We start from the raw sequence: 144,179 nt of genomic DNA, 5'->3' as shown, positions 1-144,179 counted from the left end.
GACAACAGTGTTTTGTTTTTGTTCATTGATGGTGGGACCGTAGAGACACTTTTTTACGATTTTCTGTCTTTTTTCTACACTACACTAAATACTGATGATAATTTAAGGTAAAATTGAAGTTCGTGAAAGTTATCCGTTATACATACTTGGAGAAAAAACAGAAATTTTGTTTCTTTTTCAAGCGTATGATGGAATATTTTTCTCCTCACATGTAGAGAGATTTGCTCAAGTAGTCTAATATAAATAAATCAAACGGAGTTATTTTCGATAAATCAATAAAAAAATATGTGTAGACAATGGAGCACCTAAATATGAGACTTAAACAAATTAAAAAAATCAAGATTTAATTTTTCTACCCTCAATATAACATTGAAATACGCAATTGTAAAGGGGACAAAAACAAAAGATATATAATTTACGTATATCTTTAATTACGTAGATGCACACAATATCCATTGTTAACTTACAAATGCTTTATTTATATTTCCTGTATAAAAACTTGTGTATGTTAGACAACGCATTTAATTTTCGTACCGTCGTGGACAAAAAGCTTTGTGAAAAGCGGTTCTTTAGATATGAGTAGTTTAAGCCGGAAATGTTTGATTGACCACACTTGTACTAAATTATTTTTGCCCCAAGAAATTATTTTGTAACGTAGATGAACACGAAACCGGCAACGCAAAAATACAGAATGTTGTGAGATAAAACAGTCTTCGAATATCTGCCAACACTAAAATAATTTTATTTTATTATGAAGAGATTTACTTTCCGCCATTTTTGTACTGTACAGTCATTTAAAATTTCAATTCAATAGCAGTGTTAGCAACTGGAGCTTTATACAATGAAACGTGGGAGGGATGAATACACTTTCAAATTAACAAGAAGAAGCAGTGTCATTTTATTAATGTAATGTAATATATGTTTTTAATATGTGACCGGAAGATTAACTTTAAACAATTATCTAAAGTAGTGACATACAAATATGGGTATCATATATGATATTCGTTCAAAATACTTGAACTTATGCACTTTTGATAATTTGGAATTTTGCTTTTTGGATTATTAGACATATATGTTCTAAAAGAAAGATGATAATATTTTTTTCACGAAGAATATTTAATATAAATAAGTTTTCTCCAATATGCCATTCTAGTTGTCGGAACATTTAATATGATGTAGAGTGTAGAGCTTGGTATTAATAGAATTTTAAAATGGATTCAAGTTTAATCCAGATATAATAAAACATATATGAATCACAATTAATCCAATGAAAATGTGATATTTTATAGTCCCCGTTAATAAGTTTTCTTTGAAAATGTACCCTTATCCTTAAATAATATTACAATTTCAATTTTACAAAAGTAATCATGATTTTATTGAATATTTTTAGATAAATGTTCGATAAAGTTATCTTTAAGATAATGAATGTTAGGGTTGGTTAACAAAATGTTAAATTACATAGTTTAATTAAGAAAATTTAGATTGCTTTCCGGATTTTTTAAATTGAATATTTACGATATTTTGACACCACTTAATTTCCTGTAACATCGCAAAACGAATAGCTCATGTTCTTTTGCAATTTTAATAGAAAGAGGTAAGTTCACTTCAGTTTTTTGTTGAATTTGTAGTTACATTAAATACCCTTTACGATTTAGACCAACCAACCTCTATTGAAAGGTCTGCTGAGATACAGACTTCAGTACAAAAATTAAATTGTATATATTGACATATTGTTAGAGAACCTTGATATTTCGATATGACTAAAATGGTCTGAATCGCAAATAATATTTAAGTCAGTTGCAAATTTTACAAAAAAAACTGAAGTTAAATTAGATTTGAATCACTGCTGTAAAAAACTGAAATCCAATTTTCTCTGAACGGTGCATTTTAGCGACATGCGAGAAGTATATCTTTTTTAAAGTAAACAAAGTGGTCTGTCAAAAAATGTCTGTCTGGTGGTCTGTCAAAAAGGCAAAAGACTTGTTTAAGGTGTTCTTAATGACTTTTACGTTTTAGGTAAAAAATTCCCATTCGCTTCCGGACACCATGTATATATCATTCTACATAATTAACAAATTAATTAGTTCATCCAATCAGAAATGGTAATTGTGTTACGAATTTTTTCAGAGAATTGTACTCGTATTATCTGTTAGTTAGCATTGAAGCATCGTTGCACGATATATGATACAGTAGAGCGTTGAAAATGATAATGTTTCTAATAGCTGATACCGTATCCACCAGATTTCAGCCTCAGGGACTAAAATTATTTTTTAAATTCACAGGAAATATCACGTAATTGTAGTAGCATTATCTGTTTATATTGTATGTAAAAAATAACGGGTTGATAAATATTGCAACGTAGTCGTTCCTATGGGAGGCAAATATTGTTTATTGATCGGTATGAAAAGCGTTTAATATTTTCAGACACGGAAACACGTATCAACTCTGTTGTTGACCAAATTTGCCAACATCGCAATAAATAAATAATGAATTTCTCACGCCGATTAAGATCGTAACTCAGCACGTTAGTGAAATAAGGCAGTTAATGTGAGACAATGTATGGCGTTTTGACTGTTTTTTATTTAGATGTAAAAATATTCAAAAAACAAACTAACTAAAAAGTTTGACCCGATATTAGCAATAAACTTTTATTATGTCAATGCCCTTCTTAGTATTTGATAAAGAGGCTTGTTTTGATATTATGTCAAACAATGATAAAATTAATATTAAAATATGTTTACATTTTTCTGTCATAATGGTATACCCATTCGTAATACATCTCCTGTAAATTTGAAAAATATTGGCATAGGAGATTTTGGATGCAAAACTGAATGAGAAAAAATACAGTGGTTAACCAAAATATTGAAATACTAAATCGTACAAATTCTCCAAAGATTTTCATATTTTAATTTCTAATGAAGAAAAATATGTTTTCACGAGAGACGAATGTTATATCAAAATTTATAAATATTATTGGCAAAGCGCTGGGTAATATTTGACAGACAGAAAATGGAAAAGGTAAAAATAAAATAAGGTGATGGATTCAGATCAGGACTATGCTATGTCCGATAATTAAATAAAATCTTATCGAATGACTTTTTTGAAAGTTTCTTTGATGCAGGGGTATGATGTTTCAAACTGGGATACATAATATTTTCTGTATTATGTGGTACGTGGTCAGATATAGTTCCTGATAGCCGATAGCCCACTTTCAATAAGGGTTGCTGTAGAAGGCAAACAGAACAAAGTATTATCTTAGTTAAACGTCTTCTTTGTGAGAAAGTAAATAATGTTAAATTATAAATAAATGTTGTAAACAAAGTTATCGAATATGTAGATAGTCGCTATGGTTAATTGTTTTGTTCGTCAGTGTAGAAAAAATAAATTTGTCAAGGAAAACTTAGGTAGGGACAATAACTGTGAAAATTCGAATAATAATAGTTTAAACAAGTAGTTGTTCGAGCCGAGCGTTCATCCCTATTCGGCAAACCGAATGATATATAAACAAATTGACGAAGAGCTATATAGATTATCCATACACAAATCCTACCAGTTGCAACCTCAACTTAGCGAAAGGTATTCGCGTTCAAAAGTCTACAGGTGTACATCAATCTCGTTGTTACCAATCGGGTGTCCATTTGAAGCGGTTTATACAAATTTTCCGGCTTTTCTTAAGTTTTTCCTAACCGCATGAAATGTGCTTTGACCAGTGTGTTTGCGACAGAAACATTTACGCCACTGTTAAACTTTTTTTTTGAGAGTTGCTTAGCTCTCCAACACTCGTTGTAAAATGTAAGTGCTTTATTACTTTTTAAATTTTGTTTAGCATCATTGGCCGAAGGTTGCAATTAATCGTAATCTCTGATAGTGTTTTTGTTTTGGTTGTATTGAGGAAGCCAAATATTAAGTAATTAATGGCAAAATGCTAAACGTAATCTTTTACATATACATTTATGTCAACAGCTAATTTAAACTTATAAAAATAAGGTCCTGTAATATCTAAATATATAAGTTCTCTAGATTAGTTGATAGGCTTTAGTTTTTAGTTGTTCATTTCATTAAATCCAGAAGCATATTTTTAAACAGATTCAGCTGACTTATCTCCTTTATTACTAGTTAAACAAGAAAGGTGTAATGTTTGTTTTAGCACAGGATTTTGCAATTCTAAAATTTTAACTAGGGTTCTAATAAATTGTAAATAGCTTTAATTTGTAATAATATGTCCTCGTAAAAGCACAATGCAAAGCCACAACCCACAACCACCGTTTTTAATGTAGGAAGCACTGTTTTCATGCTTACATTTGTACAGACATATCCATTTAAACAAAAATTTATAAACTTCATATGGTGGGATTTAAGTTATTATTAACGTTTATGAGAGAATTTTAAAAATATTATACATAGCGCTGTATTTAGTAACAGTTAATATGCAAACTTAATTTTAACATGTGCCAAGGCTTTTCCAAAATGAAAATAATTTCCTGTCAATGCTGATTTGTTTTTATTTGTTCATATAATAAGCTCTGAGTAATACTGAGTAAATTTTTGACCTCCATCTAGAGAAATTTGTTTAGTTTGTGTCGTTGTCTGATTTAATATGTTCAAATAGCTACTAAATATTAGATGATACATTGCTATTTGTCTTCCTTGATGTTTACGTAACGGACTGTTAGATATATATTTTTTAATAAAATAACTATTTCACTTTTCGTTCTTCTATAATACCTGCCCGTTAAATTAAAATTTAAAATTTCCTACACACATCTCTAATATAACGCTTGGGTGAATAAACAAAAAATATCAACTGACGCATTTGGCTGAAGATATAATTTAAGTGTTTTCAGTGTGGGTTAAAATTTTCGAAACATCAATTATTTAAAGTGATTTTTAGTATTTACGCATTTTTTTTTATAACTTCAAAATACCAACAACGATGTTTTTTATACAACACACATAACAAAAATAGATCTTACGGTATGGAAAACAAACTATTTTTTATTTGAGGAAGTAGAAATTTTATCGATTTGTTACCTATTTTTTTAAATATTTACAGTTCTCACACTATCAATTCAAAGAACAACGATATGAAGATCGTAAATATAAACGAACAGATAATAAAAATCAAATTAAAAAACAAACAAATTTGACCAGGACATGCATTTTGGTTTATATCTTATTAAAAGGCTTTAATAATAATCTCTGTTATCAGGATGCTATGAAAATAGGGAGTATAAAGGTTTAATAACCTTAGATGGTAATAAAACAATCAAAGATATGGGGTGAATAAAAATCAGTTCTGAGTTTTTAAAATCCTGGTCAGTATTTCATCACAGAATTGTTGAATCTGCTGAAATTGCTTGGTTATGATTTGAACAAACAATATACACTTCAAACTATTCTTTCTGATTTCTTTTCTTCCATTATCTAAATGGACGAAAAATGTACCTTATAAATCAAAATATCGTGCCCTTTCTTTTAATTTTTCGTAAATATGTTGCTTTTTTTTGATTTGTTATGTTGAGTTGAAAGTTTACGTACAATTTGTTAACGGTTCATGTTCTAAAATATTATTGTAGTGTAATTGATTAACTTTATATACAGGGTGTTTGTAAATAAGTGGGAAATATTTTAGGGTGAATGCAGAAGTTATTTTGTTAAAAAAAGTCCATATAAATGAAGGTCGAAATATGCTTCGTTTCCGAAATACAGTGTTTAAATTTTAATTTTTTATTTATTTTTATTAATTATTTCAAAGTTTTAAAGATATTGACTCGAAATTTGAAAAACGCTTTGAAGGGATAAATGTGCATTTTTTGGGGCGATCCGAATATTTCTACTTGTACCAGTGGCGCTCGTGCGAGAATGCCACAATTTTTTTGAATAAAAAAAAATGGTTCGCCACTGACTTCTTTCCCGTTTTGATATGTTTTTTGTCATCAATTCTGAATGAAATTGGTCACTTCAATTTTTTTCGAAGGATGCACCGTTTATGAGGAAAAAAATAAAACATATTTTATTGCAAGTTGTGTATTTTTAATTTCTATTGATACATTATCTAGTAGGTTGCTGTCAATATTTCTAAATAAAATTCAACCATCAAATTTCGAGTCAATATCCTTAAAACTCTTTAAAATAATTAATAAAAATAAATAATTAAAACTTAAACACACCCCCCCCCCCCCCTAAAATATTTCCCACTTACAAACACCCTGTATACTTATAATTACGAAACTTTTAATCTTTCCTTAAAATCCAGAGAATAGTTGTTTTTGAGAAATTAAGGAAGGCTGGATACATTTTTTTTCCATTCCAGTTGACCAGCCTTCCAAGAAAAGTAAACAGTGAAAAAATTACATTACATTTAAATATCTGTCCTTTCGTCGGATGCAGTTTACGCAGTAAATGCAACCATTTTTTATCAGTCCTTCGTCGATTTCCTGATTCTTACTCAACAATGAATCCTTCAAAGTGGAAAGAAGAAACGAAATCGAATAGTCACGCAACGCGTAAAACCTTTCTTTTATTTAATTTGCACGTATTAAGAGCCTTTAAAACATTATTTATTTATTTATAATTTTGCAAAACCGCATTGAGTGTATTGTCTTTTCCGTACTGTTAAATTTTACTCAACGTGTATGATAGTTAGTAAATTGTGTATGAAATTTGGTGGAAATGAATTTCCTTTCATATGTATGAGCTTTATAGGAGTGTGACCCTAAAAAAGGGCAATACCCTTCAACGTAAAACACCGAAGGTTCATCCTTGCCACCGTTGGAGATTTTAATTGTATTATTTTTACATTTAACTAGACTCATCATTTGATTGAGTTGTTTTTTACGTTTTAAATTAACTCAATTGGTAATTTTCCTGTGACTGGCTAGATTATAGAACAAGGGGGAGAATTTACGTCTCAAGATGATTCGTGAGGTTATGACTCAACTTGGAAAATAAGAGGTGTTACTAACGCCATTAAATAAATGAACGGATTTCAGAATTACTGAAATATAAATTCCTAACATTCCTAACAATTTCTGTCTACCTCTGCTTATCCTGCTCTTAGTATTATCTAGATTTTGCACAACAGACGTACTCAACTGCCTAGATAAATGATACTGCTCAACTGCACACTGCACAGAACATACTAAATGCAACACGATTTTCATTTGTAAACCCATTACTCTAATATCTAATTACTAAAGCTATATTATAATTATTTATATTTAATTATATACCGAGTTCTTATATATTCTTATATATATGAAAACTGACTTTCTTTTTAATGCTTAGTTATATTTGTGAACATTTGAATATGCCTTTATCCCCGTTATTTGACAATACACGTTCTGTAGACTAATCATTTCCTCTTTTTGGATGACAAAATTTCCATCTCTTTTATTTCTTAACACCTTGGATGTAGGAAGAACCTACAAATCAATAGTTAATTATTGGTACAATTTTGTTGTTTCCTTGAGGAAAAAAGAAAATGTAAGGAAGGTCATGGACCAAATTATTGAAAGTATCGGTTAGTGTAACTCGGTGTAACATTAACCTCAAAGTTAACGAGTAACGTTTGTAGCGTACAATCTTGGCAGCTAGATGTATGCCAATTTTTTTTATTTTATACGTTTTCGAAAAAACGAGCGAGTTATATTTAAAATTTACGCTAATAACGTTTAGAAATAAATACATAGAATAGAACATTAACCTTGAAGCGAAAAATATCTCAAACACACCAGTTTGCTAGTTTTGATTTTTTTATTTTTGGGTCATATGATAAGGTTTCTTCAACGTAATCGAGTGGTAATGGCAATTCTAAGATACGTGTAATTTTTCTGTTAAAAACGACTATTAATTACCTCAATTGGTCGGTGTCACTTGTAAATTACTTTTAAATTGGCGTGAATAATCAATTGTGCCGTATCACATCTGGACAATTTGTCAGCTTTCCGTTTGAACCTTTTACTACTTTTTATTCTCTAGTTTTGTATTTACAATTTTCAATAAAAATAACTGATTAACGTAGAAAGCAAGGCTACTATCAATTAGATGCATTTAACAGAAGCTCAAATAATAAAAATCTATATAATGACTTTACTGATTTAATTATGTGAAAATATTACTATTATTTCCAAAACAGGATTACCTACATTGTCCATAAAATATTCTGTTACTTCCTACACATACCATCGATAGATTTTGTTAAACCTTTAATGGAAGAAGGAAATTGAATTAGTAAACTTACACACATCTAAGTACAATTAAATTGATACATTTAAACGAGGCTTACCTCTACAAATCCCTTATATGTCTCGCAAGAGCCAGTATTATCTTCAAGATCGTTGCATTGAAATTAAAGAGGACGCTGTATTGCAAATAAGTGTCATTAGGTGATTAAAACCTTTATACCTATTCTAACTTCGTTCTTAATCCAATTTTTATTTGTATAATTTAAACTTATAAAATCATTTTTAATAATGAAATGTTGTATACTCCAACATTAAAAATAGCGCAGTCTTGTCTGCTGAATTTAATTTTTAATGCAAGAAATAAGTCAAAGACCTGTGACATGGATAATAAAAGAGTACCAAGTTCATAAATTGATAGTATCGTGTATAAGATAGTGAGGCGTAGTTACTCCATTTTGAACAAGTCTGTTTAACTATTTTAAAATGAGTCACTTCTGTTAATTAAACAAATACAGTATCTTCTAATTAATTTGTAATTGGATCTAATTTAGCTCGTGTATTGCACATTCGTTACTGCTGTACTCTTCGCAGTTATTTATCTGGTCGTGTATATTAATACGTGGGATATTTTTTACAATTGTTTATCAATATTTTATCACAGAAGTGACAGAAGTTGTGACTGTAACAGACGTGCTGTTTAGAGTCAGATATAAACAATGTACAGAATGAATCAAAAACATCCAAACAATTTTTGATTTTTTAGGATCGCTCTATTTTTTTAATAAAGGAGGCACTAATTTAAATAATAGAAGTGAATTGGCAAGAATAACACAGTTTGTGCTAAATCATTTATGAAAGATCTAACTAGGTAGCGGTTTGACAAGTCAAACAATATGAGTTTCTCATTTATTTACTGAATATGTTAACGAGATCCAGGATTCAATAAAAGTAAATTTAGCAAATTAATGATGTATGTTGTGTGCTAGGCACAATGAGTATTAAATAATATTTATGCAAAGCAAATAATGAACATGAGAAAGATGAGTAACTTTGATAATTGAATGTTTTCAGAAATTTTGACAATTGTGTTTCCCCTACAGCATGATTTGGACAGCACGAGTGTTTGTCTTGTTATTAGCGATTGAATTTAAGTTGAAATTTATATAAAATTAAATAATGTAAATAAATTTGTACGTCATAGCACCTCAAAGTTCGTATAATAAATAGCTATGAAGCAGGTATATTAACACAATATCAACGAAATAAATTATTATTTATTATAAAACCTGACAAAAACAAAATAATAGACGTAAATTGAACTTGAAGTGATCAATCTCTAATACGTATGAAATTGATTCCAAGTAGATAAATATATACGAGTATTTTTGTGCGATGATTTTCATATAATAAAAAATTTTGCTTTTACAGATATATTTATTATTACAAATGACCAGTAATTTAGAAATATACAAGTGATAGTAATGTTAGTACAGCTTTCACTATTGGAATATAAGTAAGTTCATAACAATTTTTGACTTTACAAATCATCATAATGAATTTAGTAATTTGGAACTTTCATCTCTGATATACAGGGTGGAAGTAAAAATTCAGTTAAACATGTGTTCAGAAACGCCTAGTTTTTGAGATATAGGGTGTTAAAGTATGAAAACATATTCGATTTTTTTTATTTTATAAAAAGATGACTAAATTGATTTCATTTATATCTAACATGTTGCTTTAATACTTGATTGCTAGGTTTGTTAACACAGGGGCGTAATTCTAGGAATTGACGTAATAATTTTCACTTTCATGTACCAAAACATCAAATTATTTTTTAAATAAAAATAATTATTGAAATAAAAATGTCATCTGCGAATTGAATATTTTTACATGAAATAAAACATATACTGTTTATATTAATAGAAAAAAATTAAGATAGGAATTTTAAACTATCTAGAAAATGTCGACGTTCTGTGAAAATATTTGCAAAATCACAAATTTAGATAAAAATATAATAAGTAAAATGCAACAGTAGCAATTAAGATTATACCTATCGTGACAAATTCTAAATCCAGAAATTACTAGGTGTCTTGTCAAATTGATAATAATTATGTACATACTTTACTGTAATGATTTCTATTATTCATCTTAAATATTTTTTTAACTGTTATATCCTTCGATCCAGGTTGTTTTTATAAAATATTTGTAAAGTGACTTGTATCTTCCAGCCACATGGGACAAGTAACAATATATAATTGAATAAATTCTAGAGTGCAGGCTGCATTAAACTTCAAGGGCTTTGGTTTATCAAAAGCTATTGAGAATAATGTGTAACGCGACTCAGAATTTTAATGGCATTGGCCAAATGATGACCTCAATTAGACCAACTACATTGTTATTTTCAACTGATCTGTTCAAAAATACATTTCAGTATGTTCAGGTATTAAAGGAGAATAAAAAATTAAATATTTATATTTCGCCACCATCTGATTATTATAATTAAAATTCCGTGATAAGTTTCAATGGAATAGCTTGAAATGCGGAAACTAATAGCTGTTGGTTGGGCACTATTGTTTCAAGATAAGAAGAAAAAGAAATCTGAATTCTCTTAAGTTATCAATAATATTTATCGTAATAAGGACACCAGATAATAGAATAGAAGCGTATTCCAGTCTTGACCTGAGAAGACAAAAAGACCATAATTCAATCAGTGGTCTGTAATATTAATTTGTTTTTGTTGTTGAGTTAAACCATACCATCTAATTAAGATGTTAATTGGAAAAACTTTTTCGGTTCTGCGTATATGAAGATTTTTCTTAGTTTATTCGTAGAATGCAAATAGAGTGTTACATTCACTGCCAAAAATCCATTATTAAAAAATCATTTCAATTTTTGATAATCTCTTACTAATTGCATTTCGAGTGAACTTTATTTTTGCTTGTAATAAACATCAATCATTCGACTGCATATGTTTTTATTATAATCTTCTACTACCCACACAATAGTGTTACTTCCTATTTGTAATGTCAAGATTATCACTAATAAAAACTGAAAATGATCTACAATATATTTATTTCGTATTTGTTGCAGAGCTTCAGTTAGTACCCTCGCCCACTGCCCCCACTAGCCGCCGCCCCCCCATTCGCCGGAACTTCCAATTTCAGTCGCCGAAAAACAACAACAACTCCGTCTACAGCGTAGAATGGTAGAAGGTGAACCTCCTTTAAAGCACAAGCAAGACTGTGATGTAAAGGACGAGCGCGTACTCAACGGCCGTGGATCTAAAGATCTCGAGCTTGGCACCTTAGGCACCAAAGAACTGACCAAAGTCGCATCGGATGTTGGAAAGAGCAGCGACAAAGCGGACTTCGAACAAGCCATAGAACTAACTAAGTAATTGATGATTTTTCATAACTCATTTTCCTTCAGAAATCAATCTCAGCTCAATTTGTATACATACAACGCAATCACTAGAGTAAACAGTAAATGATTTAAAAGTTTGATTAAGTTAAAGTTTTTACATTAACTTAATCGATGTCGGTTAACTGAAACATTTTTTTTTTTTTCAGATATGGAAAGTTTCACTATATTCTGTTAGCAATATGTGGCTTTGTGAGCACCTCGGAGGAGATGGACGTCATCTCGATGTCCTTCATCCTCCCCGCGGCCCAATGCGACTTAAATCTAAACACGCAGACCAAGGGGTGGCTGAACTCTATCATCTTCGTCGGGATGATGGCCGGAGCTTACACCTGGGGTTCCGTGGCAGATTCTCTTGGGCGTAAGAAGGTGCTCATCGTGAGTTCCTTCATGAATGCCATATGCATTGTAGCCTCGAGCTTCAGTCAGTCATATGAGCTGTTCATGTTATTCCGATTTCTAAATGGGGCGGCGTAAGTATTATTAATTAACTATTTCGAATTTTTACATTTTTAATTGCGGTACTGTATAATTTGCCTTTCTGTTATAGATTAGGGGGCAGTGGGCCAGTAATCTGGTCCTATTTCGCAGAATTTCAACCCAAATCCAAGAGGGGCTCTATGCTTTCGTTCATGGCAGCCTTTTGGACCTTGGGTAACCTTTTCGTAGCCGGTCTGGCTCAAGCAATCATACCAACGAATATAGGCTTCGAAACAAATGGCTTCGTTTACAATTCCTGGAGAATTTTCTTGCTTGTCTGTGCTCTACCATCGTTCATCGTAGCTGGACTACTATGTTATTTGCCAGAGAGTCCGAAATTCTTACTATCACAGGGAAGAAGTGAAGAAGCCATCGCAATTTTCAGATATATCTATCGCGTCAACACCGGTAACGACTGCGATGATTATCCTGTGAAACATCTTATCTATGAAGAAGAAATATTGACTGTAGAAGAAAAAGAAAAAATAGCTAAGAGAGGCAAGTACAAAAATATGATAATAGATATCTTGGATAACAGCAAACAGTTGTTCGTCTCGCCTATTTTGAAATACACAATCATCTCTATTACCATCAACTTCACATTCCATATTGGCTACTACGGTTTGATGATGTGGTTCCCGGAGCTTTTCAATAGGTTCGACAAATATGGGGCAGCTTATCCTGGTGAAAGTGCGGGGGTATGTCAAGTCACAGACTTTGTCGTCAGTCAAGGAAGCCAAGGTGGAGAAAAATGCATTAGAGAAATTTCATTTAATGTATTCATGGAGTCTTTGATTACTGTTGCTGCAGCACTTCCAAGTAACATCGTCGCAGTTCTTTTAATGGACAGACTTGGTAGAAAGTTTTTTTTAGGTAATAATTATTGTAACATACTTATTTGTACTTGTACTTTGTATACTTCTGTATTACTCAATTTACAATTGTTTTTGAGTATGACGGAGATATTTGCATACTATTTTTGCTGCACTCAGAGTAAACGTATCTAATATTTAATTTTTTTTGTTTTCAGTATTCAGTACAGTATCAGCTGGGTTATGTTCAGCATCTATGTATTTTGTGTATAACAAGACGCACAACTTGATAGTATCAGCCACTTTCAGTGGCGTAATTTCGTGTGGTAATGCAGCATTGGACTGTCTTATTACTGAAATATTCCCAACTAATCTCAGGTAAGCAGCAGTTCAATAATTTTTGTCATTATTATCATTTCGTATTTCAAAGATAGTAATTACTTACATTGTTCTGAAAATACTGTTATACAGTATCACGTGATATTCTACCACTTTATCTTTTTGGTCTTCCATCTAGAAAAAATAATAATGCCTAAAGTTCTACGAAATTTACTTTCGACCCCAAATATATATATATATATATATATATATATATATATATATATAAACAATTGAAGGTTGCATTTCAGAGATATAAACCAAACTTGTGTTATTTTCTTAACGGAACACCCTTTACATTTGTGGTTTCTTAGAATCCTCTCCTTTTTCTAATTACAATTTGCAAAATATTTTGTTCCATTTAGTATCCTTCCTACCACAATATATAAAGTCGAGATTACCACTCCATATTTATACTTTTCTACTATTACAATTATTACATTTACTAAATACGTAAACCTATAAATATTTTATGAAGAAAGACTACTATACTATACTATAAGTGTTTTATGATAACCCATTGTATTATAGATAAAGAACTTTTTTTTAATAAGTTTTCCTCATAAGGGGATAATTTTATGATCCGCAAAAGTCCGAAGTTGACTTCTATGTATTTCTCTCTATGGGAACCTCTGAGGGTAAACAAAGACGATCTAATAGGCCATGTCACTCAAGGGAAATATTGAACAAAACTAATATTATCAATCAAGTGATGAATGAATGATGAATGAGATGAAGATATTATAAGAGACATTTTATAATAACATTTTTTCTGATTAGAAAATTTTAAGATTTCTTTAGCTTGACAGGGAAGAACATACTCATGCACTAGTACCATGGCAATCTTCACTATGAGCAGGATCAGTAAAAATACAATCCAATAATATATCAAAGTAATTATATGACTTGTAGTTGTCGTTGTAAGCAAAGGGGAATCAAAACGACTAATAAACGGGGTTTATATCTCCGAAATGCAACATTCTATTGTTATTTCCTAAAATATTGGTCTACCATTTTTTCATAGATAGAAAGTCAAAAAGGATGGGTAAAATATTATGTGAATACCAGTGTAGTATTGACTGAAACGAACTATATATGAAATACATCTGATATAGTACGTTTCTTATTGTGTGGCGTGGAAACGTATGTCATTTATTTTAATGAAACAGATTATATAAGCATTAAAATTGATTTTCATATATTTTTTTGCAGGGCTACAGGTATAGCTATTTCTATGGTGGCTGCTCGTTTGGGTGGCATCATTGGCAATATAGTTATCGCAACCCTCCTCGATATGTACTGTCCAGCGCCTACATTTATAGTAGCAGCGCTTCTCATAGGCGGAGGTCTGCTTTGCCTGTTTTTACCAAATACTACTCGCGAACCATTATCTTAATCTTTAAATATATTAATATATACATTATATAATCATTAAGAACTTGTTCACGTTGCTGTTTTGTTTTTTATTACTTTATGATTTTTATCAATTTAATTCATATGCTAATGCGCTATATTTTATTTTTTAACCAAATACTCTTTTGAGCAATTTTCCAAATTCTACTAATACATATCAATAGAAGATAAAATATTGCGCAGTTGGCAGCCATTTGTAGATATTGAATGTATGTTCATGAAATAGTATTAGTAATGTAGGAAAATATGTAATAGAATTTAGTTACCACACACTTCCATCACTTATGTAATATATTAATTATTAATATTAATAATAAAACATTGATTTGTGCATTATACGCTCAATTTGTCAATTATTTAAGAAATCACCCATATTAATAAAGTTGTAAGGAAAATACCACTGATTATATTTTATATTATTGCTACATTATGCAAATAAGTAATACACCTATTGGGTAAACTAACAAATAGTGGTACAGAATAAAGAAGTTTAATAAAGTTAATATCCACGATAAAAATACAATAGGTAGGTATACAAGTATTTACGTGAATTATAGTAATAGTTTTATGAATATTATTAATAGCCTATTTTATTAGATTATAATAACTCGTCTAATTTTTAAAAGTACGTAATTTAAATAGAAAAAGTCAACTTAAAGTGTGGCTGTAGAGAAAATTGTAAACAAAACATTTATTAGACAAAAGTAGTTGGGTTGCCTCTGAAAAATTAAAAACATGGTTAAATTAATTGTACGTTTATGTTTCAAACATATTAGACACCCAGGCCAGAAACAGCAGCTGAAGATGTGACAGGTGTCAAGAGAAGATTCAGTTATCTTCAACATTCTCAGTTATTTAATACATCTAATTACCTTCTTTTGCACATGCTGGCTAAATTATATACCTATAATCATAATTAAAAAATTATTTTAAATTTTTGACCATAATTCATGTCCTGTAACAATTATTAAATGTACCTAATCATGATACTTCTAATTTTTGATTCAAGATTGCTGTAATTTCTATTAAAGTAATCCACGATATTAGACAAAAGTTGTTGCTTTTGATGAGTGGATAAAATTTTCAACTTCTTTCTAGGACACCCTGTATAGCTAAAAGTAAATTATATAGGTATCTTGTTTGTCATTTTTCTACATCCATTGAAAAATATAATTCTGTTATTTTTAAATTTGTAACACCTGACATCAAAGGTTATGAAAAAATATTTATGAATAGACTTCGACCTTTGATTTCAGTGTTTGGTAATTAAATTTATTTAATTACAACTTGAAACTTGTAATATGGCCACAGAATATATAACCCAGAAGCGAAACTTCCAGCCAGTTTTAATTTTGAATGGGTATGAATAGTCGTCATTATTTTGTATGTATTTCCTTCAACAACAAAATTAATTTTGTGTTTGTATTGTATTGGTTTATAATATACACACGTATTTCACCAAACTCAATTGTTAAGATACGTATATAGCAGCCTATATTTACTTGTATTAAGTAAAAATGCAAGAAAATAATCCATAAAGAAGATGTGTATTATTTCTCTACTTAAATATTTAATTAATAAATTTAAAAAATAACAAAAAATAATTTTATGAACGCAATAAATTTTCAAATGATGCTTTTTGTTCCAAAATCCATTTAAAAACAAATAACGATATTTATATCAGAAATACAATAATTGTAATTTTTAAATTTAGGCAAACAAAATGACAGAAAATTAACTCAAAGGCCGGCTTTCGGTTCTCAGTTATATTAGCCATGTTTTTACTGACGTAGTGTCATGTGTCAAAGTCCTGTCGAAGTCAGAGTTATGGTGGTGGGAGGAAATTGTTTATGTAGTAATAGTTAGTTATAATCCTGTCTTTAATTTAGTTTTTAGTTGAATGTAAAGTTAGTATTACTTAACAATTTAGTTAATTATTCATAACACGGTGGTCTAATATATTTGTAGAAACTATTAGTGTAAAAAAAATTGCAAGTATATATAACCTATTTTTTTAAGAAACATGACTATTCTACGACAAAAGGTTGATGTGCTCACGCAACAGTATCCTCCTCAAGTAATGTACAAGCTGTTGAAGAAAAATCTCATTTCCAAAGAATACGCTGACTACCAGTTTATGCAGAAAAGTAAAATACCAACCATGCATTTTCAGCAGTCTTTACCTCGATTACCAATTCCGAAACTAGATCTAACTTGTGAAAGATACTTAGCTGCTCAGCGCCCTTTGTTGATCGACGAGGCTTATCGTAAAACAGAATATAATGTCAACCAATTCAAAAGTGGGCCTGGAAAACAACTACAAGATTTACTGAAAAATTATGACAGACAAAACAAACACACTAGTTACATTTCAGAATTTTGGTTTGATACTTACTTAAGAGATCGTAAACCTATTCCAATAAATTATAATCCTATGCTAGTCATACATAAAGATGAAAGACCTGAGTATAATGACCAATTAATTCGAACAACAAATCTTGTTATAAGTTCGCTTCGTTTTTACAAATCTTTAAAAACTGGATTGTTAGAGCCAGAAGTTTTTCATTTAAATCCAAAAAAAAGTAATACAGAAACTTTCAGAACTTTATGTAGTACCTTGCCACCTTCTATGTCATGGTATAGTGCTTATTTATTCAAGGCTTACCCCTTAGACATGAGTCAATATCCAAACTTGTTCAACTCGACAAGAATTCCTGAGATTGATAAAGATAGACTGTTTAGTAATCCTCAAGGTAAACACATTACAGTGCAGTACAAAGGACATATTTATGCCTTTCGTGTTGTTTCCGATGAGAATGATATAATACCTGCTGAGCAGATCTTAGCACGATTGAAATATATCTTAGAAGATGAGAGCCCTAAAAACGAATTCCCTATTGGTATCTTAACCACTATGGAAAGAAATAAATGGGCTACACTGCGACATGAACTAGGTGAAAATGGAAATAGTCAAACTTTGAAATTGATTGATTCTGCACTATTCAATGTCTGTTTAGATATTGAAATTTTAGGAGATGATCCTTATGCAATTTCAAGAAATTTTTTGCATGGTGATGGAGAGAACAGGTATATTTATATATAAAGTTGTGATTTGTTGAGTTTTGTTTATGTTCGGTAGTTTTACTTTATCACAAACCATATCATATTTTAGATGGTTCGATAAGTCATTTTCCTTGCAAGTATCAAAAGATGGTCATGCAGCTGTCAATTTCGAACATGCTTGGGGTGATGGAGTAGCAGTATTACGTTATGTTCAAGATATATATAAGGATTCTAGAGAAAACCCTTTTATTCATCCCGATTCAAAACCTTATGATGAGGCTATTAATAATGTTATTCGTTTAGGTAGGCATTTTTTTATTACGGATAAATATGTTTTTAATTACATTATTTTCAGACTTGCATTTAAGTGACAAGATAAAGGGCAGTATAGTGCAAGCTAAGGAAGAGTACAAAAAGATGTGTAAAAGCTTAGAAATCGATTATTTGATTTTTGATAGAATTGGGAAAAATGTTTGTAAAAAACAAGCTGTCAGCCCTGATTCCGTCATGCAACTTGGTTTCCAGGTTGGTTATTACAAGATGACAGGAAAATTTGTTCCAACATATGAGTCTTGCAGTACAGCTGCTTTCAAACATGGTAGAACTGAAACTGTTCGTTCTTGCACTACAGCAACGAAGGTAATAATAGTAGTAATAAAGTACAAATCTATACATTTTTTTTTTCAATTAGTCTGCATTATACTTTACATTGTGTTATTACTAAAATTGATACAATTTATTTTTACAGTTGCCAATATGAATATAATAAAAAATAATTTTTTTTTAGGCCTTTACTCTTGCCATAACTTCGAAAAATAAGCCTTCCGACACTGAACTAAAAAATATGATTTCGGATTGTTCAAGAGTGCATAATCAGCTTACTAGAGAAGCTGCTATGGGGCAAGGTTTTGATAGACATCTTTTTGCATTGAAAAAGTTTGCGGATAAAACAAATATGGTGTGCAATATTTTTGATGATCCAGATTATGCTTTTTTGAATAACATCATTCTATCCACGAGCACTTTGAACTCACCTGCTATTTATGCAGGAGGATTTGGACCTGTTGTTAAAGATGGACTTGGAGTTGCGTAAGTGGATTTTATCTATTAGATGTATCATTGTTGCATTCTTTATTTTCTTGTCTGTTTTACAAATTGCAGTGGTTTATTCCCTTTTAGGTATATAATAAAAGATGATCAATTGGGTGTTCTAGTAACTTGTTACCCTCCATATCAGAGTGGATCTGATTTTATCGATTCATTACGAGGTACATTTGATGAATTGGTAAATCTTCTTCAAAAAGATTAATAATAGCAACAACAAAGTATTAAATGTTTTAATGAATGCCAAAAGTGTGATTAAAAACATTTTAGTTTGAGGTTTGTGTTTATATTTAAATTGACATTCAGGTATTTTAAGTATTTTCAATGGGTGTTGTTGCCTGAGCTTTTGTCTTCCAGATTATTGGTGCCTTGTAAATGCCTTATAATTAGTTCTAAGAGATAGGATTGTTGTGTTTGTTTTTTCATATTTACATATCGATATTTCTAGCAACAATATATTTTTTATTTTGTAAGTTCTTTTTATATGTTCATCAATAAATATTTTATAGTATTATAAGCATTTTTTACATAAATAAAAAATTGTGTAGTACATTAATATTAAAATTGATACCAGCACTAAACATTTAATTGCTTTTAACTTGTACTAGTTTATTACAAAATTATAAGGTAACTTGCATAATGTCTTAAACCATAAGTGGCAACAGAAATAGTTTATCACTTCATTGATGTCTATTTTTTTATATATAGTATTTATCATGATAAATCTGACGTACCGATAAAATAAACTTTTCTTGGTTCTGATATGTACATATTATCTTACTATTTTCACCCCATTTTTGTGTTTACTTGAAAACTTTAATATTGATCTTCCTGCCTAAGTGTGCTACTAAATTGTGAAAAAGGTGTGTATAAATACTACCATATGCTATTTTTAGACTTTATTCATCTATAATAGCTGTAATAAACTATAATTTTTAAAGTGAATTATTTACAAATTAGCTATTAACTCACAAAATACCAAAAAACCAATATTACAAATTTACAATATATTATGTTCTACATTTTGCAAATATAAGAAGCATTTTTAAATACATTAAAAATTTTCTAATTATAATTTTTCAAATGTGTCGCAAGGTTTGTGAATAAATGAATTAAAAACCTTATTTTTTTCGTTATGTATCATATTTATATAATCAAATTTTAACTGAAAAATAAGGTTGTCAATTTATTCCTAGATAAAATACATACATATATACACAGGGTGTTTTGTAAATGTGAAAATTTGTCCATTAAAAAGATTTTAACTATTTTCCAAAATACCTTTACATCACACCCATTGTTTGTTTTTGGTAAAAAAATTCAAAAATCTTGAGTTACATCAAAATCATTTTTAAGGCCAAACTATTTTTTTTAAATAAACAAATACTATGCTTTCAATTTATGTGAAAATTGTGTATATCATGCTACATCATACTAGCTGAAAATCAACTCGTGCAAAGTAGTTAATGTTTCCTAATTTCCCTCAGATACGCAGTGTTCCATTTCAATCAATCAATAATCTACATGGAACGATCTGAAAACAACTTTGAGTTCTTGTATTAGTCTGCAGACAGGCACACCCTGTATACATATATCACACTATTATGGTGTAAACTGTAATAGATACAGCCATATTTTAAGTGGACTTACTATCACCTATTTTGTTTAAACCATGGAGAAATTCTGACCAATATGTTAAAATTATGCTTTAAAATTCGTAACAAAATGGTACGAATTAATAACAATTTTTATAAAATACACATTAATAAAACAGTTATTAAAAATGATTTTAGCATATTGTGAAAAAAAAAAAATGTGAATTTTGCAGCTGCCTAAAATTTTTAAATATTACTAAAGTTCTAACTTCATTTTCTTCTTAAATGGAGCACTGCATATATTTTTTGTCAATTTGATAGTCTTATTTTCAAACACATTCTAAAATATTATGGGTGTTTGGAATGCAAAGTTCATATATGCAATGTTCCTGAGATCCTTCTAGAATTGGGATAATATAAACATCTATGTAATGCTGATTTATAGTGACATTATTTGTATTCAGGCTAATCATGTACCAAACAAGAAGCAGGATTCTTAATACAAATCATTTACATAAAAAAATAAGGAACCAATTAACTTCTGAACAATTTTTACTTTAAACTAAGTATAGTTTAATTTCTTAAAATCATGTGGCATATTTTTTAGTATTTCTAAAACATTAGAAGAAAAACATTATTAAGAAAAACTATCACAAATTCCAAATTTGCGAAATTTTATATCATTGTGCTACCGTACTGTACGGTAAAAAACTGGAGAATCCCATTTCTGCTTTCAATATGGAACATATACCATAATAAGAAATATTTGACAAACAATGAATATCTTAATAAATAAGAAATTGTACGATGCTAAAATCCCTATCCCGATTCTTAAAATGTTTTATTCCCTGCAAAGCATATTATTCTCTATCTATTATTAAAATATACAATTTCTCCTGTAATTTTTTTGTCATCCAAGGCAACATACTATTTCTGAATTCAGATCATATTTCCATTTTTAACAATGATAGTTTTTAATTTATTCATCGTAGTAATATACAAATTAATAATCTACAGCATATCATTTACTAAGTATATATTTTCATTTATTAGTGTGCTATATTTTCAAAATCTGTACAGAAATCAAATAAAAAAAAAACTAACAATTTAAAACTTAATAAAAATAAATTAAAGGTAATCAAAATGTGATTCCAATTAATTCGGTTCGAGAAAACAACTCAAGAATATAAAAAATTAAATCTTATAAAATTGCAGTAACTAAGTACGCACTTGTATTATAGCTCCGTTATCTTTTTCTTAAACGAGGTAACTAGGTATTTATTACGATCTATAAATACTAAAATACTAGTTACAGAACGGATGCCTTGGACAAATCTATTCATTGTAGTCCCACCATTCTTTCTCATATCCTTCATGAACATGTTCTAAGAGAACTTTTCTTCTACTATCGCAATACCTGAAAAGATTTATTTATAGGAACTAAAAATGATATAAAAATCACAGTAATGATAGAATTATAGATCAGTTAATTAAGAAGCCTGAAATTAAAATTCAAGTCGAAAAAAAAAGTCTAATAGTTTAACTAAAATTTAGCATTGTATTTTTGGGAAATATGGTCCTTTCAAATCTGTTTATTGTTTACTACGATTTTACTGGTATCTATTTAAAATAATCATACCTGTATTTATCCTGAACTTTTTGCTTAATATCAGCAAGATTCTCAGACGTAATATCCCTCTCCAAATACTCTGATAGAGTTTCTGTGGCACTCTCTAGGTCCTTTTGGTTATCTTCAAAGATCACAGACTGGTTATTTTTTTGCAAGTAATATGCAAATACATAAGTATACATTAATGTTTGCCTACACTGACAAAGTATATCCACTGCTCTCTTTAAGAACTGCACTTCAATCCAGCTCATGTTATGCTGTTGCATTTCTTCCATTTTTTCTTTAACAGAAGCATAGAGTTTATGCTCAAATTTTAATGAAGCCATGTGGTTCATGTATCTGTTGCAGTAAAATAGATAACGTTGGAGAGCAGATCTGGACTTTTCTTGTGCATCTCGAGCTGCCTTGGCTTCATCTTCATCATATCTGTTACAATTGTACCAAGAACTACCATGGGGTTCCCATGGGCCTAAACACACCCAACAGAAATCGGTTTTGCAATTTTGATTTTTGCAAACCATATGATTGCAACCACCATCCTTTTCTATTGTAACATTGCATCTGGGACATTCTTTGGTGTTTGCGGCTATCCAGTTACTGGTTTCCGAGTCATCGTCACATTTTTTTATCCATTTTTTTAATAAATGGCATTTCACAGGGTCATGCCAATTTTCACCACAAGCAAAACAAAATGTATGATTGCACTTGCACATCACCTTGTGTGGCTCAACATACTGTACTTTAATTGCATTGCTGCAGTCTGGCGAAGGACACCATCTTAAAAGACGGTTGCACTAAAACAATTTTATTTGCACTTTATTTTATTTTTATTATACCATTAATAAATTTATATTTAAATATTTAAATCATTTAATATGCAATTCATCTAAAGCTGGCTATTTTATCATTATACATATATAGCTTTAATGTGTCCATAGTTGACTTTATAACAAACTTTTATGCTTTTAAATACATAAATTTCTTATTCTTATATGTTTTTATACTCTGCGGCCGAAATTATAAAGAGTGACTAAGACATAATATAAAAACACTATTACCATAATGCGTATAAAATATAAAATGATTTCTATACGGTTCAATATTATTTATCTTTGTGCCGCTCGCCATGCACATCGGTAGAATCTATAATCGTCTATAGACTGAGTTACACCGAACGTCGATCTATATTTTATCTCTGTCTTTTGCACTTGGTAGGGAATAGGGAAATGCTTTTTTAGTGGGTGTAAACGGACTTGATTTGCCCGACCTGAGAAAGTCATAGCATAAGCGTAGACGAGGGGTCTAATTCCATGGCTATAATAAATTTATAAATTAAAAAAACACAACTGGGACGTTTTAATATGCTGTAATAATTAAAATTGATCAAAGTGCCGGTTATAGCAAACCGTAAAAAATATTAAATGTTATGTTTTATTATGTTTTTTCAATATTTTCTATATTTTGTTGCCTTTTACGCAGACACGCCAATAGATTTTCGTTCCCGGCACGCTTCATCCCCCTTACTAGTCCAAAAGCTAGCGATGAATCACTCTCTATAATTTGGGCCGCGGAGTATAAATCTAAAATATGTAATAAAAATCCTACCTCAACAAAACTATTTGTTATAAGATGCTGATACTTCAGTCTAACTTTTGAATCTCGAACCAATCTCATAACACTAGCATCGTCAACTAAAATGTCACAACCATGAGCGGCACAAGCAATTGTTTGTCCAACACCTTCTTCCATTATTTTTGTTGTTAAATATTCACACCAACAGTGAGTACAAAATCGATGTCCACATTCCAAGCCAGTCATATGCTTTAATATATTGACTATTAGGATACTTTTTACAATCAACTACATAATTTTTTAATAAACAATTTTACTAATATAAAAAAAATTACATGACTTTCTATTCCTATGTCAATAACTTTTATTTTTAATTACTGTTTCATACTTAACGGCCCAATATATACCTAGTCATCAAATATTTTTATCTGAAGGCATAATGGATTATGAAGCAAACACAAACAATTTTGTTGATATAAACATATATATAATTTGGCTCAAAAGATTTACTGTGTGAAAAATCACTGTATATTTATTATAAGCAAACTAAAAAATATTTAGAATTTGTACTTACCGATGAAGGCAAAACCATGAAGCATATCTCGCATTCTTCTGTCCCATTTGAATTTTTCTTCTGAGGCTAGAATTAGAAGAGTAATTAATTTATATTGTTTTTATTTAACTATGCATTTAGGAAATGAAGTACTTACTTTAGCTCGGAAACTGATATTTAGATCTTTAAATGGATTTATCACTCTAGCCTCTGAAAATAACTGATCTTGATCGCCATCATAGAATCGTTCCATAAGCTTTTCTTTGTCCCATCGAAAATGGTTAAGGAGTATTCTGGTAGTTGTAGCTGGTATCTGAAAGAGTAAAAACAAAATTAAATTTCCTTTGTTGAGGTTATATACAAGAGACTGGGAATGGTCACAAAAGAATTTATCTTACCTCTACTACAGAATTAACATCCTTTATAGAATCTACCATGTGTTGGACGATTTCTTCGGTACTAAGAACCTCATAGGGATAGTCATCTGAATCTGTCTGTTTTTCTCTGTGTCCAGTGACTTCAACTTCCATAGCAAAATCGACGTCGTCTCCACTGGATTCATTGCCTGAATCGACATCATCGTAAGTTTCTTCTTCTGAATCCATTTTTTCTGAGTAATTTGAGAACAACCAAATTATTTACACCTTTCTTTACAATTTTTAATAATGAACAAAACAAGAGATAAATACAAAGTTATACACAGCTCCGATTCATTTTTTGTTACCGACTGAGGAGAAACCATGATGACATTTGTGAATAATGAATACTTTAATAAACCACAGATGGCATAGTGTAAACTGAGAACAATCGGATAAAATACAAATTTTATATTATATTACTGATTTCAATTATTAAATCAATTTATTGATAGTAACTGAATTTCATCAATGTAAAAAAAAATCATACCTACCTACCTACTTATAAGTATGTTTATACAGGTGGTGCACTAAAATATGTGCCAGGTGCCAACACTATCTATTTATCAAGTACTTACTATCTACTTATTCTTGATTTTTTTAACTCGTATAAGTACATGTATGTAAATTATTATCTTAAACTGACATAAAATAAATTAGCAGATAATTATTACTTAGCACAAGCTAATATAACATACCGTCCATACCTGTGTACCTATACCTGGGTATGGTAGGTATGTATGTTGTAATTACTTATTTATTTACTCTTAATAATCTTAGAGTGTAAGTCTAATTTGCACGTAATATTATCTACAGGAACAAGTATTAAATGTATAATTTCTTGTACGTATATTTTTATAATGAAAAATATACAGAGTGTTTCTCGAAAATTACAAATACGGTTTCAGACGAAAATTCGCGATCATGCGTTAAGACAGAAAAAACCTATATTATTATAAAACCAATTTAATGCATGGTAATTAGTTTTTTCCACTATGCCTATGATTTAAACATCCCGTAATGGATTATTCAGTATAGTACATATAATTGCTTTGCATTTTTGTTTGTTAAAAGAAACATAACCTCAACAGTATTGAACATTTCTGTAAAAATTTATTATTTTATGTCGTCAATATTAAATCGAATGACAAATTAGGCACTATTGCCCTCGTAGGTAAATACCTATTTTTCGAAACTAATCTAACTAGGTATATGTCTATTGTAGATTTGTAAAAAAAAGTTCTGTTAAAACATAATAAAAAAATATGTTGGGAATGTTGTTCAGTGTTATTGAGGTTAGAGATTGGGAGAGAAAAGAGAGAAGCATAGAAACTCATTGATATGCAAATTAATGGAAAAACACAGCGCAGGCGTCATTTTGTCGTCCGCCATCTTGTTGTAAGAAGGATTAGACATCAACCTAATTACTGTTATAGATTTTCGAAAACTATATCTATTATCTATTCTCTATATGCATCAGAATTATACAGTAATTTCTATATTGGATAGGTTTATATAATTCTCTCTGATGATAGAACCATTTTCTTTATGAAACATCAGATACCATAAGAAAGCGCTATAACCTTGAAACACATGAAGCTCAAAATGCAACTGACCATTCTAATTGGGTACTCTATATAAAGGTTTCATAAGGATCATTTTAACTCAATGTATTAAAAAAAGTGTACTCTATGAGTTTTGGAATTTTTGCGACGTTTCGTAAATGATATAGAGCGATTGATAGCAATTTTGATTAATGTACATTAAGCAGATAATACTAATGAAGGAGTATGATGCAGTTATATGATTTTAGTTATTTTATTAAGAATAAGTACTTAAGAGGTATATCCTTGAAATACAGTTAAGTTAGAAGACCTTGGAAACACTGTACATACTCTCTGACAGGGTGATGTTACGTCATAAATAGTGTGTCGTCACGTCAGAGTTACACTGTTTTAAGCGATGTTATTGGTGGAGAAACGGTTTCGGCGGCCATCTTCTAAATGGTAGATAAATGAAAATCCTTACAGTGGTGTTGGCACCTTGGGTCGAGGCTAGGAGACCTCGCGCCACCGACCATGTAACACTGCTTTTCAACGAAACGACTGTAACGAATACGTCGAGTTGTGTCGACGACTGTGTATGAAGAACAGAACGCGCTGTCTTTCCAAATAACGCTTGTAATATTTATGTTCGGTGTTTTACCGTGTAGATAATATAAAAACTATGTTAGTGTTAGTGTAAACCAAAGATATTTTGCTTCATTTTGTACTTTCGATGAGAACTAACAACAGTATAGTTCAACACCGAGTGTTTCCTTTTGATGGCGCTATGGCCGCTAAAACAGGGAAATAATAATCCGCCTTAACCTCATTCGTACATTTGTAAACAGTATAGACCAGCAAGTACATTTTGCTAATCTAGAGTCCGTGTCAACCAATAAACAAAACAAATGACTAACCCAACTTAAGAAGTTGATGCGAGCCATGGAAAACAGTGGTCGTTTGACAGCCGTAAAAGTTTTATTTTTTTGTCATTAATTAGCAACAAATTTTCGCGATGAATGTGAAACAGGAGAGGCACGATGAAGCGGAGATCCAAGAGTTGGCGGCTAAGTTTGTGGAGGCAAACAAGGCGAAGATGGCTTTGCCCCAAAGACCACTTCAGCAGGCTGGCCAGAGTATGAACATTTTAAGTTTCTTAACCACCGATAAAAATAAAGCAAAAACTAATAGTGTACCTGTACAATCTACAAGTGATAGTGAAACTAGAAACATAGATGAAGAATCGATCAAGGGAAGGTTTGGTTGGACCCTTATGGGAAAGATGCACATCCCATACATTCTTCGTTCTGGAGAGAGCTACTGTGCTGTTCGTATGGTTGAAATGAAGGTGCTGAACAAGCTGCTGAACTATTTACACCAAGATCTTTATAACTGCACGAATATAAGGAGCTATTATATCACTGAAGCGGAAGCAAGACTGTTAAATGAAATTAATTTTAAACATTGTGACTATCAATTTGGTAGGGAACAATTTACTTCAAGGGACCTAATAGTTAGGTTGACTGATGCTAATGAGTTTTATCAGTTCCTTGGACACTGTTATGCAAAACTCGTTAATACAACGGATGCAGACAACCTAGATAGGTGTGGATTCATCAGAATAAACAGAGAGTCAGTAGTTCCATATACTGTCTATAATGAACAGAAATATGTGCCGTTGTTTTATTTTGAAGGAGAAACTGATAACTTAAAACAGCGAGCTGACAAGCTAGAAGGATGGGATTTGTCGTATTTAAAATTCTGCTGCAAAGTACAGGGCATTCGGAACGAATTGTTTGCACATGATTCCTGTTCCGTGATTAGCTTAAACGATATAAAGAATTACTTTCCTCCGGGAACTTTATTTGAAGACTACTGGCCGAAGAAGAACCTTGATTCTCAGCTTCTGATTAATAATCGAAATCCTAATCAACAACAAATTGTACAGTGGACCCGACAGCCTACAGCTCCCCCAATAACAGCACATCCACCACCTTCACCCAAGCCAGCTACACAGGCCAAGGCAGCAAATAATAGTCACATGCATAATGTTCACGTTTACTCCAATTACGGCATTGCTGGTGGGCAACCTCCTTACCACGCAGCACAACCAAGAACTGCAAGCAGCGCTGTGAGGGCTACATATCCTTCAGCTGCTTCACGTCATATGAGACCATATTTCTCCAACATTGGGCAGGCACCACCCCCATTAGTCCGAGCTAACTCCTCCACGTAAGTTTTTCAGTACTTGTTTTACTATAATTTTCTTACTTGTACTAGCAAATTTTTTAAACTTAGATTGATTTTTGTTTTACTATAATTTTGTTACGTGTATTTTTAAAATCAGCAAATATTTAAAACTGAATAATTTTGGAGGGAAATTCGCGATTATTTAAAAAACATTGAATGTAGGTGATATGTATATTTGAAGATTAAGTAACTTTAAATTGTTCTGTTTACTTTTATAATAATTTTCTACATTTTAATTGGAACAAACCACATTGGGTACTTATTAAATAAAAATAGATAAAAAAAAATTATGGAAAATAAATGAAAATCGAATTGGTAAAATTATCTTTTTTTTTATATGTAACAAGCTGTCAACTATTATTTTGTACGAGTGTCTTTGTATTTGTAGGTACAAAATCTATCAAAATTCATGTTATTAATACAATGATCGTCATCTCAAACGAGATGCAACTTTTCTAATAACTTGGTCATAGCTCAGTCTTCTAAGCTATTTTGAAAAATTAGACTTATTGTTTTCAAACAGAAATTATTTACATAAAATATTTTATAAATCATCTCATTTCATTTAAAAAATCTAGAAGTTATCTTAGCAATGTTCTTTGTTAGTTATGTAATTAAAAAAAAAATATTATGTAACATTTTCTTTGGGATAGCTGTTAGCTATATGAGGAATAGTTTTATTGCATACTCTTGGTGCAATTATTAGAGTTAAATTCAATAGACTAATTAATTAACAACTAACCGATATTAAATATTACTTCATTATCATAATTATCTGTTAAATCTTGGAGGCAACTGTTATTTGTTTTGTTAACCTAAAACAACATGGAGTAGAAAACTATTGATTATATACATACATTTTGAAATATATACCTATTGCAGTTTATATTTTGCTTTAGTAAAATAAAAGACATGAAATAATAAACCTGGAAAAAGTATTTTATGTTTTATTTATTTTTTCTGATTTTGATAATACATTGTGCCCTAATACAATTAAATTAAAAAGAAAAAATATTTTGCTTTTGGAAATTTAAAGCAATTTTACATCCCTTTGCACCGTTGTCAACACACTGATAAAAGTGATTTTTTAAAAAAGGCAAAATATTGTATATACCTAGATGTTAATTGATAAGGAAATAGCTGAGCAGTGAAATACTTAAGTATAATTTTTTTTTTGTTATAAATAAATGTAAAATGGGATTTGCTTTACACAATTTGTAAAAAACGGCTAGAGCCACAGCTGGGGACAAACATTAAGGTGGGCGGCTGTGCCTGTACTGTCATGCCCTGGCTATTTAGGGAATTGGAGTAAATATAATTATAGGACAATGTAGTCATTTTATTTTTTGAAAATTATATTTGTGCAATTGAGACAAAATGTATATTAAGATTCATTTTTTTAACACTGGAAAAATTTAATGTATTTTAATAATCTTTTAATTCTTTATGATACGCTACTGGATATCAGTTTGTTAATCTAATTAACAGTTACAGATTTATTTTGCTTATAACTCCCTTTGTTAGATTATCTCAAGTAATCTTTATTAATTATTGTTTTCGTTTTTATTAAAAACTGAAAATCCATCATAAAATTGACATATAGGCAACATTTAATACAGTGCTGCGTGTACGTATATATATATCAAGTTAATCTTTTTGTATTAATAAAAATTTACAAAATGTTAATGTTGGGTATTACAAAATATTTTTAGGATGTTGGATAATTTTTTTAATTTTGTTTGTTATAATGATAATAGCAGATGCAAAAATAAATTAAATAAATATAGTATGCAGAACTTTAACAGTGACGTACGTTGAAAGGGATATTCTTAATAAATAGTGAAGATGGAAACTATTGGACTATTTCAGTAATACATATTTCGGTAATATTTAAGTATTAAAACAATAATTTGTGTTACGTGTGATGCACATTTACCTCTAAAGCCGCTATCGTCCCTGTTTTGTACCACTCCCTGTTCTTTACCTTTACCTAACAGTTTCCTTCTCCGAATTAATATTCAGTTTTTATTAGTATTAAATGAAGATATATTTCAGAAATATTAGTAAATTTAATAATAAGCTATAAAAGTTGACAGTATTTGAATTTTTCCCATGCTTAGCATCTAATTGTTTTTTAAAATTTGTTTATATAATTTTTTCTCTAAATAGATGGATGTTTGGCCTTGCCATTTATTTTAAATAAGGCGGTATGTAAGAATACAAAATTAAAAGATAATTTCCTTGACCTAATTAGTGTTGTCAAAATAGAGAACTAGGTAACTTATAAAATATATTTTATGGATGAAATAGAATAATTTGAAACAAATTCTGAAGTAAAATCCGAAAACTCCTTAATTTAATTTGATTATTGAATCACATAAATGAGAGAAAGGTGTACCTAGATGTTTGAGCCATGTATAAACTTTACAGAGATCATAAGTCGATTGTGTGTCACATGAATAAAAAAACATTGAAACTTGTTTTCCTTGATTTAGATGTGTATGTAGTTCTGACACTGAATGTAGTGATCCTAGTATGACTGGTAGTCGCAGGACACAAAGCCCTTTGGTACCTAATCCTGATCCTTCCGATACACTGTCTTCAAAATACTCTTCTGAAGAAAGCGAGTTGCCAGGACCACAATTTGAAACAGGTTCCCTTTCTCCTGATCCAAGTGTTTCGTATACTTTGGTACAATTGGTAAAATATGATTCATCAGAGGATGAGGTCTGTTATGAAAAAACAGAAACATCTGAAATTGAAGACTTGTTATCTTCTTGTTCCTCCATTTCTGATGATGTTCCTGATTTATTGGATTTGAAGAAGTGGAAATACCTCAGTGAACATCAATATTCAGATGATGAATTCGTAGAATAATTGCAAAAAAAATTGTAATATTTTTCTTAATACTTAAATTAAATTTAAAACCTGGTTCATTCAGTAACTTTATCAAAGTAAAAGCTTAAAGATAAAGTTGTTGACTGGATGCAGTAAAAATACTTTTAAGAAGATATTTAAATAGTTAATAATAGTTCATAGTTTTTTTGTTCTCAATTCGCAGTTTTGAAAATATTTAAATTTTGTTAGTGGTTTTAAAAATCACGTTATAGTATATTGTAATTGCAATGATTCTGTTAATTAGTTTTGAGTTTTTATAATTATATGTTTAACATTTTTTTTGGTTTTTTGTTTTTATTTATTTTTTGCTTTTAGCATTCATTTATTTTTTCAATTTTATTTGTTTGTTTATTTATTTCTTCTTTTTATTCTTTTTACAGAAGTTATACAAAATGATCCCTTTTAATTTACCATAGATTTTCCCTAGTGAATTTTGATACACAACTTAAATTATAATCTCTATATAATTCTCATTTCAAGTCGGCTACTGCACAAATATTTTTATCTGATGATATTATCAGAAACAACTACGCTATGGGTTATACGTCTCGACTGGCATTGAACTACTCCCTTAATATATTCGTCAAGTGTGTTACCAGACATCACCAGTTTCAAACTTACTAGTTGTCCTATTATGCCATAGACGAGGCGACTGACAAATACAATTTTGCAGGGTGTTGATAATTACAAACAAATATTTTTTTAATTTTTCGATCGTGCAATAAGACAATTGAATTTTTATATAAAAGTTCACGATTTAAAAACAATTCAATGGTATGAGAGATTTCTAACCTGTTTTACTCACAATCAGTAATTTTTATGTCAGTGATAATAATTTTGATTATGTGATATATTTTGACATCTTGGACATTTTTAGGCAAAAAGACTGTTTATTATCTACACTGCTAATAAAGACAATGTAAGTATTCAGTTCCAGTGGAAAAAACTGGCCCAAAAGTTCTGTAGGGTTCAAATTTAAAGAACATAAGGGCGTCTACTTATCAATCTTTTTGAATATTGTTCATTTAGTACTGAAATTGAACATTTACTATAACTGTTTTTAATGTGACTTTTTCTGAAAAACTGAAGAGTTAAAATCATACGATTTCAAAAACATAATTTTGTTGACATTATTATTAGTTCTTGATTTTATTCTTTGGATCCGTATAACTCCCAAATGGCAAAGATTAGTGTAGTAAACAGAAGTTCCTGTTTGCTTAAAAATGTCTAAGAATATAGAATTCATTTCAAATTATTTTGACTGACATAAAAGTTACTGGGAGAAACAAGTTAAAAATCTCCCATATCCTTGCCACTAAATCATATTTTTAATGACAAATTTTAATCAAAAAGTGTAGTTTAACAGGTACGACTAAAAAAAATGGTTGGTTTCACCAAAGTAGTATAAATAACTGTTAATATACACGAATTTATAACACAAACTGGTAACATTTTTGTTGTTTGTTTTTTTTACATACTATGAATCACCCTGTATGTAATACTGCAAAGGATATGCTTAAGAATACAAAATATTTCAAGAAGTGTACATTTTTAAGAAGAAAAGTTCATATGAACTTTTTGCTAAAAGATTTAGCTTTTGAGATACAGGGTGTTACAGATTTAAAAAAATATAGTATTTTCGCAAATATCTCTGAAGGTGTTTGACACTGACTGCTAAAATTTAGGTTAGTGATTTGACTAAATAAAAGTAAAAATTCTTGTTGAACTTGAATAAAATTGTCGATTGGTGTCGGAGATCCTGGGTGACATTGTCTTTGATTCCTAATTGCATTTCAGAGAAAAAATATCTCTTCCGTTTTATTCGGAAAAGTGAGTTATTTTTGTTTAAATCTGAAATTAGCTTGCCAAACAATAGCATAAATCGATAGTAACTATATTTCGATTCCGAGGAAGAGGTTATTGATCCTAAAAAATTCAATATTTTTCTGTCATTTATTTTTTTGAACCTTTGATAATTGTTGAAAATTATATTTATAATTTTGAAAAACCTTGTAGATTTTTTCTGCGAATACAAAGTTATTGTTGATTTATTACAGTGGTAAACTTAATAATTTTAGATTTAAAAAAATAATTGACTAGAAAATGACTCGTTTTACGAATAAAATTCAAGAGATCTTTTTTCTTTGAAAAATAATTAGGAATTAAATGCATCAAATTTTCAAAATACTCGGAGGAATCAACATTTTGGGGTCTTTAGCGGCAGTATCTCCTATTAACTCCGCCACTGTTTGAAATAGATATATACAAGTTCAATTTAATTTGATTTTTACTTATCTAAATCACTAGACCAAGTTTCATCTGTCTACGTCAATCATCATGGAAGATATTTAGGTAAATGTTATATTTTTCAAAAACGTCTTGAAAGCCAAGTTGTTTAGGACGTTTGTTCATACGAATTTGTAGGTCACTTTATGTCAGTAGGTACATGCACCAGTAGACATAAAGTATCAATGACATTTAAAAATATGGCATATGGTTAAGGCTCGGGTTAAGGTGTACATTTAATTTGGAATAGGGTGTACCCAAACATGTCTTAGCAAACCGAAACATATATATACGTAGAATACAGTACGAAGTGNTATATATATATATACGTAGAATAGTAGAATACAGTACGAAGTGACATAATAGTATTGCCGTTGTCCATATATGCAGTTTTTTTAAAGTTATTTGTTGTAGTTTTCGTTCCTATCCTGCGTATGGAAAGGATGATCACTGGTGAGTTCTCAGACTTTGTGTTTACATTCTTGTTTCTGTCTTTGGTTTTGTTGTGGCATTATAATTCTTGTAGTTATATTGAAATTGCAGGATTCACAAAAGAGTCGAGCATACCTTGGTTAGAGTTTTTCGTAAATGCCATTTTATCGAAATTTTCGTCTTAAAACCTCCCAACTCCTTTTTGAATCCGGCCGCCATAGCGTTTAAAGCCGCAATGTATCCTACTTCCTCTTAGCGATGAAAGCCCTCTTCGCTTTATTTTTTTTTTTTTGTAAACTTCCATTAGATTTATTTTCGTTTATTTAATCTATTTATACAACATTGCCATTTTTATTTTCACTTTATTTCATTAGGACTTATTTATAACTATATCACCTTTTATCAAACGTCTAACTTCTCATGGAAAATTTTGTGCAATTACTGAAAAGGGAATTCAAAACGTCTGAAGCGCCGCGTCGATCTGTATGGCAACCCCGGCCGATATGAGGAAGTGACTAGTGAAGTGTGATAGACTGATAGATTATGCACGCGTGGACGAGGGGAACGGGGTAGTTGTAGGGTAGTATGAGTTGTATCAATAATGAGGAGTGTACTTCCGTATGACGAAAAATTTGACAGGTCAAATTAATACTTTCGAGTAAGTGGTTGCGTAATATAAACCCAAAATGGGTATTTGTTTTTCTTTTTAGATTGTTTTTGTGTAACTTCGATTAAGCAGAGTTGCTGTACTGGCGCCCATAGATTACTAAATCAATTCCGTTTCCATTCAAAAAAGTTTCCATGAGAAATAGAATAGATCTCATACATTTTAATTCCCTAAAAAACTACTTGAATACGGCGTTAATACCGCCCCACAAGTGAAAATGGGCTAATGTTATTATTTATCACAACCCTATTAATTTGATGAAGAACGCGTTTTTTTACATACGTTTGTTAAAAAATTGTGTATTTGTGGTTAGAGCAAAGTTTTTGCGGTAAAGCAGTTCTCGGTTTACCAAAGCGTAACAGTTGAAAAAAAATCTTGTTCGTGTAAAAGAAACAGTAAGAACAATTATTATGCAAAATTAGATTAAAACAAAGTACTTATTTTAGATTTTAGATTTTATTTTGTCAGACTGGAATGGTTTCAAAATACATTTCGGCTTTACAACTGCTAGGCAATTCGGATGGATGGAGGAATTTTTTTAAGTATATTTTTTTTGCCTGTCAGTAACAGGTTTTGTTTGTAATTTATTTTCTAAAGTTGTCAAATATAGCTGGATATTCTGCAGTGCATGTATGTACATTACTGCCAAATTATAATTGGATGTTAGCATTTACGAGGGATCTAGAAAATTATCTCTTCAGTCTGATTGTGAAGCAACATTCCGTTTCTGCAAGGAGTTAATGCTATTAAGGACATTTTCTTTGGTACCATATTTTTTTTATGGATATTTTTATTAATCGTCTGTGTACTTTTGAGGTTAGAAAATTCTTTGAAGTTAGATCTGTGCAGAAGTGAAGTTTTAACTGCTCTTCAATAAAACTATTTTATTCAGGTGGGTCGGTATTTATATTAAGTGTATGGTAATTTTCTATGAGGAATTTCGTTTTACCCCTCCATTATATATTTTTTACTCGACCACAAATTGTTTTCTAAACCCAGTTTTTTAGCTTGGAGTTTAATGAATTCTGAAATGGAAATCTTTCAGAGAAGTGTCTCTTTTGCATATTTGTGTGCATTATTTAGCAGAGCTATTGAAAATGTCCAAGTATTATTTTTTTAATTGAGATTATTGCTTAATTTTAAAAATTATTGAAATGGAAATTAAGTCGATTGTTATATACGACTTGCCACGTGATAGTGTCATTGAAAAATTATTTCTGTTGGTTGATAGGTAGATAATGTTTCTAGTTTCCCTCGTATTTAAAGCAAAATTCTATTTCTGTTATATGAAATATTTCTCAGGTATTAACCGTTGTTTCTTTACTTACTCTTACCCTTTACCGACTAAAAGAATCTTTGTAAATACAAACTTAATAGTAATTTTTACAGGTTACGTGTTTATTTTTATTATATCTTACACTTGAACTTATTAATTTTTAATTTAAATTCTGTTGGTTTAAAATAAGTCGAGTTTGTACGAACTTATATTCTACCCTGAGATTGTATATTCATATTCATATTTTTATATAATCCTGACCGGGTTTAGCTCTAGCCAGAGCATTGATTTTTGACTACATTTTTATATTTCCCGTGTTTCCCAGAGATACGTTATACATATATAATATTTAAAAATATATTCAAGTTTGTAAATCTAAAAACCCTAACCTATTTACGTTTTTTTGTCAATACGCATTTTGTAATTTGCTAAAATTGTAAAAATATTAATTAATATTTTTGAATTTTTAAAAAACGATAACTGCAGTTATTGACATTGCCGAACGAGAGAACTTTAAATTTTAGCATTCTAGATTATGGCTAAATAACAAAATGAGATATCAGATTTTCAAGTGAGACATAAGGTTTGTGTATAAAAGAAAGCGGTACATAAATGTGAAAACTACAAGTTTCTACGTCCGTTATCCGGTATGAACTTTTTAAAAATAAATAACCACGTATTTTTAAATGAACAATTGATAAAAAATAATATACAGGATCTCCGAAAACAAATGCGCCCTACTTCAAGGGTAAAAATAATCGAATTGTAAATTCCTTAAAAAGTTACAAAACTTTTTTTTGTTTTGAGATATCTGTTACTTTAGAAATAAATATAAAACTCGATGTAAGGTAAGGTATTTTGAGGCAGCCAATGATGAACATAAACTTATTTCTTTCCAAAAGCATAGAGGTTACTAGGTACATCTGAAATAGACTTTTGTATTTTTGCCATATTTTGTTGGTAGGGATTTTGAGAAACTTAATGTAACCATAATGAATTCCAATTTTTTGCAGGTGATACTTACGAGAACTGAGTATTTGAAGGTATTCTAATCTAATTTTGTGCCTTTGTTAATCTTTTTTTTTTATAGTTTAGTTCAATTTGCCACGTTCTAGGAGCTATATGTCAAGGTAACTTTTGAATAGAGATAAATTAGGCTAAATTGTCAAAATTATTTAATATAGATACAATGCTATAAATTTAGCAAAACGGTCAAATTTGGTCAATTGACAGCAGCAGAAACTTGAATCGCATATTTCTCTGGATCAACGCATTTCAGTGGCATGTGACAAATATACTTATTTTACAGCTTGTTTTTTTTTTTTTCAGAACTTTCAACAACAAAAAATATATACAGGGTGTTAATTAAGTATGTACAATAAATTCAACAGACTATTATTTGAGTGATTTTAAGACAAAAAGTTCACATGAACATTGGTCCGTACATGCTTCGTTTTCAAGATACAGGGTGTTAAACTTTTGTAAAAAATTACTATTTCGTAAATAAGTATCTTAAATACCCTTTACCCAATTTTCTTGTAATTTGACAGTGTTACTTTATGTTATTTAGATGTTAACTTGTTTTAATAAAAAATTATTAAAAAAATGCTAATTTCCAAAAGAAACTTTTCCCCGTGTTTCTTGTGTGGTTCAGGAATATGCAATTAAGTGGATTTTTTTTCTACAAAAATTAATCAAGCTACGAAAAACATTCAAAAGACAGAAAAGTTGTATTTTTAGTTGCTTAATTAAAAAATATATAAAAATTACAAAAAAGTACATTTATTTGTCAATAATATTCGTTAAGGTCCCGCTCGGGACGCCACTGGACTTAATAAATCTAATCAAGCTGGGGTTAAATTAGCCCCTTAACACTAGAAATAACTGCCAAATTACAACAAAATTGGATAAAGGGTATTTAAGATATTTACGAAATAGCAACATTTTTACAAAAGTTTAACACCCTGTATCTTGAAAACGAAGCATGTACGGACCAAAGTTCATATGAACTTTTTGTCTTAAAATTACTCAAATAATAGACTGTGGAATTTATTGTACATACTTAATTAACACCCTGTATAGCGAATGGCAAAAGGTTGTTTCAGATATTTTTACTAAGGTAACTTGATCAGAATCAGTTCATTTTTAAAGTTAAGAGAAAATAAGCGTTTATCAAATATAAAATAATGAATGAAGGTTTAATGCAAAATAACGTACACAAATTGAAATATTGCTATATTTTAAACATGTCCGACTCAAAATGATTTAAAATTAAATCTATTTTGCTTCAAAATACGAATTATTTTAAAATCTTAGGGAGATTGTACATAACAAGGTTCGTATTACAATTCAGTAAAAATATCCATTTTCAGGCAAGGGGAACTCTTGAAAAGGTTTTCAGGTTATTAGAAATTCTGGCAAGAGTAACATATAATTCGCTTCACGTTTGATAAGTTATAAAAATAATCGAACACACATAGGGAAGAAGACAAATAGAAATTGCTGTATTATTAGGGATACTGAAAGGTAGGAAAAAATTTGACGTATAGAAAATCAAAGGTAGCCTTTTGAAAAGAATATATCTGGGCCTTATTTTGGCTGCGGTTCTGAACAAAGTACTGTTTTTTAAATTTAGATGCCTACGGCATCATATACAATAAACAAAAATGGTTTTTGGATTTCAGGCTGGCTCAGTACAACGCTCAGACCAAGTCAGCAGGTAATTACATGATCATCGAACCAAATATGAATCAGAACAACTACCATCAGGCATCACAGTCGAGTTATCCACCGCCCCTTCTTCACATGAACGGAGGGATATCAAGATACGAGGGACCTCAGACTACAAGGTATGGAGCAGATAACATTGACCTGGCTGCCCAGACCAGGTCAGTAATTTTTTTATTGTGCTATAGATTACATTATAGACTAAGTTTATTTTTATATTGTGCCAAGTTTGGGTACTCTGGCTTGGTTGGGTTCTTGAACTTCATATGTACTACCCCCTGAATGAAATAAGAAATTAATATAAAAATTAGTGATTTTCTAAAAAGCGAAATACAGAGCAGCTAATGCAGTCTAACCCGGTATGTTAATACTAATAGATCGAGAAAAAAGCTTGGACCGTCAATTTTACGGACACATTATTTAAGCGTTTTTATTTGTACCGCTTTGCCCTTCAGATAAAGATGACTTATTAGTAAAATTTTAAATAGCACAGTGTCAGGAATCTAGGGAGCTATTAAGAGGTGATTCTAACCAAACAACTGATAATATAAGTTCCAGTGAGACTATTTCTAAAACTCAGTACTAACGGAGTTACATAACCCCAAAGTAATGTTTTAATTATTATTATATTGGTAACAAACTGTACCCAAGAAAAACATCAATATTTGAAAGGTTTATGGGGCTTCAAAGCAGTTATTGAGTCAATCAATTTTTTTTGTTCGTCATTTTTCAAAAAGACACTTGGTCCGAGTGTCGCATATAGTGTTTTGCAATTGGTCTACCAAGAGATCCCTCATATTGACTACTTGGTTTCCGCATGGAAAAAATAATAATATCTGCCACAGTTAAAATTGGTAGTATTTGAACATGTCTCTAAGGATATGGCTATAGTGAAGAATTGAGGCTTTAGATTCGGCTAGAGGCAAGAGCGACAGCTATGCCCGCACATCATCGTACGACGATGACTATGCAGGTGCTAACGCATATGTTTTAAAACCCAAACTGTTGCCAGTGTCTGTAGTCTGTGTCTGAATCTGAAGCTTCGACTCTGCTCTGGCCGTGTCTTAACATGCTGCATTGCAATGTTTTGTTATTTTAAAAGAAAGAGAAAAACGTAGAAACCAATTATCTTCTTACGAATTTAAAACGTAGCGATATTCGTTTAAATGGCAAACTTCGATGTAACTGACGTTTTAAAAACTTTGCCAGCATGTCAAGTGGAGATTTTGAGTAATTAAAGTAAACTAAAAACCTGTTATAAAACAAATAATATAAATTTTATTGATCTTTATGGCTTATACATTATAAATTTGGACAAGACATAGCTAATACAACGCGAAACATCGCCTTGATGTTAAAAATGCTGTCACCGCCGTTCTTGGTGGTGAAAATTCGAAATATTTGAAATTATTCAATTTTCGTGGTTGAAAACAGTATTGCATTGTCGAAACCAAGAGAGTTACATGAACAAAATTTGGACAGGAAATTATATATGTATAACATTAATCGAAACATAAAATTTTGTTACATTTTACTTATTTTGAATTAAAAAAACTATTTGAATGAAATGAAATGTTTAAAAATCAGTGGTGTAGATGGTCAGTATCCGCGACACTGATTGATAAATTTTTACTAATAGAATTAGCCTCTATTTTTTGCCTAGTAGTTTCTGAATGCCCTGTATGACGGCCGTTTACTTTTTAAATTCGAGCTGTCGAGTACGTGTTCATTAAAAAAAATCAAATAAATTCGTTACTAGTTTACTTCATTAAAAGATCGAAGCTCATCATTCACTTGCAGTAATGAATACCAGTTATAGGGTTGAAGCTGCACAGATGAAAACACTATTAATTAATGTGTTTCCCAGAAAATGTGACTCTTCCAAGCATAGGTGAGTCGGTATGTTTACTGTATTGCTTGAATTGTTATTTTTACGTAGCATTCCTGTATAATGGAAAGTATTTTTACTTTTTCATTGCTAACCAGGAATAGTTTGGAAGGGAGCGATCATTTTAGCACACCTAGCACTTCTTCGGGAGTCGGTGAGAACGGTCCTCACCAGAGGTGTTCCCCAAATTACCAAGAGGCCAATCCCGAAGCCCCCAACGGTGAATATTTTAAGTATGTTTTTAAACTTCTCAATTTTGAAGATTGTTTATGTTCATCTTTTTAGCGATGCAGTAGATCAGCCACTCACATGTTTTTTTGTGTCTTCAAAAGTAGCAATAATGCATGTTGTCAAACATTAGATGGAGGGGGAGGGGTATTCTTGCACTGCTCAACGATTGAAATAAACGCAAGTGAATATTGCGATGTGACGTCTTGTTATTCAGTTAAAAAATACATTTTCGTGCCTTATCAATTTTTTCTTCTTTGGATTGTTATTGTTTATAAGAGCTTCTACGATATATCAAGAAAAGGAAATGACGAAACGCACGCTACCTTTTCTGTAGCTAGTTTCCATCGTAATATAATCCGCTCTGTATAGTTGAAAGTATGTACCTTCTAAATTGTAGTAATTTTTCTGAAGGTGCCCTTAATTTTTATAGTATGTCGTAGTAGATTTTTAGTGCACTGTATCAGTATATTCTTAGAAGATAATTATCCTGTAATTTATCACGTGTTTTATCTACGTGGACGTCTAGGGTTATTATTTGAGAGAAAATACTTTCCCCGATCAATGTCTTGTTATCGTCAGCTCTTCACAGAGGTCCAGCGTTTTGATAAACCATCACATCTGCTTTTCTCTGCATGATAGAACGGGATAAAGTAAATGTCTGAGGAATATTTTTTGAAGGGTGACGTTACTGAATCTTTTTTTTAACACGATTGTACTGTTGTGTTGAAATATTTGTACGAGGTGTAAAAACTACTGATGACTAACCTATATTCTATAAAACCGGAAAACGATTTTCAGTCGTTGAGCATTTAAAGGACGAATTATTTTTTAAGGAAAACATTTTTTGTTGCACATTGCTATGCATATACAAAGCATGTTACTAAATATATTTAATTATGTATAGAATGTTTAGGGCGAAAATTTGTGAACACCCTGTATAAGTAATGATAAATCTTGAAATATTTTGAGAAATTCTCTTGGACTTAACAAAATTACATATAAATTTTGTTTGTCGTACACAAAAATGATTTGCTTTTGATTTGTGTTTTGAAACGGTTGAATATAATCGGAAACAATTTAAATACCACTTCCTGTCGATGTTACTTTTAAATATGTCGACGGTGCCTTCATTTTGTAAATATTTTGATCTATTTACCGGAAGCAAACTTTTTAGCAACACGTAAGTGAAGGTAGACGTAGGTGTAAAAATATTTGAATTTTCTGTGACAATAGAATTGCGCGCTGCAATCTCTTGAATATTAAAAACAGTCTCAATTTAGAAAATGTATTTCACCCTCTCGTATATCTTTTGCATTTTAACATGTTTACGGCCGTTCTAATACGTTCCGCTCGATGCAAAATAGAACTTACATTTAGTTTTCCGACACTACATACTACGTTCAAGGTCATGGGACACCCGGTATTAACGTCGTTTTTCAAGTTTTACCATTCGAAATGGGCTGAAGGGATTAGATGTATTCGCGATAGTACAAAAAGATGCCTTCTACAAATATATTCACAAAGCTGTCCCAGCGAACACGCTCACTGTCAAAACCGGTTTTTAAGACTGGCCATTACATTTCCGGTTTAAAACTGTACTTTACAAAAATACGCCTAGAAAAGGAAAAACATATGCTTTCTAAAACCTCCAGAACGTAAAAATAATGTGCATAAGCACTCTTCTTTTTGTAACAGTTATGGTTATTTTAATTCAGAGCCCATTTTTATTAGTTTATATTATTGCCTTAAATCTATTTTGCATGAAATTGATTGTAATTTAAATCCAATGTAAATTTTCTTTAAAAAATCGTATTTTATGTTAACATAAAAACAGTTTTATATTGGGGAGCATTTCGAGTTTTTATAATCTAGCATTATTGCCGTTTTCGAAATATCCAAAGAATAAAAAAGTTAACTCTTATTTTGAGAAATTGATTATTGAATTTATTTACATATTTTATTAGTTGAGTCAACAACACCAGAAGTCGACGGAGAGAATTTTTTTAAATGACTTCAATAACACTATTGATTTGTGGATTGTAGTTAAAGTACGGTTGCCAACATCGAGGCAATGTAGATCCGAGCAAATATTTCAAATAATTTTCGCACGAAGGAAAGTCAAGAGGAACGAAATACATACAGATATTAATGATTTTATAACATTAGCGACAAAAAACGAAAATTGCTTTTGTAAGAAAGAAAAATAAAATTTCTAAATATAAATAATTCATTTGATAAATTACAATATTTATAAAACAGAACATCTAAATATTAATTTATTCCATAACATATATACATTTACATATACATAAATATCAACCAATAGTTTTTTTTTATTTATGTGGAAAATACTGTTTCTTGTTTTAGAAAGTTATACTTTTGATCACTCCGTATACTTACTTCTTATAAAACATTTCAGTTCTGGACCTTTTGAATAATTACTGTTATCTCTTTGACTTTGTTGTCGTTATGAGTCGCAAAAGAAAATTCTATAAACTTTTTGTCGAATAATTTTATTTCAAATCGGAAACCCGAAAATGACATTGTTGTCAATCTTAAATTGAGCAGTTCACATCATCACACCACATATACACATGGGCGTAACCAAGGGGGCACAGACTGGCCATTCGTTCTGAACAGTTTTAATTCATATAAAAATTTAAACAAAAATAAGTTATATTATTTATGTGTTTATATAATTGAGACGTACCATACCCTAATCCCACCCCCCTAAAAAGATCCTGGCTACGCCCATGTATATTGCAAAGCACTTAAGTTTGTTAGATCTGGTGATCTAGCAAGACAGCTTTTGCCGCAAATTTATTTGGACAAATGTGTATATAAACCATTTAATATACGATTCACTTTTAAATTAAGATACAACTTGTGGGATATGAATAAAGCGGTTTTAAAAATTCCGCTTTTCTTATTTCAACTTTATTTTTAATTGCAGAGAGTTGCAAAACAACTACGGCGTGAACAGCACATCGGCGCAGCTGGTGAACCAGCAGCCGGCACACCAGTCGACCAGAACTCAGTCCGCTAGCGTATCCGAAGAACGTAGTAGTATGACTAACGGTCGGTCGGTGTTAAATAACGTAAATCGAAATAAGTTAAGCACACTTCCCGATGCTCCACCGACTAGTGGTAATAACATTCCATATAAAATACAAAAAGCGCTAGTCGAGGGCAAGATGATACCATGCATCAACATGAAGCCCAACGTTTGGACGGAGATGCTCGTTTCTCTGCCCGATTTAGTGACGAATTTCTTCAACAACGTTCCGGTGCAATCTTGTCAGCAGGTCATGCAGGTCTTGGGAATCGAAGTTTTCAAAGCTAACCCGTGAGTACATTTTTTTTTATCTAAGTATCGTTTCTTATAGATCTAATATCTAATCTAACACTACCACAATTACATTGCATATTGCATTAGTACCTTTAGATTTTAACGCTGCTGTACGCTGCGTACGCAATCGCCTACTAGTTCCTGTATATTCTAATTTGTGAAATAAATTTAGTGAATAAAATAACAGTGTGACAACATGAAATCTTAACGATGGTTCAAAAGATTGTTTCAGTGAAGATTTCGTCGTAGGTATTAAAAATTTATAATCCATCTTAAACGTTATAAAATTTGATGCCGGCGTATTTTTTTCTAGGAAGTAAAATTCTTACAGAATCTCTTGGGAAGAGAGTTAATCTTAAAAAAAATCACATTTTTCATTCATATTGATTTCCCGTCAGAATAATTTTCTTTTCTTTTCTAAGTTACTTAAAAAAATCAAACAAGAACTTCAGTTTTTCATGGAATCAGTAATGCCGCTCTCATAAGAGGTAGTGTGTTCGTTATTGGACTCTCAGTATGTAGTTCAAAAAAGCGGACTAATCCCGAAATTATGATACTGCTGGTACAAGCAGGTATTGTATTTTTTTTTTTTTTGATAAAGATAATTGAATGAAATAAATTATAGATTTTGAATATAAATCTGTTATTCAAAATATTGTTTGGAATAAATTAATAAAGAAGCGTTATTTAGCTAACACGGACTCATAACAACGCACAGTACCGGTCTTAACCGATGTATCAGTTTTAGTCTTGGTCTTATCGTTCTCTATACTCACTTTTGACCTTAATTCTTTAAAAAACTGCAGATAGTAATTTATTGGTGACTGTGTGTGGAGAATGTCAAACCGCAATCCGTCTATTGGCAGCACAAATCTACACTGCGAGAAGACGTAATGTCAAAAGAATAACCGCGCGTGTACATTTTTCTCAGTTTAGTCATATATAAATGAAAACTCCTAATTCTTTTCTAAACAGGTACAATATTCGTACATCTTTTGCAGTCGTTTTGACGAAAACATGAGGAAAACCGATTCACAGAAATCAATCATGTCAATTTTTTAATTTTCCAACATTTGACATAGTAATTTATATCTTGTATAGTCGTCTTCTTATCTCTATTTAAAAAATCCTACTTATTTCAAGCTCAAGATAGTATAATTAATTATCATCGGTTGTATTCATGGCTTTTATGTACGAAACACTCCATAGTATAATTCTCTACTGAACTTTAAATTGTTCAAGTATTTACGTTTTCAATATCCCTCAGAATATTCCTATATAAAAATATCAAATCAATTAAAATAGGAGGAAAGTATTTTTCCATGTTTGTTGACAGTTTTTAGTTGTTTTTGCTATAAGGTTTGGGTTGAAGAGAGGCAAATTATTTTACGGGCCTTGAAAAACCGAGACGGTGTGACTCATCGCTTAGCTACCATGATGCCGAACGATGCAGGCTCGATATAACTACGAATGTTTCATATTCAGCACTTTCTTGAGCGTTTTGAGCGTTATTAACGTTTCATATTCCTATTTCGCTCTCGTTTACGCGCAAGACAGAGAAAGACGATAACTTGGTTCACTATTATAAAGAGGCGGATCTCTGTATTCGATCATGCGCATACGTATTGATACAGTTCACTGTGGAACAGTGGTATTTCACATCTGGGCTGTTTACTTCGTTTTGACATAGACGTCTGTAGCAAACGGCAGAAGGGGACTCGAGGAACATAAAATTCTGATACAATTAATTATACATAATATATTAGTACTTCAATCTCGTGAATACTTGTAGTTGTAACTTTTTGTAGGTATTCTTGTTATTGGGGGCGTCTCTGCTATTTATATTGCTGTATTTGAATCAGAGCTGGGTAATTCCTGGTGAAAAAGTAGTTAGCAATTACAATTCCCTTTTTTTATTAAAGTAATTTGGAATTATAATTGCAGCAAAATTGTTATAGGAATTGTAATTTGTAATTATATTATTTGAACTATCGAATTACAAATTACTTCCATAAGTACAAATACTTTTTCCAATTACAATTACTTTTTCTAATAATTATAATTTCTTTTAAGATCATGCGTATTGCGTAATTGCGTACAGACTTGCAGACTTCTATTATTTCATTTGAGGAAAGCCTTGTGCCGCGTGAACAATAAAACGTGATTTGGTGAATTAACCTCAGAATTAACAGAGTACATTTTATTTTATTATAATTATTATTAATTTAGAAAATATACGAAGTAAAAATATGTTGTCTATAGCATCAAGTTTTATAAAAATATATATTATGTATCTATGTGTTACTGCTCTTATTTTGAGTTGAGAAAACTTCTGGTTCGGTTACTCAGCCTTTCACTCGTACTTGTTCGATTCGTAATTTTTTTAATAATAATTATTGCTTTCCAGTATACCCAAAACTACTGTATTCTATATTTTGCAAATGTACTAACAACCAAAAAAAAGAGCATCGGGTTGAATTAATTACCTGACCAATAATATAAAATTATAGTTTGAACTGAACTAGTTTAAATTATTAGATTAGGAATAAAAATATAAAAATTCTATATCAGAAAATGAATAAGAATAATCTTTTCATTTTAGTATCAATTCTAATAAATAATAAAACGCAATATTACACAACACTTTTAATTAAAATTTTTAACTTAACTTTTTCCTTTTTCTCTGTTTGGTCACTATAATTTACTTTATCATAAAAGTAATTAGAAAAGTAATTGCTAAATTCATTTTCCATGTAACTGTAATTAAATTAATATAATTCCTTTTTTAAAGAATATACTTTGTAATTGTAATTAGTTCCTTTTTTTAAAAAAGTAATTTGTAATTGTAACTATTTTTAAATTACAAGTAATTACCCAGCTCTGATTTGAATAATACTACGCTCTTAAATCGACGGCCGACTAAAACATTTTGGTTACCCCTCGTACGCGTCTATAATGTCTTGATTAAAATTACACCATCGGATAAATGAGTATTGAATTTAGCTTCAGCCTTTGGAATTTTCATTTTTAGGGTACGATTTTGTAAGTTTTCTAACAAACTATGCGCAACAAGTCGGAATTCAACCGCCGTTGGATCAATAATTGAATGTAAGGGAGTTTTGTATGCATATAATTTTAAATGGGGATACAATTTAACATTATTTTTCGAGCATTCGAGGAACGAATTACTATGATAAGTTCGGTGATAGAATGACAGTTTGAGAAAGCTTCCAATGGCCGAGCGTAGAAAGGAATCGATTTTTTCTTGAGGCTAGAAAACAATAATAGCGATGGCACAGTTGCGTTTAGATTGAATAGCGGTGATATACAGTATGTTGTATTATTACTGTGTTGCTCGTTGCGGCAAAATTAATTTTTTTTATGGTGATTATTTAAAAAATAATACTTTTTTTTGTTATATTAATGCACATATAAATTGAAATCATGTAACATTACAGAATATTATGAGGCTATACTTGTTTTTGTAAAAAGAACTGTTATTATTGTTTTATTGTAGGACAAGAGCATAATACCTTTTGTGAACATATAGAAGAAATAAAGAGTAATGAAGTAAATAGCTAAGATTTGTTGGATTATTTTTATAACTGTCAGAGTTGGTAGGCTCTTAATATCATTATGTTAATTTTTGAAGAACTTTGTATTGTGTTGAAGGCTCGATTATTTTTTTTTGCAGTTCTCAAGTAAGGCTATTGCTGGAGAATGGCAGGTGTCAAAATGCCAATGAAACAATTCCTTTAGTGCAAGTGAGAAACGTGATTGACTACATGCCTCAATTGAAGTATATGTTGAGTGGTATGACTGGTATGTTAACTTCTGATGTTGCGGCGAAAAGACAGCGAAATAGCTAGGAGTGGGTTCATTGGGGGGGCACCTATGACTATAATATTGACTTTTACAACTACTAAGTGAAGTGCAACGGTCCTCATAGAAAAAAAAAACTTAAACGTGTTGTTTTATAAAAGTTGTTCCTACTGTGTAAAAATGAACTATTTAAAAGTGAAACATTACATGAATAATGTAATTTTTGGTAATGTTTTATTTTTTTACGTTTTTGAATTGTACATTTATCTTTAACATGTTGTGTGACTTATTTCTTCTGACATTTCCACAGATATTTTAAATTATTATCACTTAATAATAACAGCTGCCACCAAAAGATGTTTATATTGTTTGTCACTCAAGCTTGAGTGTTTTTGTATACGACCTGTACAGTTTCAGTTATACACTTTGTATACAGTTAAAATTTTGAGTGCCCCGAATACCAATAGTCCATTTCGAATTCGCTCGAGGCAGCCGTGAACCAAGAGGATACCTACCCCTTTCAGACAAGTTATGGTAAGTCAATTTTGGTGATATTAGAATAAGAAGTTTCTTACTTATTCTCACTGCCAGTTTTGCGCATGTGTAATTTGCATATGCAAAATTTTCCATTTCGGTTTTAATTTAAAATTATTGGTGGTGTCTTATGTAACACTTAACACTTTGGGAAACTGAGAATTCACATTAAGGAAAACACAACTTAATTTAAGGGATTACTCATCATCAATCAATAAATAATATAAATATATACAGGTTGTTACAAATTCACTTCTCACTACAGGGATCTCGGAAACGGTAAGAGATACGAAATAGATTAAATGGGGGCAAAGTTGCATTATCAGGGGACCAACATTATACCTTTAAAAAATCAAGGCTAACATGATTAGTTTTCGAAATATTTGGAAAAAACCGAAATTTTGGAAATCCGTTTTGGTTTCATATCAGCCTTGCTTTAGGTGATATTGAAAAATGAAGAACATTTTCCCATGACAACTTTTTGTCCTCTATTGAATGGTATAATCAATTTGTATATGTAATTTTTTGTCTCTCCAGGACCATCATCAATTTTTTATATACGACGCTGGAAACGTTTTTGAACATTTACTGTAATTTTTTGAAGTATAATATTCATTTGGTGTTTAGGTTGTTCATATGCATTTTTAAGAGTTAATTTGTCATAAAGTAATTAAAATTTTAATAACGTTTTAATTTTGACGCAACAGCTTATCGAATTATGTATGACCAGGTGATGGAGATTAAAACTCTAATAATGTTTTATTGTAACGTATAACGCTAATAGATTAAATAACTAGGTGGATTTCACAGGGTCTAACAACACTTAGAGTGTACGATAATTCAATAAACATATAAGTCTAAATAAAAAATTTAGATAAAGGAACGAATACATTGAAGATGAATTTTCGGGACAAAACGTCTGAATCTGGTTCGAGCAGTACAATATTGGAGGTAATGAAGGCTTGCAAAAAATGTAATAAAATTTCCAGGGTCATATTGAAAAAAATGAAGTCGATGATGGTCCTGGAGAGACGAAACGTTACATACAAAAATTGCTTATGCCGTTCGATAGAGGAAAAAAGTTGCCATGAGAAAGTGTTCTTTTTTCAATATCACCTCAAACAAGGCTGAAATGAAACAAAAACGGATTTACAAAATTTCGGTTTTTTTTTTTCAAATATTTTGAAAACGAATCATATTAGCCTTGAATTTTTAGAGGCATAATGTTGGTCCCCTGATTATGCAACTTTGTCCCCATTTAAACTACTTCGTATCTCTTACCGTTTCCAAGATCCCTGTAGTGAGAAGCGAATTTGTAACCGTCTGTATATGTATTTATTTACATTATTGACTTATTTTCTGACTTGTTTGAGACACCTGAATTTGTTATAGACTGAATTTGAATACTAGCAAATAATATTTTGCTAATGATGTATTTTAATTGAGAATTCCTTTGAAATCTTTGACATTTTTTTAATTTGTTTGACATAATCGTACATTTCCTTAAGTTTGTTTGGTGGTAATCTTGTTGAAGTCGTTTGGTGATTTGAGTATCCTCTTGTACAGAAACCTTCCAGTTGTGCTACAAATTATGTATAATTTTTATGTTGTATAGTAAATGAACAGGGTGTGGTTTTTGTTGGATAAAAAAAATTGAATTGGAATTTTATATTACATTTACAGATCTACGTTGGGTAAATGCAGAAAGGAGACATCCACAACTTGCAAAATGGTATGTTCTACGTGATTTAAATTTGACAGCCAGTTTCATTTTAAATCCCAGTATTTTAGCAATTTAAGTAAAAACATGCAGATGTAACTAACATATTTAGTATTGCCATTGCTACTTTTGTTAACAGAGTATTTGGAAGTGGTACCATCAGTGCCCTATATACAGGTTGTGTTAAAACAGTCAGTCTTATGTACCAATTATCAATGAACTGCCATTAGTACTGTCACGGTGGGTTTTTGGCCTTTCTAGTCACCTGTTAAAATAAAAGTGGCATACAGTTTTTTTTTTTAAGGAAAGTGTTAATTTAAATTTAAAATGTCTGTACATATCCCTTTGTTACAATATTTTAATTTATTTTTAGATAAAATATAAGGATATAGATAGTTTCTCTTGAATGTGAAATGTCCAGGGTAGGGGAGTAATCTAGATACATAACATATTCAGATTAGATAAATATTAGAAGTCATGATAATTTATTTTTCGTTTAGTGTCCTTTGTACATTTTTTGAGATTTTTCATTATAAGATCTGAACGTGGTCCTAGGGATTACCGAATCAATCGTTTTGAAACATAACCTTTTTATATTTGCCAATAACATTACAGCATTTTTTTTAATAATTTTTATTGTCTCCTGCCTGTGATATAAGCGCAGAATTTACAAATCAGTATTTAAATTACCATTGAACATAAACCAATTTTAGTCCAAGGAATGACACATTTTATGATCAGAGATGACAAAACTGTTTTATTTTTGTTTAGAAGTTTATTGTAAGTAATATGTTGTGATAGTACTTTTATAAAGAATGTATGGGTTTTTTATCAGTTCCAATATTTATGAGAACTGTTTCTGTATTTAAGTAACTAATTTGATTGAAGACAATTTTTTCAGGTTTTCTCAACTCATTAACTAAAATTTGTTTTCAACATCTTGTCGCAAAGCAAATACTATTCAAAATACACAACTCTCGCTGCCTTTATAATTATAATTTCTGCTTCATTAAGGTCTAATTATGAAGAATAAACTGTGTATTTGTTGTGATCATGTCCCTTAAATTATTTTGCCTATTGAAATAGAAAATCATTTTATTTATTTTATTTCATAAGACAAGTATGTTTTTTATTTTTTATAAACATGAAACATTCTGAAAGTGGTAGCTTCTTAATTTTAGTAGGTGTTATAGCTGTTATAAAGAGCTAACACCAAAAAAAATAAAGAAGACGTGACGACTGCAAGAAATATATTGTTACTAGTCCTCATTGAAATTGGAGAATACAAGAAATAATTTTCAGCTACATTAAAACAAGCCTGTAAAGCAATTTCTTTAGTAATACTTCAGTTTCCTATAAAATTTTCTATTTTTTCGCGATTTGATTTTCCAAAAACTTAGGTTTAACATTATTAATAAAGATTTTTTGTAGAAATCATTACATTCTCTGTTATTTTGATTATGTAATTCGATTCCTTTGCCAATATTTCTTATTATGTGCAAATATGATTCAGTTGTTATGTTACCAATTTTTGGGTTTGGCTACATTGCAACTGCGGCACTTTAAGAATTGAAGAAACATGTTAATAGGACTGGGATATGTTTTTTTTGACCCCTTGTATATATACCAAGCTTTTTAAAAACTTCTTGTGGTTTTTGGTGTGTAATAAGATACTCTTTACCATATCCGAAAAATGTTTTAAATCATATATGTTCCTTTATGCGTGTAAGTGTTTTAATGTTTAAGTTTTCTCAAAATGCCTTTTCTCTGTTCATCTCATGAAATAGGCACTTGTTATGTAATATCGGGATTCAAAATATGAAAAATCTCAAAAAATGGATTGTTCATTTTCAGATTTTGATCAAGACAATACTTTTCATTGTTTGGTTTTAGTGAAATATGTAATATATTCAGTATGGTTTTGTCCACATAAGGTTAAATTTACAAATGAGTTGTATAGAAAAAAGGCTCAGTCAATAAGTTTTAAGTATTTATTTTTTGTTATTTTTATGATTTTTGTAATAATAAATCAGAATACAGTTGATCACTTGAATGTTTACAATATTTTATCCTGTCTTGCAGTCCCATATAGTTATTGGATATGTTGCAGTGGTCAAATTCAAGGAACCATCATGTTTACGTATTCTTTGTTGATAGTAACACTCACATTTGCAATGGTGCAATATTTATTTTTATTATTAGTATTATGTACTATAAAAATACATATATTTTCATTTTTCTTTTTGGTCATACTTATCTGATATAAGAACATCATAAATACACTTAAAAAGATGTTCAGGTAGAGTGGTAGATACAAATTCAGCAATAATCTTTCCTGTTGAGCCTAAATTTGTAGATTGCGTCGAACTCTGTAAAAATTCAGTTCCAGTGAGTTAACCAAATGGTTTAGTGTCTTTGTAAAATGGACTGATCAGTTTTTAAGTAAAAACAATTTGTAGTATGGATCATATGTTCCTCACTTGTGTCAAAATGTGGTCCAAACTAAAAACATATTTTAAACTCTCAGTGTATATAAATCCTTGTAAATAATAAATTATATTTAGATTTAAAAGTTTTATCTGCGAAACATCTCTGATCATAGGATGTCACAGTTTCGGTGACTTTATTTAATGGATGTTAAAAAAACAATAAATGTATTGTTAATAATTTGTGCTAGTGCTACTTAAATAAAAATCTTTTTAAAAAAAACAGCTAGTGTAATTTTTCTTTAGCTCTCTCCGAAATTAGTTTTGTATCCAAATGTGTTTCTATACATATAGCATAAAGAAGTGTATTTAATAAAAGTTTTCTTTTCTATTTTTGTTTCTATTTTACCAGTTTCTAAATAGTGTTACTATATTTTGGCAAAATTTTGTTTCATACTATTAGACGTAAATGTTACTATATATGTAAATATTCATCCATTACTCAAATAAATCTTCTAAGTTCTATTATTCACCGTGTCTCTTATTTTCTCAAATTCCCTTGCCCTTTTCATTCAACATTTTCTGTTTTTCCACTTTAAAAACTATATTTTTATTAGACAAAAATAGTTTAGATAAGAGAAAAATATTCAAGTAGCCAGTCTCTATTAAATTAATTCAAAGCAAATCTAAATTTGCGGGTGTTTGAGCAAAAAGAGAGGGGATGGTGGTAAATTTAAATACCACTTGAAATATACATGATTTCTGTTCATCGTACCTAGTTTTACTGTAAAGTTCCGTAGTTCATTGATAGATGTCGCTCTGAAAGCAAATCTAGTCAGAGCTTTTAATTTTGGGCATATTTATTTTCCAAATTTTCCTTAAATTTTAAAAGCTAACAAATATTAGGTACATCAAACGCCTTTTTTTAAATAAGCTGGAGATTTGCCAAACTTGATAATTCCGATCTGCTCAAAAGCAGAACATCGATTTCATGTTTACTCCTTAGTACACACATCTGCCAACAGATGGCAAGAGTAGTTGAAAAATCATTAATTTAAATACCTATATATTAATTTTTAATTTAATTTTTGAATTTTATAATTAAGGATCGTTTAATTTGTTTTTTTCATAATTTATGCCCAATTGCTTATATTTTTATAACAAATTATTCTCTTCCCCAAACTTCTATATTGTTTTACCTTTTCCAGTTGCTGACAACCAAAGAAGTTGACCATGTCTTAAACTGCTGCCCTATTTGAGTTAGTTCTTCCAGTTAGCTCTTCAGTTCAAAGTCAAAGAAATACAGAAAAAATTTAAGTTAGCGATCTTCAAGTCACTTTAATTAATGAAGTTGTACTCGATGTTTATATAAGCTGAAAGGTATATATATATTTTTCAATTTTTAATTGTGTTAGAATTTATTAGCAGTTTCCGAAAAGTGTATTGTAAAAAATCTTAAGACAGCTTTTATATGTATTGAAGCTTTCGTCAGTTTCGAGTTAGATTTTTAACGTGTGTTCTACTAACTAAATCATTCTTCAATTTCCGTATTTATAAATGAATATTCTGCGACCCTTAAATTCTTAGCTAAATTTTGGTGCAGTTTTCCATCAGTCCGCTATTAATAACAATGTTCTGAAAATGCAAATCTTATGTCCGTTGTTTAGACTATGTTTCGAAAATTTGATTGCCTAAATACAAAAACTATTCGTTTGATTTGAAAAAATTATATTTCACACGTAGAATAAAGCAGTTTCTTACTGGGAATTATTTCCTTTTCTAACAGAATGAAAACTTTAATTCGAAGAGTAAGTCCGGGAAAGAGTCATCACGTTCAAATCCTATCGCCTCTCCCAGTGCCGCAGAAGAGCGCAAATATTACCTACTTGCTGTCAACCGCACGTGGATGTTGGGGTAGCGTTGCGTCTACCCCAAATCGAAACCAGCTGACTGCGCGCGCGTGATGCGCATCGCAGCCCGTAGTATAGCAGTAACAATTACACCGTGGAAATGGAAAGAGTGCTCAAACGTGTTGGCCTCTCCAAAAGAACACAATCAGATGTCGAGGCTCACATGACCAATCTCGATGAAAATGTTAAAGTAAGAAGACGGCGACGCAGCAAATCAAGACGGCGCCCGAGTCAGGAAAACAAAAAAACGCGCGGGTTATTTAATATTGATTGGGATTCTGTAAAAGATTGCAAATCCTGCAAATCTCGAGCCATCACTAGGAGGTTCTGCAGCAAAAGAGCCGACAACGAATTGTACAGGTCCAACAGTTTCAAGTTTGAGAGATTCATTAGAGGCAACGAGGAATTATCGACTCTTGGCAAAAAGGTAAGTCTTCGAGCTTAGAATCCTCACACACCTTCACACTTATTGATATTAACCAACCTACCCGGTGGAAATGGTTCTTAAACCTACAGGTGGATGATAACGACCTACTTCACGCACAATAATTCTAAAGAAGGATAGGTTATGATTCGATTGGCAATCAACCCTTCATCTCATTTCCCAATATTTTAGTAACACAATTTTTATTTCCTCCTGTGACATGCTTAAGTTGTCCTAAATTTGGTGTTTAGATATTGATCCTTTAACCCTAGATAAGTATTCATTGTTCTGTGTGCCGTACTATAAATATTTGGGGAATAATCTTAGTCATCTTCCAAACCCCATCTATAAATACAGCTTAGCTTGGCCGTACAAAGGGATGTATTTTTAGTAAACAGGTTTATATATGTTTGTATACGGGGTATATACAAAATCGATGCAGTCTTTTTACATTTTTTTTTATTGCTTCCATACATCTTGAAGAGATCGATTTACAAACAAACAATGTGATGTCATTGACTGTTGTTATGATTTATCGACTCATAAATTTTCTTTGATAACTAATGCAGAGATACTAATATATCTGTAATATTCTAATTAACAACAGCGATAACCTCTTGTAACTAAAAAGAGGGTGCCATTAAAAAAATCGTCATTGTTCTTTTGAGACCGTAACAATCTCCAAAGCCAGCTTAAGCTCGTCATTATTTCGTCTCATAACATGTAAATATATTTTTAAATAATTACATTACGTACAGTGTGTGATTTTGCGGAAAATACTACATAATGACAATAAATGAACTGGTTTTTAATTTCTGCCTACTATTTTAACTGGTTACGGAAACTTGAACTAGCGGCCTTTTATGTTCCATAACGGAACATTGCTCGTTTAATAATATGTCGTTTATGCACAAAGTCTAACAATTTTTTATTTTGGGGGTTCGAAAATATTTTATTGATAGTTTTGTTGATATTTCTAGACTTACTTTGTCTCTAGAACCGTTAATGACCATTTATTTTAAAACCGACGCGTTACTTCTGCAAAATCACGGTTTAGCGCGAAAAATGGGTCATTAAGTTTACTTCATTCAGTTAACGTACGAAGGAAACATAGTAAACCCTCTCGATAAAGCTGTTCAGTATTTTCCGAACTACTTCCAATCAAAGTTTCCCTAAGCTACGCCTGGCAGTTTAATGAAGCAGTAATTAAGTTCTGCCCAACGTGCCGACATGTCATCAGCCCTAATCTCAAATGTTTGTCTTCGACGGCGATGCCTTAAACGCTAAACATTCGTTGATCTAAAACGTAATATGTCAGTGTTTTGTCTAAGCCCTACTTGTTTATCCATACACCGAGGAAGCCGCTGTCGAAGGCCTAAACTTTCGCCTACAGGGGAAACTAGAAAAATATATTAAAAGCATTTATTCACTAATTGAATCATTATTCCTATTTTTGTCCTATTACAAAAATCAAAGAGTAACAAAAATTTTACAGTATCATCTTTATGTTAAACACTTAATCCAGAAAGTGGCCTCCACATTACCAAAAAACCGCAACTTTCTATCTCTAATAATAAACGAGATACTAACATATCATCGAGAATGAGACGCACTGTACATATCAAAGATAGAAATATCAGTTTGGTTCATACCCTTGACATGTATCTGAAAACAACTGTTATTCTTATAGTTCATGCCGATCTGTCTGTCGTTAACAACACATATTGCTTATTTTATATATTTAGAACAAGAATATAGTACATGCAGATAAATCATCATTTGTTTATGAAACGGGTAACTGAAAACATTTTTTGTTTTTGAGTTAAAATCAGAATTGAATTATTAGAGGTAGAATGGGCTGTCTCTTGCAGACATTACGTAAACAGTAAGGGATTGTGAAAATGCCAAGAAAGATGTGGTTGCATTCTTCTTTTATTCATATTTGTTGCAAAAGTAACATTTTCTGTGACAATAAGTAGTGTATTTAATGTCGCTAGTGGTATTCCCGAAAATGTCTCAAATTTCGTCCTGTTGATTGAAGCTGTTTTTTTTTTAATGAATGACAAAACTTTTAAAAGAGAAAACAGAAATAAAAAGAGACTAAAAATATTCCAGTCACCAACTTTTTGACGTGCGAGATATACAGGGTGTCCCGCATAAGAACCGACATCAAGGCAGGTGCATGTAGGGGTGTCCAAAATATTGCAGTTTAACCAAACTTAAATCCTATACACCTTATACAAAGTTGGGCCCTTAAAAAATTAATATCTCTGCAACACTACCGCAGAAGAACCAAATTTGGTACATGATTTAGGTTTATTACTGGTTTTCTTTAAATATGATTTAAAGTTAATTGAAACACTTCATTGGGGATGACTCACCCCTAAAAGTGTACAGAACTTTTTTTTCATTGACCGAATTGAAAAATAGTAATATTAATTCACAGCAAAATTTAATTTTAATTTTTTTTTACACTTAAAAAACTTTCTGGTTTTCAAGAAAAACCGTATTAACTGACACAAGATTTTAACAGTGTTCATTAGAAAATAATCAAAAAGTCAGTAGTAGTAGGCTTTATCTTTCAAATTTGACAATTGGCCAAATAAATTTGTTCTTCACTTCTCTCCTAATTCTACAAAAAGGAAACAAGTACCTAGGTAGTTTTTAAATGAGCGAATATTGTATTAAGTAAAAAACACAAATAAATAAAAATAATAGTTGATATTTTTTCAACAACAATCAGAGGCAATTGTTGAAATAAAATAATTTTATTACTAACTGACAAGTTTGAAAGATAAATTCATTGCCTACTACTGACTTTTCGATTATTTTCTAATAAACACTGTTAAAATCTTGTGTCAGTTAATACGTTTTTTTTAAACTATAAAGTTTTTTTAAATTAAATTGTGCTGTGAATTAATATTATTATTTTTCAATTCGGTCAATGAAAAGAAAGTTCGGTACAATTTTAGGGGTGAGTCATCCCCAATGAACACCTTGTAGTGCTTCAATTAACTTTAAATGATAGTCAAAGAAAACCAGTAATAAAACTAAATCATGGTTCTTCTGCTGTAAAGTGTTGCAGAGATATTAATTTTTTTCCGAAATTTAGGGCCCCAATTTGGGGGCTAATAACTCCTCAGGGGTGCAACTTTGTATATAGGTAAGTTTGGTTCAATTACAATATTTTGGACACCCCTACATGCACCTGCTCTGTGTCGGTTCTTATGCGGGACACACTGTATATGTAGTGATGTATTGTCTGCTGTGGGGCAAAACTTTTTTGATAAAAATAACTCGTGACTGATTTATTTGGTGCAAGGGTTTATTTCATTATTTTTTTTAAATAATTTAAGTAAATATTTCTTTGTGTATATTATTCTTGACTAAAGAAGTCTTTTTAGAGAACTTACAATTTTTTTTTCGGTATATGTAACAAATTTTTGTGCATTGTAACGGGTAACGCGATAAGTTCGTGGAGGGAATAGCGCGCCCCGAAATCCGCAATCGAATAACCGAGTGCAATATTGCGATTTCACAGGACGTCAGTCAAGTCGTCGATTTAAACGAAGGGAATTGCACCACTCCTCTAATCGGAAATATTTGGAAGTACTCATATCCAGTTCCACCCTTTCACATTTCCATTTTCCACGCGCCGGACAATTCTATGTCCGTTTCATTTATTTTCAATATTAGCAGAGCTGCGGACACTATTTTCTCAGATCCGAGATCCAATATGTGCAATCAATTATCCCAATACGGGTTGAGTTGAGCTCAACCCCACTGATTGATTTTTACTTTGTTCGCCAGAGAAAAATTACGGCTTCATGGAGTAACTGTAAATCGTCGCCACGAGACATCCCAGATTGGTTCTTATTGGAAAGGCCGCTGTTTCACTGACGTACAAATTCTTTACTTACTACGAGAAGAAAATGCGGCATTCTACATTAAAATTTTGTCAGTTGAATTGACACAATTTGCTACAATATTTATATCGGGGTAAAACACAACACTGCACTATACAAATTGTATTTCGATTCCAATGAGAAGTACACTGAGAGAAATCGACCAATAAGAAAGTTTTGCTGAAGAAAACTGAATAAAATTTATATTTTGCTTTTTCTTGTAATTTGTTGTTCGTCTAAATCAGGTCATTGACATCTGAGAAGTACAATCTAAACACAGTGCCCGCTTCGTCCTTATTGACATCAGAATTTCAAATGGTGACTTTAAAATAACACGTCGAAAAGTCACACAAAAGCAACCTGTTTTTGCAAAACTATTTTCGCTTTCTGCCATCCCCTTAGCTTCATACCTACCCTGTATATTAAAAAACACACTTTACACAATCGGATATGAAATTCAATTCGATATCTTTAGTAAAACTGACAGTAGATATTGTTTATATTCTCTGTTCAATGGTTATTTTTAAATTTGGTCGGTCCTGGTAGATTATAATTTGTACTTCGATCGAAGTAAAGGGTCGAACAATGTTTTCGATGCGCATAAATTTAGCCGAACGAATTAGCGTTTTGATGGGTAACACTAGATAGACAAATAAAGACATTTTTCACGGGTGAATTGAGACAGTCCACTCCCCATATTAATGAAGTTATTATCAAATTACAAGGCACCCTTATTGGAGGCAAGGGTCAAACAATCGCCGTACTGACCATAAATGATGCCCCAGTGTCAGGTGTCAGTTTCGATGGCCGCCTACCGGTTTAGTCGTTCACCGGCGACTCCGCCATTTTTTTAAATTTTATTTTCTATTTCCTGTTTCAATTTTCGCCTTGTTTTGAAACACCCTATATAAACGAATTGTTTTCTGAGGATGCTTGTGGATCTAAATACCTCTATTATGTTGGATAAAATGCACTGTTAGTTAAGTAAAAACAATATTTTTATAGGCCGTAAAATGGCTTTATGATTGTTTCGGAAGATTGGAAATGGCGGAACATAAACCGATATTACTACACTTTTATACATTTGGGGGAAATCTTCATAAAAAGAAAATTTAATATACTTATATTCCGAGCAAAAAATTCTGGAGACAAATCGAATCGGTTTCTGACAATGTGGATTTTGTTCGCTTTTTTAATAAATTTCCAGAACTTGCATTGAGAAATGTTAAATTAGTCATCAGTGAACTTTTATTTGAAATAATAATAAATATGTTCGAACTGTAAATCCGGCAGTCAGCTGCGTTTCTTATAAAAGAACGTAAGTGGATTGGTTACTAGAATTAGTTTCGACAGAGCAATATATTTCGGTAAATCCATTCTAATTAAATAAAGTTTTCCGTTTTTCCACGAGCTTAAAATCTCATATAATAAATTACGTAAGGTGTCATAAAACATATAAAAGTTGTTAGGTAATTTCTCAATTATCTGTCTGAGATAGAAAAAGTGTGAGATACCTGCAATAAAAAACACCTGTAAATACTAAATCTGCTAACTTGAAAGGTTTATGGTTCAGACATGGCTTTATATTTTTACTTTTTATAAACGCCATTCAGGATTCGAGCTCTAAGATGGATATCCCGGTTTTGCCCATGAATTTCAATACATCACGGGCTTCGCAACTTCCGACAACTTTAAATACATGCATTTGAAGATGATAGAACTTTACTAGCAATCGTTATTTCAAAACGTAATAAAAATTTAAATGCTAACGCTATGTTAACTACGTTCGCTATGTATTTTAGAAATTGTTCTATGCCGAGGCCATTCTAAAGTACATGTAATATTACAACCACACAGCACTATGTGATTGTTATGTTTGTTAAAAATGACCACCGTTGTTTTAAAATGAATGCGAAATATGTTGTTTTTAAAACGTCTTGGTCGCTGATGACGAGCAATGTTCATATGCAACAAATACACTACTTTTAAGTAAATTTAGAAATAGGTAGAGAAGATTGCATTACAAAAGACATCGTGTGGGAAAAATATCCATCCCTGTAGAATAAAACTTTGAACTAATATTGAAAAGTAATACTTACTACAAAATATCTACCGAATTACAAACAAGTATTTGATTGAATATAACGATCTTCACTCATTATTGGTCAACTCGTTTTACTGCTAAATTAATTTAGATATTGAAAATAAAAAAAGCCGTGGCAAAAACAGTACACTACACTAAGAAAAACCGACCATATGTTGCTAAAAAAATTGGTGGTACAGACATTCACTCTTTTTCCCCGCTAATTTGAGTCACGAACAAAGACGAGGTGTTCCGATGCTGCACATCGTAATATAATTTCAAGTCGGCGTCATAGATCATTGTGCTGGTGTCATGTATATTTCAAGGTGCTTTTTGTGTGTAGCTTTGATTATTATGCAACCATGCTAACGAGGTGTGTTTTTTACTACTACTGTGCGTCTCTTTATTGGTAAAAAATATATATTGCAATGTATTTGGTAGTTCATTGGAATTAATTAATTTGGTAAAATTATAGTTATAAAACATATATTTTAAATTTTCCGCATAGGTTACGTTAATTTATTTTTTGGAAAGGTCGGTAAAAAATGCAAGTCATGTTCAAAGATATTATATTTCAAAAATACTTATAAGAAGTGTTGTTTTGGCATGTAATATGTTGTCTAGTTCAAACTTAATTGTTTACATTTTTTATTTGTGACGTATTTGCTACACTTTAATTAACAAAAATTTGACATTGTAATTTTCGTAAAAAACTACATTTTATTGGTAGTTCGCTATTACTGATTTCAACACTTTGTTTTTTTACCGAATTCACCAACGATTATAGTACTTTTTGGAGCTGAATATTTCTTTATCTGTGCCAAATGAATAAGCATTCTAAGGTAAGATAAAAATTTACTCCAAAACAAAGTTCTATTCTCTAACGTTTTACTGAAAATAAAATTAATCTACAATTAAAAAGTTAACTTAATACATACATACATACATACATACGTACATAATACTGTAACCATGCATGCCTTAATCTAATTATATACTTGAGTTTTGAGTTATTCGAAATCCTAAATTATTTCAGCTTTACCTCCACTTGCCTTTAATTCACTTATCATTAATGCATCAAAATTGCATTGGGTTGAAAGTTTTAGTAACAACATTGTTTAATTACTACAGTAAGGAATTTTCGTTAGTGTTAGCAGCCTCAGTTGAATGACCTATCCACTTATTCCCAGTGACTGGTTGTCAGGAATGTTTTAGTTGCCACAAATGAATTGTTTATCTACCCTCTATTGTATATAACTTTTTTGCTAAAACAAGTGAGTACCACTACCTACCAACCATTAGCGAACTTTTTCTCAGTGTATCCTTTATTAACTCGGCCGCATTATTTTTTGTTTTTTTTATTTAATTCGGTGTATATATGGATATTTTTTATAAGATTCTTTGCAAAGTAGCCTCAACATCGGAATTATTCGTTTTATCAGTATGCAAAATAAATGATCACATTTAATTGAGAGTCAGATGCAGTCTGAAAACAATGGGTTTCATTAAGGAGCCGCAATCAAAGAGATTTCAAAGTCGCCGGTATTTTTTACCGCAGCAGATGTAAAATTTACATAACTCTACCCTTTATGGCGGCTTGAGTGATATTAAAACACAATTTTGCATTCGAAATAAAGAAGCCAGGGGGAAACTTTATTAAATTGTGTTTTGTACGTTTTTAAACTTACAACTGAGACTTTTTACATTTATTGGCTTTCAGGATTTTCTTTCTGCCGCATTAAACACCAGTAGCTAATAGCTAGGTTTTAACTTCACAAAATCCAAATCGAAAGGTTAGTAAAATTTTGCCAAGAAAATGAAGCCAATTTTTTTTTTTAGTTAGAGTAAATCTGACAAAACCAGCGTTTTCAGCGAGTCCGAAAACGTATTTTGGCCGTTTTTATAAAGGTTTTGGACACTTTCATATTCTGCCGAATATACATAAATATATAGCTCAAGAAAATTAGGACAATTTTTTTTTAATTAAGAGTAAATCTGATAAAACCAGCGTGTTCGGGGAGTAGGAAAACGTATATTTGGACGTTTTTATAAAGGGTTAGGGCACTTTCATAAATTGATAATATATTTCCTACGGAATATACGTAAACTATAATATAGCTCAAGAAAATTAGGACAATTTTATTTTTAGTTAAGAGTAAATCTGATAAAACCAGCGTGTTCAGCGAGTCGGGAAACGTATTTTTAAACGTTTTTATAAAGGGTTTGGCCACTTTCATAAATTGGTCATATATCCTACGGAATATAAACTATAATATAGGTCAAGAAAATTAGGACAAATTTTTTTTTTACTTACAGTAAATCTGACAAATCCAGCGTTTTCAGCGAGTCCGAAAACGTATATTTGGCCGTTATTATAAAGGTTTTGGGCTCTTTCATATTTTGGTATTTTTTGCTACGGAATATACATAAACTCTAATATAGCTCAAGAAAATTAGGACAATTTTTTTTTTTTTAGTTGGTGTAAGTCTGACAAAACCAGAGTTTTCAGCGAGGCCAAAAACGTATATTTGGCTGTTTTTATAAAGGTTTAGGGCACTTTCATATTTTGGTAATTTTTCCTACAGAATATACATAAACTATACTTAGCTCAAGAAAATTAGCACAAAATTTTTTTTAGTTAGAGTAAATCTGACAAAACCAGCGTTTTCAGCGAGTCTGAAAACGTATATTTGGCCGTTTTTATAAAGGTTTTGGGCACTTTCTTATTTTGGTAATTTTTCCTTCAGAATATACAACTATAGCTCAAGAGAATTAGGATAAAATTTTTTTTTTAGTTAGAGTAAATCTGACAAAACCAGCGTTTTCAGCGAGTCTGAAAACGTTTATTTGGCCGTTTTTATAAAGGTTTTGGGCACTTTCATATTGTATTGGTAATTTTTCCTACAGAATATACATAAACTATAATATAGCTTAAGAAAATTAGCACAATTTTTTTTTTTTTAGTTAGAGTAAATCTGACAAAACCAGCGTTTTCAGCGAGTCTGAAAACGTTTATTTGGCCGTTTTTATAAAGGTTTTGGGCACTTTCATATTGTATTGGTAATTTTTCCTACAGAATATACATAAACTATAATATAGCTTAAGAAAATTAGCACAATTTTTTTTTTTTTAGTTAGAGTAAATCTGACAAAACCAGCGTTTTCAGCGAGTCCGAAAACGTATATTTGGCCGTTTTTATAAAATTTGGGCACTTTCATATTTTGGTAATTTTTCCTACAGAATATACATAAACTATACTTAGCTCAAGAAAATTAGCACAAAATTTTTTTTAGTTAGAGTAAATCTGACAAAACCAGCGTTTTCAGCGAGTCTGAAAACGTATATTTGGCCGTTTTTATAAAGGTTTTGGGCACTTTCTTATTTTGGTAATTTTTCCTTCAGAATATACAACTATAGCTCAAGAGAATTAGGATAAAATTTTTTTTTTAGTTAGAGTAAATCTGACAAAACCAGCGTTTTCAGCGAGTCTGAAAACGTTTATTTGGCCGTTTTTATAAAGGTTTTGGGCACTTTCATATTGTATTGGTAATTTTTCCTACAGAATATACATAAACTATAATATAGCTTAAGAAAATTAGCACAATTTTTTTTTTTTTAGTTAGAGTAAATCTGACAAAACCAGCGTTTTCAGCGAGGCCAAAAACGTATATTTGGCCGTTTTTATAAAGGTTTTGGGCACTTTCATGTTTTAGTAATTTTTTCCTACTATAAATATAGCTCATGAAAATTAGTACAAAACTTTTTTTTAGTTAGAGTAAATCTGACGAAACCAGCGTTTTCAGCGAGTTCGAAAACGTATTTTAGGCTGCTTTTATAAAGGTTTTGGACACTTTCATATTTTGGTAATTTTTCCTACAGAATAAATATACATAAACTATAATTCAAGAGATTTCGGACAAAATTTTTTTTTTAGTTAGAGTATATCTGACAAAACCAGCGTTTTCAGCGAGTTCGAAAACGTATATTTGACTGCTTTTATAAAGGTTTTGGGCACTTTAATATTTTGGTAATATTTACAACGGAATATACATAAACTATAATGTAGCTCAAGAAAATTAAGACAAAATTATTTTATAGTCAGTGTAAATCTGACAAAACCAACGTTTTCAGCGAGTCTGAAAACGTATATTTGGCCGTTTTTATAAAGGTTTTGGGCACTTTCATGTTTTGGTCATTTTTCCTACAGAATATACCTCGGAATATACAACTATAATGTTAATGTTAATCTGACAAAATCAGTGTTTTCAGCGAGTCCAAAAACGTTCATTTGGACGTATTTATGAAGGGTTTGGTCTCTTTCATAATTTAGTAATCTTTCCTACGGAATATACATAAACTATAATATAGCTTAAGAAAATTAGGATGAAATTTTATTTTAGTTACAGTAAATCTGATAAATCCAGCGTTTATTTAATCACCACTATCAAAAATTAAAATTATTAATTTTTGGTTAGGAAATACTAAAATATGAAACAAGCTGAAGCGGTTATGGCGAAAATATATTAATTATCTATTTCATCCCGGATTTAGGATGATAACGATCCTGTCGTGGCAACATCTGTATCTATAAGGATCGGTTCGGGCATGTTTTTTGATAAACAATGGCCGTCACTTGTGCATTTCTCATACTTTTTGTACATTTTTATCCTGTTTGATCGGTGTTAGCGGCTGGCCATTGTGTGGGGCTCGATAAAAGTATAAAACATGTGATAATGAGTTTTTGATGGCCGACGAACTGATGTAATCCAACTTTATTAATGGGAAAACAAAATGTTTAGAGGCGAACTTCTGTTCGCCACCTCCGAAACAATCCTCCCGATTTTAAAACAATTTCCAATTATTAGTTTTTGTCCATATGTACAGGGTGATTTACTTAGGGATGCTAACCATGAAATCACGAAAACGAATAATGAAATTTTTGAAAATTCTTTTTTTTAATAACTTGCATCGACTTGTGCTACTAGAATTTTTCGAAACTTTCTAGATTTTAATACTAATTTCATTTGCATGGCCCTAACAGGTAAGTCATATACATCGTAAGAGATTAAAGGACTAATAAAACTAAGGGCAGTATAAAAATACATACAATCATAAACATGTTTGACAAATTAAGAACGCTTGTTATCGGGATTCTGGTTCGGGATGGGTTATCTTCCCATCGGCTGAAAATAACTCAAAGTCACGTTCATCCTCTGATTAATATTATAAAAATTACAGACGATTCAGCCGGCACGTGGATAAATATGAATCGTTGGAATTAATAGCCACATATATCTGTACTATGATGATGCCAGACCATGTTTAAGCGCTACAGAGTTATAATTCAATTTCAATGGTGTTGTGCCGCATGGATAAAACTCATTTTTGTTAAATTATTTTATTTGCGCTGCAACAAACAAATCAACATTTTCACACTATTGCCGTTGGAACGAAAAAACGACGAAGATAATTCAAGATAATTCTGTCTATATACATATTTGGATAAATAGATGCATTTTTAATATTAAACCATCATTTTTGGCCAAATAGGAATTTAAGATAACACGGTTTTCTGATATTAAACTGATTCAAATAAGTCCCAAACATTCTAAAAATTCTATTATAAAAAATGTTGTTTTCCGCAATATCACACAGATTAAAAAATATAGTTTATTTGAATATATTGAATTGAATTTGATTTTTTTTAATTATTCATAATAATAAAATATACAAGGTGCGTTTCAAAATAAACAGGACTTTTTAAAAATAAGAACAAACAGTTTTTTTTGACAAAACCAATTCATTTTATTCAAAATGTCCCCTTCCGATGAAACGCTAACATTTTCTGTGTTTTCTTAAATTCCCATTTGGACAGAAATCTCTTTTACCTACTGCTATTAATTTGTTTAATAATTCTATAACACAGAAGAAAATAATGTTTTCAAACTTATCAATGAGTGTCAGTTCCGTTTTACGAGCTAAACAGACTTTCCATGAGTATAAACGAATCCCTTCGATACAAATATGTGCGTAATTGTTGATTTTTTTTTGCTTGATAAAACTGAGCGTGCCTTGTATTGTATCGAATAAAGTGTCTGATAAAATATTAAGTTGGAGATGTATGGGAGTCTGGAAATGATGTAATAGTCCTCAAGTCTCTTGAGCTTTGCGTGATAGCAGCCTCGAAGCTTGCAATGTTAAAGAATGTCCTAAGCAATTTAGGATAACTTGTAGATTATTTCAGTAATGTGAAAGAGTAAGAAAATTAATCAAAATTAAGACTGAAAAATGTTGCCAAACACGCCACATAGAGAGTTTAGTTTAAAAATCAATGGGACTAGAATCCGGTAGTGACATAGGGAAAAAATATTTTAATTTTTTCATGTAAGTTACAAGTACTAAAAAGCTGTAATCAACGAAAATTAATTGTATCATGTTCCATTATCTTGTAAACGAAAAAGGATTTATATTCAAATCCGATTAAGTCCATTTGCCTGGGGCCATTCTGGCGTATTTGATTAATCGATTATTATCTAGTAATTAAATAAAATATAATCTAAATTATTCCCGTTGTATTGTGTACAGCGTTTTGTAAGCTCAGCTCCAGCTCCTGCTTTGCGGTTATTCAAAGGGAATATAAAATTATCTCTAAATCTAATTGCGGGCATCCTGATACCGTTATTGCTTTATACATTTTATTCGCCATTGAATTTTACGTAATTTTATTTAAAATGCGATTGTGAACGGGATATATAATTTTGTAGCCATTTAGCAATTTGGGTAGATTGATTTACATTTTAAACATATTTTTTGAATTCGATTTTGTTTAACTTTACCTTTAACTTTAAATTATTGTTAATTGGTATGTATTGCCTAATCAGTCCTGTCGTTGTAAAATGGCAATTGTTACTGTCGAGCAGTGTATACAAAAATATCGGTCGCCTTAACATTTTATGGTACAAATATATGCGGTCTTAATATACTGTCTCATCTTCCGTGCGACGGGGAAACACTGTGAATAACTGTCCCTTTTTATGGCAATGAAAAATATAGGGGGATAGGTCGTGACAAGTTATTTTCCAGCAGGACAATTTAAGTGTCCAACATTTGTCCAGCGACGCAAAAGTTCTCTTGGTCGGGATAAAGCGGCAACGGTAAAAACGATTTGAAGTGGTCTGCTCGGAAGCTTCATGGTAGTAAACTGTAAAAGCCGCCAAAACCGAGCTTAGTTTATTTTACGGACACAATAGAAAGTTTAATATTCATTCCCGGAAAAACGTATTCAAATTTTACTATTTACAGTTCGTAGAAAATAAAAATCCGATGTGTGCACCACATATTGTTTTTCCCTTAGTCAATTTAATCTTATTTATTAATTTTTTTTTTTCGTATTTTAAAATCGTTATATTTATATACAAAAAAATATTCATTCATAGCAGTCTTTTTAAATATATATACCGGGGTAAAATAAGTTGTATCTCCTAGAAATAGATTGTAATGGGGTTTCGTTCGCTGTGGTTTCCCTCAGTATATGAAAAATCCTGCAGTGCAGTCTGGCTAGCCCCGACCTGTGTAGCACATGGTTTTCCATCGATTTCAGCGAGCTTTCGTCCTGCTGAAGCGCAAGCTCCTACTCCATCCTGCCATTGGAGGTCTCTGATGTCACTCTTGGATTCTATATATAGCCGATGAGTCATACTCTCTACAGTGTATCCCCGATTTCCAGCGTGAAAGCACGTTGTCTTGCTTTGTTTGTATTTGTGTCGTATTAGGTTAAGGTTGCGTTGAGGTTATTTTCGCATTCCTGGTAAGTTTTGCCACTATTTTTCAAATTTTCTCGTCTGGCAATTCGTCCTCGTGCCTGCGAAATTTTTCAGGAATTTCCGCGCAGGTTTTATTTTTTCACAGTTCAAAAAGTTTACTAATTTTCCATAAATTTGGACTTAACAATTTTACCGTATTAGTTTTTGACAAATAAAAACTTAAATGTCTGTAGATGTTTAACGTGGTACAGAGATTGCTTCGACATTTTTTTAAGGCGATGTATAAAACTATTTTAAGCTTTCTTTATTGGAAAATAAATTAAAATTTGGAAAATATTGCGCAATGTGTCCTCCAAAAAAAAACTGGTTAAAGGTTTCTAAAATGCGTTCATTTTATTTAGTTAAAATTGCTTTACAATTTTTTTTAACCAACTTTCTATTCATTTTTCTTTCATTAAAAAAATTTGGTAAAAAATATCTGTACTTGCTATATTTTCTTGTTTTTTTTTCTGAGAAATGTTTGCATATTTTTCTAGAAAAATGGAAATAAGCGTAGCTAAAGCCTTTAAACGGGATTTTATACAGGGGTAAAAATATGTAAGTATATTTAATATTTTTTCAAATTTGAATTGCGCTGTTCAGTTTTATTATAAACAGTTTTTCCCAACACCCTGTGTTAAGATGCTGTGAAACGATACATACCATTTAAGTTTTCAGACAATTTATTCGATGTGTTTCACCTTTAGCGTGAAATATGCGCCCGCTAATAAACCATCACGAAAATTAAAAAGAACAAACGTCCGCTTAAATCATTTGCGCTTTTTAGCACGCCATACCCAGCCATACAGATCGTAAATACCAGCAAATCCCTTTGTACTTGTTTATTGATTTTGCATAAGCATAATCCGTAATTGCATTATTCCGAAGCTACCGACGTGACGTCTGGCAAAAATTGAAAATTTCAGTCATCGTCCTCTAATTCCGGCATTATATATCTGCGATTAAAATAGCAGCTGAATTTGCCAAATATAAATATTGGAAAATGAAAACAGGTGTTCGTTATAGAACGGGTTATTGAAACTGAAAAAAGACAACATAATCGACTGTAAAATTTTAATTGGTTTTACGCGAATGAATACAATCACAAAAAAACGCATTTAAAAGCAGATTGGTTTTTAAATGTAAATAAATTCCAAAACCACTTAACTATCTTTGGAAACAACCCTTTCCCAATTTGAATATTCCTCAAGGAAAAACGGGACCAACAGTTTTGATGCGCGTTATCTTGCATAAAATTAACATGACGCTTTGATTGATCGATGTCTCACTCTCTCGACTTCATCAAAATTAATAAACTTGTTGCCTTAAGTTCCATAAAATAATAACAACTTATTTTACAAGTTTGTGAAATTCATCGATTTAAGAGATTTCATTACCTTATCTAAGTGGCGCAAAGTATTTTATCTTGATCGATTATTGACGTATTTGCGCTTAAGAATGATTTTTTTGGATTTCAAATTCGCATCACTCTTATATTGGTTTCGAACTAAGTTGGTCTGGTCGCAATGTAAAAAATATCAATCTCAGCTCTCAAATTTCTATCCCTCCGGCGTAATTGTCGTTTCTTGCGACTCTTTCTTAATTACAGCCCCAAATGGTGTATTATTGGAGCTTACTTCTTTCCCGAGCTTTTCAACAATGCACTTTCAATTTGAGGCATCGATCAACGCAACGCTGTACATCAATCAAAGTTTTTATTAGGACCTTATACATTTTAACAGAATTACGGGACTGGGTCTGTCGATGGCCAAGAAAGGAACTTATAATATTTTAACATACCGGGGGTGATAGGGGTCCACATTTCTTTTCCTTTGTTACCGCTTCTAGTCCCCAAGTTATGTAGTTGGCAACCCTGATTGAAGTAGTCTTTAAACACCTACACAACGCCTATTATTTTTGCCTGTTCTGTACCCTGTCCCCCCACGATTGCCAAGTAAAATTCGCCACCACCCCAATGGTGAAGTCAAGAGAACAAATTACCCGTCATTGAAGAACACCCATTTTCCTCACGAGGCGTTAGACACAATATAAATAGTTACATCAAATATTCAAAGTTTATTGCCGTTGGATTCCTAAGAGATTCAGCTGGGAACCGGCGTGAATTATGCTTCTTGGCACTTTATTGTTTATAAACTTTTGTTGCTCCACTTCGGCTGAAAGCCTAATGACTAGAAAGCACTTAAGGAGATTGTACGTTCCATGTTGTTACCTATTCACAATGCGGTTACCCAAAATGTGAAACGGAGTTTGCCGGGTAGTTAGTTTCACACTGACGCCTGTCTGAAACCGTTCTCAGGTGAATTTTTGTAAATTCTAAGAGAAAATAAAACGATTTAAACGGTATACTGCCCTTTTTTCTACACGCAGAAAAACTTTTCATTAATCGCTATAGCAATAACTTATTGCAATCGTCATACTAGGAAAGGGGTCTATTTGTGTATAATTAATACTTTATTACTTTGGTACTTATCTTCATAAATGATTACAAGCTACGTGATGGCGAGCTTAGGCAACCAACATTGCACGATTGGCACCGTCAACTAAAAATAGCGACATTACTATTAATAATTTGGTTATGAATGAATGTAACGAATAATGGCAAACCACTAACCGGTGAAAAAGAATAGATTCTTTTAGTGTGACGTCACATAAATTAAGCAACCCTCAACAAATTGTCATAGTTGTAATTGTACAGACTTGTGTACTATTTACATAGATTTAGAAGTATTTAAGAACCAAAACGTGTTTCGTAATGTGCTTAAAACTTACAAGAAATGATATAAAAGAATATTCCTAAATTTGAACAAAGTAAAAATTTTACATTAGCCGTGTTATTCCTAATGCGCATGCTCGAGAAGAATAGCCTCATACGCAAGTGAGATATTGTTGATATGTCATCGCTGTCGTCATTTGTGGTCGCTTTTCTTTACTACTCTTTGGTTTGTTCCATTTGCTGGCCATGTGTGTAATAGATAAATTGGTGTGAAGTTATTTACAAAATTCAAAAAATTTTCACGAACCTTGAGGCCATCTAGCGGCCAAACGAAGCGATTTCGGATATAGGTGAATTAGCCTAAATCTGCTTATTTTGAGTCCACGAATCTGTGGTTTTCCGTTATACACATTATTCTGGGACACCCTGTATATATAAATTCTATAATTCTTAATTATTTCTAATATTGCCAGAATATCGCGATATATAGGGTCATGACAAAGAAGATATTTTTTTGGCACTTATGTCCAAAGTACATAAAGTCGAAAATCGGTCTAGTAAAAATATTGGGAAATTCTACATGACAATGTGCACTATGGGTTGCCTATTATTTGGGGTATGTGACGTCACTACTAAAACGGTCTATTGTTTTTAATTGCCAACTGAAATAGTAATAATAAAAATCAATGCTATGACAACTTTTAACGGTGAAGATAAAGGATGCATTAATTTCCCATACCATCTCATCAGTTTTCCTATTTTCCATAATACTAGAATAACTATGTTTACGGGTGTGGAAATTCTCATAAAATCATCCCTTATAGACATTTTATACAAAGAGCTTCTAAGATTTCAGGACCCCGCATGAATGAATGAATAAATGTGTGAAAAGTTACGGAAGAAACGCTGAAAATAAAACGTCTATTTTATGTTCATATTTAAGCGTACCTATTATTCGGATGATTTTACAGCTTTCACTGATATTTGAAATATGCTTAGGTGTTTAAACATAATATTTAGATACAAGTCTAAGTAGGCCGTGAGAAAGAGAAATATGACATAATTAATTATCTTTTCCCGGAGTCGTGAAAGTTACATAAGCGAGATAACGCGGCACGGCGTCTTATCTTTCCGCTTCCGAAAGTATAGATTTAACAGTAACGCAAAACGTTTACTCCTATTTATGTCTCTTTTTCGAACCCGTCGTGCTCTCAGTATTAGATAATGTTTGGAGGGAGGCCAACCGCCTGGGGATGCGTCATCGTGAGGTGAAGGATAAGGATTAAACTTGGCCTGTGAATCAAGAGGGCTGAATGATTTTCCCTGTGAGTTGTGACGGGGTGGATGCCGTTGAATGCTTTTATTTGACGTATAATCCAATACTGGAATACTGAGATTGGGCTGCGCCCCTGCAACGCAGTTGGCTATTCCAGGATTTCCATTAACAATGGCGCGCCAAAACCTAACCTCACATTGCATGTAATGCAAGAACGAACCTTGGAGAGTGCAGAAAAGCTATTCAAAAGTCTGGTAAAAATTAAAACGGTGTGCGAAGGAGTAATTTTTTCGCAAAAATACTTTTTATGGTTACGAAAGACTTTCGAATCTCGTTTATTTTCAGAGCTACAGGCGAAAATTGATCGAGAATAGGCGCAGAATCACAGAATCCATCCAAATCGATGCCCTAGGCAAAATCTGATTATATTTTCGGAATCTATGTACTCTAATTGGTCTGTGATATTTTTTTCAGAATTCTTATTGGCTAAATAATAATTTTTAATTTTCAAAAGATCAGTAAAAATTAAATATGTAATCCTTCTAAAACTCGACAGAGGAGCTGTTTTTTGAATTTTTTTATTCTCCGAGCATTATGAAATGTTAAATCAGACATGAAAAACTTTAAAATGCCATCGGTTTTTCCGGAAGCAGTTTACTTTTGAAGATATAGACCACAGAGCCACAAAATCGGTCCAAATCGACATCCTAGTCAAAATCCAATTACATTTTCGGAATCTACGCCCTCGAATTGGTTTGTAACATTTTTTCCAGTACTTTTAGGGACCAAATAAAAAGTTCTATTTTTCCAGCTATTCAAAAGATTGGTAAAAATTAAATAAAACGAATAAAGAAGATCCGCATAATTTTTTTGCAACCTACGTGTATTGTGGCCCGCATTTATTGACTAGTAGTTTTTTAAAGAAAGTGTGTCCTCTGAACACTACAAACAACATATTTCAGGAATCAGTAGAAATATATTTCCAGTTCGTTTTCAAAAATTGATGATTTTGGAGACTCTCCATAAAAAGTAACTTGTTAAATGCCCTGAAAATAATCACTCAACGGACATGGGAGACCAAACGAGTAAATCTATTGATTTCTTCTTTATTTAAAATATTTGTGTTCAGAATACTCCGTTTACGCTCCGATTACGCTTTGTACATTTATTAAACACTTAATCTAGGGGTGTTTCATACTCCTGTTTCAGGCGAAGGTAGAGAGTTTAATTCCTATGAATTAATGCTTAGCGATATAAATTTATTACGAGCTATTAAGCTTCCCAGCGTCGTATTCTAACCGAGTGGACAATACATGTACTTTCAGGATTGCGAAGTTGTGAATGGGTTTTCTGGATTAACAAACCACCGCAACCTATTTCCAGAACGTTAGAAATTAATATTTTCTTATCGTTCAAAGGTAAAATAACTGTACTGTGTGTTCTTTTTAATTGAATAACTTAAGCGCCAAAAATCGTTACGTCGGAATTCTATATCCGCACAGAGAACTGTTAATTCTATTAAGTGGGAATGTTTTGACATTGCCAAATAGGAAATAGAGATAATGTCAGAGATGGGAATAATGGATAAAACGCGTAGATATAATTTGAAGATGTAACATGAGTACCCATAATTTGCATTTAAAATAGAGAACCCACCACTATGGAGTTTGAGGCAATTTGTATCCCCATTACCTTAAATTCAATCTTGTTACAACCTTTTACACAACTCCGTATTAATTTAAGCGAAACGCCCCTAGGGGGCGCCGACGGCACTATGGAAATGCCACCATAAATTCGTAGGTGCATTATAACTAATCGTTATGTTTCAGACCGGAATTTTCACTCTCAAACTTCAATATTACACAATAAAACTGTAATAGAACATGTTATTCTTTCAAAAAACAAGGTAATAATAATTACACCTTTGCACAAATTGTGTATTTTAATGTAAGCAAACATTTTTCTTAGTGTATTTTCCTTTAAGAGTAACGTGGCCAAATAAATAAATAAAATATTGTGCAAATTTTAAGTGGCATGCAAACGTCGGTTTATATTAGCCACTTTCAACCATAAATTGACGCGCTTAAGCGCCGATCTACTGACACTTGGAAAATTTATTCCGGACCATTCCCGGTCCATATTATCGCTTAAGGATAGATTGGCGTAATATTTTCTGGTGGGTACAAAAGAATTCTAATAAAGGGTGTTCGTGGGGGCCGGTGTTTTATTTTGTATCGATTAGGTTTTTGTGACCAGCCACGGATCTTCTTTTCGAGCCAGGCCGTTTTGCGGGCTCTCGTATTTACTGCCGCGAAATGAATCTCCTTTTCCCTTTATTGCATAGCCTCGCGACTTACGTCACACTCTGGATGACACCCTTCCGCCCTTGATATCTTTACGACTTTCTACTGTAAGGACTTCGGCCAAATGGAACTATCATTGTTGTTAGATGACTTAGGGACAGTAATTAATGCTCCACTAACTTAAGGTAGTTAAATTAACTGCATAAATTGACACAGTTGTATACGCTGAAAAACCAGTTTCGTTGTAATAACAAAATTTTGTTGCCCAACAAATTTCCTGCAATCAGTCACAGCAGTTTAATAAATGAAATATTCAGGTAAAGTCAAAACAGGGGGTCAAGGTCAATTAGGCTAAATTTTTTTTTATTATTATATACAGGGTGTGCCAATTAATACTCCCGCTGCCAATATCTCTAAAATGAAAAAATTTGTTTTAGTTCCGGAAACTGGGGTTGTTAGGTCCCACGAATAGCTTCAAATTACAATTAGAATTGTTAGTTCAAATCTCTCTGTATAGATGGCGTGGCGATACTAAAAAATTGTTTGATCCCTGGAACGTGGAAATGCGGTCCATCTGAAAGATCGTTAAATTTTGAGTAATTTTTGTAATATCAAGGTTTTCCCAATATTTACTTGTTTTTGCGACATGTCGACTTTAATATGCAATGTATGATGTAACGGGAAAATCTAATATTTTATTTAAATCACACTAAAAATTATTCCTTTAAAATATTGTTATAATGGCTTTATTCACACCACACACTAACTAATAAACAATAAATTATAAAAAAACAAATGATCAACTACATAAACAAATTATCCAATGGTAAATTTTATAACTAATATAGTTAGATTGAAAGACGCAAGCTGATAAAACTGTAATTATTGGAAAAGTAATATGTGTCATCTGTTTACATGGTTTATTTTAAACAAATGACTGAATTTTTTAATAGTATATAGTATACGATGCGTCTCTGCCACTTATAAGATTTACCATTGCACAATGTTTTTTCTGTAGTTGATTATTTGTTTTTTTTATATAATTTATTGTTTTTAGTACGTAGTGTGAATAAAGTCATTATAACAATATTTTGAAAGAATATTTTTTCTCATTGTGGTTTAAATATATTGAAGTCGATATGACACGTCTCGAAAACATATTAGGAAAAATTTTATATTACAAAAATTACTCAAAATTTAACGATCTTTTAGATGGACCGCATTTCCACGTTTCAGGGATCAAAAAATTTTTTAGTACCGCTACGCCATCTATACAGAAAGATTTGAATTAATAATTCTAACTGCAATTTGAAGCTATTCAAGTGACCTAACAACCCCAGTTTCTTGATTTCGGAGATATTGGCAGCGGGAGTGTTAAATGGCACACCCTGTATATCCCACTAATCCTACCAGAAAACCTCTCTTTTCTCAAATCAACCTTGGAGTGACCTTAAACCTGATTTGATACATATAAACGGACCTTGGATTCAAACCCAGAGATTTTTAAAACGGTAATCGATTTCTCTGTTTTTTCTCGGTTTGACCTTTAAGTGACCTTGAAATAACCCTCACATGACCTGATGTAGACAAACCGACCTCGGATTCGAACTCGGCTATCCCAAAAACCTATTTAACAGGCGGTTAGACTTAATTGCTCGATTTTTTCAATTTGACCTTGAGACGACCTTTAAATAACCTTATACAGACAAACTAACCTCGGATTCTAACCCAGCGACCTCAAAATCCTGTATAACAGGTGGCTGGACTTGATTTCTCGGCTTTTTCTCAATTTGTCTTTGAAATGACCTTGAAACAATCTTAAAATGGCCTGAAATAGACAAACTAACCTCCGATTCGGATTCAGCAACTCAAAAAACCTAAGCTCCGAGATTCTTTGATTTTATGCACTTTTTCTCAATCTGACCTCTAATTGACCTGGATCCTGACTAGGAAGGATGGGGAAGGTCCCGTTTGGGGTGGATGTAAATAATAAAAAAAAATTTTTTTCTTTTTTTTGGCCAAAAATGATGGGGACGAAAACCGTTCCAATTGACCCTCCCCCTTTGTCACATAAACACTTTTTTCAGTGTAAATTCTTACAAACTAACAACTTCTGGTATAAAAATGGAAAGTAGGTTAAAATTAAATAAGTTTTATATAGAATTGCAGATATTTTCAACATATGCCATGAAGCTAAATAAACCAAATTTATGAAAGTTGAATAAAAAAAAATGTTGCATGTTGGCGGGTATTTAAAAATGGAGACACGGAAATATGTAACAGTTTGAGACATTCATATTGATATCTTGTAGATTTGCGACAAGAATTTACCGGTACTGCATTTTCAACGCACCTTTTAAAATTGCCACTCGAATAAACTAACTTGTAGGTATGCAGATAAGGCATGTAATCGATTCGCTTAACGTGACTCATCATGCCACGTCGTTCTAGTTCGCTGCTTGAAATTCATGATATCGTTCGTGTTTTATATACACCCTTAAGTACTGGCCACAATTATTTATATTTAACAGATACACCGATAAATCCAAATATTAATTCGAACTCGTCTAAGAGTGCTACAAGGTACATATCTGAGGCCAGTACTTTTTTACAGCTGAAGGTATTTATTTACCAGTAGCGGGTCGAATTTTAAATAAAAATATCGCTAATCAAGTTTTGTTAATTTTGACAACGAAAAAAAAAATTAAGTAGGCCTTGCTAACTATAAATAAATTCAAATGTGACGTAATAGAGTTTTTTAAGCCTGTTTCCAAAATCGTAACGCATTTCGCATGTTGTTTATGATTAAAATTTCCTAATCCCCATTTTTTTCAATTATTTACCTATTTGTACACAAAATGGTGGTGCACTAGCTGTCGAACGACGCTATTTATCTTTACATTTTTTTTTGGTTTCGGTGTAGACACGCAACGACGGCCTGGGGTCCAAAATTACACGCCGTAATGTGATCCCAGCGCCGGCTGTGAAACATCGGTTATTCTACGTGATGCGCCTATAAATACTTCATATATTATCTATATATGACCACTGTCACGTCTCGTAACACGCTAAACGCCATCGGGGGCGCAAACCTTGTCCCCATCAAGTTTTAAACAGCCCTTGCATAATTAGTCAAATTATGCAGATATGGGCTCTGTTCTGTTTGGACACTACGTTACACAGAAGATACGTCGTCAAGTAATTATTAACGTCCTTTTACAACGCGAGTGCCATTTTATACGAAACGAAATGTTTCGTTATGCAACTTACAACGCAGGAAAACTAACCTCAAAAAAATTGTACTGTAAAATGTTAGGTACTTAGTTGTACCAAATTTCAATGCAATTGTCTTTTCGCAAAAATATGGACAAACTTCGATTTTAAGAACACCAAAAAACAAAATACAGACTACCCACAGTCCATAGGAAAAATGCTTGTTTAAAAACTTAGAAGAATAAGTAGAATGTATTAATACGGACTTTCAGTAATGAAAACCTTCGCGAAACAATGCTTAAAATTATTAAATTAAAATTGTTAAAACTTATTGAGAACCTCTGGCATCGTTCCTTACATAAAAAGTGGCAAATAGATGCGGCACCGTCCGCTTTTTTGTCCCGTTTTTTGTGATAACAGAAAAGATGCAAGTTAAGTTTTAGATTATCGTCAGTTCTACTTTATTTTGATTACGAACGCGTGTGTCTTTTATTATTTAAGTTTCAAGCAATAATTATTAATAAATAAACGTTTAAGTGGTCATTTATTATCGTGGACTCTTTTAACTGAACTCCTTTTTATGAAAAGGCAGTTTGTCAAGGGTGTATGTGTTTGTGTGTGTTACTAACTGCGAATAAACATACTAAAATGGTTTATCAACAAAGGAACAATTAATTGATGGACTTGGTGACAAGATATGGTGAATACAGCATGTATTAATTGCATCCCAAAAATGTTTCTTCATATTTTTGTGGTAAGTCAGTTGGTGTTAAAAAAATATTTTATTTGCAGACAATTCCTCTGCCAATATTATTTATTTGTTGTTCAAATATCCTTTCCACGATATGTGTATACAGTGTGTTGGATATAGCTGAAGAGAACACTGTTCTTGTTTTTCATTTCGCGAAAAGAAAGTAATTCTTGTGAAAAAGTTCTGCTTTTGTATGTAAATGTAAATGTACAAAATGTAGTTTTAAGTTATTTATGAAAAATTAATTATACTACCTTTTTCATACTGTATGAAAAAAGTTGTTCCGAATTAACATTAATGTCTTCATCCTGTGTTGTTATTGTGTAAGAAATAAAAAAAAAATAGATTAGAAGCTGATTATAATTAAAATATATGTTAATATGTCTCAAAGTTGTTGGAAATCGGTTTTAATTTTGCGTAGTGATTTATCAAAATAAAATATGTCATAGTAGGCTGATTATCTTCAAATTTGTTATGTGGACAACTGGGATAATTTTTTATTGCGACTAACTTTGCCCAATAAAATTATTTCATACTTCTTATGAAAATGGCAGTTTACCTACATCGAAAAAAATTATTTTCGGTCATACAGAATCGTTTTTCAAGGTATTAGCTTAAATATACTACATTTATGGAATTTTTAACTGATGTAGTGTGATTGAAGAATTCTGAGGATAAAATCTACTATGTTTCTAATTCATTTGTTTGTTAATTACATTTTTTAACAAGAATTACTTTCCTCATAAAATGGAAAGCAAAAAAGTTTTCCCTCATTTCAACTCCATCCATACACTGTATACAGGGTGTCTCAGGAAAATTTAACAGGGTATAGAACTCGCAATAATATAAAAGGAAAGTTAATATTTTCGAGACATAGTGTGTTAAAGTTGATAAAAAAACCTGTTTTCAAATATGTCAAAAATTACTCGGCCGATTTTGATACAATTTGGCACATTTTTGGTAATAAGTAAGGGCCTCAATTTAATGTGATTAGATTTAAATTAATTATTCCAGGGGCGGTGCTGGGGCATCGTGACTAGATATTTTGAGGAAAAATTTGAGCACGCCACTGCATTTATACAAGGTGTTCGCAAATTTCACCGACAACGTTTGACTGCATATTCACGACAATAAATAAATACGATTTACGAAAAAAAAGTTAGGTTTTTGGGATATAGGCCTTCAAAGTTGTCAAAAATAAAAATAAAATTTGGCACATTTATTTGGACTATTATGGCGTATTATTTCTTAAAGCTTTACTTAAATCGATATACTGGGTGATAGTTTTCTCCGGTTACCTCTCCCTTTTAGTGGTCAAAACTTTTACAGTGGTCGAATTTTTTTAAAACTGGCAGCAACATTGAAAATGTTTCATTTTAAAAACTAAGCCACAGCAATCAACATCTTGTTTTCATCGCCTACTGAACTCAAAGTTTTAAATCCGTGACATTGCTACGCAAACCGAAACGTACAGACCTGCAAATAACACCATTTTTCTCAAGAATGGCTTTCTGTAGGCGATTTTCTCAAGGGACAATATTTTTTTTTAAATAGAACGACCTTTTCAATGTTGCTGTCAGTTTAAAAAAAATACGACCACTGTAAAAGCTTTGACCTCTAAAAGGGAGACGTAACCGGAGAAAATTATCACCCAGTATATCGATTTGAATAAAGACTTTAAGAAATTATACGCCATAATAGGATTTTAATATATATTGAATACGCCATAATAGTCCAAATAAATGTGCTAAAATTTAACGCGATCGGCAAGAGTTATAAAGTTATTAATTAATTAAATTTTTTTTGTGACAACTTTGAAAGCTTATAACTCAAAAACCAAACATTTTTTATTTAATTTTTTTTTCGTAAATCGTCTTTATTTATCGTCCTGAATATGGAGTCAAACGTTGTCGATGAAATTTGCGGACACCCTGTATAAGTTTTATATTAATTTTAAATTGAGTAGTTAATACAATTTTTTGTCGTACGTTTTTTGTCTGCCTTGCTTACTTTCTGAGGAAAAAAAAATAAAATTCGTTTATCCGCCCGCCTCTGGAAAAATAAATTTATTTTCATTAATAAAATGAAATAAAATAAAAAAAAAGGAATTGAATTTTTACTTCCTTAATCTAAAAATAATATCAAAATTAAAATAATATAAAAAAGCAGTGGCATGTTCAGATTTTTCTATAAAATAACTAGTTAAGATGCCCCAGCGCCGCCACTGGAATAACTAAATTAAGTATAATAGCATCGAATTAAGCCCCTTACTTGTTACTGAAAACGTGCCGAGTTTCATAAAAATCGGGCAAGTAGTTATTGAGATATTTGAAAAAAAGTTTTTTGTTCATTTTAACACCCTGTATTTCGAAAACGAAACTTTAAAACATACAACAACAACAATTTCATTTCATTATTGCATTCCATCGAATTGTCAAACCGCCGTTTTTCGAAGATTTTCCTTGAAAGTTGAAGGGGTGAATTCAAAGAATGTTTGCTTTTAATATAGTTCCGTACGCTTTGCATCAGTTCCTCCGCGGCATATGCAGACCGAGCCTGGGTACATATTTACAGACATTAACTAGTGTAAAACGGGAATAGAGCTCCGTTGTTTACGAAACAAAAGGAGAGGGACTTGTAAAAGTAATTGTTCGCAAGCTACATCTATTCCCCTAAGCTTAAAATGGTTTATAATCAAAGCTAATTTAAAAAACGAGTGTATCGAAAATAAGAATACAATTTTCACTTCCTCTGATCTGCAGAGGCGACGCCTCAGGTCTGTCATTATCCTGATGAAGCGAATAATACAGCTCTCGGTCTGAGTATAATGAAGGGCAGTCAAAGGGTCAGTTGCAAAGACGGTCTAAGAGTAATGACATGATTTATCCCAGTCAGAGCCCCTTTGACTAAAGAAGTAGCGGACTTCTCAAACGGCATCTTCTTGTATGCGCCAGTCGGCAGCTTTGCTCCTGATTTCCTAATGTTCTGAATTAAATAAGTCCGCTATACACACTGCCTGAAGGCTAGTTTTCAATGAAAGTAGAGTTATAAAATTTATACGCCATTTTCCTTATTTCATCCATCCAGATTGATACCCATAGGTTGTTACAGATTTATAAAGTTTCGGGAATATGTTTTTGTGTTCAAACGAGGAAATCAGAATGCCTTCGCTTTGCAAATCATCGTAATATGTTTTTTATACGATTCCGCTATCTATATCTGCGAGCGGCTCACGTTTATGCCATATTTTTCTTTTCCTTATTGGATTTTCACACAAGTGGTTATATTAGGAGATATTTCATATATCAAAGTTGTCGGGAAGGTTTGTAAATATTATTTAGAAAGAGATACACGATGTTGGGATTACGTACATATCAATTTCTATGAGGCATTTCTTTCTCTACAGATTTTAAAATGAAAGGGGCATAAATCACAATACGTTGCGATACATCAAAATGACAAAGAAGATATAAATTGAAAGTGAAATTTATTTAGAGAGAGCGATTTTTCGACGTTTTGACATGCCCAGAGATAAATGGAGCTGATGGAAAGTTGACATACTGCCATCGTATTTATAATACGTCAAGTATAATCTTGTTTAGTTCGAAGTTAGAGGCACTACGCAGCAAAATAAAAACGTATTGTTCCTTCCATAAAAACTTCTCACATTTCTAACTCACTTTGCCGGAAACTTTCAGACGGCGGGGCTCGTATTGCGATCTAACTTTCGCAGATAATCTTAATACACTACCGTAACTAACTTTGACAATATGGAACGAATTACATTGCGAGAAATAACGCAGACATGTGATCGATATAAAACTCTCATTTACAACCCAATTTGGCAAATGGAAACGACCAGTGTGCCCACACCGAGCGAAACACACAAGGCGAATTGTAAAACACTGGCCTCTTTCATTCATTGCATATTAAAATTTGTTTATTATACTAACACCTTGTATATTTTATCTTTCTTTTATTTATGCGCTATTTTTACGGCATTATCAACTTTTTCTAATTTGTGTTTTCTTGAACCAGCAGCTTTAATTTAACAAGGTCGGTAACACAAAAATTTATATTTATTATATTATTTATATATATTTCACTTTGAATTTTTTTTTTATCAAAAACCCATAATTACGACTTGTAGAGAATACTTTGCAGTTTCCAAAACCCTGCTTGGATTTTCTGTACGACCATTATTTCCCGAGTAATTGATTACCAAAGTCAAAAATGATTTTTTTGCTTTGATCAACGATGACGGCGACAAATAATCGTACAAGACTCCGGAATCGCTCTCAAATTGAAGAGAATTAAATTATCTAAAAGTTTTATGATGAAATTACCAAAAAAATTTTTCCAAAGTCCATAGGCCTTTAAAAAAAAAGAAAAATTTAAAATTTTTTTCCGTTTTCCGATTTTCTTATGATTACACAAAAACTGCTAACGCTAAAAAATTTTAAACTGCAGATCTGAAAACTAGACACTGGAAGCTTCAATTTTCTTTTTTTGGATTCTCCCTACGACCATTCCCCTCCAAGTTACATTTCTTTGAAAATCACCCAAAATTTTGGGATTTTTTTAATATCCCTTAATTTCTGTGCCTAGTGTATTTTTAATGACAAAATACTGTACTTTTAGCACTTAATTTACCCAGAATCTGACTACCATGCACTATTCAAATTCGGGAAAGATCACGTGGTCAAGTGGTAGGCTGTGTGCAATGTTTGATAATCCGAATTTCTTGGTAATCCGAACTTTCTTCAGTCCCAGTTAGTTCGGATTATCGAGATTCTACTGTACCTATTTTTAATGAAAACGTAGTACTTAATTTTACAGACGCTTTTTTATCGTTTAATGTTTAAAACCGTATGAAGTTTGTATTTTTTTTGTGTATAAAAAAAATTGCAGCAGAAGTTTCCTAAATGCGCGGCTTTATGAAAAGAAAGCGGTCATAAACGAAGGCTTATCTTCACATAAATCAAGGTAAGCGTAAATTGGATAATTTTAAAGAGCCCATAGGAAATAGGCGGGATGAAACAAAAAAATCGAATACGCAGCGAGAATGTAAATATGACGATCGTATATTATTTTGTGGTGACAGAATACAGCAGTTACCGATAATGAAAATAGCCTATTGGTATCCCTAGCCCTCAGCCGGAGTTTATTTCCCGGGAACCCACCCAAGGGAATGCTGCTTTTTTATTTCCTCCGATTGTGATTTGTGGTACTGCCTATATCGCTCGGTTCTCTCACTGTCGATTGACTTTTAAACTTCCGCAATATCTCTTCGCCGGAATAAATGGTCACAAGTACCAAAACGCATTTTTAACGTTTTCATTTAATTCATCAGAGGAAAATGTAGACCGAGAAGCAAATTGTTTTTTCAGTGTAGTAGTAAGCAATTCAATAAATATACATTAAAATCGTTCAATCCATTATACCTAGGTATTAGAACTTGATGTGAAGCTTACAGGGGTGGTCGGGGTTGATAATATATTTGGCAACCGCGCATAATTTATGGGCTATTTTAAAGTGTGGATTACCCGGTTGCATCTGCAATCGGCCTAGAATTAAACTTTCATGGCGGCGTGTGGAACCACCTGAGGTTTTTCACCAGAGAAACTCGACCAGCTGAGTGCCGGGATGATTTTACAGGCCCGGGTAGGAGTCTTTAGAGCGCGTTTGTACTGTTTTACGATTTCCACCCCTAGCAACTAAAAGTCCTTACGGCGTACATTTTTAAACCGACCCCATGAAACTAACGGAGTGGCAGGGAGCGAAACTGCAATGGAAAATAATTACGTAAGAGCAGATTGCTTTTGTATGACTTCAGATTTTTGTCTTTGCGCACACGCAAGTAAATAAATCTCGTTCAAGTTAAACTAGTTATTAAAATTAAATAGGTTCGTTTCCTCTTAACTAGTTTAGTAAGTTTGCTGGCATCTGATGAAAACATATTAATATTAAAATAAATTTATATCAAGTAATTTCTAACAGTTTATTTAACTAAAAATTATAAAAAGATATTTATTTTCAGTGTGTTAAAATAACCAAAGTGACAATATGTTCTTGAATTGTACCTGAACTACGATTTACGCCCTATGCCTCGAGTTGCGCTATATCCCTGGAATATCTCTCAATTTCTCAAATGTTCAACGCTGACGAGGAAGGGCTGTAATGTCTTCGGCTTGTCTGTCTTGTCTACACGTTTATCGTACTCGCATTAATCGAGAAAATAAGTTTTATGAAGATCGGATCCATGTTCTCTATGTTTTGCATTGCTGTATTAAGCACCGTCTCATTGTTATGGTCCCACCCCTTTCCCGCCGCCTTACACGACTATCCGAAACCCGTTGTTATTTGAATCGCGTGATATATTCGATTTGGAAACAGGCAAAACACATAAATACTACAAATCTGTTACTGGCGTTTCAGTAAGCGTATTTAAAAAGTTTGTAAGCTTTTCTGCGCTTATATTAAAATTTTTATAAGGGTGTAACGAAATTTAGTTGGGTAGTCTTAATGAATGTTTCGGAAATGAGTCGATTTTGGAATTTTTTGTGTTGTACCAGGCGCCTTCGCCATTTTATAGAAAGTTACTTTCACTGAGAGCTCGAAATGGATTCGGTGACAGACTTTTACGGCTAGTCGGGATTACATCAGCAGCAGAACTCGTAAACATTTTATATTTTATGTCTTTCTTACCACTTAGTCGATAATGGGTACAGACTTACTCGGGGATATACTTTGTACAGGGTGTGGCGTGTACAATCTATAAAAATTAAACTACAGCTTCCTGATGATATTTGTAATAGAAAAGTCTTTTGTAAATTAAAGTTCATTTGTTCAATGAAAATGAAGGCCGACCCTGAGTTATTTATTAAAAACTTTGGAAATGTTTTTATGCGACCCGAGATGCAATTCATTATTCACTTAATTATTAACGATGCTTAATATTTTTAAGCATCGTCCATCGACCCATCAGCGTTAAAAAGTGAAAGATTCCAGACAAAAGTTTTTATTTTGCAATTCCACGATAGTGACAGTGTAATTTTTATAAAGTAAAAAATAAGTATAGCGTGCCGATTAGATTAAAAACGAGTTTCTTATTTCTTACTTTGCTTAATTTTTTAGTTTATGTACAAACTAATTTTACAATGAACCGAGAAAACAATGCATTTACTATTTCCGAGTGTCGATATGGTGTTAGTGTATGGTGCAGCCGGAGAAAATGCGCTCGCGGCGACTAGGTTGTACCGGGAACGATGGCCCAACATCACCCCCCATGTGCAAATACAATCCTACAGTGCGTTCAGCAACTGCGAGATACGGGAAGTGTTATTCCTCGAGGAGAAGGGCGTGGTCAACAAGTGAACCTTAATGTTGAAGATGCAATGTTGGAAAATCTTGACGAAGACCCCACAATTAGTACTCGACGACTCGCACAGCAAGTAGGAACCTCATCTCGTACCGTATATCGCATCTTAAGGCGCCAGCTGTTGCACCCCCTATTATCTGCAACCAGTTCAACAGATTTTACCCCCGGACTGTGATCAATGAATGCGGGTTTTTACAGCAATGTGCCAATCAAGTAGACTATCCTGCTTATATTTGTCTAACAGATGAGACGTATATATTACAAATATCGTTAGGAGGCTGTGGTTTAATTTTTGTAGATTATACACGCCACACCCTGTATATAATACATTCCGTGATGAAAATGTAAAAGTCGATTTAGCACGAAATATTCTTTACGGGCGCTTAAAAAATCCATTGTAATATCTCTAAGAAACTTGCTCGAGGAATCCAAAGTAGGGATTATACAAAGGCTCTCGCCGAAGCCCGAGACGTTTTGCTTCCACCTCTGCCGATTTGCATAAAATTTCGGGCAATTTCAGCACATGCGGCTCGGATGCAGCGTTAAGTTTACAGCGATATAACGCCCTGTTGATACGCCGAACCCGCAAAAAACACCGGCAGCAGAACTGCATAAATTTACTTCACTGCATTGTTTCTATTTACCTTCCCAATCTTATATACCGAGGCACTTACACTGAGAGAAACAGTAGTTTGCATTAAATCAGTTTAAAATAACTTCTTATTTCAGATAATTTACATGCAATTTAAGTATTTCATATAAGTTAGTATAACAAATATGTACGAAAACCAAACATAATTATTAAGAACCTTCATTAAAAATTTACAGCTAATTTACTAATATTCCAGTTCTACCTTTTCCAACATCATTGCACAAATCATAAATAGAAACTATAACGAAAAAACTACACTTTTTTTAGTTTTTGCAAAAGAAAACACACAATCAGTTTGCTGGTAACTGATGAAGGCGTATTAATATTAAAATAAGTATGGTATGTGTAGCAATAATATTTTATTTAATACTTAAACTTAAAATTTAGATTAGTTTTTTTAAGGTTAATGTATTAAAAGGCTTTTAAAAAGGTGTGAATCTATTTTGTTAGTTATAATTAAATTCATTCTTTCCTTCGGGCCTGAGCGACATGACGTTTTACGATGCCCAAAACCAATTTACTTTCATTTATCTGAATAGTATTTAGTCGATGTTGACGGCAGCTTGTCAAAATTAAATTGAATACGGTTAATAGCCCTGCCGTTATAAAACTACGAACTTCGACTTCATGTTTCATTAAAGTTTGAGAGAACTTGAAATGATTGACATAAAAAATATTACTCGGCATCGAGTGGCGTATTAAAACTTTATGCTTTAATCGACGGAGCATAACTTCAGAGGGGTTTTTTCCTCCGTCAACGAGGCGGCTGTGCTTTATTACGTAAACTCTTACGAGATTTGCTTCAAAGTTCATATTTCTGCATAGGACAAGCCGAATGAAAAATCCATTCGGCTTTCTAGGACGAGATGAGATTTCCAGGTAGCGGCGGGAGGCAACTACGATACCTTGAATATTTCACCGCTCTTCTGAATTTTTCAACCATCGAAAGTTATCGGCTGTCCCTTTTCGCCTCACTTTCGATTTCTTTGTGCTAATGAAACGCTCTCGATTTGCCATCAAGAAAACATTCCAATAAATTTCAATAATCTTTTGCAAGTTTGTTCCAGTTTAAAATATATTGCTTGACAATTTTATTATAAAGACTGTGGGTTTGTTCTGGGCTGTTGTGGTGGTGCGTGGATACAAAACGTTCTAGTGACAAGATGAAAAACGTTTGACACAAAACTGCTTCTATTTACCCCTGCTTAGGGTAGGGTAAAAAACAAATGACTGTCTGCGGAGGTAGGGGCTTGAAAATAATCAACTATAATAAAACGGTACTTCGGTATCGGTGACGTATCGTATAGCATCCAATCCACGTTATCGCCCAAGTTTAGTGAAATATACTTTGCTGAATATTTTATATACGACTCAATCGAAATGCAAATTTTATCGAGAAAACCGGGACCCTTTATGAAGCGGCTTTTATGGAGAACATGTGAAACCAGATATTTTTGAAATATATATTCGCGTTGCCTTGAAGAAAGGATAAAATGTCTCCCTTTAATGGACTTGAGGATGCTGCTTTATACGCGGGAAATCGAAAACCTCGTGCTTTAAAGTCGAAATTTTTCTCTTGAAAAGAAATTCCTTAACTACGCATATGTTTTCAACCACGAAAATAGAATATTTCCAAATATTTCTAATTTTCACCACCACTAACGGCTCGTATTCTGGGGAACAGGTACTATGTCTGGAATTTTTTCCGTAGATGCTTTTTCTAATCCTACAGCTCTCGAATTTGCTTTGGCCCTTTTAGTTCGTTGATAAACTGGGGGTGAGTGGAAAAATGAAGTCCAGAACAGCCCAAACGGAATAAAGCAAATAGAAACAAAACCGACTGGATAAGATAAATGATACCTGTCCGATTTACCTAATTTATATTGTCGCTGTAACTGAGCCGAAATCACAACTGAAATTAATCGTCCCGAGTTCATCATTTCTTATTATGCTTTCATCAATAACCATTTATTCTAGATTGAGTCGTCTTTTATTATTGTTGGCCATTACCGTGAAACAGGCTGGGGAGCCTTGTTTGATTTCGGCTCTAGAAGCGGTATCCACGAATGAAATGAGCTATTGCGTCGCCAATAATTATCTGCGTGTTTCCACCCCTTGTGTAATCTTCCCGATTTCATCCCCCCGCGAAAAGTTATACACTCCGAGTAGTGAATATTAACTAGGAGCATTTTTATTCAGATCTAATCCTCGGGGACGCGAAAGAACGCTATGCAAAGCATTATTAATGGGCCAAATCGGATTACGCAAAAAACAGAATATCCCTAAAACACCTACTGGCAAAACAAAAGGGTACTAGCTACAGTTCTATTTACGATATGTAGAAAATTCAGAAGATTGTACATTTTTCCTTCGTCAAATTTTTTCGTTTAGTTTTAGAAAATCTAAGCAAGTTTGGAGCAATATTTGTTCACTATGTGTGGGTTTCTGGAAGCGCAATTTCTTGCCCATAAAACGCCTGTCTTAACCCAGTAGGCGGCCAGCTACACTGCCTGATTTGAGCCCACTGCCCGATAATTGCGATTTTGACGCATTTGGCTTTGATAAATGATAGAGGTAATAAGACCTGATGTCGGAACAATCCGGCGCAACTTAAGTGCGCTATTAAGGGAGTTTTATTGAAATATGCTGAAGGGGCCATTGCCGGCGAACGGTTCTTTCGCCTAATAGGCAAGGTGTACAAATAGCCGTCATTAGACGCGTGAGAAGGCAATATGTCGACCAGATACTGGAAAAAGCGGCAGAATCGAATCCTATTGCTCTCGGGGAAATTGTTAGTGAGAAAATAAAGGATTTTCATTAGGGAACTTCGAGTAGCGCAACCTTCGTCAGACGGAAACACGGAAGACCCAGGATGGAGAGTTACTTACAGTGTGGACAAAAAAAACTATTTATTATAGCATAATTTATAGATAAAATAAAAATAAGTACATTTTTTAATTATCTTAAACGAAGATTCAAAATGATTAACGTTTAAAATTAGTTTATATTTTCAAAATTATTATTTCAATAAGTTCTCATGGCCATAGATAACAATAAAAATACTGAGTGAATAACAAATAAAATATTTCTGTAAAACAGCACGTTCAATTATTCTGGATTTGCCTGTACTACTACTACACTGATAGCTACTACACTGATACAAATACACTACATTGATAGCTACTACACTACACTAAATACACTGCACTGATACACACTAATAACTACTACACTACACTAAACTAAAATAGCTACTACACTACACTACATTAAATACACTGATAGCTACTACATTGATACAAATACACGACACTGATACAAATACACTGATAGCTACTAGACTGCACTAAATACACTGGTAGCTACTACACTACACTACATTAAATACACTGATAGCTACTACATTGATACAAATACACGACACTGATACAAATACACTGATAGCTACTAGACTGCACTAAATACACTGGTAGCTACTACACTACACTAAATACATTAATAGCTACTACACTGGTACAAATACACTATACTGATACAAATACACTAATAGCTACATACATAAATACACTGATAGCTACTACACTGATACAAATATACTACACTGCACTGATACAAATACACTAATAGCTACTACACTACACTACAGTGCATTTCATTAAATACACTGGTAGCTAAATGTGAAATTTGCATAGATTTTCTACATATTTGCAATGGTTTATTGTGCGAAAAATATAAATGTAGTTAATATACATAATTCGTTGTGTATAAAGGGTGCTCCAGTATCCTGTGTACATGGAACTACCACAATTACTTGCTATGAAAATGAGCAAATTTAACTAAACTCGCCTTAGGATAGACCTAAGTTGCTTCGTGTGACAAAAAATGTCATTTTCAAGATTTGTAAGATCACAGGAAGTTGATACATCGAATATTGGGATACCCTGTATAATTATGATTTAGAAATTTTACAAATGCTCTGTGGTTTCCTTAGTTCGTTGTAAAATTACACTTTAGGTGTCGGAAATATACCTACAGAAAAAATTTGTTATATGTGTAACATTACTCAATATTTTTATGAGTGTAGTTTATTACAAATAAGATACAATATAATACTTGATATTTAATGCTTGATGAACTGGCACTATATCTTAAAATTTCTTCTACATTATTTACTTTTCGATTATATTTTTTTTGGTCACCCTGTAGGTTGTCCCCACTAGATGCCGCACAATCAGTTAGCATCGGATCGAGCCTCAGCATCACCGCTGTGATATCGACTACGTCGGCAGCGACAAAATTTAATACAACTTCAATTAGTGAGAACATGCTGAAAGTATACACCGCCGTCTAGATTGGATTAGTAAATGAATACAGACGTGAAGGGGTGGTTTTAACCACTTAATCTTTGCGTGCGTACCCAGTGCGTTGCTAAAAACTTCCAGGCAACTTTAACCTTATTAGCAGGGCTTTCCGGGATACCGTCTTGCTTCGTATATTTATCCTAGGAGAGATTAATTACTTATACGGGGTGTTGCAGCAATGTCGCGACAAACTTCGAAATTTGAATCAAGAATAAACAAAAAAAAAAACAAAAACAAATGGTATTAACTATTTACTAGGTATTGCGGGTGTAGTTTAGCGTCAGTAGGGACATTAGTCGGCAGGGTAGTTGCTTCCCGTAATATTATCGGTTTAAAAACCTCAATTTTTCCAGATATCTTTAATATCTTAATATCTGTTCTCTTCCTTTATTTACCCATTGCTCTATTTCCTGGGGAATTGAAGTTCGTCCAGAATGGATAAACGACCAGACTTTATGAATCAACGAGTTTGGACGTATCGTATAAATGGTGCCTGCCAGACACCTGGCACCATTCTCGGTAATGATACGCTTCTTTCACAAAGTGTATGCAAACGCAGACAATACGAAAAAGGTAGAACAACTTTTCTCTATTTAGGAAACCTAAAAGTTAATATTGGAAGTAGAATAATAAAAGTGTCGATAAAAATCTGATTGGGTTTACGTTTCTGTGTACCCAAGAAATAAGTACACACAACTTACAGAAAGTAAACACATTATCCCCTGTTCTATTTAAGTATGCTAACACCCGGCAACTAATGAGGGTCCTTGTAATCAGCCGTATATTTGTATCAAATCCAGATCCGTAAATAAGTAAAATCACAACGGGCCCAGCTATGTCTCCCTTTTCGTTAATGAACATGTCACTGCCAGAATGAGTAGTGGTCTTCATTTCCTACATACAAAATACCCTCGCTTACTCTCGTCCGCTAGCTGTCACTGATATTGTTTATTAAAATAACTCATGTTTTGAAGGGATGACTAACCCACGTCGCCAAATATAAGTTCCCCACGGTGGAAAGGGACTTAACTGCAGATAATTTACGCACAGAACGCAACGACGTTTTTACGTTTATGTATAAACGTTTTCGACATTACCACGTTTAAACGTTTGCGCGGTTAAACGTTTAAATATTTAAACGTTCCATAAATACTGAATTAATTTGAAAGATTAGACTACAATTTAAACGTCTCTATTTAATTGTAAATGGATTTTCAGTTTTGGAAAAGCCATCATTGCTATTACTACGTTTTGTGGATGTTTGAACGTTTAAATATTAACGTTTAAGTATAAACGTTTTCGTCGTTATCACGTTTGAACGTTTGCACGGTTAAGCGTTTAGATATTTAAACGTTTCATAAGTACTGAATTAATTTTGAAAGATTAGAGTACAGTTTAAACATATCTCTATTTAATTATAAACGGGTTTTTAGTTTTGGGAAATTCGTAATTACTATTACTATGTTTTATGGATGTTTAAATGTTTAAATATTAACGTTTAAGTATAAACGTTTTCGTTGCTATCGGTAGAGCACAGTTTAAACGTTGTTGGATGTATATATAACTCTATTTAATTGTCAACGCGGCTTTACTTTTGAGAAGGTCATGATTACTATTACTAAGTTTTATGGACGTTTAAACGTTTAAATATGAGCATGAGAACTGATAATCTTTTTCTGGCAAAATACAGCAATTTATAAAAACGCCGTTCAAATATAATAATTAAAAAACGTTTGCTCCCGTATGTTGCGACTTTTACATCTGTAAACATTTGCACGTTTAAATGTTTCCAACGCTTGCGCGATTAAACTTAACATACTTTTAATTTTAATACTAATACTAATAATATTTTGACATGATTTGAAAGTTATCGTTTTTAATTACTTCATATATTCGTATGTTTTACGGATGTTTAAACGTTTAAAAAGAAAAATTAAATTTTATCTGATTTATAACCTTAAAATCATTAATTTTGGTGTCTGGACTTTGTTCAAACCGCCATATAGCCATATAAAACATTTACAACTGTAGACATTTGCATGTTTAAATGTTTTCAACGTTTGCAAGGTAAACGTTTAGTTTACATTTTTAACATACTTTTAATCGTATTTTGACATAGGTATAACCTAATTTCACTATAAACTTGTCTTCAGGTGAAAATTATCATTATATAATTACTTTGGTATTACTATATTTAAACGTCTAAACTAACTAACTAACTAAGTTTTATCTGATTAATGACATTAACATTATTAATTTGTCCCTACAGTTTAAGTACATTTGCATTTATAAACGTGTTTAAATGTTTTTAACGTTTGTGCAATTAAACGTTTATATTTTGAGCACACATTCAATCGTATTCAGGAAAGTTAAAATTTATAGTTACTTTTTATATTCGTATGTTTTCTGCATGTTTAAACGTTTAAAATCTGATTTATGACATTTAAATCATTAATTTGAGCGTTTGGCCTTTGTTCAAAGTCGCATACAGCATAAGAACTGACAGTCTTATCTCTTTTTCCAGTAAATCTCTTTTAAAGGCATCCGGAAACGACATTCTCTTGCTGTACGCCCGACCATTTTTTATCATTTTTTGCCTTCGCCTTAAAATGAATTCTATTCAAAAACAGGTAGTTTAATATTTTCCGAGCAATTTAATTCAATCCCTATTTTTCCCTGCTCCTAAAGTACTTAGGAATTTTGCTCTGGCATTGTTAAGACTTCAGCGCTGGGTAGTTCACCAAATCAATACAACGGGAGATTTATTTTTTTTTACATTTCATTTTAATCCCTGCATTTTATTATGGTTCATTTACACAAAATTTTGTTTAAAAATTTGAATTTTTTCACACCCTGTCTATGCGTATAAATGCGACGAAAAGAGCACCGTATGCTTTAAAATACTAAATGTTTCCGACTGCTACAGGGCACAATACTAATAAGCTTGTATTGCATACTTCTAATTTGAAAATATCTTTGATTTATTGCACATTAAACAATATTTAACGACCGTTTTGTATTAACGGTCTTTCTAATATCGTCGTGTAAAAGCTAGGATGGTTTTTATGTCGGAGAGGGAAAGTTGCCCCCAGCCATGCCAGTGGCGTCCCTGACTCCAAGACCCCAGTGGAAATAAACTATAGATATTATTGTTTTGTATAATAATGCCAGAGTTATCAACAAGAAATATTGTAAAAATCGTTTATTAGATTTTGGAAAGTGTATCAAGTTTGACAAATGTTGAATTTTGTGCCTACAGGGTGATATTTTAGTGGCGATCAGTTATTTTAGGGGTAATAATAATTTGAAATCATTTTTGAAAACAAACGAATAGTGGGTGGAGTTAAACTTCGTTACAGTTTTTTAAACTGCACTTAAATTATTGTCTACGCCGTCACTGAGCAGCAGCCCCCGAACTTTTTTAACTAACTGCAATGAAGAATAATTTTGAAAACATTGCTTTTGTATTAAAAAGAATAGTGTTTTTGAAATATTAGTATTTGTTTGTAAGTAAAACTAATTTTGTGTTTTAATAAACAATAAATAAAATCTTTTACTAATTTTGATGGATGGATGGAAATATTTTTAAAGGGTTTCAAGTTTTTAATAAAAAAATATTTGTTAGACTTTTTTAAAGCACTGTGTTTAACTTGTGAATTTCAGTGTCACTGAATTGACCTAATTTATGCAAATTACGTAATACACCTGATGTGACATGACAACAGAGTGCTAGGAGGACAAAAGACAAACGGCTAACGTTAATTAACCATACAAACTTATTTATTTCACTGTTTAGTGATGATACGTTGTGTTTGTGTGTCTTCATCGTTAAATTTCTATGTAATACTATGAAAAAACATGTAAAAACTGCGAATAAAGGTTACAAAAAATCAGTTTCTGGAATTCAAATTCAATCAGTTTCCCTGTATATATAATCTTACTCTTATATGTATGTAGTTTCGGAGGGACATCCCGTCGATTTGAATTTTGGGGACGCCCTTGCGAAGCCCAGGCTATAAGTGGTCGGGATCGCAGTAAGCGTGGCTTTCCAGTGTTGTGGCTTAGGCCTGCCTTTGTACTCGAAATGATCTATGGCATTCATTTTGGTCGCTGTGCGCCATAACGCCGGCATTTCGCTAGGCAATCGCTTACGTTTTAGCCTTTATATCCTATTCATGAGATCTATTATCAGGGCCCGATCGTATTGTATTTGAGTTGCCGTTTAATTATTTCTACTTCAGCTTTGACAATTCCGACGTCGGTTCTTTTGTGGAGACTGCTCGAGTGATCGAGCGTTAATGTTCCGGTCATTATCATCCTACGAGCCTGAAAAATGTAAGAGGAAGATGGGGCTCGCTTCGCTTTTACCTTTGCAGACGGAAATTCCTGGGGGTTTCCATAATTGCAGGCTTTTATAATTGCAAAAAACGAATATCCGGAACTGGAAATTAATTTTCTCTTCGCAGTGTCTCGAGTCCATATAAAAGCTGCGTTTGCATTAGCGAAATTCTCTGTAAAATACAGGGTGTCATTCAATTTCTTTATTAACTTATGGGGTACAAAAATAACAGGTCAACATTTAGTGTGGACTCTATCTAGGCCACCTTTTCTTAGTTTGACCTTCACATGACCTTAAACCTGACGTCGACAGGGTGTTAACTTTAAAAAATTATTGTGGCCGTCCTAATCAACCGATTTCAATTTTTCAATTGCGGTCTTTTCTATGTGAAAAAATTTTGAAGCATCTAGATGCTTTATTTGACGCTGTGCAACATTTTGAAAATTCGAAAATTTTTTTTCAAAATTTGTTTCAAAAAATTATTTTGCAAAAACTATCGAACCGATTTTAATGAAATTTGGTATGTTGTTTTATTATACTTTAAAGTTTTTTTTGCCAAAATTAGAATGCCCTCGGAGCAATTAAAATATTTTTAAAAAATATCCTAAGTTGATTATTTTGCCTTTTTTTTTCATTAATTATTGCTATTTTTCAACATCGGTAATAAATTTTTAACTTACAGTGTATTGTGCAAAATTCAATTCTAAAACTTTTTTTCCTCTTCAATATTCTTCCAAAATGCATAGGTTCCAAGATATAAGTAAACAATTGAGATAAAATAGGTATTTTTAAAAAGTTTTTAAAACATATTTGCAATTTTGAAAATGTTCCGGACCTCGCCTAGATCTAGGGATCTACACTTTTATTATCTGAGTTGTAGGATAACAATTTAAAAAATATTTACTAAACTTTCGAAGTCAATACTGAGAAAATTTCACATTGAGGGATATAAATATAGTTATTAACACTAATAGCTGTCTGTTTTTTTGTCTCTACCTCCTTGGTCCCATATTGATTTAATTCACTATAAATCAAAACAGGGGACTCCAGATTTTTAAATACAAAAATAGAGATTCATCTTAACTAAAAATTTTTACTTCTTTTTATATGATATTTGAAATTATACCTATTTTTCATGAATAGAAAGATCAGTAAAATTTTTGCTCAATTAATATACACTGTTTAGAACCTAACAAAAGTATAACAAATTTTCATATGTTTTGATAATCTGTATTTCTGAATTGTAGGATGACAATTTACAAAGTACTTACTAAACTTTCGAAAGCAATATAGAGAAAATTTCGGATTGACGGATATAAATATAGATTTAACACTAATGTTGATTTAATTCACTATAAATCAATACAAAAATAGAGATTCATCTTAACTAAAAATTTAATGCTAATATTTCGTTTTATATGATATTTGAAATTATACCTATTTTTCATGAATAGAAAGATCAGTAAAATTTTTGCTCAATTGATCTACACTGTTTAGAACGTAACAAAAGTGTAACAAATTTTCATAAGTTTTAATAATCTATATTTCTGAGTTGTAGGATAACAATTTAAAAAATTTACTAAACTTTCGATGTCAATACAGGGGAAATTTCAGATTGACGGATATAAATATAGATTTAACACTAATAGCTGTCTGTTTTTTCCGCCTTGGTCCCATATTGATTCAATTCACTATAAATCAATACAGAGGACTCCAGATTTTTAAATACAAAAATAGATAATCTGATCTAAAAATGTATTGCTAATATTTCTTTTTGTATGATATTTGGAAATATACCTATTTTTAATTAGGTAATCGAAAGATCAGTAAAAATTTTGCTTGTGTACTGTTTGAAGTCTAGCAAACACGTAGCAAATAGAAACAGTTTACAAACTATCAATTCGCTGCATAAACAAAGCTCACGTGTTTTTTCGTGCGATGACGTTCAGAACGTGCAGTTGATTGAGGTGAGGTTATGTCAGATCGGATGAAAGAGGATTTACGGAGTTCCGTCAATTGTACTGAAGGTACTCCAGCAAAAATTAGCTTGTCCCCTCTTACATCCAAGAAGTGGAATATTTCGACAGATCCGCCCTGGTCTATAGGTAGAGTCTGGTGTTTTTATTCGAACTAAATGTTGACCTGTGTAATCGACATTTTCAACAATATTACAACGTAAAAAGTAACAATACATCGTGAAACGAAAATATACACTCGAACACGTAATTCTAGACAATGTACATACAACTCATTTAATATTTTTTTGTATAAAAAATCATTGCGAATATTTCCACAGTTTTTATCTGATTTAGTACTTATTCAGTCAACAATTTGCTTAAATGTATTTTGGATATAGATTCACTTACCTACGCTATATTATTCCATTTAGCAGACGTGCTAGAGAGGCTAAATTGCCAGGGACGGCGAACGTAACTCATTCTTAGGTTTAAGTGCCAGACAGTTTCGCAGATAATTACATAGGGGTTTGGAATATGGCGGGAGAGGACTTAAACGTATTAGGGTGATTACCATATTTTGCATGAGCTAATATTTGGTTTTACTTTTCAGATTTCCGTCTGCGACGACTATAGTTTACCTGTTGACCATTTAGCGAAGCGGAGACCAAATAGTATAGCCGTACCAAATCCGAACTGCAACAATTTTTCGGAATGGAACCTATCCAGCCCCAATGACGACAAGGTAGGCGAAAGTTTTCCCAGCCCCTCCAACGTTGAAAATCACTTTGTTCGGTCGTGGGAAAATATTTAATGCGGAAATTGTATTAAAATCCGATAATGAATATCCCGAATACCACATGCAGCGGGTTAAGCCTTCTAATGGACGGTGAGCAAAGCACAATGGCGATTTTAATTAAGTAACAGATCAAAGAAACAGGGAATAATTTAATTTTGGTCCGCAGCGAACACCGAGCCTATTATGAGCTGTATCACGACGTGTAGCTTTGTGGGCCGTATTTAAATTTGTTACAATTTGTTAGCTGGGTTTAGGGTAGCACAAAGATCCACCGCCAACTGCCATTACCTTATGGGTTTTACAGAAACAGCTTCATAACTTTTAAAAGTGTTACTTTAATTTGTCGTGTGTTGCAGTTCTTTTAAATTTAATGATTTTTAAATGTTTCTCTCATAGAAGATCGGGCAGTAATAACTTTCCGGTACTGGAAAGACACGCATTTAAGGGAATTTCAATTAGGGTTGCTTAACGGCAAAGTATTTGCCAAGAATTTCGATCACGTGATTTTAGTTGAATTCGGCTAGAACTTTAACAATTTACATTTGATTTAAGTGCAGGGAATTAAGCAGGCTCCCTTGCCTATGCTGGTCAAGTTTAGGCAATAAATATAGTGCAGTTGTGGAGGGTGTTTCTCCACGGTGCCGTAGGGGGTGAAACTGATGGGTATAAATTTTTAACCAACAAAGTGCTAATTACAGTTTTACTAATAAATAAATAAATAAAGTGGAAGTTGGGGGATCAGTGAAATACGACTAACTTTCGAACAATTCTAGAAAAAAAATTTCCTGAAGATCCCCTTTTGAGTGACTGACAAAACAATTAAATTTTGAACACCAGACTCAAACATTTGTAATTAATGCGGTTAATTGAGTTGCAAAATCAAACTAAGAGCACGGAACTTCACGTCACGAACATGACACTCCAAAAACTACATTATTAAACCCTTTTGTGTTTCCCGGATTTCGTCCCGCATCAAGTTTCCTTGTGCTCTCTTGAAAAGATCGGGATAGCCCGAACTTATTTGACGCTAACTATTTAGGACTTTTAAAAGGGTGACAGGAATAAGAGTCGCGTCAGGCACATTTAGAAGACAACATTGCGAGCAAAAGCTGGGGCTACGGCCCTCGGGAAATTATTCAAGCAATTAATGCCCCGATATTATTTTAAAATATTCAGAACGTACGTAAAAAACGTTGTTTGCTCAGCGCTTTGAATTCGTTTTTGTTGATTCATTATTCAAAATAAAAACATTTCCAAAGTGCTTCACTTAACAATTTCATAAAATAGGGAGTAACTAAAAGTATACAGGGTGTAAAACATATTGTTTGTTCGTTTGTTGTGCAAAATAATGCAGTTTTCCCAGGGGGGTAGTGATATGTTGACGTTAAGCCCGCAAAAAATAGAAATTCCTAAACGCTGCAGTTGCCAGATATATTAGATTTACTGTTACTCGGTTTTCCAAATACTAGCCAAGGTAATTACATTTTCGCTGCGCTTTACACATCCATTCCACAGTCCGGTACATTTATTTTTCTTCCACGCTATGAACCCTAGCTTTTTTTGTAACGAAAAGGGTATTTTTGTTGCAGGTCGAAGTTCTAGACACGTATTCAACCCCAAGGGACTCGAGGCAGCACCTAAGCCAAGACGAGAACGAACCAAAATGCTTCACTAGTCCAGATAGGGAATATTCCCAACCCTACACTACAGGTGAGTTCAATTTCTCCGCTAAAATTTGGTGCAGTTCTGTTAAATTAATCGAAATGGTTTTTTTTTTTCAATAAATGCGGTGCAATTCGCCTAACTTTTTGTTTATGAACACATCCTGGCTTCACAAATATTGTACTGCTTAACATTTACATTACATTTTTCTTTCGCCTAATATTGTCAAATCTGCAAAAAAGAAAAACAGACATTCATTATTTTTAGAGATGAGGAAATTTTTACAAAATTAAAAAAATACGTTAAATTTGTATTAAAGAAAAGTATTTGAAAAATGATTAATTTAAAGTAAATATTCACAGTTAAAGAATATTTACTTTTGTCTGCAAATTCTCGTGGACCAACTGGGGAATGTATATACAGGGTGTAAGAAGTTTGACTACCATTACTTCAGCATAAGACAGACTATAGGGTAATCATAAATGAACAAAAAAGTTGTAACAGTATTAGGGAGTTTCATCACAACGTGACAACAGCGCTTAACCTAACACAGCAGACTTGTCCTACGGAATAACAAAAATGTAAACAACTATTATTGTGAAACATTTAGTACATTTCAAGACAATTGTTTACCAGTTTTTAAATAAATAAAATAAAATGTATCGATTTTGTAGTACGAAGATAGTGTTGTGCTTAAATTTTAGCTTGAATTTTAGTAATTATGAACCTCTTAAAACAGGAACTTAACTTTTAATCAAATTATGAATTTGGAAAATATGTAATTAAAGTACTCAAAGATTCACGTCGTCCAAATAATCGTACGTATTAAAAATAATTTAGGTACTTACCAAAAAGGAAAGTTCAGTAATTTTTAAACGCACAAGTACAAAACAAACTACAACATGCTCAAAATGAATGAATCCAATTTTCGCGCGCTCGCTGGAAAACACCTCAAGAAAAGGAAATAGTGGTACACAAAAAGCACTCCGACACGGTCTAATTCCAGATACCAACTTAATTGCGTAATGCTGGATAGCTTAGTACCTCGTGTTATCCGCTGCGCCGTTGTCGCATTGCTCGATATGAATTTTATAGAATTTTAAATTTATTACAACGCTAATTATTTTTTAGAATTAAGCATAAAGAAGTTCAAAAAAGTGATAAAAATCGTATTTTATGGTATTCTATGCACGCAGTTATGTCAATATTCCTTAATTAAACGAACTTTTGTACATCAAGTTGGAGATTTTGATAATTTTTTTCTCGGAAATGGTTCAGTTTAGGACCCATGTCATATAAGGTTTTTTTGTTTATTTTAATGTATTCTATCGTCTGTTAAAATTAAGGCGGTCAAACTTCATTTGTATTTCAGTAGATTAAATTTACAGAATATATGTTTTGCTTCTTCATTTTATTTAAATGTAATAATTTTTTAAAAAGGCTCGTAAAGATAGGTACGTCAATATTGGTTATTTAATGCAAGTAGAAACATAAATTAAATTTGGTAGTAGACATGAAGTGCGAAACTATAAACACGCAAAAAGTGTTATCCTTGAATTAGAGCATTTAAACGTCATTTTTAATCGAATAGAAAGTAAAATCAAGCGGTTTATGAAACAAAAGCTATTAAACAATGTCCTCGTCCCGTTCCGTTTCATTGCGTGCCATATTTCACCCCATAAACTATAAATAGTCGGGGTTGGTCGGGCATTTTCATGGACTGATCATTTTCTCTAAATATGCTATTATACTAAGCGTATTTACCTTCGTTGTTTTGCTTCGCCACGTTTTGTACATATTTGTACTCCGCGCAAATAGACGCATTTCGGTTAATGAATTTCGCACGAGCGCGGGATTTTTCGTCCCGGGGTGCCTCAATAGGGGTAATTTACCCTCAGAAGGAAGATATTATATTTCTTCCAGTAAAGTATAAAAGCCCTTCGACTTTGCTTTGACAAAGTCTAACCTTAAGATGAATGAATGAAAAGATAATTGCATTTGGACTGGAACAGTGAAGGGATTGGAAATATCGACAAAATATCAAACTGGCAAGTGCAGGTGTCCAATCTTGATTATCTTAATTTCTGATTAGGGAGATTTGCATTATTTATTATTTGTTTCAATCTATTCGGTATTAATCATATCCTTCCTCATCACGCGACTGTAGCTTCCATTCCAATTCTTATTTTCACCCCTTACAATTATGATATTATTAAATGAGATGCTCTTGCATCAAATATTGGAACCTCTCGAAAAATTCGGAATATACTCTATAATTTGTTAAATTAGTTCGACGCCGTGAAGACGTTCCCCCTCTTTAAACTTATTATTTCTTAAAGTGCTTCTCTTTAAAAATCTCAGCGTTTGCTTTAAACTGAGCGAGCAACTATTTGCGAGCAAAATTTAAACGTTAATGGAAAGTTTATAAGAGACTGGAAGTTTCTTGAAACGCATAAATTATTATTTTAGGTACAGGTAACAAAATAGCCGCAGTTCCGAATTATTATATTTTTACTACACTTCTGAATTTTCCTATTATTAATTATACTTATAAATGTTTAAAACTATATATCGTGAAAGTATATCAATTACACTAATTTAAATAATATTCGAACTACTGACTAGAATAGACAGGCGGTTAGATAGATGAATAAATAGATAAACGAATATGTGGACCAATAGATATACCAATTGATAGACCAATGTATAGACCAATAGATACACCAATAATTAGACAAATAGATAGGTCAATAGATCGACCAATATATAGACAAATAAATAGACCAATAGACAGACTAATATATTGAGGAATAGATAAATCGACATATAGACCAATAGATAGACGAATAGTTACACGGATAAACCAATAGATACACCAATAGACAGACTAATAGATAGATAAATAGATAGACCAACAGACAGACTAATATATTGACGAATAGATAAACCGACATATAGACCAATAGATACACCAATAGATAGACAAATAGATAGACCAATAGATAGACGAATAGATAGGCGGATAGACCAATAGATAGGTCAATACATCGACCAATATATAGACAAATAGACAGACTAATATATTGACGAATAGATAAATCGACATATAGACCAATAGATACACCAATAGATAGACAAATATATAGACCAATAGATAGACGAATAGATAGGTGGATAGACCAATAGATAGATCAATAGACAGACCAATAGATAGACCGACAGATAGACCAATAGATATACCAATAGATACACCTAAAGATACACCAATGGATGGACAAATAAATAAACCAATAGATAGACGAATAGTTACACGGATAGACCAATAGATACACCAATAGACAGACTAATAGATAGATAAATAGATAGACCAACAGACAGACTAATATATTGACGAATAGATAAACCGACATATAGACCAATAGATACACCAATAGATAGACGAATAGATAGGCTGATAGATCAATAGATATACCGATAGATAGACCAATAAATATACCAATAGATACACCAATAGATAGACTAATTAATAGACCAATAGATATACCAATAGATACACCAATAAATACACCAAAGGATGGACAAATAGATAAATCAATAGATAGACGAATAGTTACACGGATAGACCAATAAATACACCAATAGACGACTAATAGATAGATAAATAGATAGACCAACAGACAGACTAATATATTGACGAATAGATAAACCGACATATAGACCAATAGATACACCAATAGATAGACAAATAGATAGACCAATAGATAGACGAATATATAGGCGAATAGACCAATAGGTAGATCATTAGATAGACCAATAGATAGACCGACAGATAGACCAATAGATATACCCATAGATACACCAATAGACACACCAATGGATGGACAAATGGATAGACCAATAGATAGATGAATAATAATAATAATAAAATAATAGCACTAAGTAATTCTCGTTTTTGTACTTGTTTATGTTTATTATTAAATCAGCCAAATGTTTCGATTTGTGCTTAAATTTAATTTTTTTAATTATATCACCTTCAAAAGTAAGATGTTTTCGAAGAAATTATTAGACAAAAGTTGCTTTAGAGGACTTGGTCACTTGTTTCTGGGACACCTTGTATATTAATTGCAGAAATGCTTTTAGACAATAATTTGAAATCCGTTTAGATATTTGTAGGCAAAAATTATTTTTAAGAGTTCCAAATTTATCGTTATTTTTCACTTAAACTCGCCGTTAAAGTCTTGGCAGTCCCGCGGGTCTTTGTTTCTGACTGCGCAAGATATGTGGTCACACAAAATAAAACCAGAGGACTTGCACAGACAAGTAAGAGATTACTGGAGAGAATAAATCAAACGTGTAAAATATTCGCTGGGTTTTCGTACGCCATATCCCAGAGCCTAGGATAATGGACTGATTACGTCACCGCCAGTGGGCATAAGACTATGCGAACAGGAGAAACAATATGGTCCAGGGGCGTTGCGAAAGGGTTTAAACTCTGAAAAAAGAACTAAACGAGTATGTTTTTATGTCGACAAAGACAAACTGAACACTTTTTTTATTGAAACTACAAAAATATTACTAACTTGACTTTCACAATTTTTCTTTATAATTGACGAAACAAATTAAACTTCTAATAACATAAACCAAGTGCAATTATTTAATTTTTAAACCTTTTTTTTATTTTTTTTTGCAAAACTCGGGTATTTGTGGAGAGTAGTAAAAATTCGGACAATTTTATTTTATAAATATGGTCACCTAAATTGGAAAATTCAAGACTATCGGTATAAGACGGCATTTTATTTTACAATATTACTGGTTTTAATATTTACAGGTATTATTTTATATTTCATCAGTATCGTCTTTAATAAATTATAATTTGTAAATTATAATCGTCGCTTTACATTTTCTATGAAAAACCTGTTAAATGCGTCATATACTTCCTCTGTACTCGATTAATGAGTTTCATTTCTTGTCCTGCGACAAAATCCGTGGATGGAAGCCTCGCAGCGATTGGGACGACACTGTATCGAATGTAGCATAGCTCAAGGCGTCATTTACACGAGCCATCCATCAGCCCGGGGATAAAACCGCCGTATTTTTCATCTGTTTTTCTGCAAACTCATTTTTGCAAGCACCTATCCTGTTTCTGACTGCCAGTCATTATGTAGATTGGTACAAAACCATGTACTTAATTGGAATGGGTACCAGTTACTTTAATTATCATTGCCTTTTTGTTCCCATCTCACTGATTAAAAAAAAACAGGTTCAATGGGAAGAGGATTGGCATTCAAAATATTTCTATATATCTAAATTAATGGAATATAGGAAAATTAATGTCGGTGATCAATTAATGATGTGTATATTTTAATTAAAATATTTTAATTAGAGATATTTTTGTTTAAAATGGTCCGGAGTTAATTAATTTTATTGCGGCTGTTTTGCGAATGAAGACAAAGAGAAATAAATTTAATTAAGCCAACATTTCTTTAATTACAGTTAAACAAACAAATAAACGGTTGTTGTTTTTCATAAAATTTGTACTGACTCTCGTTTTCAACGTATAATAAAAACGGAGTTTTAAAAATAAATTTATGAATGTTTCTGAAAAAAGTACCAAATGAATGTTATTATATCTGCGAACAAGTCGGCTTTAAAAAAAATGTTACGCCACTAACCAATATTAGAAATAATCTACTTTTTAGATTTAGCTTTGATTTTACTACAAAAAAGCACATTTTCAGTAAAATGCTCCAGTAAAAAAAAATATGGATTTACAAAAACATTTAGTCGAATTCGATTAATTGTTTGCCTGTGTTTTTGTAAGTAGGCCAGGAAATATAGAGTTGGACGCAACTTTTTGTTTCGGCAAGCTGAATTTATCACTATAGATGCTAAATATTATGTACAATAACATATTAGTTTCCACAGTCATAAAAATGGGGGAAGATTGTTTACAGGCTGGTTAATTGTATAATTTTTACTTAAATTCACGTTTTTCGTTTATAACTTTTTCCGTTCATTTCCGTTAAGTTGAATAGTTTACAAGTTATGGAATTATAAACAAATTAACTAATTGTTAATCTGGATGATCCCAAATCTATTATTTTTTTTATTTCAAAGCGACCAGGAAAGTTTTTCGGGAAGCTTATGAAAAGAGCTTTAAGTTAAAAAAAAATCGTCAAAAACAACGGAGTTACAGACTGTCAAAGTTGAGGGCCTATTGTTAAACAAATTAGGTTGGTAGCGGCAAAAAAAAACTGTCATAACCGGCAACCCGAGTACTTTCCCAGATAAAAATATTTTATTTGTGGAAGTATGTTAAGTGCATAAGAAATATTGTCAAAAGTCAGTGGGTCGCTTAATTTTCGGCGAGCCGTGGCGCGGCGGAAGGGTGGGGGAAGCGAACGCCGGCGAGTCCGAAGAAAATGACGGTAAAAAAATTTGAAATTAAAAAAAAATTATAGATTTCAATGTATTATTATGAAATCTACCATGAAAAAAATCAGTGCGAATGTGGAAGATGCTCGGGATTGTCCAGACTAATAATTAATTCATTTGTTTATAAGGCCATAACTTGTAAACTATTCAACTTACCGATTCCAGAGGAATCCAAGGAATGAGAGGATGCGATGCCAAAACGTTCTGGTAATAATAACGCAATTTATAAATGTTTAATTCAAAAGTCATAAATAAACTTCTTCTGTTTATAACTTTTGATTTAATCAATATTTTTTGACGCTCGAGGACTAGTGAAAAACGTGAATTTACGTAAAAATTATACAATTATCCAGCCTGTAAACAATCTTCCCCCATTTTTATGACTGTGGAAACTAATATGTTATTGTGCATAAAATTTAGCATCATAGTGATAAATTCAGCTTGCCGAAACAAAAAGTCGCGTCCAACTCTATATTTCCTGGCCTATTTGCCTTTATTTTTGTAAGGAGGTATTTTGGTAAAAAAAAAAATTGTGATAAGATAAAAAGAAATGTGTCTTCTGTTGTTTGAGTCCAATACAAAGTTCATGGTATTGTTATTATTTATTTGCCTTCGGTAGTTTATTTATTTTCTCTACAGTTCTGAATGCGGCCCTGTGGGCGCCATAATTCCGGCCATTTTAATCTTCGGAATCAGCCAAAGTTTTGATTAAACGGTCGTTTGCCAGGGCGCTTAACATTTTGTCAAATTCATAAAAAGGTAAGAAGTCCTTAATGAGACTGTCATCGAGGATTTCTCAGGGAGACACCGGGATTACATCCTGAATATTCCCTTAATTCCGCAAGGGCAACAAACCCCTAATAAAAATTCGTAAGGGAATGTTTTTGTACAGATATAACGGATTAACAGTCTCCCCGTATTTTATTCATTTTTCGTCAGTGCGTCTTTCCAAGCCCGCGTATCCGTTTTCGCAGCGATGTTCAGCGGAATAATCTGAATTTCATGTTATCATGTGAACCGTGTATCCGGAATCGTATTTTGGCTACGTGAATATTTTTCTATTACCCTTCGAATGCCGAAAGGTATCGCGCCCAACCCTTAAGAGAATTCCTATGACCCATTTTACGTTTGGAATTGGAAACATGCGTTAAAAAATTTCTAAGATAGGAATTGTAAAACATCGTTCATTCTGTCAGACTCGCCTACTTTATAATCTTCTATATAATTAGGTTATTTACATAATAAAAAAAACTTTCTGTATATCCAATTCCCAAATGAGAACAATTCGGGATGGCGGCTAAAATAAAAGTTTGTTGGCAACAAACAGTCGGTCTCTGAAACTTAACATTTCCACCGCTCCATCTTTTCGGTTGGATAATTTTAATGATAAAACATAAGTTGGAGGGGGTGGATGATTCAGATCCTGACCACAACGTTAAATTGTTATTTTCGCCCCTTACTTTTAATTACGTTTAAAACCCTTCAATTTCACCCCCAGCGTAGCTACGGGAGCAGAATATTGCCTGCGAGACTAGAAAACTTTTTTCCTTTGTGATGATTATGCACCCTAGCATTATTTCGTTTGTACATATTTGAAGAAACATACTTTTAGATTTAATCGGGCTGGAGCTAATCGGATAATTCGCTTTTAATTAAGAGATTCCACTTGTTTTTGAATTTACAGCGAAAACAATCCGGTCCGTTGGGCTAGGAATAACATTTTTAACACTTTGTAAAGTAATACACTAGATGGTTGGTTATTTTGACGCCATACTAGATAATTTCTGCAGTTTTTATCAGTGAAATTTTCCTTGGAAGCTTTTTTTAATTAAACATTAAACATTTATTTCGTTGGCAAGACGCCATGTGGACAGGGGGTGGTGTACCGCCCTGTACACAACTCCCTCGCGTGGCGATGCATTTCGAAGTGAAATTTAATTAGCCCTTAATGATAATGGGGGGAGTGCAATGTGCGCAATATTACACACATGGCGCGTGTAAGCGTGGTCAGCCAAATAAATTATTACATTCAGACAGAGCCGATACGATGATGTAATGAGCGGATGAACGGCTTCTAATTATGAGTGATGCGGGGGTATTTCCATGACATTTTTATCTCACGACGGTCGTAAAGGAAGGTAATACCGAGTGATGTATGTAAACGCTTCATTAGAAGTTTTGACAATTTTAGGAGTGCTAAGATTTATCGCTTGTTTCGGAGTGGGTAGCAAGTGGTTTTTACCCCTCGATAGCGACAAATGTGTAGTGCTGGTCGCGGGGAGCAACCCCCGGTTGTATTATAACTTCAATCAGAACACGTTAAATATGATGACATCTTCTTAAATTTATTAAAGCTTTTAAAGCACGCCTTTTAATTAAAATAAAAAAGTCAGCGTTACCGCGATTTATTTTCTCATTAATTTAAAAACTTTAGGTGTAGACCTTTGAAAAACGGCGGTCCTCAAAATTAGTATCATTTGCCGTTCTTCACTTTACACTTAATAAGGAACTTATACTAATTGCGTGATTACTTCCATGATTTCATTTGCATAATGCGCTCTGTCTTCACGTTCTGCTCCGAGGGCTTTCATACTTTCACTCTCTCCACTATATTAAACTCTCTGGAGTAATGGCCCAATTATATTTAGGAGTCTTCTGTCCCCACGTCTAAGTGATTCCGTGTTATTTCATTCCTCGCAGCTGAAAAATTGACGCAGGGAAAGACAACCTTAAAAGAAACGGTGTATAACGAACACGAATATTTACATTAGTTATGGTTACAGAGTAGTGTGAATTAATCAACAATTTTGTTTCAGAAGAATCCTCAGGCCCTACCTCCGACGAAGAGTTCGGCTCTACTGGCAACGGCAATGCCAACATCCTTGATCTAAACTCTCCCGACAGCATAAACGAAGGTCTTCTACCTTCAACACTGAACGTCCTCTCTCCAAACAAAACCGACGTGGGCACTAAGCGACATCCCTCTCCTTATTACTATGGTGACCTATTCAAATATAAAACGGAAAATTCCCCTCCTAAGACGGCTGTAAAGAACAAAAGGAATCAAAGTTTAAAACAGGAGCGGGAACGACCAGAATCGAAATATCAAAATACCAATAGACGCTCCAGGACCAATAGGAGATTCCGAAAAAGTTCCAGCCTAGACAACCCAAATGACCAGAGGGAGAAGACTATTAGGAACAGGCCGCAGATAAAGTACAAGAAAAGTTCCAGTGTAGAAACACAGAGCACTGATTCGAGGTAAACTTTCCCGTCGCCCTTCGTAACTTTGATTATTTTACGAGGAGCGATGAATAAGTTGTATGTTTTTTGTTTGCAGAGACGCCCCAAATGGCACTCAAATGCCGCCAAATCCAGTAACCGTTGCAGCCTATGATGAATATGGACTAGACGATATGACACGCCAACGTCATGTATATGAGACTGCCTTCGACTGCCGCATCAGCAAGTCGGACGACGACTTAGACCAGATCGACAAAGTATCGAACCATCCTGTACTCGTCCAAATTAACAACGCCTGGGAGACTAAGCCTGGGTCTGAACCCTCCATAGACAGTAGCACGCTCAATAGACGTAATAGAGCCAGAGAAAATTGCCAGAAACCGAGCCAGGAGGACAATAATACGGTTCTCGCGTTGTCGCAGGATATACAGGTACTGTTTCCCCTTAATTTGCATTTTCATTTTAACTTTGATAAAAAGACCGCAAACCTCTTAAGAGTTTCCTCTATCATATCAAAGCTATTAAGGCAAATGATAATTGAATCCTCTAAACACATTTAAAAAATTTGCTAGTTTGTTAAAAATTTATTTCAGTGGGATATCATACAGGGGCGTCCCAAAAAGACCCCAACCCCCCGATAACTTTACAGGATTCCTATCAAAATAAGTTTCAAATAAAAGTTCGATCACCAATATTCTGGTGACCTTTAGCTTAAGTTTCAAGGTTAAACCAAGTGGAGTATATTAAATAAAACACACTATTTATATGCAGCAATAGACAAAGCGATAAATTTTACAACCCAATTCAAGCAAAATTTATAGGATTTTGTATGACAAATTAGGTGGCGACCTTGGATTTGACCTTAACCGCAAGTTGCAAGGTTAAACTAAGGTCAATTTAAGCAATATGGATATATTTATATATCGCCAAATTTTATGTCGAAATCGGTACTCGCAGAATTTCTCCAGGACTCTTTGCAGGTCATTTTAAAGTCAAACTCATTTTCCACAAAAATTAATGGGATATAAAAGCAATAGCATTTAACTAAAAACTGTTAGTATGAAATTGATAGTATTTTAAAATTTAGCAAGTCATTAACCAATTCAGTAACAGTTTTGATTGCAACAAAATTTAATGTTTAAATGCTGTTTCACTGCGACAAATCTGTAAAGACCCAGAAGATTTTGTTAAATTTCAAGTCGCGACTTAACACTTTAACGCATTTGGTGGTGAACCGTTATTTAACGTAGGCCTTGATTCAGTGACGGCGCCTCAGTCAGCTATAACGGATGAAACGAGTCACCTTTTCACTGTGACACGCTGTGTGGTACATATCTCATTTTCTTTTGCACATTTTGGCTTTTTACAAGATTAATTTCTGGATGAAGCGTACCCTGGTCGATAGAATGGTCGTGGTTGCCCATACTAATGACTCTCGTGCTCGTCCAACTAAATACAATTAATTTTAATCTTAGGGTCATTTGAAAACGGGAGAATAGACGTCGAACAATGCGCATTTTTCAGGATATATTCGAACACAAAAGGCGACCCATTGTGTGTGTCACACGTCGCAGGCATTTTCACTCTATTTCTTTATAAATAAATTAATTTATAACTCATTTATTTTAACGTAACTTTATATGGGGGTTTTATTTTTACGGAACTAGGTCATGGTCAAACGTTATTACCACTGAGATTCACAATCCAAACGTAGTGCTTAAAAAAATTCTAACAAATGTATTTTCCCCCACTTAAATTTACTGTAGAACTTACCTCCAAAGTGTGGTCTGCCAACCTTTTTTTTCCAATGCTGTAATAAGATCGCCCCAGCGTCAAACAACTGTCAATTGCAATTCCAGAACATGCACTTGACTGCCACTGAAGAAAACAACTCAGCTTCCTCGGGCGGCCTACCGCTTCGCGGGTACACACCCTCGCCACCGTCCACGGCTCCCTTGCCCACGAAGTTCCACGGGAAGGAACACATGATGAACAGCATTCGTAGCGCGCCCAACCTGCCCTCCCACCCAAAGTCCAGACTGAAGGACCTCCACCTTCCCGTGAAATCGATGAGGGGTCGATCGCCCACCACCAGCAGCGACAGCCTGCACATCCAAATCCACCAGAGGAGCGCGTTTGAGATCGAGTTCGGCAACTCCAATCAGCTCATATCGGAGTTCAAAGGGCGGCCAGGTCATTCTAAGGACCACGTCGTTCCCGAGAAAGACAGGATTTTCGAGATTAAGAGCAGGCCGAGGAAGGACATACTGTTAAATAAAAGGTCCAAAGATAGCCTTTTGGAGTTTAAAGGTAGAAGGGTCAGGCATAAGTATTCCAGTACGGAAAGCATGACAACTAGTAGTAGTGGGGGGAGCATGGAGAGCATCAAGAGTAGTACCAGCGAGGGAAACAGAAGCACTTCGAGTTCCGAAAGTAGGCATTCACCGTCGCTAAGCTCGCATAGTTCGGATTCTGGAGGTAAGTGAAAGAAGCACGCTATATTTTCTTTCAGTGTAGTTACACAGTGTGTCCCAAAAAATCCGAACCCCCGTCATCTTCCAAAAAAGTTTCAAGAAATCAGTATGACGGTGACCTTGGATTTCAGCTTGATCTTAAGTTTCAAGGTCAAACCAAGGTTCGGGTCTTTTTAAGACACCCTGTATATTAGGTCTAAGTCATATTCCTTGCATGTTATATGACATTAAATAATAATAACTTATATTATCTAAACAAATGTTTTTCGATACATTGAAATATGAAAAACCCTATTTTATCTATTAATAATTACATAATACATTTTAAATAGAAAAATGGTAAGTTTGGATGTTAGAACTTCTTAAATCATGAATGACTTAATTGATTTAATTGAAATTCTATGTTAGATTTGACGCGGAGAAATGTCTTTTTATCCATCGATGGATATCTGGGAAACCACTGGAAGGATTTTTTTAAAATTGTGGTGGTGTGATACGGGTCGTGGGGCCTACCAAGTCAAATATTTTCAAGGTCATCGTACTTCCGGTTATACAGGAAGTTGACACCAACTTTCTTATTTTAAATGGAACCCCCTGTATATTACTGCATTTTTGGAAAGAGCATTTATATTTAGTTGAAAGCATGTAACTCCATACTTAGGATTGACCGTTTCCGAGATATTTTGATTTTTAGGCAAAAATTGTTTAGTTTAGTTTTCCCGGAAACACACTTTTATATTTTGTGTGAATTGGACATTTTGTAGAGCAAGATCTAATTTATCGGATTTGACATGAAAATATTTCAGTTTTTGACAGGTGACCAAAAAAAAAAATCGGATTTGAATTTCAGAAAATGTGGAAAACTCGAAATTTTTAAATGGAAACTCCCAATATTTTTAACGTATTTGCATTCTGCACTAAAATTGAGTGTAACTTTGTTAAACTTTCCCTCGCCCAGTCGTTTTCATTTTATTTACGAATAAACATTTCCCTTTTTCTAAAATGGCGTCTCCATTTGTTTCGCACATTTTCGGGGGTTTCCCAGATATCCATCGACGAGTTCGTGGTGGGACACCCTGTATATTTCGAAAGATCTGTCGGAGCCTTGCTATTAATGACGAACTGTGTTAAAGTCGCTTAAAATTCTAATTTAGTAAGTTTTATTTAGCATGAACAATCTTTGTAGCTCTCTCAAGAGTTAAACTTGGTATCTTTGTTTTATGTACCTATATAGAAAATATGTCCCAATAAAAGCGACGTTTTCGAAAGCCCGGTAAAATAAATGGAATTCAAGATTTCCAATTTAAAATATCGCCAGTTCCATCTTCGCTAAGCTCTTCATATAAACTATTCATTATTATTTTGCTTTTACCGAGTACTTTCCCTGTTTTATCGACTGTATTTATCTGCCGCCACGTAAATTTGAATCACGTTTAGAATAACACCGTAGACTAAAGGCGACGTGATACCATTAATACCCTTATTTCAAAAGATCAAGTTTATTTTAGCACGTTTTGCCACTAAACGTAAAATCTTGTTTAAATGTTCCATTCTGCCGAACGTAACCGAATTGAAAATATAAAATTAAAATATATTTGTTGCTATTTTTGCAATTATTAATGGATGATACTTGAACGTTTGGATTTTAACAGAATAACAATTCTCAACACGAGATTGGTGTAGACGAGAATTGCATTGTTTGAGATTCTGTAATAAGTTTATTTTAATACAAAATAATAACAGACTAATACACTTTAGAATTGTTTCCCTTTTTACCGTCAATAATACTTTTCCGTAAATTATTACGCCCGCAAAGCAATACACAAATGATTTTCGGCAGGTACGTAGTACTCAGTACACTGCGAGTTTGTAGGTGCGGCTAGACAAGAGCTTTTGCAACTAGATGACCTGTAATTGCAGATTTTTGTCATTTTGGAGTTTTTTTTTAAGGAATACCGCTTATTTGGTACATCAAACATTTACCCAGACACAAAAAATTTCTTGGAGCGAGAATTTTTAAATATAGACCCCAACTTTTCAGGTAATCCAAACAATTACCCCGTCCCTCAAACCTCTGCTGGTTTTTTAGCACAACACGCTAACAAGCTCCATATACTGAGCCCGATATCCGACAAATCCTCTCAGGAACCGATATCCGAAACGTCGGACAACAACAGAAACAACAATTCGCAAAAATGTTCACCTGAAGAAGTAGTCGCCACCCCCGAAACCATCAAGACCAAACGTCGCCTCCCCCAGAATAAAAATTTACTGAATTTGGGGTTCCACACGGCCAACCCTGAGATTCAAGGTTCCGACAGCGGCATTTCGATCCAAAGTAGAGAAGGCATCAAGTCTAGGTTCGGTTTCACAAATGCGGAACTCTCTGCTCCCCCTAGCCAACAAGATTTTTCCGATTTACCCTTCGATATGCCCAAGTTGAGACGTAGAAGGATGCTACCTGAAGTCGCCTGTACTTCAGGTAGCGCCACTTCAGTGGACCTGAGGGATCTCCCATTCGATATGCCTAAGTTGAGAAGGAGAATGAGACTACAGCCATCTAACTTGGAGGCCAGTGCTTCCCAGGCGTCATCCAGTCAAAGCGTTCTGGAGACCGACAGACAGGGTAAGTTGATTTATGTAGTTTTGGCCTCGTATGACCCAAAGGGATTCTCTGAGGCTCGTATTCTTTAGTGGATATCATTTATTTTACAACGCGAACAAACATGCGCCTTCCAGCAAGAAATGTAGCTTAGATTTATCAATATTTCCCGGGAAGAACTAATAAAATTAAATGGTGTAGATAAAATAGACAATATATTTAACATTAATTTGCTTTCCGATCATACCAGTCGGTTTCAATGTTCAAATTTCGGTAAAAATACTTCACTTGTTGAGCAGTTTGCGTCAAAGAAATCAGCGCTATTTATACCCCATATCAATCAATTTATTTGGAGCATGTCCCGGTACATAGATTTCGCTGTCCCTTACATAAGATTTTTTTATATAAAGAGTAATCTATCACCTATTCCAGCAGTCTGGCTGTGTCGAGATAAATGTTACAAAGTTATCAGCTCGTTCAGCTGGAAATGTCAAATAAGATTGAACACGTTTAGCAGTTCTGGCGTGTATTATAATTTCCAATCGATTTTCTCTTTGAAAGATCTGGATTAATTAGGAATTCAACTCAACATACTTCGGAATCGGCAAAGCGAAAGGAGGTCGAAAGAGAACATGATAAAATTTGTAGTTAATACTTTATTCCGTATTCCTGGCATTACTTCTATATTTCAGGCTTTAACAGCAATTACAACACACGGCATTTAATGACTATCGTTAGTGCATCCAGGAAATTTTTCGAATATTTTAATACCAGCTAAAGCTAAAAATTATTAAAATAGTTGTTCACACTTTGAGAAGGATTGTAATCGACGGTATACATTATCATGTTGCTGTTATGTTCAGCAACAAGTAACGATCTCTTCTTATTTTTCAGCAATGTGCAGACCAAAATTAACCCTGAACCTGGGAGAAATAAGCATGAGACAACAGCATCCGACTTTGGGATTATCGCTAACGCTAGGCTTAAATCTAAACCCAACAATCGGCGAAATTACTGGTAGTACCGAAACAATAGATGTAAACTTGCCATTGGAAAAACAAGGGTAAGGCGTAAGCCGCCTGACGTACTGAAATCGATTGAAGTTAATTTCCTTTCAGGTGGTTCCACGGATCAATTAGTAGAATGGAAGCAGAAAACGTCTTGAGGGTGTTAAGGGAGGGCAGTTTTTTAGTAAGGAACAGCGAATCTATTAAACACGATTATTCCCTTTCCTTAAAGTAAGTATTTGGTAAAGTGTGGCTTGACTCAGGGGTCCGTTCTCAGCCCAATTAGAGTTATTTTATAAGGTGAGTACATTTTTTCTTTATATTTTAGGAGCGCAAGGGGTTTCATGCATATGCGGATACAAAAAAATTCAGGGGATGGTTGCTTTATCCTGGGCCAATTCAGCAAACCTTTCAATTCGATACCGGAGATGATAAAACATTTCTCCATCAACCGTCTGCCAATCAGGGGGGCGGAACACATGTGCTTACTGCAACCTGTTATTGCACAACTTTTGTGATAAGGTTTTACTGTTATCTGACTTGCGAGATGTTTCAGGTTTTAACATTTTAAAGAATGATCAATTGTTAACCAAGTTTACAATCTCTTACACAAAAACATCATTTTCCCTGCTCTCTAAAATGCATGCGTTTAAAAGAAATTCCATTGTTCCTCAAAGAGTAGCTGGTGATATTTACTGTTATTCTATTTTACCTATAATAGTGTGTTAGTTATTCTATAAATACTAACCTGTTTTTTTTCTTGCTTTGGGGCTTCCTTTTTTTCAAAATTATTAATGACCATCGCCCAAAATTATAAAATTTAATTGGTCCTCCACTTTTAAATGATGGTTGTAAATAGACCTTCTGAAGTCACGTGTATGTTTAAAGGGTGATGACTTCAAGAATTGGAAATATGCTATTTTTTTAATAACCATAAAACTGTATATAGGGGTTTTAATATGTAAAACTACCTCACTTGGCGACATTAAACAATAACAAATATCCATTTTGCAAATGATAACACCAAAAAATGTGCCCTATAGCATCAGACTGAAATAGATAACGCCATAATCCTAGCAGGAAGAAATAACGCCAGTCTGTCTTGTTCTAAATCCGAATTTTGCTGATGATTGCTGGTAACACAGAAACATCCACCTCTTCGATTGTGTTTTTTATTACCCTTTAGGTATAGACTGAAAGGGTGAAAGGTTTGAAAGGGACACATTTTTTCGGAAATAGACACAAAAATGATCATGTATGTAACACTGTAAATATTTTTGTGTAAGAGTTACCACTGGCTTCCATGAGTAGAAATAAAAAATGTATTATGTTAATTTTTCTACGTTTGTTAATTATTTTTTTAGTGACTCATATATGATATGATGTATAGTGAGTACTTCCACATACAGAAATGTTTTTTATTGTGTTAAAAAGTACCTAGGACCACGTTTATAAAACGCAATTTAAATAAGTACCGGCAATATTTATTTGTAGTCGAAAAAAGTACCTGAGACATGAAAAAACAATTTTTATACATTTTTTTCGTAATATTATTTCAAAATCGGCAGCTTTTAGATATAGGTATTGAAAATATATTAGTTTTTTTTTATTAGTACTGGGGACAGTGGCTGGTTATACCGACATAATGTCCTGGGCAGTGGCGGCTCGTAAAAATTAAAGAGGTCATATTTTGCTAATGAAACGTGGACCTTATATCGTTTTTAGGGAATTTTTCTATGCTCACATAGAGAACTTTAATGACGAAATATGTCGAACGGGTTTTGCGAAATATAAAATATTTATTTGTAAAACATTTTTTTTCATCAACTGACAGACGTTTTTTTTTCATTTCTAACAAATTAAAGTTTTCTTTGTAGTTGTCCCCATTAAATTTGCAATGAAAATTTGAAGAAGAATAAAAAAAAATTGCTGTTTATATCTATCAGTTGATTACCAAAAGAAAAGTCTAGCAAATATATGTGAATCCCTTTTCGAGATCACAATGTCAGCCACCAATAATTTAATTTTTTATTTCTCAAATTTCTTCCTAAAGTTTTTCATTATGTGCCTAAAAATCATATTCTAAAAGAGTATATACCCCACGCTTTATTATCAAAATATGACCACTTTAATTTTCATCAGCCGCCACTGGCCTTGGGCAAATTGAATTATGGGCCCCACATAGAAATTTCGAAATATTTCGATAATGATGATAGTTCGATTGCCAATTAGTAAATATTAACCTAAATTAACAGAAATGATTAAATTTACGGTGCTTTGAAGAAATCGCAATTTGACATTTGATTTTTTGACATTTTGATTGATTTGATTTTGACTTCGTTCGTAGAGCAATTCAAAACAGTAGCCAACAGTAAGACGCATGCGCATTCCGATATAATGCTTACATAAGGCTAAAAGTTCATTGTTTCGAATGAACTGCGATTGCGCTTGACTATTGGATACGCCATATAGGGAAATTCTGGCATTAAACTAAAAAGGTTAATATGTATGAGGTAACCTGAGAAAATAATAAAATTTGCAAGAAGCTGTTCATCTTCAAATGAACAAATAAAACGGTATATTTTTGTAATGGCGACTGAAGTAAGAAACAAGTTTTATTTGGAGAAAAATTAAGCGCGTTGATCTATATTGAGTACTTAGGTTATATCGCTGAATAATATTCAAGAATTGCTTACATTTTTATAAACATGGCCCTGAGCTTGAAATTCTTCATAGAATAAAGTGCAATATTTTCTAGCCTACATTTTGTGAACGTAAACGTACTTGACAGTATTATTTTGTTGTTATATCTACTATTAAGTTTATGTTTGTTTATATTGTTGACTAAAACTGGTTTATCTGAAACCAACAAAAAAATCCCTTAGCTTAGTTTACCTTTTGGGATGCATTGTTTAAAATAAAAGTTAGATTATCATCATCATTTGTAGGGCTTTATGAACATATTGCCAAAGAAAATGACTGTGAATATTTATACATACTTATATATTATATACCTTTGAAAGTTATATTAGCTAGAATTTAAGTAGATCTTAGATCAATGTAATGTTCTAGTAATAGAGGAAACAAAAATTTCGAAAAAGTACTTTATTAATATTATTATAAACTTCACTCACCTTTTATGGCTCATTGTAATATATTTATATTTTTTGTTCTATTCAAATTATAAAAAATACTATGATATTTACAAATTTATCTTTATTGTAGCATACTATTATTTAATATAGTATTAGTTTAGAAAATTTGTGATGAATGTGTTAATATGGGACTGAATAAAAGTACATAACTCCGACACCTCGCCATCTCCTAAAAAAATTTACCTTACCTTCCAGTCCTAATATTAGCTTATAATATTTATAACAAAAAGAAACGTGTATACGTTTCACTATCTGAGCAAGCACCATGATCAATAAAAATTAACAATTTGGGGAAACATCAGGTAAGTAATAAAAATACATATATTACTACCATTCAATTATATAATTTTTAATATATACAAAATATTTCATATATAATTCTAATAAAAACACTTTTCTAAAACTTATGTCTACTTAAGTAAGTCTTTATAGTACTAAAATATGTTTTATGTGTATAAAAATTATTTATCTTTAAAATGTTGCAGATCATATTAAATTAAAATATTCTCGTTTCATATTCAGTCATGTTGCAAGAAATACTATAACAAGTATGCATAGCAGTGGCACAGCAAGTAATTTTTTTAAAGGGACAATTCAATTATATTTTATTAAAATAATTAAATTAACAACAGTATTGTACCTTCACAAATTCTGTCAACAGAATCTTTCAATTATAAATTTTGTGGAATAAAACATGTTAACATTTTTGGTTCAAATCAGTCATAAGGAACCCATTGCGGCGTGGACAGTAGCGCAACAGTAATATCATTTTAAGAAGAAAGCTTTGCTTATTTCTTGATATTCTAGCGCTACGCCACTGTATGAGAAAATATGTAATGCACTCTATTCATATTTACGTCCATGCAAGCATTTTAAAAACTATTTATCACAATTTGAGAACACGTAATATATTGAGCGGAAGCTAGGCATTTTTCAAACATGAACAATAGAATCCATTTTTGTATACTTTTTCTCCGTTCTTTCAAAAAAGTGCATTTTGCAAACGTAGAAACAACTAGTACCGTAAATTATGGCACCAACAAAAAGCACGCTGAGGACGATTATTAGAATCGTTTTCCAGTTGCTTGGTTCTCGCCGTTGAGGCAAATCTGTAATAAAAAATGATTTGCATAATGGTTGTTGGATAAAGTAAAAAAATTAAATATTTCAGTCTAATGAGTTTCATGTTTCTGTATTAAATAATTATATATATTATAAATAAAAAGGAAATAATAAACACAATGCAGCATTTAAGAATTGATTATAAAATTAAAGCATTTTTTCTTTATTTTCGAGATCTCATAGTCACCCGTGGATCTGCCACTGTGTGGATATTAACGCTATTTAAAATCCATGAACGTTTCATTCATTTTTTATAGGGAAGTTATTTGTTGTGAATTTACAATTAATTAGAACAATTTTATAGATAACGCGTTTCTTTGAAAAGCAAGTCTAATGTGATTTGTTTAAAAAGGTATATGTTGAACACATATCTTTTCCCCCTACTCTTATCTAGAAACCTTGGCTATTAGAAATAAGAACTATTCAAAGCATTAAGGTCAAACTTATTTTCAAACTAGTAATCATCTTATAAACTCTAAAGTGGTAAAATGGTCGGAAGATAGATAAAAACAGACAAATATACATCATTTGACAAAACAAAAATTTTTCTCAGGTGCAGCTGTTAATAAAAAATCCGAATAGTGGATTAGTCACTATCTTCAGCTCGATGATCACAAGTTAATCAATTTCCGGTGTAGAGTTACTCCATGGTTCGATATTCTTATTGATAAGACAAGGAATACTTATACATCGTAATGAACTGTAAATATGACTATGACTTAAATATATTATTATCTACATTCTTCAAATCGGGCGGGCCTTCGTTTTATGATAATATGTAATAATAATCAGAACATATTCTTAGTCATGTTGAAATTTAAAGGAATTTAACAAGTAACTAATTTTTGTTCATAACTCTTAAAAATTTTCATTTTAAATCTAGATACAAGGGAACTTGATAACAATATCAGATAGTGCGTATAGTGTGTATAATTTATTTACTGTAATTTACTAATCCTTCTAAGTGTTTATGAATGGGGAAATATAATTATTAACACTTTTTAACACTCATTTCTATTTTTAACAACTTGGTATAGGTACAATGTATGTTTTATTACAAAAAGTGACTAACTATTTGTATTAGCTATAACTTAGAACAAAGTTATAAAATAAAAACCGCATATCCTTCAAATGGTTTAAAAATATTCTTATTCTGATAATTTGATAAAGCAGGTATTTCCTATTGAATTACTGATTATAACTATCAGTATTAGAATATCTTCCAAATTCATCTCCCTTTAGTTTTCTTATGACAATATTTCAGAAAAAAATTATATTTAAAATCATTGATCTCCACTCCCATAAGGGTTTTTAAATGTTTCTATTCTCAAAAATTTGAGTAATGTGATTTAGAGTAGATTTTTTTAATGAGAAAGTCTCATTTGTATACAAAATTACACGCTATTGCATTTGTATTTATAACTTGAGAAACGAATTATGTATGAGAATAAATTATTTTTAATTACTGTTTCTACACTATGTACTTATACCTATCTTTTTTATATACTTATATTATTCAAGTGTAAAACTTAAGTAGGTATATGTTAATTAACATTATACTCACCTGCATTGGATTTATAGTTTCTTCCGGCCCTATACTGCTGTAAACTGCATTCCGGCAAGGAAAGGTCTTAAATAAAAAATAATGAAAGTTTTTTTACCTGCAGTGTCCATTAGATACCATTAGAAATTAATCCAAATTTAAAAAAATACTCACATATTACTAGAATGAATAACACCTTAAAATCCATTTTATTTACTGATCCTTTTCTGTAATAAATTTACTTTATAGTATCACTTCTCACGTTACCATCGAGAAAAGACACTCAACAGACGCTACTTGTTGCTTCTTTCTACTCGCTACACAGCCAGCACCAGCTTAAAGCTCGTTGGTTCGACTTATAGGCAATGGAATGGGTATTAAAAATATTTTGAACCCCACCGGACGCGGTGTAAAATGTTTTACAGGTCCGGCTTTACGAAACTGAGACACGAGGACAATATTTGTTTTACTATTTCCAAGTAAAATTCAGTGTAAAATCAACTCAATTTGGTTACCTTATCGTCACAGGAAGAGAGTAGTTGATTTAAATTTGGTACAAAGACAAATTAATTATGAAAGTGTACATACGAGTTATTCTTGTTAATTCATCATACTTGATTTTAATTAAAAAATATACGTATATTCAATCTATAGTCGAAGTTGATTATAGTTCTGTATTAATAAGTAGGTAGGTCAAAACGTTTAGCTGCGTTTTAATAATAAACATCACATTTGGGGGTTGAAATATTAGAGATTGTGTGTTTCAAAAACGATTTAGCTTTAACTCGGTATTTCTGTATCAATTAAAATATAAAAATATGTAAAATGGGATAGGCCGACCCTGACCAACATTCTAAGTTATGAGAAGGCCAGTGGTGGTGGCAAACGGAAACAAAGACAGTTATAAGGGTTAAGGAACGTTTGAAATTAAATTTATTGAATACTTGGAATAAAAAGAGACGACCATCAAGAAACCAATAATTGCCTCTATTTCAGATACAGATATCGTATTATTTTGTTTATCAATAATAAAAATTCGGATACGATTTTTTAAATTATTTTTAAGTAGTAATTTGAGGAGCCATACTGTATATACATAAAAATCTTCATGCTCTATAGAAGCAGAAATGTAGTGTATTTTTTAATTAATAAAATGATATATTAATAACTATATAGTACAATAACAATATATCTAAATAGGTAGGTTTGTAATAAAATAAATTCATGTCCTTGTGATCATTAAACTTATTCCAAAGTCACCATGTAATTTTCGGACTATTTAATTTCGGCTTTATGTCACTTCCCTTCCCTGTCTTTGACAGTGAACAACAGTAACAGAAAGCTGCAGATTGCGATTGTCGGTTAAAGGGGGAACGAAGTGGCTGATAGTTTTTGAGGTTAACTGTGTTGTTCATTTACATTTATTTAGTTGCGTTGCCTGTAATTTTATCAAGAGGTGAGTGAAGGTCATTTTTAAGTATCTATTCATATATTGTATAACATCAAACCAACCACCTTATCTTTAAACTATAGCGGCTGAGTGTTTGGTTAGAATTGAAGAATGGCTCCTCTAGCTGCCCAAAAAGTTGCTCCCGTCCCTGAGGGTGCCGATCAACCTGATGGTATTAAAGCTGTTCTATTGGGACCACCTGGATCAGGAAAGGGTACTATGGTAAGTGGTGTACATTTAAATGAAATTTGACCTATGGACTAAATCAAAATTTTTTGTTGTAGGCTCCCAAGTTGAAAGAAAAGTATTGTGTTTGTCACCTGTCAACTGGTGACATGCTTCGTGCTGAAATTCAATCAGGATCAATCCTAGGCAGTAAATTAAAAAAAATTATGGATGAAGGAAAACTGGTAAGTGATGATTTAGTTGTTAATATGATCGACAAGAACCTGGATAAGCAAGAATGTAAAAATGGATTTCTACTCGATGGTTTTCCGAGAACAGTCGTGCAAGCAGAAAAGGTAACTATTTTTGTTAATTAATAATTTAACTGTGTAGTTTAACACCTATGCAGTTATATAGCTTTTGTTTGACTGTCATTCGTTTTTAGTTAGATGATCTATTGGAAAAGCGCAATACTCAACTAGATGCAGTGGTAGAATTTGGTATAGATGATAATTTGCTTGTTAGACGTATAACTGGCCGCTTAATCCATCCAGCTAGTGGTAGATCTTATCATGAGGAATTTGCTCCACCAAAAAAAACAATGACTGACGATATAACTGGGGAACCTTTAATCAAACGGTCTGACGATAACGTGGACGCTTTGAAAAAACGTTTAAATGCATATCATACCCAGACTAAGCCTTTAGTTGACTATTATCAAATAAGGGGTATTCATTACCGCATTGATGCGTCAAAGCCTATTGCTGACGTGTTTAAAAGTATCGATTCCATTTTCTTAAAAGAAAAAAGAGCATCTGCATCCCCCAGACTGTGAATATGAAGTCTGACAACTGTCCTTTGTTCATTGCATTCTTTTTAATAGAATTTTCCATCCATAGTGGTTATGTGTAAAGTTGTATGGTGTTTATTTTTACTTGAATGTGCAGTACATTATCAGGATCAATTTTCAAAATGTTAACATGGCACAGTTGTATTGTTTTAATAAATAAAGGTTTATAAAATTGTTTAAATTATCTGTGTCTAAGTATCTACCCAGGAGTGGTTTATCTAATAGTTGGAATGATAAGTTACTCATAACACTTTATATATCTCAGTTGTTTATGTAATGTATGTAGCTGATATATCTTACTCTTTAGTAGGTATGTGATATACTTTTGCCATTAGGTATTTTAATTCCCATTTTATCTGTGTATAATAATAATAAAAAAATTATGACTATTTTTTATTTGGTTAAATTAATTAAATATGAAGCCACAATTTGCTCACTACAAGATCTGTATCACTTTTTTACATCTGAATTTAATTCTAATAAAAAATGCAATTTAAAAACTTGTCTTTAAAGTATAGAACATTTTGTGTATTTGTTAATACAGCATGACCCAGAAATATGTGGCAAAATTTTAAACGTGCGTCAAAAGCAACAATTTTTGTTTAATAATTGTTATCGTAAACCTCTTGGTTTTACATATACATAATTTTGTATGAGTTAAAATTTCTGTTACCCTTCACTGGAGCATAAGTTGAAATGCTTAGTTGAGTTAATTTAAAAAAAAGAAGCACAAGGATGAGAACTAATTAGCGTTTGTATTTATGCGAGGAAATAAATTAAGATAGCCAGTCATTCCACAAAACATTCTCATATGTTACTTAGATATTTCTTTAATCGATTGGGCACCTACAACAAAAGTTGCTTCTGATGAATTAAACACAGTTAAAATTTTGGTGCTTATTTCTGACACCCTGTATAACTTTAATATACTCTGATAAATTTTTCTAAAGCGAATAGAATTTGCAGCTATGTAAAACCAAACGTAACACATAATTATTGATTTTTAACTACCCATTTTAGTAATAAAATAAAAACAAACTACATATTTAACAAACTTTATTTAACTAACAGAAAAACTCATTGCATATAAATAATTATTTTTAAGAACGAAATTGTATAATACATTTAACTGTTTACTGACGTTCATTTTTTGCATGACACAGCGGGCATGCATTTTGGAATGACATCTTTCTTTCGACAGCTGGATGTCGACATGACTGGCAGAACCAAATTGGTGCCCCTACAATCGACTGGCCAGAAGCGATGCAAGTTGGAAAATGAACTTTACAGTGTCCACAAATAGTACACCTAAAGAATAATATAATGGTATTATTTTGGTGTGAATATTTATATTTAAGTCTTGGCAGCATTTAAAGTATAATAGTTTTTTATGAAAGCTTTTATAAAGATCTTTTTTTATGCAGTACTAAAGAAACTACCTCATTTTATGTTGAATTTCTTATCTTTTAAAAATGCATAAACTGATGATGTTTTTGCACCTTTTTTTTGTGTTTGTAGACAGAGTTATTTCATTTATATCAGTCATTTAACATTTCTCTTAAAAATATGATTTTTCAATCAAGAATGCTTGTTTGTAATTTTGCCGTAATTAAAGTGATGTTCAAGTGTGAGTTTTAAAATCAGTGATAATGTTATTAAAGCCTTTAATTAGAAAAAACACGGCACATGTATGTGAAGTAACTTCTGTCGTTTCTACAAGTAAGTGTTAGTATAAGAAATTTTATTCAAAAATTAGGTTAACAAATTATGTTTTAAGCATAGACCACGTTTTAAGTAATATCACTTTTGCGTAATCTGGTATAATTTGAAAGAATACTTGCCAATCTTGTATAACATTGTCACAATTGTCGCACTTTAAAAGCTTTTTCTTGACATTGACCGGTTCATTCTGCCTAAATATATCCCAAGCCAATTTGTTGTAATGATTGTACTCCGTGGCTGACAACTAAAAAAAAGTGTTACTTGAATACCTACGTTATTCATAGGCACAGAAAATGTTTTCATACGTTTTTTAGACTTTTTAATTTCATTAAAGCTTTGGAACAGATTCCGAATGATCTATCGAGGCAAGCTGTAAGTGTCAGTAATGCGTAGACATCTGACTCGGGTATAAAATCGGTGTAATCTTGAAGCTTATAAGCGATACACAATGCATCGTGTAATTTTCCACTGTAAAGTTGTCGTTGCGCCAACATATAATAATGATAAGCTTCTGCTCCTTTCCAAGCTGTTTCATAGAATAGGGGATCTGAAGATTGCCATTCACCTAACAGATAATTAGGTTCATTATAATTACAGTTGCATTGAAATGTTTTATTCATACTTACTAGAGTTAGGTGACTTTTTATGAAGTTCTACCAGTCTAGCCGCGTAAACATAAAATTTTTTTACCTTCAAAAGGTTCTTATCGCTTTTTCGAGCCTCACATTCGGCAAGCTAAAATAAGTTGAGCTAGTGAAACTTAATAACTAAAAATGTTCTTAACTTACTTTATAGGCATGTTCAGCTGCATGCAAATAATATCTAGCTTGAACATTCATTTGTATAGCATTCATAACTTGCCCTTGTTCGACTAAATGATTAGTATACTTCATAAGTAAATCCGATATCTTCGAAATGTTAAATTTCTTTGCCAAATCTATTGCGACATCCCATCGATTATGCATTATGCATAAGTTAATAGCTGACTTTACTTTGCCCAGCTTAACGTAAGCTTTAACAGCTTCATTATGAACAGCATTTGCTGCGAACATATCACCAATTTTTTCTAAAAGTGGATCACCTTCTGGTAATTTGTCAATCATACCTTCTAAATTTTTCCAGTCTTCTAGATGGTAGTAGCATTCAATCATTTTTGTTGTATTTCTGCCTAATTCGTAATACTCGATAGCCGATGCCCTAAATACAAAATTTTACTCAAATTTACTATCATTAGTCTATTTTTAAAAACATTACCAATTATTAAAGTGTGCAAAGTAATCGGCCGTTGAATTATATGCTGTTTTTAAAAGATAGTCTGGTGCAGTAACGCCATTTTTTAAAATTTGTATAACTCTGAACCAGTCGCCTAATGTTTGTCGTAGATTTAATGCCAAGTCACTAGAAACAAAAAAATTTAGTTTAGTTATCCCAGTTTCTTAAGAATTATTTCACCTTCTATCTGCTTCCATATATATTTTCTCGGCCTCGTCAAAATTTTTAAAATACGTAGCAATCCTAGCTCTTCTTATCGCTTCATTATTGATATCTCCAAGTTTTTTCACAAATAAAACCTTCGAGTAATCTTTTGATCTAACAAAACAAGCATCAGCCATTGTCAAGTTCATTTCCTTTAAAGCAGCTTCTGCGACAAGTCTCCTGCAAAATATATTAAGTAAATTTTTTAATCAACATTAGTCCAACATTTACCATAACCGTGGATGACGATTATCTTCAACAAACTGACAAGCTTCATTTATCCCGACTTTTTCAAGTAATTGTCTTGTATCCCGTAAACTTTTTACTTCTAACTTAATAATGTGGTCACTACTTGGTTTTTCCGGAGTGTCCATTACTTCATCTAACAATACTGCTTGTATCTCCAAATCCTAGTAACAATTTGAAATTGAAGATTAAATAAATGAAATATAAAAATATTAAAATTAATTTGAAATTAGTCTTACATTAAAACTACAAATATATCCTGAACAAGCGACGGGTTCTTCAGGATAGATGCCCTTAAAAATGTACATCCTTGTTTTCTCCATTATTGCTAATAATTGCGGATTATCCGAAGCCCAACACATTGCCCAAACATCTTTACGTTCTAATTTGTTCCCTTCCGTGCTTGTCGTTGGTCTACCTACTCCTTCTGATATATCGATTACTGACATAACTCCAGACACGTCAATTACAGAAAGTCGCCTAAAAACTTTACATAGATATTTTGCTTTTCAAAATGTTATTACATACGTAGAGTTGCAGTTAATGGACATTTTGTGTGGTCGAGTGCTAATTTTATATCGATTCGTTAAAACAATGTGCGGTAAAGCGTAGTATTGTATTAATCCAGATTCTCTCCCAATAATCAAGCATTTATCTGTTGCTGTAATACAGCATATTGCATCTATCGTGTCATGCATACTAACTTGTATTTTATTAACATTATCTAGTTCCTGTATAATTTCAACGGCTCCTGACGGATTGTCATCTATATGAAACATTTTACATCTAGCTGACCCAGCTATAAACAATATAAAGTAGTTAACATACAACATTATAGTATATAGTCATTACCTGTTATAGACTTCGGTGTCTTGTAGTGCCACACCAAAAAATTATTTTTAGATGCCGCAAAAACTTGATATGAATTCATGGTAACCACTAAAGGTTCAATGTTGATGTATTTTCCTGTAAGAAATAAAAATATCTTTAAAGAATAAAGATCAAATACGGTAACAAATTTTTTTACTGTTAACAGAAACTTAATTTTTTTACCGTCCACTGGTGTGCCCAAAGTATTATAAAGCAGGAGTCCATATTTTCCTAAACTTTCATCTGATTCTGATCTAGTAGCAACAATGCAATGATCGCCATATCCTGCTATTGCCAGGAGTACTGACACCCACCTAGTGTGACACTAAAAAAAAACATCATTGTATTTCAAATAAAAAGATTAAGTTTACTTACTTGATTATTTGATGTGTCCCAAAATGATAAACATATTCCGGGTTTGTGTGGTCTACAAGAAGTAAACACGACTGTTTTCTTAAAGTAGCACCATTTATAGTCAGGACGAATATTTGCAAAATATACAAATGAGTCGACAGCTAATGCTACTCTTAATGAACCTCCTTCCCAAACACAACATGAAATCGAATTTCCAGGCACTTTCAGTGTACGTAAATGCTATAAAGATGTTAGTTTGCATTAAAAAGATATATACTGCAAATATTACCTCTCCAAATGGGTTATAGAACTGAACTAAATTAATTTCTTTTTCCTCAGCAAATTGTTTTCCAGAGATTGCCAAAAGCGACCCGTTGTGGTTCCAGCTGCAATGAACAGCAAACATTCTGGTGTCTATTATAATTGGGTCTAAAAATAAGACAATTGTGAGGCGAAAGTTTCTATTTCTTAAAAAAATTTACTTGTATCACTTTCGTTTCTCATAACTTGTGTTCTACCATTTTCAAAAGTTATGGCTAAGTTTGGACAAAGGGCATGCATATAGCCATTTATGCCATTGTACCAGTCAAGGCCTACAATTGGTATTTGTTCATAATTGGTATCATGACAAACAACATTTACACGCATCTGAAAAACAATTTTAATTACATATTTTTCAGTGGGCATTGTGAAAAGCAATGGATTTGAAATGTATATTTTTTATGTTACGAGATTCACTTTAATATGTAATAGTGACTTTTTAAGGAGCACTACAAAGAAATATGCCTTTAAGAAAGAACACATTAATAGTCGCTTACCACAAAATTTCCTTGATTGTCGTATAAATGGACTTGTCCATTTTTTAAACTAAATAAAAGAAGTTTTCCATCTGGAGACCACTGAACTCCAGATAATTGTACGTGTTTTAGTTCTTTGCCCCAGATTCTATTTCCACCAACACACCCTACAATCACTGCCCCGTCTTCATAAATTATACAAATTTTCTGTCCATCGGCACTCCAAGCCATGCCCACAACTGTTGACTTCTTACGATTATTTATCATTTCCTCGTACCATGCTCCCTTAAATTAAATTTATTAAATAAAAAACCATAGAAAAAGTCACATTTGTACCTTGTACAGCATCCAAACAATTATTACGCCATGTTGATCACTAGTTGTTAGTTTTTTATGAGATTCATTCCAAATTAAAACTTGTATACTTTCACTGTGCCCCTCTAAAGTTTGGTTCATTGACAAATTACTTGTTGCTGCCAAACCACGATTTTTATTACCTCCTTCATTGTCACTGACTAAAATTTTTATAATATTAACATATAACAGAATGTAGTATTTTTTTAACCTGAATCCAATTTTAAGACTTTTAATAACCCATTTTCTCCACCAACAGCTATATAACCATCCTGTTTATTCCAAGCGATCGCATTTATTTTTGTGTTGTTGGGAATGGCAATCTGCAAAATATTTTACATGTATTTTATTTACCTAGAATTGCTCTAGCTTCTAATTTTGTTGTTACCTTTTTACTTAAGTAAATAAACATTTTGATGTTGGACGAAATTGCTAATTTTAAAATCTTATCTCAAATTTTTGTTGATGTTGACATGTTACTATGACGATATCACAACAAATGTCATAACCTAAAACACAAGCGCAAATGTTCAGTCAGTACGTTCAGAAATCAACAAAATTCATATGCCCGATTTCAAAGACATTGAATAATAAATAACAAGGAAATTAACAATTGATTAATCACGAGTTATTCAAGTGTGAAACAAAATTTGAGTTATTGTAAAAATAGACAATGTGTATGTTAAATACGTGTTAAACAAGATCTCAGTTAATCCCAAGGTCGCTAAAGAAAATAATACCACTAATTTGACCAATCAGCATTTAGAATAGCTGAGATCTCGTGTAAATAAAACATTTTTAAATAGATCTTCCAATTTCTGAACGTATTGTATGTAGTAACTATGCGAAGCTTATAACGCGGCTAGTTTGATATTAAGAGAAAACTTCTTTTATAAAAATAAACCTAATATTATAAATACCATATGCCACAAAGTCAACAGTAGTAGAATATATATTTGATTACTAGTATTATTACACGTAGTCTTTTCATTTTTTCCTGTAATATCTAATTCGTAGTCCCAATTTTATATATCGTAAGGGATTTATAAGGAAAATAATTATAACCACAATCAAATAATAATTTATTATTGTATTCTTAATTGCTGATTCTTTATTAATAACAATTTCATGGTAGCCACATATATTTTCATAATATTTTTAAATATTCACAAATGAACACTTTGGATGTTATAATTTATTTCTGATAACGTAATATCTATCTTATTAACATTTTAAAATGTTCCATGTACAAAATTATTATTTTGTAGTTAAAAAATAAATTTGGTATAGCAGTAAAATTACAACTAATTTATAAAAAAAAAAAATTGATCCACATAAATGAACAAATTAAAGATATACATATACAGGGGCAGCTGGTGAAAACCGAAGTGCTCATATTTTTATATACATATAAGCATGGGACCCAAATTGTTTTTAGGTGATTATTTCAGACCCACTAAGAGAACTTTTGTAACGAAAAAATTCCTCGTTAGGATCTTGAAAAGGGATGCAGGTATATAGGTATGCAAAATATTTTTTTTTGTAATCAACGTAAATATAATTAGGTGTGTGTCTATTTTTCGAAAAATGTTGCTATCAAATTAAAATTTAAATAGGTGTAACTATGAAGAAAATTTGATTTGGTGAAAAATAGAAAAAACAACTACTTGTGTGTCAGTTCATTATAAAAAAAAATTTTGCACATATTTGTGCAACCCTTTTCGAAATCCCATGGGGCTGCTTCTATTTTAATGATAATTTTGCAAACTTCTAGTGAAACTGTTTCATTGCGAAAGTCGTTTCTATTTGCTTAGAAATAATCCCCTAAAAAACTGTATAAGTTCCATGCTTCTTTAGAAAAATACGGCCACTCCAATTTTTAGCAGCAGTGGCAGCTGCTGCTATGATATATAAAATTAAGGCAGGATTTGGAGATTTTATTGAGGACATCTACATATAAGCATGAGGCAAACAGAAAATTTTAATTCTCTGAACATTCTAAACATGGGTGGGGTAATTTACCCCTCAAATCCTATCTAAGCTTTGAGGAAATTTTTGGTAAATCTAACAGCTATAGAATCACCATGTCGATTAATTAATTCGGAATCATGCATATCAAATTATATGTGGATAAACATGTATTTTGCAGGTAACATGCAACATGCCAGATTTAAGTTGCATTGACACAGAAGTTATATCAGGATGCATAGGCAGTTAGATATAAGATATATTTTCATTATTGTTGTCTATTATTTTTGAATATTAGGAATTATTAATGACACAAAATTGCAAATAAAAATTTGATTTAAATTCATATCTGGTAATTTTTCTTTAATAAAATAACAAGAAATTTAAAAAAAACCTATGTTTAACATTAATTTTAAATTGCTCCTCTGTATTTATTTTTGTTTTCATTATGTTATTATTTCAGTAATTTTTTAGTAATGGTGTATGAATTTAAAAAAACAAATTGATATTCATAAGAAAACAATTTATTCTATAATTTAAATCACAATTTGTAATGTAAAGGTAATAATAAAAACAAAGTCACAAAGAAATATCTATGATTTGTAATAAAAAATGTTACAATAAATGTATGTTTGTATAAATATGTTATATACATTCGAAAGTTGAGGTCAGATCATGTCTCGAACACATTCAGTATCTAATTCTTGTATGAGGCATCGCATAAAGGCCATCTCCTTACGTGCATTATCAAACATAGTACGAGGATCACTAGCCATGCAACGTAAGCAGTTAGGCGCAAAAACCATAGCTAAATTGGAAGCGTCCATTTTAGTATGTTGTATAACTTCAGGTTTGTTAAAGGTCTGTAAAAATCGGATTAAATAGCATAACACAAGTCTATGTAGAGTGGGTAAACGTAGTACTAAATCACATGCACGTCTTGGAGTCATGGGTTCTGCCACACATTCAGGGTAAAGAGAGTCGGGGATGAGGGGTTCATACAGTTCCCGCAACCAAAGTTTAAGTAGATTTGCAGGTACATGAGCATCACTGGGTTCACTAATTTCCCATCGGTCCATTTGCGCCTTCAATCGATTCACTTCGTCTACATCTGCCGAGACGCGGAAAATACCCTCAGTCGTTAAGCCTTGCAGTTTCAATACCTGTTGCGACAACTCTATTTGTGGCCAGGGTAGCCTTCTGTTAGGCCAACGACTGGCTTGAAGTTGCATAACTTCACGTAGAGTGTTACCAAAGAGACTAGCTTGGAATATTTGTTTTCTTGCAGATTCTATGTCATCCATTTGTGGGCGACGGGCGGTGCGTTTACCACCTGCGCCTATACGTTCTAGACGTTGGCAAGCTACTGTCGCATAGTGGTTTACCTGGAAATTTGGTTTCGTAATTTAAAATTAGTTATCAGCACAAATAAGTTATATCAACAAAAAAATAACTATTTTGTATAGACCAGAACATTCAAAGAAGTATAGTCAAATTTAGGTTAAGGGTACAGACTTGCATTTTACAATCTCAACATGCTTAAATTTTTGTTTGTGATTTAAGTGTTATATTGAAAACACCGTATTTACAAAACACTTGTTTGTACTTCTCACATACATTTTCCAATAAAGGAATTAAGCAATCTGATAAAAATAATCTGAGAAATGACAAATTTCTAATTTTTTTTTGTTTAGATCACTTTCAAATAATAAATATATAATTTCTTTAATCTGATTTCACTACGGTAAAAAATTTTCAAACGACTATAAAATAAATGAAAGGAAATGTAGCAATATTGCATTATATAATTCTAAAATACTGGCAAGAACACAAAAACATATAATGCAGAACATTCGATGGAAAATTATTTCAATATTTTAATGTTATCATTTAATGTACAAATTATCACCATACAGATAAAAAAATAATTTATAATAAAAGCAAAATACATTTCAAATAATTAAACTCGAATATAAAGGATCGATCTGCGAACTTTAAAAAAGTGATATTAAAAAATGTATAAATCATTTATATGTATCAGTTACATATTACACATAAATAAACACACTTACTTGAACATGAATTGGCCACCGGTTAACATCTGGAAAAACTCTCGAAAAAGTAGGATCTCTGTGACGATTGAGATACCCTAATAGCGCCGGTTGAAATACTGGACTAGGAGGAACAAACGCTAAAGCAATTGTGAGTAATTCCCAACCTCTAAGCAGAGACTCACGCCTAGGGTTCTCAGTTGTCTGTCTACACAACTGCACATAAAGTTCATCTCTAAGCAAAGCCTGTACATGAGCTGTGCCTAAAATTTCCATTAACAAAGAATTTAGTGATACACCTGGTCTAGCCTTCCTGTCACCCATATACATTTGTACTTGTCTAAACATTTCTAAAGCTTGCCTCGCCACTGGTTTGCTAGATGCTAGCAAAGGTCTTTGTAGACTACGAGATGACCAACTAAGTAAATCACGAACACTAGCTTTACGCCTAAATAGCCCTCTACCGCCTAGATTTAGATTGTCTGCAGCAAATTTTTCCATATCAGCTTCCCGTTCAGGTTGTAATGGAGGTTCTGCCAACGGTTTCAATAGAGGTACTGGAGGACGCTCTTTGGTCTCCCTTTCTCTGTCTCTAGGTTCTGTACTAGCTGCTGTAGGGAGATTTAGATATTCTACAGGTCTGTGTGAGAGGCGGTGTGGTAAATAGCTGCCTTCAGACTGATCGGAATCTTCATTGTCGGGCTCATGTCCAGTAAGAGACTCACTACCACTGTCTGAGTGATCACTATCAGAATCCCGACTGTTGTTAAGCAAGAAATGTTCCAGAGGCAGCAAATGGGAGTCATGCCAATTTGAGTACAATGGGGCTTCGGCACCACGCTGACTAAAACTGCTGCTTCTGCACAAATCACTAGGTTTACGACGTAGCTGAGGAGTACTCGCAGACAGACTAAGCACTTGGCTTCGCTCTGCATGATGTCCAGTTTGTGTTGACTGGTGACTTGTAGCGGCAGGGCTGCAGTCCGTATTATGTTTTAAGGTTTGGAGTTTAGCTAAAGGGATGATATCGCAGTTTGTTGGTTTATGCCAAACCGTTCTTTGTGATGTAGCATTGTAGTAGTAGAACCGTGCTGTATTTTGATCGAAGAGTTCCCACCACTGGTTAGAATCTGTACGTTTGACAGGTACACCTTCTGGAGGATCCCATACACATTCTCCTGTAGCCAAATTGGCATACATATGCTCCTGAGTCTTGGGCTCTATTATTTCCACCCATTCCACCCTGAAACAATATTTTATTTAATATGGGGTGTGTCGATTAAATATTGATTGAATACCTGTATGAATTAGAAGCCATTTTTTGACATTGTTCAAAGAACCTTATATACACTAATTTGTTGATATGTAAAACGTCATTTTGATACAAATTTATTGTCTGCGTTGCTCCCCATCATGGCTGGAATGAATGAGGAAGTCCAGAAAACCATAACAAAAATAAAATTTGCTCGCAGAACCATTACTATACTGTAAACGCCATTGTTTATTTTATTGCCAACCTCTCAACCTAATTTTCATTTCCCCTAAAAAAACATAAACAAACGACCTACATGTTCATGGGGTCTTTGCGCTTTATAATTAAAATTACAATTTCGGTCATTGATACCGAATGACGTAATTTGTTTAAATGTTCACTGATCTCATAAAATTCTTAAAATAAGCGTGGCGAACGTTCTATTTTCTAGCCTAATGCAACGCAGTGACAAACTTTTATTTTTACTCGACTACCGCTAGATATTTCGCAAAATTTCCTTAGCCGAGAACTCCGGACTACTAGTTAATTCTGTTTTATCACGGATATAAAAGCAGCCACGAAAGAAATATTAAGGAAAGAAAATACCTAATATAAATACAACATATTCACCCTTCTTTCCATTTTCGGTTTGACTCGGCAACAACCGTTTCATATTTTCGTTTAGAAATCGTAGCTAAAATATAGAAAACAAAATTTCTATTTTATTTTAAATAAGACAGAATGAGTGAATTACTTACAAATAATTTGTGATAAATTTTTTAATCATAACTTTTTTTTCATAGGTATACATAATAATTTTATAAAAATATTTATGTATACTTCTATAACACAGTTATATTTTATAGTACGTATGTATTTTTTGAAATACATTTGCTTGATGTGTATAATTTAGGATTTTGTAAATACACATAATTTATAGATGAATTTCTACAAATTATTGTAAATAATTGTCCTTAAAATGTTAAGCATCTCACTTTGTTAAATAACTATTCTATTTATAATATCATATCTGTTTCAAAGGATTTTTCGTTATGTTAAAATAGAAACCAAGTAAATTTTTTATTTTATTTATTCGAAATGATTACACAATTAATCAACAATTTTTTTTATTTATCACAATCCTTTGTACATGTATAAAGTACACTAATTATGCAAATTAATAAATATAATGTAAAAATATCGACAAGATTTCAAAAAATGTTTAATTACATACAAAAATGATACTCGTACAATAAATTCGACTAATTTCCAAGATATATTTCTTAATTAAAAAATTACCTGTTTACAATTAATATTAATATCAACACACATTCAATAATTTGAAAATAGGTTGGTTGAGTGTACATAATTTTGGAAATCATAAATATTTCTATATAATAAATAGATTTTTTGAAAAAAGTCAAACATTCACACATACATGTGTATACGCTACAATATGTCAAATTATATGTCTTTTCAGCACAGCCTTAAAATTAGGCACTTGCTTGAGCAAAAAATCTGTTTATTTAAATACTATTACCTAAACTGAATAAAAACTAAATTATATAAATAAATGTGTATATTACAATGGCTGTGAATAGATTATGATTCTACTTCGCAAAATTGTGTCTAATAATTTTTTTCTTATCCAAAAGGACGACATAATGTATAATTATTAACAAAATTCTATGAAAATTTATATTATCGCATATATCAGACTTAAAAATCTCAGCAGTGACGTATAATTAAACCTTAAACAAACAATATTTAAGGATAAATAAGCTTATTTCAGTGCTAATACATCTAAATCTATCCTATCAGTTACAAGAAAATTTAATACGTCCGACTGAACATACATATCGTTTAGTAAAATATATTATTTTCTTGCACATGACAGCTAATCTCAAGATCAATTTTCACGATACAATTAATACCTTAGAACCACTAAAGTACATGATACTACAATACCTTAGTTTATATGTTACACCGCACTGTTATGAATAAAATCACAAGGAACTAATATTCAAATTTCAAAATAGTCATCTTTAATCACAGTTAAAAAAAAAATCTAAAAATTTGATATAACTTAATAAGAGCAAACATTAAGACTTTCTAGTTATTAGTAGTTAAATTGAAGCTATTAGTTGCAAAGTACATTTAAACTTGTGTCATTTTATATGCATAATTCAGTAGCTGTGATGAAATTGCATTGTGAAAATTGAGCTTTATCAAAAATTAATTTAAGTTAGCCTACAAACTATTCTTTGTTAAACAAAGTACGATATATATTCGTGCGGCATTACACCCCTTCTCGGATAAAATGTATGGTTAACTGAATAATGTAATAAATTTGTTATATTAGATGTATAGATGTCTGCAAACCTAAACAAACGTCTTGAAAAATATGTGGGGTTGTGATATGTCCGAAATACACTCCCAAACTGCTTGTTGAAAACGTATTTAATATCATTCCTAGAACAAAATTAAGTAATTTCAAAAACGTCATCATTAATACCTTAATACCTTAATCTGTCACGTTCTGCCATCCATTTTGATAAAATTTTTTGTTCATCTGGATCTTCACAATCTTGATGATCTTCAATTAACTGAGTCAGCATTTGCAGCCAATTAGCATTCTTTTTAAATTCCGGGTTGTTCAAAGTTGCAATTTCATGCTAAAAAAAATTATGATAAACAAAAATAAATGTAAGCAATTTTTTAATACCGTTAGTTCGGTTATTATGGCTCCAGTTCTCCATCCGTGCTCTAAAGTAACATCTGCTAAATCACTATAAGGATGATCTCCGAAATATAGCACTTGATGACCACGCCATCCCGTTAACTCTTGCAACTGCTTCACCGTCCCCTAAAAATAATGTAAAAATATATTTTTTATATGTATACATATGCATAACACTTGCTTCATAGTAAATAACACCTTTTTCCAACTTTGTAACTCTGTCCCATATATGAGTTCCACTTTGTTCGTCAAATACACGAATTGGCCGGGAGACATCAGTGAAAAATCGTGGCTTACGAGCTTGAACAATCAATACATCGAAATAATCTTTCCAATCAGGACCTACCATAAATTCCATTCCCTTATTTCTAAAAACATATTAAGTAATAAACTGACAATATATTTTTAGAGAAATACTTACACAAAACCATAAGGACTATTTGTAACCAAAAATAACTTTTTGTTTGCTTTTAATAGCCTGTCAAAGAATGGTCGAAGTTTATCGTTGCTCTCTATGTACTCGGAAAGGTTTTGGGCCACAATTTTGTGCATAACAGGATGAGAATTTCGAATTGAACTCTTAAAATGGTATACTTAGTACGAAAAATATCAACAACATTTTAAAAAGTACCTTTATGTCTCTAAATAAAATTTCCGGGTGGTAGTCGATATGATTTCTCTCAAAATAATCAGCGACATTACAAATTAGTCCCATTTCAGGTACGGAGAATAAGTCAGCCAGTTGCACCATCTTTGAATGTGATTCCTGTAATATTAACTATAAACGGTGAGAATGGAGAAAATTAAAAGATGCAGTGACGATAAGAAGATATTAGTAACAAACCCACTCGAAAAAAGTTAGAAAGTAGCTCAAGATGAAGAAAGGTAAATATTTTTAGTATTTCTCAGTTTTAAAGAAAGTTTAAGAAGTACCCCCTAAAATCATATGAATATGTAACATTAACTTGAAGGTAAATTTGTCAAAATTCATCTCTTAAAAAATTATCGAGTACATAGAACGAAAATGTTGCGAACAACCCAAATGATTTTAGTGGGTATGTATCTTCATATTTTTAACTTATTACATAACATGCTTATTAGGGAGTCATATGTTTAAAATTATAGGTTAAGTTTTGAATTATATAAACTGTGAAGAATTAATTACAAAGATTATAAAAATTAACATTACCGCGGCATTCTTTGTATGGCTTTCTACATATGCGATAGGAATAATTCTATTTTTGTACAATTTAAGAACTTCGTCATTGGAGAGCGGACTTAATCCTTTATAAACAGATCCAAACTGGATTTGCAGAAAAGAATCCAATTTCAATAGAACACCTTTTTCAATGTCATAGTGTAGCCCCCTGACTGCAAATCCTGGTTGGTACTCTAATTTAGTAATTTCTTCAGGATACTAAAATTATGGAATGTAGTAGACGTAATTATATAAACAAATTTCCTTACTTTATATTGTTCTATAAGAGTTTGTCTACCTAAGTTATAAAGTAAGTAATCCAGAGAAGGTTTATAGCAAGCCAATGTGTAGTCATAATCAAAACCATACACTTTAACCTCTTTCAAATCCAATTCATTACAGGCGAATACAGCTTTGGGGTTGACGTCTTTGGGTAGTTTTTTTGCTAAAAAATACAAAATATTATTTTTTTGTGGTTAATCAATTATCTTCAATACTCTTACATTGACACTTAGTTTTAACTAACTTATATGCCTCTTCTAAACGTCTTTGTGAATGAAATCTCAGTTGCGTTTTCGTTTTTCCACATGTTAACTTTTCTAACAATGCGTTTAAAATGCGTTTATTATTGTTGATAAATCTGCATAGCAACATAACGTTAATAAAAGTGGATTGGCTGATCAATCATAGACACGCGTTCAGAGCCTAGCAGCTTAGTGCATACGGAAGTACGTTAAATTAAAATTAAACCAGCTCTAGAGGAGGGTTTAATTGAATCGGTGTTATTTTGAGATACCTAGAACTATTATTTATTGTTTCTAGCAGACTAGGATAATTTATTATTTAAAATTTTCCGTAAAGTTTTATACGTATTTATTTTGCAAGCCGTACATGGAGATTTCGTTACTACCTACAAAGATGTAATTCCTGTTAGTATAGATGTTGGTTTATTTTTATCGTTTTACGTGTGTACTATTATTATATCAATACAGTTTCTGCCAACTATAGATTTGTTTGTGACTGGAACTATTATTTAAATTTTTTAATATGGGTTATATAAATATCAAAGTAGGCAACCAGTTATACTGGTAGTTGTAATACTGGTTGCAAATTGTTTTCATAAAGCTGTCTAATATTTAAAAAATGTAAATCTGTTAATTTTCAAAAAGTTTTAAGTTACAGATTATATATGGGTATTCAGTTATTCTACTTACATGTTAAAATTAAAAAAAGAATTGTAACGGTGAACACAATGAAAAGTCGGTGACTGTTAATTAATTTATAATTAATGGAAATATTTTTTGTGTTTATAATGGGCGTAATAAAATGTAAACAGGTAACCACTTATACATTTCAGTCATTTCACAAGTTAGCTGGCTTAATGTTACTGAGTTATATTTTAAAATGTATGGAACTGTTTTATTTAAGAAATATAAAAAAAATTATAGAATTTTACTTTCAATCCAAATCTTGGAATCAGTTTTCATTTCATTTTATTAGTCTTCTAAACTCAGTTTGTAGGTATATTTTTTTAAGGAATATTTGTTTGGAAAATTAACAGATGGTATTCTGTAAAGCGTGAAGGACAGTAATAAGAAAATGCATGTGAATATAGAATATTGATTGTTGAGATAAAAATAAACTGTTAGTGTGCACAGTGTAGTAATACATAAAAAGTAGCTATAAAATAACCTAAGCCATCAGTAATACAATACATCTACCTGTTCGTATTTTTACTACTCAGAATTTGTAATTCATTATACGAAATGGCTTTTATACTGAGTAAATGAATAAAACAAATACCCGTGCAACCTCTGTCAGTGACAGGTCACGCAGAAATCTCGTATAAACTTGAGTTCATAGGTATTTTCTATTTTCTATTACTTTCAAGGTAAAACATTAATATTTTCTCAAAATGACAGACGAATTTATAAATTCATGCTTTACTACTTATTATGATTTTGTGTATCGTGTCTCTAAATTAATATACCTTTGAAAACACCAAATACGGTCATTTAGACAAAGCAGTAACAAATCTCTTCATAAATATTTTCAAGAGCTATCAAAATTGAATTTGAATGAAAACTAATCTAGGGTATAATCTATAAATGTACTAGTTTATTTATAATATAATGAAAGCATAGAAGTATATAGAAGAACATTTTGATGTGCCGGTCCTAATTAAAATAGAACAAAAAAGAATTACAACCACTGCTCAATTCATATTTAGTTATATTGTATATACATCTGTTGCGTATTAGTAGGTTAACGGAACACTTGTAGCGATGATCACTAAATTGGTCATTCAGACAAACAAATGTGTAAATATATCTTCTATGGAATCGATTTATTTACTTAATAATTAGTACCTACTTATTTATAATACCTACTATAATAGTATTATCCATAACGCATACATATGTTATATAATTATTCATAAATGGGTGTTAGTAACATTTAGGACGCAACTGAGCGGAATTATTTAAAGGAAACGCGATTCTCTAAGAGCAAGGGTTTTTGTTTATCAACATATATGTAATAATAGGTATACTCGTATATGTTGTAAATGTTTTTAGTTAATAAAATTATTTTTTAATAAAAAGGAAAAATCCTATATTTTATGTTTTGCTTTACAGTGTTTTTATTATTTCTTTATTACTTGGCACTGGTAGTTTTATTTACGCATTTGCTACTTTCTTCACATAATTTTGCTTTTATTAAATTAAAAGAACGACGCAATCTATTTTTACTAATTGAGAATAATCAGCATAAAAATATATATCAAACGTATTAATCTAAATTCTTCTAGTAATCCGTTTGTTGTTTGCTTTTAATTAAAAATTTATTTAATAAAAAATTTTGTATCTACAGATTGACAAATATTTACAAAGAATTAATAATAAATAATAACTGGGTATGTGATAGTACTTAAAAGTCATTATATTTTGAAAATTACATATTTTTGAGGTTGTTAAATCCTGTGGCAGTGAATAAATTTAATTATAACTGCCAGATAAGGAAACTTTGTTGCAATTGCAATTATGTGCAGCTGCAATTAAAAGGAACATCGTTTTGTGAGACGAGCTAATAAAAACGGTTTGAATTGTCGTGACGTTTTACTACATATAGATTACATTCATGTGAATGCTTTCAGCAAGATAAGAAATCTTACAATGTTAGGACGATAAATATAGTTCTTCGTTTTTATCTTTAAATTGTTATTTAAATGTCTGTATGTTCTTTTGTTTGTGCTTTACATTCTTTAATTATGATTTGATATTGCTGAAGTAAACAATAAGGACCATTAAAAAGTAGTTTCTGATACAAGTTGGTAAAGTACTCAGTCTTTATACCAACTATAAATCATACAGTTAATATTACGTATATTAATATTTATTAAGTAGAAATGTATAATTAATAGAGCGAGTAATTTGCAAATTAGTGGATTAATGTGCCGCCGAAGTTTAAAGAAAGTGCCGATATTTCTGAGTTAAAGAACAGTTAAAGGCAAATAAAGTAAAACATAAATATATTTACAAATGTTTATTGATGATTTCTAGAATACGTACTAAGAGACAGAAATGAGAATTTTGATATATATTGTTATTTGTATCAGAAGGGTACAAAAAGTAAGTAGGTCAAGACTTTATATCCTTCCTTTTATGTAAATTATAATGAAAGGAAAAAGAATACCTACAGCTGTACGTAACGGTATTACGGGTACTAACGGTACCACAACCCCACCGGATGTGTCGGAAATATTCTTAAACCACCTGCTATATCATATCACGATTTAAAAGAGTACCAAAACCAAAACCCAACAATTACAAGAGCCAGTGCTTTTATTTCAGCTTTCGAAATATTTCGAAAAAAGTAGATGTATTTTCTAAAATCTGCTACAGAACTTTTTTATTTACAAGAACTTTTGAAATCTGTAAAAGGTGGGAATCGCGAGCATCATTAAATTGGTCTAAAACTTTCTGCGTTTAACCATTTTTCTATCTCTTATAGTTTCCGATATGGATCATCAAAATAGCCCACCCGGTATATCTGGATCATAACGGAGTCTAATAATAAATTCTTAATGTAATTAATAGGTACTACTCGAATAAAATTAAAATTCAACCGAAAGTTAAGTCCCGCGTTACCTACTTTTTGTAATTTTTTTTACAGACAGTTTACGTGTCCTCCCTCTCTCTCTGCTGTACAATTATACAGTATATACCATTTGCTGCTCCAGTTAATAATTAGGCACCAATTAAAGTAAAATAATATCAAACCAAGCACACTATATAGCATGATCTGTATGTAGACGATCGTAAAGAATAACGGCGTTACTCAGAGCTCGTTTTTGGTTCACTTCTGAATCAATTATTGAAATAACCGGGCAAAAAATTGATGAATTTTTATGAAAATTATATTTTTACATAAAATGTAAAAATATATATTACATTAGCCTATATATTTTTAAATCTACTTTGAATGCGATTTTAAGAAAAGATTAAAGACACAAGTTCATCTATAGACATACCATTCGCTTTGTGCCAAAACTTTCCTTTATGATTCTCTTAGTCCTGATTATAATACAGCTCACGAAATTCTAATTATGTCGTAACGTACTCTGAACGATACAGAACACCTTGTTAACTTGTCAATATTCGACGTTGCTGTAATGCTAATTGTATTAGTTTCGTAGCACTAGAACTATTTGGGCTATTTTCGAGAATGCAAGGGAATTTAACTTTCAGCTAAAGCGGTCCTTTGAAAAGGCTTGCCTTATTGTCTACGCACAACAAATGTTCATATAATATCTCTGGTACTGGTTCTGTATGGAAGAATTTACATAATACCTTCTAAAAAACCCAATTTATTTAAAACCACCG

General features: G+C 32.1%; 9 protein-coding genes across 13 annotated transcripts in view; 5 read left to right on the top strand and 4 right to left on the bottom strand.

Annotated features, from left to right (window-relative positions):
• Nucleotides 1-15,034, top strand: part of LOC108916942 (synaptic vesicle glycoprotein 2B) — a 17,643-nt gene extending 2,609 nt beyond the window's left edge. The window contains exons 2-6 of the mRNA XM_018723290.1: nt 11,277-11,579; nt 11,756-12,079; nt 12,157-12,959; nt 13,117-13,276; nt 14,489-15,034. Of these exons, the coding sequence (XP_018578806.1) occupies nt 11,389-11,579; nt 11,756-12,079; nt 12,157-12,959; nt 13,117-13,276; nt 14,489-14,672 (1,662 nt within the window). The 5' untranslated portion in view covers nt 11,277-11,388 and the 3' untranslated portion in view covers nt 14,673-15,034. The remainder of the gene's footprint in view (nt 1-11,276; nt 11,580-11,755; nt 12,080-12,156; nt 12,960-13,116; nt 13,277-14,488) is intronic.
• Nucleotides 15,035-16,518: 1,484 nt separating this feature from the next.
• Nucleotides 16,519-19,131, top strand: LOC108916993 (carnitine O-palmitoyltransferase 2, mitochondrial). 2 transcript variants are annotated; one of them, XM_018723399.2, is made up of 6 exons: nt 16,519-16,596; nt 16,709-17,776; nt 17,862-18,055; nt 18,108-18,391; nt 18,540-18,841; nt 18,932-19,131. In XM_018723399.2, the coding sequence occupies exons 2-6, from the start codon at nt 16,713-16,715 to the stop codon at nt 19,059-19,061; spliced, it is 1,974 nt and encodes a 657-aa protein (XP_018578915.1). In that variant the 5' UTR covers nt 16,519-16,596; nt 16,709-16,712; the 3' UTR covers nt 19,062-19,131. The 2 variants fall into 2 exon arrangements, with proteins under 2 accessions (XP_018578915.1, XP_018578914.1); XM_018723398.1 differs by having other exon boundaries at nt 16,521-17,776.
• A 2,390-nt stretch (nt 19,132-21,521) lies between these two features.
• On the bottom strand, nt 21,522-25,194 carry LOC108916644 (potential E3 ubiquitin-protein ligase ariadne-1). The gene is made up of 7 exons (XM_018722944.2): nt 25,121-25,194; nt 24,605-24,816; nt 24,364-24,519; nt 24,228-24,293; nt 23,687-23,902; nt 22,091-22,875; nt 21,522-21,868 (listed from the first exon to the last, which is right to left on the bottom strand). The coding sequence occupies exons 2-7, from the start codon at nt 24,809-24,811 to the stop codon at nt 21,787-21,789; spliced, it is 1,512 nt and encodes a 503-aa protein (XP_018578460.1). The 5' UTR covers nt 24,812-24,816; nt 25,121-25,194; the 3' UTR covers nt 21,522-21,786.
• Nucleotides 25,195-26,652: 1,458 nt separating this feature from the next.
• LOC108916953 lies at nt 26,653-48,176 on the top strand. 2 transcript variants are annotated; one of them, XM_023454101.1, is made up of 5 exons: nt 26,653-28,398; nt 34,015-34,053; nt 38,660-38,863; nt 43,775-44,167; nt 47,865-48,176. In XM_023454101.1, the coding sequence occupies exons 1-5, from the start codon at nt 27,182-27,184 to the stop codon at nt 48,037-48,039; spliced, it is 2,028 nt and encodes a 675-aa protein (XP_023309869.1). In that variant the 5' UTR covers nt 26,653-27,181; the 3' UTR covers nt 48,040-48,176. The 2 variants fall into 2 exon arrangements, with proteins under 2 accessions (XP_023309869.1, XP_018578834.2); XM_018723318.2 differs by lacking the exon at nt 34,015-34,053.
• A 6,506-nt stretch (nt 48,177-54,682) lies between these two features.
• On the top strand, nt 54,683-116,501 carry LOC108916131. The gene is made up of 11 exons (XM_018722335.1): nt 54,683-55,009; nt 98,375-98,536; nt 100,150-100,270; nt 109,474-109,918; nt 109,998-110,331; nt 111,760-112,032; nt 112,105-112,378; nt 114,416-115,000; nt 115,871-116,039; nt 116,095-116,214; nt 116,312-116,501. The coding sequence occupies exons 1-11, from the start codon at nt 54,683-54,685 to the stop codon at nt 116,499-116,501; spliced, it is 3,000 nt and encodes a 999-aa protein (XP_018577851.1).
• A 6,566-nt stretch (nt 116,502-123,067) lies between these two features.
• On the top strand, nt 123,068-124,452 carry LOC108916964 (adenylate kinase). The gene is made up of 4 exons (XM_018723336.2): nt 123,068-123,259; nt 123,337-123,475; nt 123,538-123,774; nt 123,864-124,452. Exons 2-4 carry the CDS (start codon nt 123,365-123,367, stop codon nt 124,251-124,253), a joined length of 738 nt encoding a protein of 245 aa, XP_018578852.1. The 5' UTR covers nt 123,068-123,259; nt 123,337-123,364; the 3' UTR covers nt 124,254-124,452.
• Nucleotides 124,453-125,344: 892 nt separating this feature from the next.
• Nucleotides 125,345-130,568, bottom strand: LOC108916963 (WD repeat-containing protein 35). 2 transcript variants are annotated; one of them, XM_018723335.1, is made up of 19 exons: nt 130,476-130,568; nt 130,299-130,410; nt 130,070-130,248; nt 129,755-130,018; nt 129,419-129,584; nt 129,226-129,365; nt 128,958-129,176; nt 128,766-128,907; nt 128,565-128,678; nt 128,241-128,511; nt 127,952-128,192; nt 127,698-127,876; nt 127,443-127,646; nt 127,245-127,388; nt 126,779-127,187; nt 126,617-126,725; nt 126,296-126,555; nt 126,110-126,234; nt 125,345-125,576 (listed from the first exon to the last, which is right to left on the bottom strand). In XM_018723335.1, the coding sequence occupies exons 1-19, from the start codon at nt 130,497-130,499 to the stop codon at nt 125,402-125,404; spliced, it is 3,477 nt and encodes a 1,158-aa protein (XP_018578851.1). In that variant the 5' UTR covers nt 130,500-130,568; the 3' UTR covers nt 125,345-125,401. The 2 variants fall into 2 exon arrangements, with proteins under 2 accessions (XP_018578851.1, XP_023309870.1); XM_023454102.1 differs by having other exon boundaries at nt 128,565-128,907.
• A 1,995-nt stretch (nt 130,569-132,563) lies between these two features.
• Nucleotides 132,564-135,657, bottom strand: LOC108916308 (rho GTPase-activating protein 39). Its single transcript, XM_018722526.1, has 3 exons — nt 135,405-135,657; nt 134,128-135,349; nt 132,564-133,440 (listed from the first exon to the last, which is right to left on the bottom strand). Exons 1-3 carry the CDS (start codon nt 135,422-135,424, stop codon nt 132,724-132,726), a joined length of 1,959 nt encoding a protein of 652 aa, XP_018578042.1. The 5' UTR covers nt 135,425-135,657; the 3' UTR covers nt 132,564-132,723.
• An 840-nt stretch (nt 135,658-136,497) lies between these two features.
• Nucleotides 136,498-139,987, bottom strand: LOC108916379 (5'-nucleotidase domain-containing protein 3). 2 transcript variants are annotated; one of them, XM_018722616.1, is made up of 9 exons: nt 139,800-139,987; nt 139,566-139,741; nt 139,288-139,515; nt 138,730-138,876; nt 138,520-138,677; nt 138,280-138,466; nt 138,084-138,224; nt 137,882-138,033; nt 136,498-137,830 (listed from the first exon to the last, which is right to left on the bottom strand). In XM_018722616.1, the coding sequence occupies exons 1-9, from the start codon at nt 139,948-139,950 to the stop codon at nt 137,626-137,628; spliced, it is 1,545 nt and encodes a 514-aa protein (XP_018578132.1). In that variant the 5' UTR covers nt 139,951-139,987; the 3' UTR covers nt 136,498-137,625. The 2 variants fall into 2 exon arrangements, with proteins under 2 accessions (XP_018578132.1, XP_018578140.1); XM_018722624.1 differs by having other exon boundaries at nt 138,730-138,864.
• Nucleotides 139,988-144,179: the final 4,192 nt, after the last annotated feature.

Source organism: Anoplophora glabripennis, unplaced genomic scaffold (genome assembly GCF_000390285.2).
Source record: "Anoplophora glabripennis isolate ALB-LARVAE unplaced genomic scaffold, Agla_2.0 scaffold2, whole genome shotgun sequence".
NCBI lineage: Eukaryota > Metazoa > Arthropoda > Insecta > Coleoptera > Cerambycidae > Anoplophora > Anoplophora glabripennis.
This window is presented reverse-complemented; position numbering and strand designations above follow the sequence as displayed.

What these genes read in the sequence shown, in the direction of transcription:
- LOC108916993 (XM_018723399.2), top strand. Translation starts at nt 16,713, where the DNA reads ATGACTATTCTACGACAAAAGGTTGATGTGCTCACGCAACAGTATCCT. An exon ending in CATGGTGATGGAGAGAACAG is followed by an intron (nt 17,777 to 17,861) that starts GTATATTTATAT and finishes ATCATATTTTAG; the next exon opens with ATGGTTCGATAAGTCATTTT. An exon ending in TAATAATGTTATTCGTTTAG is followed by an intron (nt 18,056 to 18,107) that starts GTAGGCATTTTT and finishes CATTATTTTCAG; the next exon opens with ACTTGCATTTAAGTGACAAG.
- LOC108916644 (XM_018722944.2), bottom strand. Translation starts at nt 24,811, where the DNA reads ATGGATTCAGAAGAAGAAACTTACGATGATGTCGATTCAGGCAATGAA. An exon ending in ATATCAGTTTCCGAGCTAAA is followed by an intron (nt 24,294 to 24,363) that starts GTAAGTACTTCA and finishes TTCTAATTCTAG; the next exon opens with CCTCAGAAGAAAAATTCAAA. An exon ending in AAAGTTCAGGATAAATACAG is followed by an intron (nt 21,869 to 22,090) that starts GTATGATTATTT and finishes AAATCTTTTCAG; the next exon opens with GTATTGCGATAGTAGAAGAA.
- LOC108916953 (XM_023454101.1), top strand. Translation starts at nt 27,182, where the DNA reads ATGAATGTGAAACAGGAGAGGCACGATGAAGCGGAGATCCAAGAGTTG. An exon ending in GACCTGGCTGCCCAGACCAG is followed by an intron (nt 38,864 to 43,774) that starts GTCAGTAATTTT and finishes TTTTAATTGCAG; the next exon opens with AGAGTTGCAAAACAACTACG. An exon ending in GAAGTTTTCAAAGCTAACCC is followed by an intron (nt 44,168 to 47,864) that starts GTGAGTACATTT and finishes TTTTTTTTGCAG; the next exon opens with TTCTCAAGTAAGGCTATTGC.
- LOC108916131 (XM_018722335.1), top strand. Translation starts at nt 54,683, where the DNA reads ATGGAAAGAGTGCTCAAACGTGTTGGCCTCTCCAAAAGAACACAATCA. An exon ending in ACACAGAGCACTGATTCGAG is followed by an intron (nt 109,919 to 109,997) that starts GTAAACTTTCCC and finishes TTTTGTTTGCAG; the next exon opens with AGACGCCCCAAATGGCACTC. An exon ending in GATTATTCCCTTTCCTTAAA is followed by an intron (nt 116,215 to 116,311) that starts GTAAGTATTTGG and finishes TTTATATTTTAG; the next exon opens with GAGCGCAAGGGGTTTCATGC.
- LOC108916964 (XM_018723336.2), top strand. Translation starts at nt 123,365, where the DNA reads ATGGCTCCTCTAGCTGCCCAAAAAGTTGCTCCCGTCCCTGAGGGTGCC. An exon ending in GATCAGGAAAGGGTACTATG is followed by an intron (nt 123,476 to 123,537) that starts GTAAGTGGTGTA and finishes TTTTTGTTGTAG; the next exon opens with GCTCCCAAGTTGAAAGAAAA. An exon ending in CAGTCGTGCAAGCAGAAAAG is followed by an intron (nt 123,775 to 123,863) that starts GTAACTATTTTT and finishes ATTCGTTTTTAG; the next exon opens with TTAGATGATCTATTGGAAAA.
- LOC108916963 (XM_023454102.1), bottom strand. Translation starts at nt 130,499, where the DNA reads ATGTTTATTTACTTAAGTAAAAAG. An exon ending in AGTCTTAAAATTGGATTCAG is followed by an intron (nt 130,249 to 130,298) that starts GTTAAAAAAATA and finishes TAAAAATTTTAG; the next exon opens with TCAGTGACAATGAAGGAGGT. An exon ending in ACAATCAAGGAAATTTTGTG is followed by an intron (nt 129,585 to 129,754) that starts GTAAGCGACTAT and finishes ATTGTTTTTCAG; the next exon opens with ATGCGTGTAAATGTTGTTTG.
- LOC108916308 (XM_018722526.1), bottom strand. Translation starts at nt 135,424, where the DNA reads ATGGCTTCTAATTCATACAG. An exon ending in ATGGCTTCTAATTCATACAG is followed by an intron (nt 135,350 to 135,404) that starts GTATTCAATCAA and finishes ATATTGTTTCAG; the next exon opens with GGTGGAATGGGTGGAAATAA. An exon ending in GGTGGCCAATTCATGTTCAA is followed by an intron (nt 133,441 to 134,127) that starts GTAAGTGTGTTT and finishes CCAAATTTCCAG; the next exon opens with GTAAACCACTATGCGACAGT.
- LOC108916379 (XM_018722616.1), bottom strand. Translation starts at nt 139,950, where the DNA reads ATGTTGCTATGCAGATTTATCAACAATAATAAACGCATTTTAAACGCA. An exon ending in AAGGTGTTATTTACTATGAA is followed by an intron (nt 138,225 to 138,279) that starts GCAAGTGTTATG and finishes CATTATTTTTAG; the next exon opens with GGGACGGTGAAGCAGTTGCA. An exon ending in CCATAATAACCGAACTAACG is followed by an intron (nt 138,034 to 138,083) that starts GTATTAAAAAAT and finishes AATTTTTTTTAG; the next exon opens with CATGAAATTGCAACTTTGAA.